Raw genomic sequence first — 144,179 nt, 5'->3', positions numbered from 1 at the left:
GTAAATATATTTTTTCCTTCATGCCGCTCCAGTAGAACCCCCAGGCAGTCGGCAAACCCGATGTCCCCCCCCCGCCGACGAAGGCCGGCCATCCAGTCCAACGAATCCAACCACTTTTCGGTCTATCTGCCTTAGACCTCCGACTGCCAGGCACACACAGGCATTGTCCCGCGTTGTAGCTAATTAGCCGCCAGGTGATCGGCAAAGGGGATGTGTGTTACAAAGCAAGTATTGGTATATGCCGATACCGTGATTTTTTTTATGTAAATCGTCCGATACTGATCGGTGGCCGATCGATCACAGCACCCACAGCACCCCTAATATATTAATCATATACAGTCATGAAAAAATTATTAGGCCACCCAAACAAATGTACCTTTACTTGTACCACTTACTTGTATCCGTATCTGTACTCGAAGTGGGTGGGCATAAACCGGAAGTGGGAGTGGTTTAACTGGAAATGGGTGGGGCTTAAATTGTTACATTATTTTATTTTATTTTTGCTCGTCTAAAACGAGTATCCGGCTCATCCCTAATATATATACTGTATATCGACTTTGCAGGCTGTTTATAACACTTTTAATACATTTTGTTTTATTTTATGTCAGCAAGGGCAATTTAAGGTCTGGCAGGAGACTGCCATCAACAAATGATGGTCCGATGACATTGTGCACAAAATATCTCAACATGCAATGATGGAAAATTAACTGTGTCAATGAACTATGCTTCATTTGCATATAAATGGTGCAACTGCTGCAGTTTATCTCCCCACAAGCCTGATTTGCCTTTTGAATTAAATTACACACGTTCACAAACATTGATTAGTTGTCTATGTTCACAAAAGTAATGCAACAAGCTGTAGCGCAGCATATGAAGGCATAAAGCAAGACAATTTAAATGGTAACGGTAATAGTTTTTATTTTATTTGAACATGCATACGAGTTACAATAGAATACATCAAATAGTTCAATTCGCAGTTCCGCACGTCCAAAAGCTGTAGGAAGAAGCAAAGCTTATTTAATCCTACCCGTCGTCCATTTCACCTCAATTGCAATACATTTATTCACTTCCTGTATTTCAGTGTAGTCTTTACCAGTTAATACATGGGAAAATGATAAGGTGATGTAAATATGTGATAATATTATTGTCAATGCTTTTCCCCAATCATGATAAATAATAATCACATAATTAGTATAATAATAAATAAATAATAATCAGTTTAAATAGGCATAACAGAACTAAGTTGTAATAATAGGTGAGTTCTCGCTTATAAGTGTTTTAAGTTTAGCTTTTCCCTGAGATCATCTTTCTCCTATTTGTTGAAAAGTATTGTATGACATTTTTGGGTAGCAGGTTATTTTTTGCTTATGCATAATTTTAGCTGTTTTAACGTTTACTAGATCAGCTAATTTTAATATTTGTGAATTAAGAAATAGAGGATTTGTATGTTCTCGATACGCGGCATTATGGATTATCCTGATGTTTTTTGCAGTACATTTAGCCTTATGTCGTATACTTTTATTATGAGATTTACTATTATGATCCCCAGAAATGTATTTTCATTCACCCTTTTTGATATTCACACCGTTGATTTGTATTTGCACGTTCGTATCCTTTCTGCTATTACCAAATAGCATTATTTAAGTTTTACTTAGGTTCAAGGATAATCTATTTTTAACAAACCATCTTTTTAGTATAGTCATTTGCTCTGTGACTGTTTTCATTAGCTCTCGTGTGCTTTCAAAAAGCAGTCGTATCATCTGCAAATAATACCAGTTTAGGTCTTTCGTCACATTACATACAGTACGTATATCATTAATATATAAGTTGAACAGTTTTGGTCCCAGTATTGACCCCTGGGGTACTCTGCACACAATATTTAAACTTGCAAATGTGGATTCTCCTGGCAAAAGTAGCCCTCTGATTCCGTACATTTCTAATTTTGTAATTAGAATGTTGTGATTAATTGTTTCAAAAGCTTTTGTCAGATCCATAAATACTGCAGCTGCACACTTTTTGTGGTCTGTAGCGTTGGTAATTTCCTCTGTAATTTTGATCAGCGCCATGGAGGTTGAAATGTTAGCGCTGTGTCCGTATTGGCTGTCCGTGAGTAATTCATTCTTACAAAAAAATTTGTCCAACCTGTTGTTAAATAGCTTTTCGTTAATTTTGGAAAATTGTGCTAATATGGAGTTTTGTAAATTAATGTCTCCTTTTTTGAAAATTGGAACAACTTTAGCTATTTTCATTTTGTTTGGAAATTTACAAGTCTAGAATGGTAAGTTACTGATGTACGTCAGCGGTTCTACTATCTACTATCTTGTTAATGACCTTTTTTATCATTTCCATTTCCATTCCCCTTCTGACCAGAATTTCAGAATCCCTTCTTCCAGTTTTGGTCCAATATTCACAAAGTAGTTATTAAAGCCCTCCACTACCTCATTCATATCATCTTTATTGGTGTTTCCAACCATAAAATAATGAGGGTAATCTGCTTTCTTAGTACTATTCCTTACAATATTGTTTAGGATGCCCCAAGTTGCTCTAATGTTGTTTTTATTATTTTCTAACAATTGACTATAATCTTCTTTCTTACACACTCTCAAGATTGTTGTCAACTTATTTTTCTATGTCTTATATGTTTCTTATCGTAGAGCTTCATACAAGTCTTTAGAAAGTGTTCATATGCTTCATCTTCAGACGTGCAATCAATTTCCTCTTTTTCCTCGTTATCTTGTTTAAGAGCGGCATTCAAGGCAGCATTACTATCCTGTAATACCTTATTCTCCCCTCAAGTCTTGAACTTCATTCCTCCGGTAATGAACCTCCTCTTTTATGGATCTGATGTAACGTTCCATGTCCTCCAGCCTCTGTAGTCTCAGTAGTATTAGATCCGTATTATTTGTATTCTTTTCCAGGATTTCTTGTTGCTTTTCCTTCAAATCCTCTAGATGCCTTGACGACCGCACCGCCAATCCTTCCTTTATTGATTTTGCATGCTTGGTCAGCTGGTGCTTCATGCTGCTCATGTGCTCTCCAGCCGGCCTCGGTGGTGGAGATGGTATAAATGCAGCACCTTCTTTCATCCAGTGAAACTCCATGTTTTCTATAGTCGAGTCCAGGTTACTTCGACCGGAGCTGCTCGAACCTCCATCAGATTTTCTTTTTGGCACTCTGTGTGGCAATTAGCCAATTAGCTTGCCTTACAACGGCCGCCGGTATTTAACATTCGTTTGTTTTAGCGAGTTTGTGCCTCTCACTAGTCTGAGTTGAAGCCTTCTATTTTGTGATCAAGAAGTATTTTAACTTTGGCTTCCAAAGCAGCTGCCGTTCAAAGCCGCGGCTAGCCAGTTAGCTTGCCCGGTAATGGCTGTCGGCACTTATTGTCCTTTTGTTTCGGTGAGTTCGTTCCTCTCACTAGACCGAATTGAAGGCAGAGATGTCAGCACACTCTTCTGGGTTTATGAGCACAAAAAGTGGTCTGGAATGTTCCAAAGAAGTTTAAAACTCCGATAGCAAATGCGAAGCTCTCGCCGTTAACGTTAACGTCCTTTTAAAGGAACGACTTTAAATGGAGAAGGAGATGCCAGCAAAGATGAATGCCTCTGTCCACGTGACATGCATTTGCTTATTACAGTGCAAGAAACAAAGTACTCTGGCTTCAAGTAGCACTAAGCCTGATTGATGAGCTCGCCAACTTAGTTGCAACAAGGGTTGTAACTGTTTATTTTAAATTAATGCAACATTCAGTGCACAGTACTTCACTGGTATAAGTCTGACTGAAAGTTTCCAAGATGGAACAAGATATTTGTGAAATCCAACTTCGCATTCAAGCTCTTTCCCTCATTGCTACTTTTGATCAAACAAGCCTCATCCCGCGCTGTTCTCACTTGACAAAGCATATTACACAGAAATATTCTTTACCTTTTTACACCAGTACCAAGGAGTACTATTAAAAAATAAATACATACAAATATAATAAAAGTTGTACAGTTATATGGATAAAGTCGTAATATTGCGAGAAAAAGAGTGGTAATATTACCAGAATAAAGTAGTTACGAAAAAATAGTTGCAATATTATACAAATAAAGAAAGAACACTGTAATGTTGCAATAAAATAGCCTGAACGTTCGAACAATGTCGAAAAAATTACATGAAAGACATCTAAAAGTAATGAAAGACTAACTACAGGTAGCCCCCCACAACCACATGAGGTGCCCGCAAGCCTGCTTTTCATTCAGGTTTTCAGTTAATAACGAAAGTAAATAAGAAACAGTAGAAAGAAATGCATTCTGAAATACAAAATGTGAGTTGTGGACACCAGCATTTTGTTAAGGTTCCGGTAAAACAAGCATATTTGCTTTGTTTGGGTTTAAAATAAACTCTGAAAATAAATGTTACAAAAAAATGAGTAGCTCTTGGCCATTTTCATTTTGTAAAAGTAGCTCTCACAAGGAACAACGTTGGTGACCCCTGAACTACAGGAATTAAATGAAACAGTAATAAAAAGAAAGCACACTGGGGGGGTGTTGCAAGGAGGGGAGACAAGTGTATTGGGAGTATGTATTCAGCCCCCTGTGTATTACTCCGCCGCGCGCACATAACTAGTTGTCTTTTTCTTTTCAATCATTAATAATCATTAATGGCAGTGCGTACGTACCCACGAAACGGCGAAACCCAGAACTGTGTTTCCCCCTGTATTTTGACTTTTTCTTTGCAGAATTAATACTCCAAACAGTTTTAGGCACATGATAACATTTTGTGATTTGTGGTTCATTTGTTTCCTGTCAGCACAACAGAAGAAGAACTCAAAGACAGATAAGAACTTTAGCCGGTCTGTGGTAGCTCATTAAAGGCCACAAAGTAATTTCTGGTGAAATCTCTCCGTTCCTTTGAACTATGTAAACACCTTTTGTTATTGCCCCCACTGTGAGAGGAAAGGATAAGGAAGAAGACATAAGCCTTATTAAATGCAATTACAAGTTGCTCAGGGGCCTGAACACCCACGTTGTGCGTTGCAACAGGCCACATCTTCTTTCTCCACAGTGAGCGGTAACTCATACATATTGCACTAAAGAGAGATTATGTCAATTCATTCCCGCCAGGCTTTGACATCATCTCACATTAAGTGTAACACTCCCAAGATGAACACACATGGATGTTGGCCAAACACAATCCCACCCACCCCAAAAACAGAACTCAGGGGAGAAGTTCACCAATGCCTGGTTGATTTCTTTTCAGTTCCGGAAAGCAATTAAGTGATATTAAACCAATTGACCTACGTGAGAAGATGTTTTCGCAAAAAGAGCAAACCGGTGAACGTGGTTGTTGTGTTTGTTGCTCGGCGTCAGATGTGAAACAGTAGCTGTAGTGTTGTGATTCTGAATAGATAAACACTTAATGGCCACAACCGAATGAGGCTGCATCGGAAATTTTGTCTTTCCAAACACACGACAAGAGTATTGTGGCACCTGGCCATTAATCAATCAATCAGCTGCCATCCCTCGGGAAAGTTTGTACACGATTTTGGAATGTCTGAAGCAATTTTTGTCCATGCAAACTTTCATAAAGGTGAAAGAGTAAAATTCCCCAAATTAAAAAATTAAAGGATGCCACTTTGGTACATTTTGTACATTAAAGTTGCTAACATGAATCCAATGTAAATCAATATATGCTAAGTTTTTTGAAAAAAACAGCTTCTCTGTGATAGGTGACAAAGCAAATAGTTAACAGTGTAATATCTAATAAGTAGGGCTGTAGTTAATACATACTGGACAAATATACAGTATATAATCCTGTCCTGTCGTTTATGTTTTTAATAAAGTACAGTAAAAATTTGCATATTTCAGACATAGTTGCAAATGGTAATTCATCATGATTAATTAATTTGAAAACAGTCATTAATCAGATTAAAAAAAAGAATTATTGTATTGCCATTTGATCTTGAATAAGAGACAAGACATGACACCCAAAGTGAAACTCATTATTTATTCACGCCACAGCTGCCCTGGGGTAGATTGACAGAAACGTGGCTGCCAATGGCCTCTCTGACCACCCCCAAACATTCATGTTTATACATCAGTGTGGGCTGCACTGGAGGCAAGGTGGTTGAAGCGTCTTGCCCAAGGACACCACAGTGGTGATTGGGAAGCAAGATTCAAACTGGGAAGACTCCGGTTACTGGACGACCCACTCTACCTCCTGACCCACGCCACGCCGCCCCATTTAATCTGGCATTTGAGACTATTAGAAGAGAATATTTATTCATTTTTCTCCAAAGCTATGAGGATGTTGCTCAATGAGAGGATGCCAAGGCACCTCATTACTTTCATCAGCTCTTCATTACTTGTGCCCAAATCACACATCATAGCAGCTGATGCACCTGGGAGTGAAACGGCCCTAATATGGTTGCTGGCTGAGATGAGCTCTCCAGCTGTTTGCTACCCTCCAAAACTGTCAGCCTTCATTTGAGCCAATTGCCCCGGGAACTCCATAATCAAACCTGTAATAACCGCACATCTACCTATATGTGTGTGTTTGTGTGTGTGTGTGCTGCATGAGCCCTGCCGCTCTCTTTCTTTGGCCCACATCAGTGTCGTCCAGACTGGTGTGTAAATGCCAAACCAGCCTTGATTCATTTCACACTCACTTGCTTGACTTCCAAATATGCCAACCTGAGAAATGTAATTCCAGGTTGCAGCACATGGCTGGCCAATGTAGGAAAGTGTCTCCATTTTTCATGATTAAGCTACTGTATATATGTATATATGAAAACCCCGTGAGTTTTTTTAATATTCTGCGCTGACTGCATTTTGATTTGTTGCTTCCGTTTATTGCCGAAAAGTTACACTTTCGGTTACTCACTTAGGTGGACAGTAAAATAACAATATTTCCATAAACTATAACAGCATCCTGCAACCTTTCAGCACCATTGTTTGAGAGCTTCTTTTATATGCAGATTCATATGCTTCCACTGAAGAAAAACATGCATTAAAACATTTGATTAGTTTCAGAATCATTTTGCAGGTTTAGCCTTCAGCATCAAAAAATGACTAAAAGTAAATTTCTTTCCGCTCATTTGAATTTGACTGATTTCTATGAATTAAGAAACAGTATGTTTTGTTGTTATTTTGTTCTGAATGTGCTAAAAAGGGACAGTAGCTTTGTCATTTTTTGGAATAGGCTGTCATTAACACATTTGACCTGGTTTTTAACTTAATACAGTTATGCACACGAGGTGGATGATGACAACCTTCACGCCATCCACTATGTTTCCATTAATGTCATCAAACTGACTCGTGCAGAAAGTCTTTGAAAAGTCCTTTTCGATTATTATGCCCACTATAAGCAACTCTACAAAAGGCCCTTCTCAGCGCCAATCCTCCTGGCATATCAGTAGAAAACTATCAGCATCTACCAACTCAATGTGGAAGGCTTGCCACATGCTAAATGTGACTCCCTATCAAGATTAGCTAAGGACCTTGCTTGACATTGATGTGCTTTTTTTTTTTTTTTTGCAAGAGACACACACAGTGATTGCATGAATGCTTCCAAACTTCGCATCTGTTGGGACAACATTGTTGCTGCTGTGTACCATGACAAGCATAGCATTGCTACTGCTACCTTCCTGAGACACAACCTGACTGACCTTTCCATCATCCAGGAGGCAAGTCTTAATAACTGTCAAAGTTTGGAATGACAGGATCGCCAATGTGAACAAGACTCGTCATGTTGCATGGCACCCAACAAAGTGGAGTTCTCACTGGTGACTCCAACAGCTGTCAGATCTCCTGGGGCTACGCACCAGATGATGAGGCAGGTGAACAACTTGCCACTTGGGCCGCGGCGAATGATTGCTACCTCCTGCATGATGCCAAGCAACCAGAATCCTTTTCTTCATGCAGATGGAATAAGGAATATAACCCTGATCTGTATTTTGTCCTCAAAGACACTGCTGCCACATGTACCATTACATGGTGTGATGCATCGTGGATGTTTTTCCCCTCGAGATATTGATATAATCATGATATCGCAAAATATCGCAATGACGTGGCATTGCGATCTGCAAAATCCACCCTGACTGCACTGTGTGTCAATGCAGGTCTAGCAAATTCGCTGTTTGAGTAAGTGATGCTAAACAGGCAGAATATTAACGTATGTGGAGTTAGTATTATGAATTACCTTCCACTCAGGTATGTTGTCTCGGTCCAGCAAAAAGCATGTCTTCAAATTTTTAATTTTACGATTTGTAGCATAAAAAAAAACATGCATGTTAGGTTAATTGGTGACTCTAAATTGCCCATAGGTATGAATGTGAGTGTGAATGGTTGTTTGTCTATATGTGCCCTGCGATTGGCTGGCGACCAGTCCAGAGTGTACCCCTCCTGTCGCTCGAAGTCAGCTGGGATAGGCTCCAGCATGCCCCCGCGACCCTAATGAGGAAGAAGCGGTATAGAAAATGGATGGATGGATGGACGGATTTGTAGCATCGCTTTTTGTCAGTTTTGATTTTCTACCTCCTAAATTCAAACAGTATGATAAACATTGGTGTGATAAGGGATACCTGCAGTTGTTTATCATATGTTATCACCAACTTATGTTCATTTTTGTTGTTGTTTTTTGAACATAAACCATGTATGCGTTGGGCCAAATGCGACACGTAAGTGTAGCACAAATGATGTCCTAAATAGGATGATTACGGTGATAGCTGGAGGAATAGTTTGATTATAATTCCTCTGACAACTGCTCATACACTCGAAACCAATGTACAAGAAATGTTTTAACATGTTTATTTCTGTCAAAGAAATCACTGTATTAGCTTGAAATGTACCCCGTCTCTCGGGTAATGGATTGTTTTCCTCTGAAAGCGGAGTACCAAAGAGCTCGGGGTTCAGTCGGGTTCATTCAAACCGCCATGTTGGCCACATTTGTCTTTTTTTGGCCTCGTCAATCTTCTTCAATGTCGGCATAAAAATTTCTGGAACCACAATATCAGCGATATTGTTCGTAGAGGAGAGGTAAGTCACAAAGGAATTCGGAAAATGAATGTCAATTTCGAGTTGACAAATGTAGCCTTCTGTTAGCTTGTTAGCATAGTTAGCTTGTTACTGAACCAGCTAACAACGGAGAGACAGAGTTCTGTGGGAAAAAGAAAGCTTTAACCCTTATGTTAGCAAAAGTCTGCCAGCTAAAGTTTGCCTATATATTGGTGCAGGTTTCTAGAATCAAGAACAATAACATTGCTTGTGTGATGGTTGTTCTAATGGTGTATTTGATATTTTAAAAAGTATTTGTTACCTTGAGTTTGGAAAATATCTTAGTTTAATATTATTTATATTAATTTGCCTTTAAAATAGACAACAGTTTATTGGTTATTTTTATTTTTGTACCACACTAATGAGCAGCTACAGCGGTTACATTTGTAAATTAGCAGGTCGGAAACTCTTCTGGTGCTCCGTTGTTGTAGGGTAAAGAAGCATGTGAGGTTGCAGTTGGATCAACATGAGCGAGTGTGAGTTTTGCTCAATAACAAAAGCAAATGTATCATTACCCCATAAGGTAGATTCTAAATTATGTAATCTTGTATAACAATAGTGCAATGCCAATGTAATGGCTTCTTGGAATCCTGTAACCACAGAGTGATCCATTTACATTATCTCCTCATTTCAATTAATCATTATGGTACTGCAAGATGGTATTAATGAGTCCATAGGGTATGTTCTTTACAAAAAAAAAACATGTCACCCGCTCATGAGCTGATATCTGTGAAAAAGGAAACTGAGCATATACTGGAGCTGATTCAAGTTGCAAATTGGGAAACGAATGTTTGCGTGTGAAAGTGAAATTTTGCGGGATTTCCACTCACACTGGTTGACCTCTGAACTAACCCTACATTCTGTATTCTCCTAGTCACCCAAAAAGAAGGTGTCACAACCGCCTCCCGTTCCAACCATTGTTCCCAATTAGAAGTCTTTTTTCTTCTCAATTAAATCTTTTAGTTCTGCTGGTATAACGAATGCCAGCCAGTGCGGCAAAGTTGACACTACAATTCAACTACTGACGAACCTTTTAACCCACAGGAAGATGATTATTGTTTTGATTATGATTTTGATGGTTATTGTTTTCATAAGAATCATTTGCGTTACAGCACTATGCCAGTTGAGAGGGATGTTGGAAACCTTACACCCATTTCTGGCTGGTGAGATATCATTTCCCTGAATGATACCGCTACTTATTGCTTTTACATGGTGTAAAACAGGGGTGTCCAAAGGACTATTTGCGGCCTGGAGCTTTGTTTTTATTGGCCCGTGACACATTATTATTATTAGAAACAAAATTAAACCCCCTAAAAACAGCAAAAATAGGGGAAAATAGCGGCTAAATGTAAAGAGAAGAAATGTTGATACAAACAACTAACAACCCACAGGGTTGTCATTAAAAATATATAAAGTCGTTTTCTATCCTTTTTACAAAATCTAAAATACATAAAAATATCAAAGTGTCCCCCCCTTTGATTTTCAGTATGCGGCCCTTTGGAACATGTTTGGACAACACCGGTGTAAAATATTGTGAATATCTGAGATTACATAATGCGATTGATCTTGTCACATCCTAAGCGTTTCTCCTCATGTCTTGTCCAATCATGCCTGTTTGTACCATCCCCATTTGGCACCTCTTTTGATCTCAACAGCGACGAGATAGTGTTCATGAGGCAGGTGTTGAGACATGTGCAAGAAAATACGTGAATGCTCAAGTTGCTACTCAATAGACTAAAGAACAGGAGGTTCTGGAGGATCTCGCCCTCCCTGTACAAAGTCTTGAAGAGCTTGATAGGTGGAAGGGAACTACGAAAAAGGTCAGACAACATATCCACATGTTAGTCTGTATACAACTTACAACTTAACTCTTATAATTATTGTTGTTATTATGCTGAACTTTTGATGTTTGCATTCTATTGAAGGTGCAGCACCTATGAACAATTGGAGGAAAACCGACACGGCGACCACCTACAACAAGTCTAAGCGTGTCATGTCCACAGAAATAGGCACACTGTTCAACAGATGCAAGGGGGTGGTGCCGCCACAAATGTGCCAAAGCAGGGTATCAGCCAGACGCTTCTGATGCATGCCATGATTGGTGGGACATAATTGATAGGTTTATATGTGTTATGGATGACTTTGTACATTTGGTTTTGATGAGCGGAAATATACAAATATACATATCCCTTTTTTATCAGAAACCCAGCAACTGCTTTCAGGCGCATATGGCCGAATTACTGTAATAACCACGTTGTTGTTCAACATGTGATCATCCCATTTTCATACCTTTAGTGATGTGATGTAGCAAGAGCTAATGGACAATGGAAATGCCTGATGATGTTATTAATTCATAATAATTTTGTTATTTGTAGAATTCATCATGTTTTTATATTGGCATTGCAGAAGTGGGGAAGTCTCCCTGGATCAAGGAGGAAACTACAAAGAAAATAACTGAAAAGAAGAAGTGAAGCATCTCTCTGATCAAGAGTGTGGTCGCCGAAAGAGGGCGGCTCTGAGGGCAAAGGTATGAAAAATTCAGTGTGAAGAATAGACATGAGCTTCTGAATTTTGTTCACCTTAATGGCCCTGCCAAAGTAATGCTTTCAGTAAGCTTCACCGTTGCATTTCGTCATGTCTAATTTGTTCTTTTTGTTTGAAATGTCAGAGAAAGAAGGCAGGTTACATCTGGCGACTACAAGCAGTAGTTCAGATGCTGTCTAGCTTTCTATGCAATTTTTTATTGATCCTACGCTGGGACGTATTTACCTCATTGTCAATTTTTTTATTCTCATATGCTGAAATGTTCATGGAATGCTTACCTCACTAATGTTGTCAACAAGAAGCGATTCAGAAGATGTCTAGTTTGCTATGCAATGTTTTTTTTTTTATCCTATGCTGAAATGTGTTCAATACTTACCTCATTGGCAACCTCCTAATATTAGGATTTTTCCTAGGAGCATCAGTATAGAAAGATTTTCAGTCATGCTATATCTGTTTGTGATCATGATAAGTTGTATAGCCATTTGTGTATTTTAATTTAAAGTACAAAAACAAGTTAACAAATATTTTGAGAGTGTGTAAGAAAGACAATTACAGTCCATCACTAGACAAGAATAATAACAACATTCAACTACATGGGGCGTCCTAAGCAGTATTATCAGGAATGGTACTAAGAAAGCAGACTACCCTCAATATGAACAAGGTAGTGGAAAGGTTCTATAACTACTTTGTAAATATTGGACCAACCTGGAAGAAAAGATCCCAAATTTGTTGTCAGTGGAGGAAGGGAATTCAATTCTTATAGACAGGAATCCCAACTCCATGTTCCTCACCGATGTAACACAAAAAGAAATCACTGATATTGTCAATAAACGTAAAGCAAAAACATCAACTGATTGTAATGGAATTTAAATGGAAATGATAAAAATTGTCATTAATCAGATCGCAGAACAGCTGACGTACATAAGTAACTTATCATGTCAGACTGGTATATTTCCAAACAAAATGAAAATAGCTAAAGTAGTTCCATTAAAAAAAACAAAAAGCAAACATAAATTCCCAAACTACTGACCAGTTTCCTTGTTACTACAATTTTATAAAATCTTTGAAAAGCTATTCAACAACAGGTTAGACCAATTTATAAATAAGAATGAATTGCTTGCGGACAGCGAATACGGATACATAGGTAAAATTTCAACTTCCATGACGCTATTCGAAATAACCAAGGAAATTACCAACGCTATAGACCGCAGAATGTGCGCAGCTGCAGTATTTATGGATTTGACACAAACTTTCAATACAATTAAGCGCTACAATTAACAGCGGTATGGAATCAGAGGGTTAGTTTTGAACTGGGTAAAAAGCTACTTAGCAAATAGGAAGCAATCGGTGAAGCTAAGAGAATACACATCAGCAAGCTTAAATATATCGTGCAGCGTACCCCAGGGACCAATACTGGGACCAAAACTGTTCAACCTATATATGAATGACATCTGTAAAGTCACGAAAGACCTAAAGCTAGTATTATTTGCAGACGATACTACTGTATTTCATTGCGGAGAAAGCACACAAGAACAAATAAAAAAAAGTCACAAATTAATTGACTATATTAACAAGATGGCTAGATAATAACTAAGTAAAACAAAAATAATGCTATTTGGTAATAGCAGAAAGGATACTTATGCACAAATACAAATTGACGGCATTGACATTGACAGGGGTCAAAATATATGATGATATGAGCTGGAAATCTCATATTAAAAATATACATAAAGTGGCAAGAAAGGAACTTTCTCCACCTGCCTTGTGTTCCACTATTATGGATGAACAGCCTTAACTTCCAGTATAGTTTCCCTTTCTGCTTTGCCTAACAAAAAGAGTAATCCATCTGATTTGGGAGCTTTCAGATGCTTTTTAGTCTCCATCTCAATGGGATGCTGTGTTCAAATCTACTAGGAGAACAACTCGCAGAGTCTATCACTGTGTTGTGGATCAAAGCCATTTGGTAAGAACCCACTCACATCAAACGCCGCTGCACCGCGTGTTACCTAGCAACTCCAGACCAGGTGTTATTGGCAGAAGGAAATATTAAGGCCCACATTCTTCCTTCCAGTTTTGTGCAAATACAATTTCAAAGGAAATCGATAACTTGAATGTGACCTGCATATACTAGAAGGAGTGTATATGCCTTTTATTTGTGCCAATTTTCTACAGCAGAGCACAAGAAGAAAGACATCGTAGTGGATTGGCTCACATTCCCTGATCGCACTAATAATGGCACACATAAAGTCCTTTTCAAAAATGACCATGAGTGGCCGTGGCACAGTGGAGCTTGGCAATAAAACGCGTTGTGGAGCAGAGACACGCAGTACAGTTTTGAGTACCAAGGTGAAGCTGCAGGCGGGTCTTTATCATGATAACAACACAGCTGTCATCTTAGTAGGAAATTAAGCAGTGCCATCCTTCGCTTTAACAAGGCTGAGCAGCAGGCTAAAACAACTACATCAAACCGCTGGCACACGGCGAGGTCAGCCCCCCCACCCACCACTCCCCACTTGAAGTCGAGCATACGTTCGCCACAAGGGACTAAAATGCTGTAATGTTTGACCCGCACCGCTGCCTCCCTGAGGCAGGTGAATTTATGACATAAGATTACAATTTAACAACGCTGTCCTCATTTGCTCACCACTTTTTTTTTTGTTACCTAGAAATGATGATGGTCATCGCAGGGAGATAATGCGAATAGATGCATGCAAGCCCCTCAGGAACACTTGAGAGAGAGCTGTGATTGTGATGTCGCTCCACAGCCATCCTGCCTTGTCTGTCTTAGCCAGCGGTGGCAGGTGTAAGCTGTGAAAGTGCTTGATGAATGTTCTATTTAGTGCCGCTGACTGACTGCCCTTATTCAAGCTGCAGACAGCTCCTTTGGCTAAGTAGTGCGGGAGCAGACACTGTACATGGCTCACACTGCCTTAGTGCAACCACACACACATACTGTACATGGGCTTCCATGCACATACACTGGAACCGCGAAAAATTGAATCCACCCTACTTTCCAGGCTGCTGCCGTCATAAAACCGTATAAATAACACTTATTAAGTGTATCGGAATTTTAACAGTAACATTTTAACAGTTAATGTCTTAACTGTCATACAACTATAAAGAGATGTTAATAAATGTACAATCAAACTAAAATAATGTAAAATGACTCACCTTTTGAAGACACTGACCTGACAGACAATAGAGAGGGAAAATGAAGGTGCTCAACAATGTGTTTGCCCACCTGAGCAGGAGTGCAAGTAAGTAACTATGATTTGACATCATAATCAGGTACAGTCGTCCCTCGCCACATTAAAATTTTGCTCTTTCACTCTCATTCAGCCTCCGGTTTTCCGAAATATATTAATTAATAAAAGGTTTCATGGTTGACTACGGTTTATTATGAGTAAAAAAAAACAATCTGCATGTTTAAGCACATTTTTGGCCCAAGTTAAGCATTTTCAAGCATAAAAAATGACTAAATCAACTAAAATACAAATATAAGATATTCAGAAAACTCATCAAAGGACATGCTGATATGTAGTATTCTACACTGGTCACTAGTTGTCAGTAATGTTACATTAGCTACCGCAAGAAGTCCCGGAAGCAAAAAAAAAGAAACCACACCAAGGAGCTCTCCCAAGCGTGAGTCTATATTGCAGTAATTGCCGGTGTATAAGACGCACCCACTAAATTTATAGAGAAAAACAGATTTGTACAATATGCTTATAGTTCATAAGCATATTGTGGCGCACAGGAGTCTGTGAGGACAAGACAGCTCTTTATTTGACAGGAACCAATCATGATCTATGAGAAAACCCACAACAAGCTTATCAACACATCGAAAATTGCAGGAAGTCAGTACTCAATATAACAGTCTGACTCACGATATCTTAGACAGAAGGCTAAACTCAGCACACAGCAACTTAACACTCAAAAGGCTGACCTCATGAGCTCCCTCTGGTAGCCATTGCAGCCATTGGCCAATGAACTGCTCTTCTGGGAATAATGCATTATGGGAAGATGTTAAAATAGCTGTTGTTTTTTATTTTAAACTTGTATTGGTACTTGTCTTGTATAGTTCTTCGCTAACTTTTGAGTGTTAAGTTGCTTAAGATTTTAGCATTCTATCTAAGATGACACCGTGAGTCAGACTGTTATATTGGGTATTGACCTCCTGCGATTTCCGATGTGTTGATAAGCTCGTTGTGAGTTTTCTCATAGCTCATGATTGGTTCTGCATGTGATTGACAAACTCGTTGTGAGTTCCCTTATAGCTTGTGATTGGCTCCTGCTAAAGAAAGAACTACCATTTCTTCACTGACTCGCGAGCTGCACAGTATTTAATCGACTAGTAATAGTTCTGAAGTATAGTAGATGTCAAGAGATTAGAAGATGGTCATAAATTAGCCGCTCCGCATGTTTAAGCCGCAGGATTCAAAGTTTAAGCAAAAAGTAGCGGCATATACACAGGAAATTATGGTACGTCTTATTTTTAATTATTATGTCTTATATATTGCGTAATACAAGTGTAAAGCCGTGTTATTTCATGCCTATAAAGGGTCACTCACATGACATATCAACTTTACTTAAATATGTTCTATATTGTTTATAATTAAGTTCTACGTTGTCGTTTTTGAAAGCGAACGGTAAATTCATAAAAATTACATTTATAGTACGTGGCGGCAGAAATGTTCACTGACCACCGCAGAAAAAGGGCGTTTCCAGAAGTGACGTCGGCGAAGGTGCAGCACTCATCTTAGGCAGAGTAAACAAACATGAGAGGATGAACGAGACAAATATGTTAACAGTGATTAAAGCAAAGATTTGACCGATGTCAATAGTTTTCGAGGAGGAAGAAACATCTGGAGATGAAATAGAGAACTTGCAGGACATGGAATTAAGCCGTATTTATGGGACTACACTGACGATGGGACTATATGTCTGATGTGTTCGATGACAAATACATGGAGATGAAGACTGGTCGGCTTCAAACACACGATGGTAAGTGTAAATTACCTTGGAGTTGCTTAACCTTCAATTATTGTTTTAAATCGGCTTGTTAATGAGCGTAGAAGGGTCTTTGGAGCCTTTTTTATTGTGTAGGTCGTAAAAAATGTATTTTTTACAAATTTAACGTTCGCATTCAAAAAACAAACAACGTACAACATAATTACAAACAATATAGAACATATCAAAGCAAAGTTGAAAAATCATGTCAGTTAACCGCAATGTTGTCAGTGTTTTGTGAATCTGTAAATTTGAAGATTCAATACCTTGTGACATCAACGCTCTGGAATGCTATTTGAAACCTGTTGTCATTGAAAAAGTCCAACAAAGTTTGTTAATAGTATATTGTGGCGAGGTTGAGTCACGCTGGAAATTCCAATGCAGTGGAAATTCAGATGCATTTTCAGCTTGCTTTAAGGAGGTGCCAACACACCAGAAATGGACAGGAGTGTCATCAATACTGACGCATTTCCAGATTGCGGTGTGAACAAAACCAACACAACCAGTAAACACTAATGGATAACACAATGTAACTGCACCACACTGACTGTACGGGTATCAAAATAACGCTTACACACGCATATACTGTACATGCACAACTATACCCACAGCTACAACCCGCCAGGCATGCTAGGTAAGCCGATAGCTACTCTTCCCCATACGCTATACACGGGTCGCCGCTTGTCGTTAAGGGGTGATGGTGGTCCCGTAGCCAAACCAGTTGAGAACCATTGGTCTAATACAGTGGTGGTTTCGGAATTTGCACATTTTCTGATCAAATACAGGGCAGAAACCTAAGATGAGGCTGCCGAGAGCGTCTCCTTTTGGCTCAGTGCAGTGGTTCCAAACTGTCACAGTCGCGTAACCCTTCAGACATCTGACTGGAAGTCATGTACCCCCAACTCCTGCACACTTAAAAACATAGACCACACAATGAAACATTTTTGATATGTGATTAAATATATTATATATTATGACATTATACTGTATTATTGTATTTGTACTTTATTAAAATCATGTGTCTTATTTTTCAACTGCACACATAAGTTACTAATTTAAAACAGAGAGGTTTTTAGAGGTTTAAGATATCTCCTGGCAGGTTTGTCTTCTGTTTGGTGAATTTATTTATAACAAGTGGTGACAAGCTGTGCTAATGATCTTTATGATCTTTTGCTGTGCTTTGGTCTGGTAAGGAAATTAATTCAATACGAGGCTTATTACTGAGCCAAATGAACATATGAGCACATATAGCATGAGATTATGCACCAAGCAAAAATGCATAGCAGCACGGATCTAACATTATTAAACCTCACCTGTGTGCATTTTAACATTTATGAACAAGGACATGGTGAAAGGAGTGCAGCGTCAGGGAAAGCCATACACATAAGTCTCAACCTACGTCACACATGCTTCAAAGTGGCCGCAACGGCCAAAGAAGACACATTATTAGTGAAAGCATAAATTTACTTACACATGCAAAATTGGGGGCTTTATAACATCATCAGTGCATCCATTCAACAAACATATGACATACAACTCAGAAACGTACTAATTAGTCACAGCTCGACGTAAGAAGACCAGCTCTCATTCAGCACACAATATAAATGATCTTGAAAAATGTTCAGGATGAAGCATTTTTAATACACAACGTCATCATCAAACTTACTCATTTGTTCATCTAACGCACACAGAACAATGAACAACTTTTTGCTGTCACCTTTCTTATCTACTGCTGGCTGTTCACATGAGGCATTAAATGCACATTGTGTAAATCTCAGTGTTCGGCGCTAATGTAAATAAGACGTTTTTAATTTTGCCCCTAAGGCAATCAGCATACCCCTAGGGGTACGCGCGTACCCCACTTTGGGAATCTAGGGTCTAATACATTTGCACAATATCTCCAAATTGGGGGATGAGTGATTCTTCTGCAATCCAACCTGCATTTGCTTTATTCTGCCTAAGCCTATAAGTCAATCTTATGCAGGGCTCTAGTCCACTTGAATACATTTTTTTTTCCAACACAAGCTGTGATTGCTTCATTCTGATAAGAGCACTCTCACAATGAATGTTAATTTTTTTATTTTTTGATATGGTTGAGTACCTGTAGCCGCCTTAGTTGCTGTGTGTGCATGTTCCTGTATACACGCGGTATATATTTGACATTGCTACGTTGCAAGAGGACACGGCTTCATACATGACAACTTAATCAAGCCATGCAAGGACAAAAACAGGATTAAAAGAGGGCGTAGGAAACGTGACATGCAGCCCTCTTTTCATGATCTATGAATAGAGTCTAAAACAAAAGGACAGCCGTGGATGGAAGGGCTGCGTGATGAAGACAGACTGTTTCCCTCTGGGCTGAAGGGATGACTGACAGACTAACAGGGTCGCAATCTGACTCCCCCCTCCCTGACAAAGGGAATAAAGAGTCACATTTAAACACAGAGCTTGCCGTCCCAAATATAGCTTTCATCTCTTTCATTGCAACTATGAAAGTGGAGGCAACCAAAAAACATGCGCACGCACTGGCGTAGACACCCAAGGCACAGGCCAACAAATCAGCATGCGACTGCTTTTAAAGATGTGCATCCTTTATTACTTTTAGGTTATTGCTTTTTTTTTCCTTGACTGGCCTCTGCCTCCAGTTCTCCTTTCTGTTTCCTTTTGATCTCTTTTATGCTGAGCTCAATTATATAAAATGGAAACGCTCAAAGAGAAAGTACAACGCTGTTTTCCCATGTGCAATAATCTCAGGTGGTCATTTCTCAAAGGATATTGATTAATAGATCAGCATGATGTGACAATGAGATTATCTTAACAGTTGTCATTGGTGTCATGGTCCGGAGAATGGCATGCCTGTTGGCCTAATATAACCTTTCAGTTGACACCCTGCCAGAGATCCCAAAGAAACCAATTACTCCTGTGCCTGTGTCTCCATTCACCAACTTTTATCCAACCATGCTTTGGTCCATTGCATTAGTTATTCACTTTTTTAACTGAAGCTTTCACTTTTTACCCTTCTTTAATAAATGTGCCGCATTTGGTGACTCACACATAACAATAAGCTTTTGTTGTTTGCTTGCCACCGTGCGCTTTCTACGGGAAATGTTCCATCTGTAGACATTTGGACTTAAAAGGGCAATTATGAAACACTGATAAGGTTTGTCATGTGCAGTAATGTGAAAGTAATGTGACTTTATGTATGGGGCAGTGAAGCAAAGAGCGACAGCTAACATTGAAACATAACGTGTTTACTCGGTCCACCATGACAGCTTCTCATACTGTAAGGGTAGCGACAATACACAATCCCAGATAATACATTCAGCTGTCACGCTATGTGCCTCCTCGCAGCATGGCAAAACATGAATCACAAGTGTATCAAATTCATCCTTCATAAAAAACAGCAGATTTTGTACTAAAAGGAATATTCTGCAGACAAAAAGAGCTGCAACCTCTGTTGCCTTGGAGAACTTTTTTCTCAACAGCTTTGAACCCGTTGAGACAAAAAGTCTTCTTTATCCATCTCAACGAAGCTCAGCTATACGCTGGGGATAAACTCTGTTCGTGTGCTTACAAATGCCAGCGTCATGTACCACCATGGTTGCTGGCTATGTGGAGGAGTATAATTTCTAGTCACATGCTGGATATTTAGCATAATCATTCAGTACGTTTGCATGCATTAAAAAAAACAAATTATTGCCTAGATTGGTAAATTGTAAATTAGATCGTGCTTGGCTTTTTAAAACATACCTATCACCATTGGAAACTTGTTCTGTCTCTTGCTGTGCTACTGGAGCGGAGCTGGCGTTCTGCGCACGCACCAGTCTCCACGGCAAGATGTATTTAATTGTGGTCAGGTGGGTCATGATTGTGTAGCAATTGCTAAATTTTCCCTGTTTGCACATTGCCAGAAGTTATTCAGGCTAATACTGTATGTGTCAAATATTCAGTAGTTGTTGTCTGTAGCTGTTCAAGCTCATATGTGTCCATTTTGAATGTAAATTTAGCTACAATCTAAATTGTTGTCGGGTCCCTCATGAATGTAGAACTGTGTCTACCGTTAGTGGCTATTAAAGACACAGAGTACAGTATATACAGGTATGAATGGAGGAAGCCGAACAGTCATACTTTGTGATGTAAAAAAGTAGCATCACACTGTGGCGGCCTGTATTGTTTCTATGCAAATTGATAGCCATCCAGGGCAAGATGCTTGTCATAAATTGTATGAAGGGCAACAGTTCTGTCTGGCAGGTAACTGGTTTGCATAACTGATAGAACAATGTACCTCGTAGAATTCCTTCTCATGCACATTTGCTGTCGACACGCGAAAGAAACAAGCGACAAGCTGTCTGAAAACAAGCCCAAAACAACAGGCAACTAGGGAATTTGCAAGCATCTTTACAAAAAACAAGCCCAAAGTCGCTTCTAATGGGTGACTCTGGCAACAGAGAGATGCTTTGTTTATATGTGATGTAACAGGTCAACAGGAAAAGCCAAACTTTTTCCCGCACCTCCATTTTCAGGAGCTCAATAGTATTTGGACGACGGACTGTACATCAGGGGTCTCAACTTACCTGGGGGATGCTGGAGGTAGAGTCTGGGTGAAAAGGCTTTCAAGTGTTCCAAAGAAAAGTACAACTGATCCAATCTTCTTTGTCGTTATTAATCACAGTTTAGAACATGAATGATCCTTCAGAACAATAAAGGTTCTTCAGAACATAGGCTTCTCTTGCCTACTTCTTGCTGCCAGAGACCTGGCAGTGCTTCCAATTTCACAGCGTCGCTGGGAGTGCTTCCGGTTTCCCAGCATGCCTTGCGGCACCTGCGAGGTGTTTTGAGTTAACATAGTTAATAGTATGCCTGTGAATATTCTCATTCATCTCGGTCATTGTATTCCCAGGGCATTTAATCAATTGCTACTGGACTGTTCAGGTTGTCTTAGATTAGAAGATGTTTCACCTTTCATCCAAGCAGACTTCATCAGTTTACGCTCAATGACTGGAACACAAACTGGCTACCCTACAACAGAACCCTACAACACACCCAACACCAAGGGTGGTCTCACTTTTTCAGCCTGCGAGCTACTTTTAAAATGACCAAGTCCCAAAGATCTACCTCCTTACTATTGCGCATGGACTTCATCAAAGTTCCCTTTTAGGAGATGCATCGCTTGCTGCTTGTTTCGGGGTCTCGCTACCTTCATTTTTGTCCTTCAGGAAAAAAAAAATGCATATTCTATTGGCTAGAGATCAGGCCACTGATGAATATTCCATTTGCAGCATTGCGAGTCCTCTTTGCTGTCTCTCTTTGGCCCAACTGTTCAGGGTGAAGGGTTCTTGAGGGGTCCTCATCTGAAGTACATTGACATGAAGTAATTAAGATAACTCTCTGGAGTAATAATCAACTTCTGATTCAGATGCTTTCTGACTTTCTCACAGAGGTTACAGGATACAATGCAATTATTGGAAAAGTAGAAAAATCTCCCACATACAAATGGGCCTTCAGTGAAGTGCAGTTTAGTGAACTCCATCCATCCATCTATTTTCTACCGGTTATCCTGTTCAGGGTTATGGGGAGCTGGAGTCTATCATACGATATCAATACATATCACTTGTATTTCAATTTGTTTTGACTACTAATACTGTAGACCACAGTCTACCACAAAACAGCGATCATTTAGTCATTAATTAATTTCTGAGAAAACGCAATATAGCGAAGGAGCGACAATCGAACTGCAATATTGCGAGGGACGACTGTAGTTGCACAAAGTATCAGTATTGGATCTGTATCGCCGATGTCAGCCTCAGTTTTACTCAGTATCGGATCGAAAAGGCAATCAGTGGTATTGCACATCGCTACTGTTTGGCATCAAGACCAGCGTAATCAAGCCATACGACTCTATCAACTCCCTTATATACCAACTCATATCAACTCAATTATATACAGTATATATAATAAACTAATTTCGACCGCTTGTATCCGCGATCTCATTCTTTATGTCACGGATCAAAACCCATGACCATAATTGGGGGTGGGAACATAGATCGACCAGTAAATTGAGAGCTTGCCTTCCGGCTCAGCTTTCTCTTCACCACCATGGTCCGGTACAGCAGACTGTATGTTGAAAACCATATTGTTTTGGTGGACATTTTGTATAAATAACATTTCAATTCAATCTCATTCTGCATATCTGTTTTTTATTCTTAAATGTTTCTTCAACCCAATAATGAATGGCATTCCCAGTGATAAGCGTTTAAAAAAACAGTGAGTCATTGATGCTACATTTCTGCTAATTATGTCCGCATCATTGATTGATAAGTCTTGACAAAGCATGTAGTGTCAACAATCAATAGATTTCCAGCAATCATCCAGCTGGATTTGCTCTGCGTGGGCTTTGCATGTTCTCCTCATCAATAAGTTGGCCTTGTCCACTTGTCCTGTTTCCTCCTACGCTCACGTACTGTAAAATGGAGCCTCAGGTATACTGTACCTCTATTTGGTGTGAGTGTGACTGTGTTAAATTGCACGCCGCACAGTTGCATAACAGCCCAATTTCTACAAGATGTCAGGCTCCATGCCACATTTCTCATGTAACATTAATGTGCTCCCACGTACAACATACAGTATGTCAAGAACAGCCTACTTTCACCTACACAAACTAGATCAACTTCTGGCAACTAACCAATGTTTTTTTTTTTCCTCCATTGAACACTGTGGCTACAACAGCTACTGGTCCACTGTGCTCTAAAATAGGAGCAGAAGTTAGATTTGCAATTTTTTTCCAGTACAGTGGAACATTAAAAGGCACAAAAGATCATACAATGTGGAGGGTGACTAGAATTTTTGGAAAAAATATTACTTAAAAGTTGCAGGCACAATTAAATTAAATACTAAAATACAGAATTTCTACACTGTGAACAGCCAAATTATTTCCACAAGTGTGTTTTGCTTTGTCTTTGGCTTTTTTGTGATGGAAAAAAAGAGCAGCAAGCACCATTAGTCCGCATCTATAAGAAATAACACCTGTAAGCAATGTTTAGTCCTGTGTGAAAAGACCCCCAGGCACACGCAGTAATCCTCCCTCTGTACTTTTGCCATCTCATCACGCATCACAATGGTGAGTACACATTTTATTAATTTTTAAGTCAACTCACTTCAAAATTTCCACGGGAATTCTTCTAAGAGAGGGACAAAAAAGACAGAGACAAGGACAACAGCAGCAACAACAATTGTGACAACAATAACAGAACAACAGAAACAAACAGGGCTACATCAGCAAATGTCTGTGGCGACTATAAAGACCCTGACGGAGGGGGCAAAATAATATCAACAACCACAATGACAATACTGCATTGAAACAGTCACACATAATAGTAGTCATGACATTATTAACTTTGATAGTGATCAGAATGACAATAACTGTAATGCACACTTATGGAAAACTATAATCATATTGCCGACATCACCATCGCTGTAATAAAACCAACAACATAAAAAGACCCTGGTTAACTCAGTGGGTTATGTGGGGAGTATGTATGTATTGTGAGTGTCCATAGGTACGTGTGTACTGGTATCTCTGCATGTGTGCAAGTCTTCATGCATAACTTTCTTTGGTTTCATTGTGAATTATTTTGCAGCTGTGAACAAAGGAAAAGCAGACTTGTGGCATAACTGTGTTAGTTAGCAAAGACCTAAAGAGGCAACCGCTGATAACGTCATAGACGGGTGATGAAGCTGACTTTCGCTTCCGACTTACGCAGCTAATAGGCTGCTTACAAGGACGTTTTGTGATGAAAATTAATTGAGAACACAAATGGACTAATGCAGTGTATTAATAACACGACAAGACGTGTACGCGAACCAAAGAAAACCTTTGGCATACATTTTTTATGTTAACCGAAAAACCGGGGTGTATGCTAACCAAGGTTTCACTGTATATTTGAGTCATTGTGTAATATGGCTTCATTAATGAGTGGGTGGCTTTGGACCGTCACTATAATACACTGAAGGTGAATGACTTATTTAAAGCAGTGTCTTTCCTGGAAGGTATCACTGCAAGTGCACACATTGCAAGTGTACCTTGTAGTTTCATCGTCAATAATTACAGTTAGAGTTGAATTGGAGCAGTCGGTTTGTTTCCTGGAACTGCTTGCTCTCATTTAAACAATTAACAACAACCTCTCTATGTGCATAATCATTTTTTGTTGGCCTTAATTGCAAATGGTTGAGTGATTAAGAATTGACAAACCAAGAACTCCCAGCTTTTCAAATTACTTTTGCGCTATGAATTAAAAGGCAAGTTGTGACCATGTAGACATCGCACAACAATCACATCTGTATTATGCAGAACGTGGCTAAACAGCAGACTGGGGGGACTTAAATTGGCTCAACACCAGCTGTCTAATTAGCTTTGCGCCCCTCTTGAAAAGCAAACAGTGAAAGCAGGATGGTTCTAAGGGTTCTGTCCCCCCCCCCACCGAAATCAGACAGCTCGCTCCACTTCTGCCTGCAAAGAATGAGACAAAGTTTCAAACAAGTCGCACAGATTGGATCATACATTAAGTCCTCATAAGACCTTCTCTTGCTATTTTAGAAACCCTTTAAAGACTCACTAGAGGTTTGGGTAGAGTTTACATGTTAATGAAGCCTTAGCTGATTGCTATTAGGGAGTGTTCCTTGCAAATTGGAGGATTTAATTTTTCAAGAAAAGTCTGTAGTTTATATCCAAAAAAGAGTCTAACTTTATGTAGTAGACTACACCATATATTGTCAACACCAGGGGTCACCAATGTTGTTCCTTGTGAGAGCTACTTTTACAAAATGAAAATGGCCAATTATTTTCAGAGCTTATTTTAAACCCAAACAAAGCGAATATGCTTGTTTTACCAGAACATTAACAAAATGCTGGTGTCAGAATGCATTTCTTTCTACTGTTCTTTCGTTATTGACTGAAAACATGAATGAAAAGCAGGCTTGCGGGCGCCTCATGTGGTCGTGGGGGGCTACCTGGTGCCCCCGGGCACCACGTTGGTGACCCCTGGTCTACACCCTTAAAGGTTCACATTGCCCTATTTACTTGACTGCTCGTGTGGAGAAATAGGCCAGCAAGTCAGTTGCAGGGTACAAAAATAAGTAATACGTTTTGTAGCTAAATCCTGCAAGAACCAGGAAGTAGCCTAGCTAGCTAACTAAGTAACACAGATAATGTGTTTTTTTTTTAACTCTTTCAATGCCAAAGACGTCTATTCAAAAAGTAACATTGACTGCCAAAGACAACTTTTGATGTCTTTTGCTTTTTTTTCACAGGAGCTACCGATCAAAGTCTTATTCATCTTGTGTGTGATTTTCTGACTTGTAGACAATGTATTTCTGTCCCAGTAGGGGGCAACAGTTCTCTTTTCCTCCAACTGGCAGCGACAGACTGTCTATGAAGTAGACGGATCGTGGGTTGAGAGAGGAAAATGGTGAAACACATGCAGAAATCGAGCGGAGACAAAAAAGAGCTTGTCTGGCGGTGGATCAGCCTTTAGTAGTGACACCATCGCGAAAGATAGAGGTGACGTGGGTGATGTAGGGGACGTAGACACAAATGCAGTTGACAATGGCAGCCGAAGCAACAAACTAATGATTAGCGTTGCTGAGCCATGACACCGGAAGCAGAGTTGGGTGACTCATAACCCGACCCCGAAGAAAAAGCTCGTTTTGTCTGTTTTTTGGTCAAAATCAGGTGTTTTTGCTGAAACTACCCTATGTTCTACTGCCAATATCTAAAGACCCAAAAAGGCCACAAACAAACTTTTTTCTGATGAAAGAAGACAGTCTAAAGTTTCTTTAGATAGTTTCAATGATTATGTAGTCCTAAAACGCAATATTCTGTGGGTCTTAAAAGTTCAGCAAAAATGCCCAAAAACTCTGGTAGTATGGAGCGCTCTACTCTGAACATGGCTGGCAGTCAATGGGTTAATAGTGGCCACGACTTTAAAGGGGCCATATTGTACATTTCCAACTTTTCAGACTGGATGTACTGTATATGTTTAATTGTTTAGTTGGAACACTTTGCTCCCTACTCTATCGCGTTTTTTGTGGTTGACTACGGACTATTATTAGTCAAAAAATATAGAAAAACAAGCTATATGTCGTATTCTGGCCGCTATGTGTCAGTAATGCTATATAACATTAGATTAGATTACCTTCACGCTGCATGTAGTCAGCCATGGCATGTCCGACACAACATAGTTCTCCTCCCAGGTTTCCTCCCATTCTGTGTGGAAGTGGTAAGGCTTTTTTGCTTCTTACTTTGTCCTTCCTCCCCACTCTGTTTGAAACACTTTTTTAAGTTAGAATAAGGAAATTGGAGTAGGTAACTAGTTAGCTTGGTAGCTTGCAATGCTAGCGGCGGCTGTCTCTTGTGTGCCTGCAGTGATCCTGTAGCCTGTGCATCACAATTGAGCAATGTGTAGTAAACAAATAAAAAAAAAAAATAGGACAGCAAAGGGGACTGTAGGGGTGCTATTTAATCTCTACAGGGCTCTAATAATGTTAAAAAAAAACGTACATAAGTTGTTGGGGGGGGCGTGTCTTAATGCAGCTCTGAGTGTTAGTTTGGCGTGGGGTGTTGGAAGAATTCTGATTTACCTTCAAACACAACCTTGAGGTTTAGGGAGTATTTTATTAAAATCACTATCATGCCCCAATAAACCAAAACAGCAGTGCAGCACAAAAAGAGTCTGCCACTCTGACGTACGTGATGTAAAAAACTTCCCATTGCAGTATTCAGTGGCGTCCGCTGGTCTTTGAAACAGGGGAACATACATTTAATATGATCTTAGCAACACTCTCTGCTGCCATCATGGCTGAGTTAAGTAGCAAGCAACTCCTCCCACAACGGTGATATGATTTAATGAACTAACAAACGAACAAAACTCAATAATGCCGGGATTAGTGAGAAAGTAAGTGTGGAATTGAATCACTGGGAAATAATTCACTCCAGACGAGACTTCACATCTGCTCTGACCGCTGTCTCCCCTCGAATCTGTCTCTGACTGCGTCGCATGTGGAGGGGGAGGGGTGACTCTGCTCACTCTTCTTGTTGCTGTCAGTCAAAATCAAGGACTGTCCCCGGCTCCATAGATCGTTTCTTTAATCCAATTTTATTTATCCACTTTTATTTATCCAATCAGGGTCTTACTTTCTCGCTGTGTGCTTCCATGTGATGAAGCTGGCGCTTCAATGGAGTTTTACCATGGTGTCTGTTCCGCTGTCGAGGGAAGAGCAGATCGATGCTCAACATGCTCATCAAATTCAGCACATTCTAGCGCACTGTTAATGCAGCTTTAAGTCTACACATTTAAGTTTAACAATGCGTATTTGACCAATTATTTAATTAAATTTAAGGTGAAGTTCAGCATAGAAATCACCACTGGCAGTATTGATGATGTTCTTATATTCTTATGAGAGTGTGTATTTTCTATTAATGCTCCAGTTGCTTCTGTGCTCACTCTGCGCTGTTGCAATCTGCATCCATGTTTGTACTCTGAGTGAACTAGGCGCCTTCAGATGATTTCCTACCTGTGGGATTCTGTCTTGGGTTCTTGAAGTTTCTCTGCATTTTCATTCATTCCTTTTCTCTACCGCTTGTCCAATCACAGAGCTCATACAAACTCACATTCGCACCTGTGGAGAATTTAGAGTTAGCCCTGATGTATTTGGACTGTGGGAGGAAATAGGAGTGAAACCCAGAATCTCTAACCACTCAACCTTCTCTGTGTTTTATCCAGGATAAATATTGATAAATTATTTCAAGCTCTATTTAAAAAGGGTAAAATATATATACTTGATAAGTTTTAATGGTGGAGATGTGCACTCTACTGATTGACATTCTGATTCTATCAATATTGACTTTTTGTTACCGCTCTTTTATTATGTCTGTGAACATTCTCAGTCAACCAGGTCTGGTAAGTCTACAAAGGTTGAATCGAGGCAATTGGACTCTTTTTGTTTGTTGAAGACGTTTCACCTTTAATACAAAAGGCTTCTTCAATTCTAAAATTGTAGGTGTGGTGATTTCCTATTTTTGTGCCTGGTGCGTGTCCCCCCCCCCCCTCAGGGGCGATGGCAATACGGTTGTTGCTGTTATTGTGGCCCAGCATGGCTGGTGAACAACCATCCTGCCTAACAATAGGTCATTTGCTTTGCATAAACAACATTGCTGAGTTTGCTTCTTGGGATTTTGTCCCTGGGGTGAACCACCATTTGTCTGAGGGTATTGCCGGATTTGAAATGTTTGGAGAAAAAAAAAGCCAAACCAGCCACATACCGGACCACCACATTCCAGCTCCTTTTTTTACCCTCAGGCTCAGGTGTAGTGTCCCTTGTTCTCCTGGCAGATTTGACAAAGGCCCAACTGAGGAAGCCTAGTGAACGAAAAGTAAAAACGTCTTCAGCAAACAAGAAGAGTCCGTTTGCCTCACTGCAACCTTTGCGGATTGCTCTTTTGTCACAGCTAATTTGTTTGTGCAGGTGTACTTAATGCTGTGATTCATTCATGTTTATTTACACAACTCAAGGGATACTTGGTATACACATTCACTGATAATAACACACACACACAGCAGTGACTGTGATTTACCACACAGGTCTCCACACACGCCCCACTAATTTAACACACTCATGCTGAGAGGTTGTTGCAGAAACAAATTGTCCTGTAAGCATAGCGAGAGGACAGTGTGGGCTGTAAGGGATGCATTGCAATGTGGGAAAAACATTAGCATCACGTATATATGAGATCGTAGCAGGAATATTTAGTGCTGTGCGGAATGAAAAGTTCATTTTTTCTTGTGACAGGTAGCGGGAGCACTGTGACAGGTGGCACAGTGACGAGCGTCGCTGGCAACTTTTGTTCAGGCGAAGACATATCATGTCAGAATCGTCAGGACTTGTCACTTCACTGTCATTTAGCAACTGTGTGGGAGTGAAGACCAGTCCTCATCCGTGCGTTGTTGTCGGGCACGCTGCTAGTCGAAGGCGTGAGCGCTGATTGGTCACATGCAGTGGTTGCCACTGTTCACAGAGTCATCGTTTAAAAAGCATGAATAAATAACCTCCTGCCATTGACGACATTTTTGCAGTGTGACATCAAGCACACCTCCTCCTGGGAAAAACAAATGCAGCTCACGCTGTGAGGCTTGCTGATGCAGAGTCATGGCAGCTCTGACGTTGTTTTAAAAATGATCAGCTCTTCCCTTGTAAATGGTATGAGCTCCTGGCACCTCCAGAATAGGAGACATCTTATCTAGCACTCCCCTCTTATCACACAGCCTCAGTGGAAACTATTGCTAGGCGGCAGGTTGTCATATGACACACAGCGCTGTGACAAGCCACAGCTCGGCACAGTTTGCCACACCACTGGCGGCTTCTAAGTGATAATACATAACACAACACTACTGCAGGCTCTTAGATAGTGGCCAAGGGGAAATATGAACCCTCTGGTGATCTGTATCTGCCTTATTAAACAGCTGACCTTGACCATTGGGGAAAACTGGATTAGCCTGATTTCTAACAAAAAGGCGGGATGTTATGCTGTTGAAATGAAGAGCCTCTTCCTTTTTATCCTCTCGTCCTCATCTCTTTTTTCCTCACTCGCTCTCTGTCTTGTTTTTACTGGCAGTGTTCATTGTCCTATTAAACAATAGGAAGGGCTGATGCAACAGTCTGCGGCCAAGCGTCTCCAAAGCACAATGTAAACACACACTGCACCCAAACAAACACTCAGCAATCATGCTACCTCACCCACGACTTCTCAATGATAACATGAACACAGCCTTCACTACTTTAAGGTATTTAATGGAAGTTGGAAAAGCTCTTTTGTGTGAGCAGTTTTTAACACCTTTATGATAAAAAAGAGCTTTAAACGAACACGGCGACAAAGCTTAAATGGCCGTAACCTTGAAGACGGTGACCTTTTTTCTCTTTAAATCCATTTTGAACACCAGTAATTGCGGAATGAGAACTAATAGTCTCAAAGGATGAAGGCCAGTTCTTGACTAAATGAATCGAAAAGGTATTTACATCGCTGAATTGACTGTGGGACATTGAATTGACCTTACATTAAAGGGTCACTTCGCTCATTTCTCTTCTCCCACGTGAAGCATTAGTGCCCGCTCTTCTCCCCTTTGCTTCCTCACACTCTCTCTCTCTCGCTTCTTGTTCCTCTGCATGAGTCTTTCACCGTCAGACGTTATCTCAAAGACCAGATCACTATGGCAACAATTAGTCACATCATCATCGCCCACACTTGCATTTGATGGCTGTTTTTACTTTGGAGGGTTTGTCAAGAAGCCCATACCTCGCTGGCGCACAGCCAAACGTGCTGTGATGACAAAGGAGCAATGTTGCCATCTGTTGGAGTTGTGTGTTTGCAGCCACACAGCCACATTGAAACGCATCCAGTGCTGCTGTGATGACTAATGATCACCAGTCCTGCGTCAATTAAGACCTCCACACCGGAGCCACATACATATCACCCAGTGAAAAGGTCAACTTATGTCCCCTTGAAAAGTGGCAAACAGGTAGACTTTGACAGCCTGTCCAATGAAAACTTTGGGTCATTGTGATTTTGCGTATCTCCTTATGAAAACAGTGCTCTCATGCAGTAAGGGCCCATCTTATGTGAGAGATAATCTATTGGCAGAGGTTTTGGCTCAATGTTACCATTATTACCTCGGCTCTCGCTCTGCTCCCTGGAGGCAATAATTACATTTTTTCCCCCATCTTTTTTTTTTCTTAGGTCCTATCGTTAAGTGATGAAATATTTCATAGTCAGTAATAATGTTCCGTGCGGCGGGCAGATCATTGCTCTTTTTATTTATTCTGCTCGCTTTAATCTTTGCCAGGGAAAGGGTGTTATAATGTTTACCTACATTATCAGGATTCTCCATGGACGCTGCTTAGGTAGATTTTTCTCAGCACTATGACGGTTGTTCCAGCTGCATTACTCCAGTCTCTAAGTAAATAAACACTTAGTTTAGTATGGTACCTGCTAACATTGAAGCCTGTGGCTACTTATCATCCTGCACTCTTATTTACAACTTCATGACTTAGAGATGAATATTAAATGACTACAATTACACAGACAGCAATATCACCTACTATACCAGACAGTGCTTGAAGTACGTATTAAACTTCCATGAAGCTGAATTTCATGTCATCTTAAATTATATGGTCTTAGGATGGGCATTTGACTAAATGGCCTTAGTCGACTAAGGATTACATTAACAATAATTCAATTAGGTAATATTCTTTTGTACACATTCCCTAGTGTGTCCAAAGGAGTGTGTGGTGTGGTGTAGTGTAGTGTAGTGTAAGTATTATTTCTATTAGTCATGTCAAATTAAACCATTCATTGAGAAGAATGAATTAATTACAATCATATTTAGCGTGTTATGTTTTTAATTGAGTTCATGTTTAATTGCTAACTTTACTGTTTCTGTGAGTTGCCTTTTTCTAAAATCCTTTTTTATAGAGGGGATTATGTGGACCTGATATTTTATTTATTTTTTTATTTTCTAATTATTTGAACGTTGGCAAATTAATTTATTGGCAATATTCACCCGTGGTGGTCGAAACTAAATGTTGCAGGCAGCACTTGAGACGAGCACTTGCGACTAGACGGAATGTACAGGAAAGGGCAAGATGAGAAAGAAAAAATGCACATGGCAGAGTAGAAGAATTCTCTGCAGTGATTTGAACAGGTACATCCAACATGTATACCTTGAAATGACCGGTCCCCACTCCCAGTGGTGCGCGGATTGCTTACCGCCCCAGTGCATCTTGCGTCTTTAAAGAACAGACTACCATATGACTATCCTGAGTACTGTGCTCTGAACATAAAGATAAGCTTTTTTATTGTCACCAAATAAGTTAGGAATATTGGGAAACAGCTCTCAATAAGGTGTAGACATGTTCACCTTTTAGCGCTACAAATAATTGTAGTTTTCACAACCCTTTATAGGTACAGCAGTCGCTTGACACCATCCGTGTGCTTGCTTTAAATCAATAAGCTGTTACTATGTGCCCAGCACTAAGACAAACAACTGCACATTGATACTATTCTAGTGCTAAGGATGGAACTAGTTTTACATTTACATGTTTATCCAATGTGCAATGAATTATTCAGATAAACAAACTTAGCGATAAGATGCTTATATCTGTAACAAAATGTATCTGTTCACTTGTAGCAGCAAATGTAGTAAAATTTTGTATTGTTTGATGGCTTGACTCCACTACAGAAATCAGTGTTTTCTACACATCAGCTTCTTAAACTATTATTTCACGATAAAATGGAAAATGTGCCCATTGCTGAAACCTCTTTTGCATAATTATTTTCGGTTCTTGTATATCGGTAATGTTTGGAAGCAGATGCTAACTGGATGTAATACATGAACTGTGTGTACAGTAAACTTTGAAAACGTGAACGTCAAATGCTAATCATTAATATTTACAATATTATTTCAAAGTTTCCTGGTTACATTTTATATATGTTTTATGTTTTATAGAAAGAGGAAGATCATTTTGACTTGTAACTTGCATGCTGAAAAAGTGTGTGCACCCCTGATATACATGTATAACGTACATAAATACGTACTCATAGTTTTTTTTTATAAATATAGTAAATATATATATTTTGTATATTTATAGTAGTAGGTAGATCTTTGGGTCATTTTAAAAGTAGCTCACAGGCTGAAAAAAGTGTGAGCACCCCTGATATATACAGTGCAAACCTCCAAATTGTATGGTTGCATGTTTATATTTTAATGTATGTACTCCTTAATGTACAGATTAATTCAGCTGCAAGCCAAAATTTGATTTAATTTACTGCCAAATACATTAACTTTTTATAGCTTCCTCGCCAGAGTGCAGCTATGTTTGGCTTGATAATGTAGCGAGCACCATGCCGTAGGGTAAACACCCCCTCACGCCCGGTTTAACAAAATGCCTTAAAATTCTATATTTTAGTCTATACAGTCTTAGTCTATGAATGTGTGTACTTCCTTTCTTTTCATTATTTTTTCATTGCGAACATGTACACATGCGCTGCTTTTTTTACTCTTTGGAGGATCCAGAACCCTAAGCAGGAGAGGAACTTAAACTTGCACTTTATTTGACCTTTTCCATATAATAGATATGCAACATTTTCTTCCTACCAACTGATTGTTTATGACTTGTCTTTCAATTACTGTAAATGATTGTCATGCCCGCCCCACATTTATTTTTGTATAGACAGAACTTAACGCAGAAGAAGCTGTAAACTGTCTTTAAACACCCTGTGATGTTGTGCAGCATACGGTCCAAGAATGAAATATAAAGAGACCGCCCACCTCTCAGTGTAATTCACATAGGTACATTTACGCACATCAACACACACACAGTAATTCTATGAGGCTCAAGGTTGTCGTGCTTATTGAATATATCAACCTAACCACTGATGTCATTGATCAAAAAGCCAATTCCAGTTCTATTATTGCTTTAGAGGTTAAAACAATTGCCAAATGACTTTGTAAGGTGCACTCACTTGGTAAACACATCTGAGATCCATTAAAAACCTTGGAGATTATCAAGGCCCAGTCCAACAATTTGTGGAGATTGCTCTAAACACCTTGCTTGTGACCTTGCTGGCAAATACTTGTGGGAATCCCACAAGTGCTGCCCCCCTGCACTTTAATTGCACAGCAGCTCAATGGCTGACCCTCCCCAAACTCGTGGCATGTCCTTATCAATACCTCAGACTCACTCCAGTAGTCTACATGTGCCACAGGCTTAGTAGCTGCTTCTCCATGACCTCTGAGTAAGAAACATGGATGTTTTCCACAGGCTTCATCATAATGCACAGGGCCTCCTGCACTGATATGTAAATGTTCCCGAAAGGATGAATGGAGTCTTGAGGATGTCTTGTACCACAGACATTTAAAGGTTCAGGAAAAGGTGCAGTCTATGCTACAGTCTCCGTTCTGCTTAAGTAAATGGGGCTGCACTGCGTGTGGTGACTGGTGTGTTGAGCAACTGTTGTAAAGAATGTAAATTTAAGAAAAGGATCAATGAAGTGCATTTGGGACTTCAAGGAAAGGTGCACTTTTTTTGGGAATTTTGCTCATCATCCACAATCTATATGTGAGACATGAAGACATGTCCTTCTCTTTTCTGTTAGTTCTAAATATAGCAGAAGTTCTCGCATGAGGCAGATAACAATGCGTGTGATAGGATTCGCCTAGTTCGTCTACAGAGCCCTCTATTAAAACACCTCTAAACCCCCCCAACAATGATTTATGGTTTTATATACATGCTGTGAACTAGGCAGATCCCGCTATAGTGAAACACTGAACCATTCTCATAGCATTAGCATGTAGCACTGACATTAAAAGTTTCATTGACAAAATAAAACCATCATGAAATAGTTGGCTGTATCTTTCAAGACTTTGGTAAATTAAATTCAAACTCACAAGCGATGCAGCAACTCTATTTGCTTACGTTACCTCTCGGTAGTGGTGTGAGGCGCTGTGAGCGAGGCGCTGTGTCACTACGCCAGAAAAGTAGTTCTTCTGTGTTAGCTCCTGCAATCACAAGGTCGTTGTAGCTTGGTTAATGAAGATCACGTTATGCAAATAGAAAATGTTATGTTTTTGCAGGGTTTTTTGGGGGGTTCTTTATAGTCGAAATAAAATAATAAAATGGGTCCCATTACGTGCATTGTTAGCTGTTTTACTCTCTTTAAAACAACAAAGGTACCTTTAGTTGTATCAGGCATTAAAATGAACACGAAACTGAAGAAACAAGGGTGGTCTACTCATTTTTTCTATGACTGCAAGTACAGTCACCCCTAGTTACATCGCGCTTTGAATTTCGCTGCTTCGCTCTATCACGGTTTCTCAAACATATATTAATTAATAAATCATGGTTGAATGCAGCCTATTAGTAGTTTAAAAATGTGCATGTTGAAGTAAATTAAATGTTTTTTTTGCCTAAATTAATGATTGTCGAGTATAAGAATAGCTAAATTAACAAAAATATAAATACAAGGAATTAAGCAGCCCCCATAAAAATGTAATTGTAGTACTCTACATTGGTCACTAGGTGTCAGTAACTGTTTGGTGAGACAAGCACCCGACCGGAACAGGCTTTTATTGCAGGTTTAAACAATCTCACAACAGGCACAATAATAAAAATAACATAACAATAAAGATGACACAGGTTACTGTTGTGGCTGTAATCCAAAATCTAAAACTCAACTATCGTTATCATGGCCGGAACACATTTATTGCAACACATACAAGCACGACTATTATTTATGTTTTAAATAGCTCATTTTCTTGTATTATATCTACTTTACTATGAAATATGAATGTAAAGATGACTATGGGGGTGTTATTTCATGCTTACAGGGCTGTAATAATGTTAAAAATTGTATTTAGAAGATAGTAAACAGGTTTTGTATGCCATAACTCCAAAAATGTTCCATTTACAAAGAAGGAATCCCACGGAAATTCACTTATCACGGTCTGGAACCAATTTCCTGCGATAAATGAGAGATTATGATGCATTTTTGGATAAGATAATTCAATGTTGTGGCTGATGTTTTGCGCCGTGAGATTGATGAAAGTTCCCTCTTACAGTTGGTTGTTACAGTGAAGATTCAAAGAAGTAGTTCAGTAGTGTAATGGTGAGGAGCAGGGCGTACTGTACTGTCCTGTCATGTGTAAGAATTTTCAGCAAGTCCTGGCACAGGCAGGAGTGAGTTTAGAGGAGGAAAGGGACCCTGGTCTCTCTGAGGGCTCTAATGTTTCCCCTGGTCTACTCTAAGGCATTAATGGTTGAATGGATCGAATTGGACGTGCCTCAAGATTTAACCAGCCTCGAGATTTGCTGCCAGCAAATCTCAACAGCCAGCATCTTAAGCTCAAATAAGCACTGCGGTCACTGCCCCTTCAATAATTTGAATAACTCCCAAGTGTAAAGTCTCTCTTTTGTTTGTAGAGCGCTTTTATTGCATAGCTTTGCAACTTGGGAAGACACAGGTATGGGAGAGGAGAGAAAGATGACTCAGTCTCAGCCCACCATTGATAGAACTCACATTTGTACAATGCCATCTTAGTACAAACCTTATTGGAGGAGTCGAGCCGTAATAGTCACTGATGTTTATAGCTGACACTGACTGGAGAGAGCAGGGGAGGAGGAATGAACACAATGAACAGTTTCATAAGTCTTGAACAAGTGTTATGACTTGTTATGCCGTGCTGCAGCTCCGATGCAGTGGGAAAGTATGTTTCCAGCCTTTTAACACAGAATTTTTCTCTCCCCTTCCATCTTAATTCCTCTGCAACAATATCCATAACTCCGAGCCATTTTACTGGCCTCTTTGTCGCACCCATGTGGAAATGTTACTAGCTGTATTCCCAAAAGTTTCACACACACACACACACACACACACATACAAAAAAATGTGATTCACAGGGGCACAATGAGAACATGATGAGGGGACTTGGCATAGAGATGCCTCAAAGGCCTCAACACAAAAGCCTGTAGAAATTGAGAAGATAAAAGCACAAACTCATTAGCTTACCAGGTTTCCAATCACATGATTTTTTTCATACACTGGGTGTCTCAGTCTGCAGGGCTCTTGTGTGATGGAAGACTTTTTGTGCAACTTCAAAGGATACAGTTTTCCATCAGAACTTGGAGCTGATATATTTGATCAGAACATAGGTGACAAGCCTCCTCCGGTCTGTGATGAATATGGGACTTCCATCACCCACCCATGACACCACGTCCTCTTCTTCCATTTTGGTACATGAGGACAGAAAATGCAGCATTGTTATGTATGGCCACTCGCTGTTCTCAGGCTTTTTATTTTTTCCCAGCGTGACAAACTTCCTGTCCACACATTTTTCTTCAAGAACATTGGAGAGTGTGAATCCATTTGCACCCATCCGATATAATAGAGCTAAAAGCCAGCGAATTTCCCAAAAGGCACACAATTCAGGGCAGAAACAATAATTGACTTTGTGTCCGGAGCACAGAGTGGCAAATGGAGATGCAGATGAATCAAGCAAGCGGCTTCATTTCATTTGAGGTTTCACTTAGTACATAACAGAATGACTTGGTGTTGAACATCTATAATAATTAGGCACGTCTACACCGCACTGTACTGAGAGATGCCGATATTTCATAATGTAATAACTTTAATAAAAGAATTATCATTCATTAGTGGTGAGCACCAATACAATCTGTACTTTAAGTGTGTTTAGTAAGCGTGTGAGGCTTTTAAACCTGGATTGTGTCGCGAGTGAACAATGGCAATTGAAAAGAGAAGTGAAGGATTTTATTCCAAATGGTGATCCAAAATCGGAGGAGAAAGTCAATGTTGAGCTAGCAGGGGAGATTGGAAGTGGGGTCGTGTGTCAAAAATATTTTCATGTGCGTATCAATTATTCGAGTTTTGCGTGTTTTTCACCATTCACTGGTGGTACCGGATATAAATTCCCATGAAAAGCGGGGGTGTCCTTTAATCCATTCTAGCATCAAACAGTCACTATCATAAAACCTGTATTACCTGTACAGTCAATGTTTTAAGTAACATTTGATATTGTCAACACTCATACAAGTGCAACAAGGTTACTAACCACTGTTAGTAGAAAGGTAGTAGTAGTAGTAGTAGTAGTAGCAGTAGTAGTGGTAGGTAGTAGCAAAATGTTCCTCCAGTGCTTGTGTGGGTTTACTCCTGGTACTCCGGTTTTCTGCCACAGCCCAAAAACATGTATGTTAGGTTGACTCAGTGTTTCTAAATGATTTTCTGTTACGCCCCCCCCAGGGAGAAGAAAATATTTCACGGCAAAAATGTTCCCCAGATCAACCACCCACCCTCCACCCCCCAGCATCGGACCGCTATTTGAGAAGGATTAGTTTAATTGGAGGCTAAATTGTCCGTAAGTATGAATGTGAGCGTGAATGGTTGTTTGTTTATATGTGTCATGTGACAACCAGTCCAGTGTCTACCGGCCTCTCGCCCAAGGTCAGCTGGGCTAGGTCCCAGATGAAGGAATAAATGAACATCAGCAATTCACACAAATTATTATTATTATTTGAAATGGGCGCATTAAATGTTGAAAATCAATTAATGTTGTGCGCTTTACTGTCATTGCAAATTGCACGTTTATAATCCGAAGGCGAAATTTGGGAATAAGGGTAGCAAGCTTGTTACTGTGCGGAGCATGACATCATCACTCACGCAGAAAAAAAACATACCAGTGTGATATATCTTTCATTTTCATGCCAATGTGGGACAATCAATATTATCGGACAGTAAGATGCCATTGTAAAAGCAGATGTTTAAAATATTGCTCTTGTATTAGATGAAATTAGATTCCGCAGGTGTGAGTGGCAAGAGTTTAGATAAGGAAGCCTTTATGAAGTTTATAAACGGCTGCGGCTTTTAAGACTTAGACAATTTTGTGTGCTGAGTCCCACAAGACATTCACAAGTTGCTGCTGATTGTGATTCAAATTGAACACCATTTTAACTTCTCACATGCACATTTTCTCCCCTGCTTGTTGGCTTTCTGTGAAACCAATTGTTTATCTCTTCTCTTGCTGTATCCTTTTTTTTAACGTTCAGTTTGTCTGTGATGATTTTTCTCAGTGCTTGCATTCACTGTCATGAGTGACTGGATTCTAAAGTGCAGCCATACATACAGCACATACATGCCAGTCAGTGTGCCCCACATTGCATCGTCCCCCTGGGTACGCCATATGGGTGATGTTGAAAGATATATAGCTGTCAGATTCAATCTTTTGGGGAGGAAAAAAAAGTGTGCTGCCTCGTGCAATAATGGTAAAGGGAAGATATGAGCCTATTATCCCATTAAGGATCAGGATGTGGAGCCTTCATTTTCACACACCTCATCCTCCTGCACCATTTCCTCCCCTTGTTGATGAGGCGCTCCTCTGCGATGCTGTACTACCATCTGGTGGGGAAGCCACAGGCAGATTCACTCATGGCAAATGCTCAATTTGCCATCTCGCGCTCTCTCTCTCTCTCTCTCTGACTCTCTCTAGACTGATTTATCTGTCTGTCACTGATGACATTGTATAACTGCTGGGTTTAAATTAGCAGCAGTCTGATAAAACACCATAAATGAATCAAATCTCCTTGGGCTTAAAGTCTTTTAATTAGTTGAACAAATATATTGGAGTGCAGCAGCAGTTACAAAAGCCCCATTAATATGCCCACAAGTTGACAGATACCTGAGACAGCTCCTATTTATGACGGCCCGGGATGTTTTTTGGACTGTGCTTAAGTCAGCGGCAGCTGTTTGACTTCTCCAAAAGACAGCACAACACATTATGTAATGCAATTAGGCATCGGCATTAATAGCAAGCAATTGTGCCGGCAAGCAGCCAGATGGGATGGCTTTATGTAACCGCCAAAAATTGACAAATCAAAGGAACGTGCTCAACCTTTCCTTGCAGGGAGCAAATTCCCGGACACAAAAAACATAACTTATGGTTTTGTTTGTGTGCGGCGGGCCTTGAGGCGGCTTAACAAATTGCTGTGACATAATTGTAATGTTGCTTCCCGTATGTCACATTGTTAATCTGTGGAGCTTGGTTTACATTGGGCTGCCCCATGTGGAGGTCAGTCATTGGGGAAAGTGCTCTCACACGCAGATTCATTGAATTACGTCTGCATGCATAAAGAAGATGGCGAATAGCTTTAAGCTCTGTGTGTGTACTATTTGCATAATTCCCTTCACTGGGGTTCATCCTTTATTATGCCCAAAGGATATTTTCATCTGCACACTATAGACAAGCGCATGATAAGTATAACAGATACGGTGGATTACTAAAACAAATGTGTTAACAACATATGTCACATAAATTAAACAGCCATTATGAAAAAGCGTGGGTGTGTTAACAGACACTGCTGCATCCCTAAGGAAAAATGCATATATGTGTACAGTATGAAGCGCAATTGTTGATATATTCTCTCAATGACTTCATTGTTTTGGATGTGGCGGTCTGCTCATGTAAACCAACACACACACACATAGTTGAGGCTCCTCGCTGTGATGACAGCCGCATCCTCTTCATGTGTAATTTCACCTCCACTAAGGCTGTGGAGGAGTGTCATACACAAGTAAATACTTCAATCTGTGGCACAGTGAGTGTACATCCAATCGATGCATGTGTCCTGCGTCTATATACAATATGTTGCAATGGCTAGTGAGTGAGGTGAATAGTAATGGCCTTTCTACAGAAGATACAGTCTCTGCTGCCACCTATAGGCAGTGAATCTTCACGAGGAAGACGTTCTTCATCGCTTTTTATAGAAGCTCCAAGGTATAAATTTAGTAAATATTCCTCCAATAAAGGAAGTATGCACACGTCATGACAGGGAAATGATGAGCAGTCCAATCGGTTGTAAATCAAAGCGGTAGCACGGCCTGAGGCCATGTCAAGGTTTTATAACTCAGATTGATTGGGATTATATAATGATGGTGGTGACTGGCTGACTCCACTCAATGAGTCTGTAAAAGGGAAGCATCCCGTGGGAGCACAGGTCATAAAAGCGCCATGGCAGATAAAGGCCAATTCACTGGAGGTGGCGAGAAAAGGGCCGCCTACTGAGGCTGTGAAATCAGACTGCGCAAGCAAATTGAAGTGCACTCAGGACATTTTTATTTTACAGTTCATGCCGCATTCCTATTTACAGCCGAACTCTCAGATGGGACACTCCTGAAAACCAAGATGGTTGCCTCCAGGAAAACATTTTGTCACCCTATTAACATTTTTTGATGAAAATGAGTTTTTGACCGAAATCATCTCTTGATAATGCTGGCCATCGTTGGTGAAATCACCTAAATCCTTAGCTGAAAGGATCATGCTCTTCATGCCCTATAGGAGTCCAGTACAAGCTATCCTTCTCTGAGAACTCTGAGTCGTTTTTTTGTGTTTTCCCAAAAACTTAAAAATATGATCTAGGCCATTATTTGAATAGGGTGACGATTTGTTATTTGTATCAAAAACTGTTGACATTTTGTTGGTGAAATTCTTTTTTTCTAGATTGCTTCCATGTTGCTGGGTTTCAACCACGTGACCTGGAGGCAGTTTGTGTCACTTCCGGTGATCAGTCCCTTGTCAAAAAACATTGTCACTAACAGACGTGGCTGTAGGCAACCTCCTGATCAACTTTTTAAAATTAATGCCACAAGATGGTAATACCTGCATTTGCAATATGATGAGTGAGTTAGCATTCATCGACTTTAAAGGGGACCTATTATGCATTTCCTTTTTCCTAACCTATAAATATTGCTACAATGTTGTATTCTCGTGTTAAACGATGCCAACACGTCATATAATGAGGTTTGTGCATTTGGAAGTGAGAGTTACAGAGTGTTTTTTAACACCGAGTTCGACTGACGTGAACGCAACACAGACTTCCGGCTGTAGGCCTGCCCTCCCCCCGCTCTGCCTCGCTCTGCTCTGTTCACCGTTAGCACGTATGGCTCCCAGAAAATGTTTGTTCAGGCAGAAGTGGTTGGAGTTGCTGATTCCCGGCCAGCAAGGGAAAATATGCTCATCTGTCAACAGCACTTGTTTTGTGAAGATGGGTCAATACGAAGCTGGACTAAGCTGGATGCAAAACTGTTGCTGAAGTCCGACGCCTTTCCAACGTTACTTGGTCGTGTTGAGGAGTCACAACAACAAGCTGTAAGTAACTATATATCAGTGTCCTAACTGTGTTTGTTTTGTGTAAGTAATCGGACAAAAGGGGTTCGGCAGCTGTCCGGATGTCCTCGGGAGCGCTTGGGAGTGTGACCAATCACAACGGAGTGGGCTCCTGGAGGAGGGCCGGGGGTGGGGTAAATTGCACAGACCTTTTGGGCAGGAGGCAGAAAACACTGCAGGAAGAGGTGCAGAGTCTGGAAGATCTAGAAAGCTTTCTGTGTCGGTTATCATGTGTAGCTGCTCTATAGGAGTCCAGAACTCAATACAAACGCCCGAAAATTTGTATAATAGGTCCCCTTTAAATACCTCTGCAAGCGCTTTAAAATGTTGATTGGGCTACCTCTGCAGCTGTTGGTGTGAAACTCACTTTTATCGCGAGTATGATTTATATGCATACCAAATAAATAAAATATCTTATTTTTGCAGTCCTGTTTGTGGAATCATTTCCTTAATGTGTGATTTTGATTTCCTGTTCTTCACAATTCTGCCTAGCTTCGGTTGACCATATTTTGACCAAAAACCAGGACGCTTTGGCCCGGGAATGAGATACTCAAATGAAGTTGAAGTTTACTCAAATGTACCTTAGAATTTCAATACATATTTACATACATATTTTCATTACTTTCTAAAAAAAAAAAAAAAACAGGATAGCTGGGACAGGGCATGAAAACAGGACATGTCCTGGTAAAACAGCACGTGATCGCCGTAGCCTAGCTATTCAATCAGCCAGGATGGCAGTGCCATCCCAGGGGGTGGCACAAAATGTCATAAATATATAGTACTAGACCAAGCAGTGGTCATAATGGGGTTTTTTTTTTTTCGATTATAGTTTAACAGTGGGCAGCAAGGCATGTGGTTACCTGCCTTATATCCAGCTGTTTCTGGGTTTGTGTGACTTTATTCTGGTACGCTGGCTTTCTCCCCAAATCATGCATTTCAGGTCAATTGGAAACTCATAGTCCACAGGTGTGAATGCGAGTGTGCATGGCTGTTTTTATTCCTGCAATTGGCTGGTGACCAGTCCAGGGTGTACCCCATCTCTTGCCCAAAGTCAGCCAGGATAGGCTGACGTGACCCTGATGAGGACAAAAGCAGTATAGAAATGAATGGACCTTATTATTTTGCATCTGTCATATACTGTGTTGGCCCAAATATAACTCTTGTAATATTTTCCCTAGCAAAAGACAGATTGGCTTTTATTGTTATATTGGGTTAAGAGGTTTATTCATGCAAACCAACAGGTAATTGCCGGAGCAGGGAGGCTGCGCTTCCAACACACTGTCTCATAATTTCTGTATACTCTTTGCTGTAATTTTAACACTGGTCCTGTGTAGCGTTCACATTTAATCTCAAGTGAGCGTCACCGCACCAGAGTTCACTTGCAAGTGGACCGAAACTCATCTCTCGAGGGGTATCTGTTTGTTTCTTGCGCAGTAGGGGTATGTATATTGAATTCACACTTGACCAAAAAAAACACTCTAGCAGAGCAAACACTTTTTTTTCCCAAGCCAAATATGACATGGCAGAGGAATAGTGATCAGTGAAGCAGAGTACTCAATAGGGTTGACCTAAACCCTATTGAGTACTTGTGGGTCCTTACCACTTATCATCGTGTTTGTTATAATATCAAAATACTGCTGGATAAGACATTTTTAAAATTAAACATTAAAAAATACCACAAATTTGAACGAACAAGGGAACCGTGAGTAAAGGCGAGCTATTGTACTTTACAAGCCAGCAATTAGTTTACAGAGATAGGACAGAATTGGGAGTATGATGAAATGGCACACATAAAAAGAGCCAACAAATCAGTTCCACAAATATGGCTTACCACTGCTTGCATAGAGCCGCATAGTAAAGAGAGAGAGTACAAACCCTGAAATTATTATCCCTTTTGCCTCGAGCACACCATTCTCTGCCCTAGTTGTCTATTCCTGTTGAACTCTTTGGGCAGTAAAGTGCTCATTAAGACTTAAAACAACTGGGCACATATCTGCAGTGAAATGTGGAGCATATTACCTGTCAAAGTTCAATTCTGTAGAGCAGATAAGATTCCCTTTTGCTGCTTTTTGATTTCACATGTAGCACATTTCCGGATGGGTGCCATTTTCATCAAAAGTGTTGTTGAAGTTAATGTAGTGTAGTGAGGGGATTTTTGTTAAATGGACCACAAAATCTGAAGGTGGCCTCAACGACCGGACCCTTATTAGGAGCAAACAGCAAGCTCTTCTGATTCAAAGACAGCAAACATGCTGAGAAAAGCTCTTAGAAGGCGTGCTTCATTAAAAATGGCTTTCAGTGAGTAGAGACAATCAGGACCTACTGTGATGTTGCATGAAACTTCTCAAAGTTGCAGAAACTTCTTAACAAACCCAGAGACAAATACATATTTTTAGGCAGGTCAGTATTTTGACCATATTCTCATTTTTGTGCATATTTTCCAACCCCAAGCTGAATAAACTTGAATGCCTATTGGGTTTAAGCATACCAGGTGATGTGCATGTGTGTACTGAGGGAGGGTGTGGCCTTAAGAAATCAACACCCTGTATTAGGTGTGCACAATTATTAGGCAGCTTCTTTTCCTTTGGCAAAATGGACCAGAAAAGAGATTTAACAGACTCTGAAAAGTCAAGAACTGTAAAACATCTTTCATAGGGATGAAGCACTCTTGAAATTGCCAAGGACCAGAGGGATGGGCCCGTGCCTGCATCAGCAATGGGCAGAGAGCTCCACTCCAACTCAGATGCCAGCAGGAGGTGGGGTACTGGTAAGGGCTGGAATTATTAAAAGATGAGCTTGTTGGGCCTTTTCAGGTTGAAGATGGACTCAAACTCAACTCCCAAACCTACTGCCACTTTTTTTCACACAGTGGTACAGGAAAAAAATGTGTCTTTTAAGAAGACCATGATTTTTCCATCTCATGCATCCAAGTACTCCACTGCGTGGCTAGCTAGGTCTTAAAAAGTAATGACATGACCTCCTTGCTCACCTGACCTAAACCTTATTGAGTACTTGTGGGTCCTTAAACGAAAGAATGACACTAAAGAAATAAGGTACACTTTTCTGAACAGTGTCTGGGAGGCTTTGGTTGCTGCTGCACGAAAAGGTGGTGGTCAAATGATCAAGAAACTGACAGATTCCATGGATGGAAGGCTTTTCCGTCTTATAGAAAAGAAGGGTGGCTATATTGGTCACTGATTTATTTTTGGAAATTTAAGAAATATTTGTAAAGTGTTTTAAAAAATGAAAATAAAGTAGTGAGATGGGAATATTTTTGTTTTTCTTCAAGTTGCCTAATAATTCTGCACACTATCCATCCATCCATTTTCTATGCCGCTTCTCCGCATTAGGGTCGCGGGGGCATGCTGGAGCCTATGCCAGCTGACTTTGGGCGACAGGCGGGGTACACCCTGGACTGGTTGCCAGCCAATCGCAGGGCACATATAGACAAACAACCATTCACACTCACATTAAGTTCAGTTAACCTAACATGCACGTTTTTGGAATGTGGGAGGAAACCGGAGTACCCGGAGAAAACGAGCACGCACGGGGAGAACATGCAAATTCCACAAAGAAATGCCCAACGGAGATTCGAACCCAGGTCTTCCCAATCTCCTGACTGTGACTGTGTGGCCAGCATGCTAACCACTAGACCACCATGCAGGCCTTCTGCACCCTAATAGTTGCTTAATAATCGTGAACACAGAAATATTCTCAACAAAAGCCAAAACCTCACTTTCACTTCCTTAAATATTTAAGTTTGAAGTTTATTAACATTTTGGATTGACCAAGAGCATTGTTATTGTTAAATAATAAAACATATACGCAATAATGCAAATTGCCTAATAATTGTGCACACAGTGTAGTTACCCAGTGACATGACAATGAAAAAAAGAGCACCTATATGTGACCTCCAATCCATCAGCTTTAAAGTTGAATCATATCTACTTACATCAAGTAACTCACCAAATGTATATTTAATGTATACTTATATCGAGCTGGGATCCAGTGTTGCCAACTTGGTAACTTTGTCACTAAATCTGGCGTCATTCCAAACCCTCTTGGCGACATATTTTCTCAAAAGTGACTAGCGACAAATGTAACGACCTTTTCTGGCGTCGTTGGAGAGTTTTCTGGTATTCGGGGACTTAAAAGTGAAAGCACATATTGTTCTACAGTTTCTGATCTCAGTAAGCAGCGGTGGGTGCTACTGAGAGATCTGCCCCGCCCCAAGCAGTCGCAAGCCGTCAGTGCACCGTCAGCTCCAGCGGCACACGAGCGGAGCTCTACGCGTCCATGAATCACGCATGCGCGAGGCGCGATGCCACCAGGGTGGATCTTGCCCTGTTTTACAGAGCTGGATCTTAAGTATCATTAAATTACTACTCATTACATGCAAGACTCACCTGGACTCGGTCACTTACCTGTTAGTGTGTCAGAATGTGTGATGGAAGAACATTGTGTGCTAAATTAAACAAGTAGTCCTAACTGCAAGATAAAAGGTGGAGGCTGGATGTGAGTCCGGATGTTATTATTATGCTGTCTACACGTTGAGAGGCCCTGGCCGAGATAAAATATTAAAATAATTTTTATTTTGACGAAGTGATGGCCAATTTTAAATTAGCAAACCAAGAATCAGGTTTATCTGTAGTTCTATACGTAATTAAGGTGTTTTTACTCACTTTTTTGTCTCTCCTATGAGGTTATGCGTTTTTATGTACAGCATCTGTTACATCACCATATGCAAATGATATGCAAATTAGAAGATGACATCACCTAGCGACTTCTAGGTCATCCAATACCTATACTTGCAGAATTGTTACAGACTTGGGACACGCAATGCATGATGAAGATTCTGACTTGCAAACAGCACTTATATATTTTCCGTGAAAAGGTGTACGTCAGCTTGACGGACAGCCCACTATGTGCAAGACTTTAACCATAACCACAAATAGGGGAGCTAAATGCTGCTTGCTAACCCCGTATAAGAGCGAAACAAACGGGCAGTGCCACAGCCTCGCACCAAGCTAAAGTAAAACAAAAAAAAGTCCTCTAAGGTGTACTGACTGTCGGTGTATGTGGGAACAAAAGAGCAAGAGTTGAATAGGGATGAGATTTTTTGTTTCTCAAATAAGGGCTGCTCTGACCCAGTTTTCTGAGTGAAAAGTGTGGACTAAATAAGTGGCTTAACCATGCATGTGGCGCTGGCGTGCTTTTATTTTTCCAGGATACAGGAAGTGTTACGCCAAGTTTGTACGAGTGATGCCGAAGGGACCAGAAGGTAGTTGTTTCTTTCAGTTGAGACAGTGAGATCATTCATTGGATGCGATAGTTCCACGGCTTGTTTTGTCTGAGGTGGACCAAAAAGAAAGCTACTTTGTGAAATACGCCTTGCTGACCTTTTGAACCCACTCACATACAAAATACCACAGAATGGAAGTTGGACCACCTCACGTTCTCAGGTTTTGGACGGGTGTGACGCTACAAGTGTGCACGTGTGTTGGCGCTCACAGTGATCCAAGGATTGATCCAAAAATTAGAGGGAACATTGGTGGGGTGAATTTTTTGCCAAATTTTCACCGTTCAACTGTTGAAAAGTCGAAGAGTTAGCTTATGCTGTATAGTCCTGATACCGACAGGTGTATCTCAATCAATTAAAATATTGTCCAAAAGTTATTTGATTTCAGGCGCTCAACTCAGACAAATAGACCAAATAAAGGTTCAGGAAGTTTTTACAGTTCATTTTCTGATTAGAGCGTGAACTGGTCGTTTACAATAAACAACTTTTTGACAGTTTTTCAAGTTTTATGAGCACTATAGGGTTTGTGGGGGTTTTATATAAGCTATAGCATGTTAAGAAATACATTCTTGAAGTATTTCACTCTGTGTGTATTGAATCTTTTGAACATAATAATTTCACTTTTTGAATTTAACTACTGAAATAAATTCACTTTTTAAATACAACGAGGTCTTTTGAAAGGCTGCCATTATTACAAATGACCGCAAGGTGGCAGGCTCGGCTCAAAGTTGCTCCAGACATAAATGAATCTGCATTACTTTCGTGATGAAAACTGAAACTGAAAAACCAAGAGTTAACTTCATCTAAATGATTCTTAAAATATATCAATGACTGTCAGTGTCTTTCACATTTGCCCCATATTGAAGCAACGTTTAGTGGTAGTATTGACAGTGACTGCATTTCAGCACCATGGATAGAGACACGATTCCAGCACCAAGGACAGCACAACGGGGCGCTGTTAGTGAATAATGTACGTGGAAAATGAATAAATACGGCCTCAGACCCAATGAATGTTATTCTTTATGTCTGATATTTTACATGTAGGCTACACAATATGGCGATCATATCCTGTTTTTTTTTGCTTCATTAGAAGTGGGGACAGTTCAAGGAGAACTAGCTTGCTAGCTAGCTGGGATTTCCTACCACTTAAGGGAAAATGTGTGGTCACTCGCTCATGACGTCAGAGAGAAGCATGCCTGGGGGCCTGTAATCAAGTATCAAGTATCTGTTTACCACAGATTTGGGAGGCTTGAGTGGCTTTTAGTCCTTAAAAACCTCTCAAGGGTTCCTGAAGGTCACCTGCAGGCTGTGACATCACTGACCTCCCATCATATGATGACTTTAATAGAACATATACTTTCACATATTTGATGTAAAATAGTCGTAATCACTGCTACTGTATGAATGATCATACGGCAAAAAAAAATAAAAAAATCTATTTGCAATGTAGCCTTCATGCTAATGATACAGACCCCTCCCACCCCCTCAGTTCATACAAGAAATGGACTCACCCCAGAAGCACAGTCTTTTGCCATTCATTTCATTTTGTACTCAAATTAAACATAATAATAATAATACATGATAATTACACCGCAGTGAAATGTGAGACATTTACGCACATGCTCTGCAAAAATGAAGTAAATTCATTCATACTTGCACACACACCTTCACGTAAGGCGCAGAATAGCGTAGGTATGAACATAAGTAGGCCTGGATGGGACCTTGCACATCATTCACTGTGATTTATTCTGTTATATCATGCCTTGGTGTTGACATACTATGAATAAGAATGGGATTCATTAGCATACGTCGTGATGTTACCAGGTTTCAGGGCATTTTGCTGGCAGTAACAGCTGACATGTGGTGATCAATATAGTGGAGGAGGCTGGTGATGGGGGTGGAGGCAGGAAGGAGAGAGGAGGTCTCAGTCGCACTGTGTGAAGGGCTGGGGTGGGGGATACTGCAAATTGTGGTATCGATCTGAAACCTAGTAAATACATGGGCAGCATTGCCGATACCGATACTGACCCCGATACTGGTAATAATTTAATAACATACGTAAAATGTGCCGCATACATGCACTACTGTTTTAAAAAAAGCCCACCATTTTTACATGTTTATGTCTTTATGCTTGACTGATAATGTTTTTTCCGTCAGGTATTGAGATTTCACACTTTGTTCGGCGGTCCTTCAATCCCCCATACTTGTACTGTGACACGCAAAGTTTGTTTGTCTGTGGAAGCATTCGCTTTTTTAGCACTCAAGGTTTTTCGCCATTCACTGGTGGCCCCAGCTCGTAACATCCACATTTTCTTTCCCTCATCACTTCATAAGCCATTTGTTAATTGCTACACATTCTCTATTCTTTTCTCTTCATTTGGAAAACCGTGAAACTGAGAAAACGTTCGTTGATGATGTCAGCAAATGAAATATTGTGACTGTCGACATGTAAAAGAAATAGTGTGAATGAATAATCAGTGATAGTTATGACGAAGACGTAGGATTAAAAGAAGCTCTGCTTCTTCCTACACCTTTTCGGACATGTTCAATTGTGCTGTTGGTCGTGATGTTCATTCATGCAACTTGATGAACATGTCTGAAACAAATAAAACATACCATAATACAATGTAACAACCAAATAATAAAACATAAACGTAAAAGTTTCATTTAAATATCGATCTCTTCACGTGTGTATTGACCTATACGGATATTACCCTGGGTATCGATTATATCGATGTTGGTATCGTCCCACCCCTAGTGAAGGGGGCCGTCCCTGTTGGTGGAGATGATCGTGAGTAAGGCCCACTGTAGTGATCAGTAGAAGATATATCGCTGCCCTTAAAAGACAGTAGTTGGACTCAACCGTGTGCCACAATCACGAAGGAGACAAGTCGAGGCTATTTGTAAATAGGTAAGAACACATTTTTTTAAAATTTGTCGACCTTTTTTTTTTTTAAATTTGTCGACCTTTTTTAATTATTATTCCTTAGCGTGTCTGACTGTCACCACCATTTGAAGCTTCTTCGTCTGCAAGGTGAAGCAGAAACAACAACAACAACAAAAAAACCGTTCATTCGAAATACGATGACTTTTCCTTCCAGATTTGAACGCTTTTCGTTGCTAATTAAAAATGCAATCAGTTCCTGGTGAGAATCGGTCGACGGCATCACGAATGTCTTCGTCTGCAGCATTCACGACGCAAATTGCATGTTTCATTTCGGAACCGAATGTGTGCAAAGGAAATCAGATGGCATCCTCCATGTATGTTTTAACACCGTAATGCGTGTAGATGTGGCAGTGTTCCCATCCCCCAGCAGTAAATGCCATCTCTATGAATATTCTGTACAGCCTCCATTAGACAGGCCTGGGTTTGCTCCCTGCATGCATGCAGGCATCTCCCCACTACTGAGAGTAGCATTTCAAGTGAGCAATAATTAATGACCCCCTCCACAATTAACTATTTCATTGAATCTTTGGCATCTTTCTGCATATTTAGTGCACGCAGGAGCAAATGGGCTTGAATGCACGAGTGAACAATGCGTTTATTCCTTCAGCCTGATGGCCGGACTGCAGGTGACAGCATCCACCGCAGGGGGCGTTGTTGTTCCCATTTTCCCCAAGCATCCTTATACAGTAGATAGTGTGCACTTCATTTTTTACCAAACACTACACATAGGAGTGTTTTAATGACATCCTTATTGGTAGGAGCCATTCCACATGGTGACATTGTGAACTGCATTTCGTCTCTTGTCCACAGTTGCTCCGCCAAGATGGATGTGTTGATGAAGGGTTTGTCCAAAGCCAAGGAGGGCGTGGCTGTGGCCGCAGAAAAAACCAAGGAAGGAGTTGCCGTGGCAGCCGAGAAGACTAAAGAAGGAGTTATGTTCGTAGGTAAGTGGATCCCAAATCTTTCATACCGTGTGACCTAGATCTGTTGGTCATACTAAATCTGATTGGGGACAGTAACTTTGAGAGCTATAACCGAGGGGTTATAACACAGTATGGTGCTTTAGTCAGTATAGAAACATGATTCATATCAACCGGACAAATCTGTTATTTCTGCATCAGTGTTTCAATTATTCATTCGTCCACATAAGTGATCAATGCCTGTGTTTTTTACTTATGCAGGCCAGTGCGCTGGGTCATTAATTATTGAGGCTGTTTTAACAACCAGCTACTAAAATAGCATCAATATCAGTAGTTGTAAGATGTAGTGAACTGTGGGGAGGTGTAATCGTAGATGATGCCATGCTCCAAATGTCCTTATGGCCTCTCGCTTGACTTGACAGAGCTACAAGCAAGGAGAGGGGGTGGGGGTGGGGCAACGCTTGCCACATGTCCGTGCACTGGATGGCAGGCAAACCAGCGAGCGTGCAAAATGAATGTATATGTCACGTTTCCAGCATAAGACTACTGGAGAGATGTGTATGGGAGTGGAGTAGTTGCAAAGTCTGGGGTTAGCGTGTAAACAACCTCAGGCTACAGCTGAGGAGTCTTTGCCTCTTTCTTTCTCATACCACTGCAAATATCGTGTACCTCAGGGGTGTCTAAACTTTTTCCACTGAGGGACACATACTGAAAAATTCAAAGATGCAGAGGGCCACTTTGACAAAAATGGGATATATCTATTTCAAGACAAATCTTTGTCTTATTATTAGTTATTATTATCAATATTTCATCTTTTTCTTTTCACGTTGTGCCTTTTTGCTCTATTTTTCCAATGTTCGTATTTTTTTGTTGAATTTTGTGCCGTGGGCCAGTAGAAAACAACCCGTGGGCCGCAAATGGTCCTGGCGTCGCACTTCGGACACCACTGATCTACCTTGTGTTTGTTTGCGACTAATTTGACTGTACCTGTCAGCAGTTTTGAAGAGCATCGTTCGTATATGATAAGAGAAATTAAGAAGGGCTCTACATTGATTTGATAATCCCAGTTTTTAAAGTTACGTTACAATGATGCCAGTGGATATTCTCATTCATCCAGGTCATTGTATTGGGCATTGAATCGATTGCAACTGGACGGTTCAGGTTGTCTGACAGGACGTTTTGCCTCTCATCTGAGCAGGCTTCATCAGTTCATGTCGAAAGACTAAATAGGGCAGCTCAAATCTTGGATGAGAGGCAAAGCGTCTTCTAAGACAACCTGAATAGTCCAGTTGCAATCGATTCATCGCCCTGAGAAGATTACAGTGATGTTTTGCATTCTGAGCTATGCCATTAAATCATTGGGGCACAATAGCAAGCATTCCCGGGCTAGGGTCAGGACCCAAAATGGGTCGCTGATTGTCAGAATTGTATACTGTGAGTTATTGTATTGATATTTAAAGGAAAACTGTTTTTCTTAAAATTTTGCCCGTCATCCACAACCCTTATGTGAGACATGATCACACGCCTTTTTGTTTTCTGTGCATTCTGAAGATATAAAACCAGCTGAATAGAAGCATCTAATTAATGCAAGTAATGGGACACACCTATTCGGCCTGCAAAGCTCGCTATTAAAACACCTCCAAAAACCAAATCCTGGCTCATTTCTAATTTGGAACTTGATCTGAAACTTTAGAAATGAAATGTAAGACAGTTTATAATTTTCTGTGGGATGTTTCGTTTATAAAGTTATTTAGCCATTTATTTTACAGTTAGTGTTTAAACCAACAACAAACCTACTTTTACGACAAATACAGCATCCCATGCTTTGCCTCGTTTGTTTGTACGTGTCGTTAAAGGCTGATTTTACAGAAGATGTCATCGTGTCATTTACTTAACTGGCTTTGACGTGTTAAAAAAGTCCACATAAAAAGCAAAACAAATGCAAACTAGAAATGAACTTCCTTTGTCGCTTCTTTTTGTGTTTTTTTATGGAACAGACCCTTTTCGATCAGGGAGGGGTCCAGCATATAACCCGCTGCTCGTTGAGCGATACCTGCTTTTCATGACAGTCTCCAAAAGTGTCCAATAAGACCAGAAAAGTCGCTAGATTTGTTGCTAGTTGCCCTTTTGAAAAGAGTGTCTAGAGGGGTCTGATTACTGGCTAAATACAGTGTAGCGTGTTCACAAAGAGTGGCGCGGGATACCAAGCATGCCTTGCGGTGTGTTGATAGGAGAATAATTTTGCATGTATGTTTGTGCGCTTATTTTGATGTCCGTGTGGCGCAGTAGATGAGGTTGCATTGTGTGTTCTGTATGTGTTAACTTCCTTGTTTGCATTCCTTGTTGCGTTAGTGACCTGCTGTTGCTTTGTGCAGCGCAATTGCATATTTGCTAAGTTGGTAGTTACAAATAAAGAGCACTTCCTTATGCGAGCCAAAGTTTGCCTCTGACCTAGCTTCTACATGACTCAAATGCGCCACAATAGCAACAAAGTTGCTACTGTAAGTTGCCATCGTCGTTTTTTTATTCTTTGGCAGACCAGGTATGTTTAAAAGGCGGAGTTGCAATCCGCACCCCCACCTCCTGTACTGACTTGTACCGAGCTACATCACACAGTCCCATTGTAATGCGGTTATGAGCAGGGGCGAACAGATTCCGCCAACTCTATTTGTGGCGGGAAACACTGCTATAACAGAGTTCGCCATATTGTACTGAGCAGCCTAACAGAGGTGTATACCACGCACCACCAACCACACTGCAGAAGTTCTATTTATGGCTTTATGATCATCAACACAATTCTTCTTTGGCGGTATTACTAATACAACACAAAAAGCCAAAGAAAACACAACTGGTGTTAAACAGCATGATGACAGTTCGACCTCCAAGTTTTTGTGTGACTTTAGAGTCATTTTTTCCCAATGTTTGGGTCGGTTTACAAATGATACATTCTTCGATTTCTCTGTATTATGTCAGTGGGTTTTCCTGTCAGAAGGCCCAAAGCGTGTGATACCAGACTCTGTCATGACATGGTGACAGTTGTTTCAGGTGCATTGTCAGATGGATCTGCAGTGAGGGCTTAGCTCAAATCTAATTACTGTTTTCCTGTCACTCATGAGCAGTGAACATACAGTATCAGGCTGCAGTCAAAACGTGCGCAGGCTCATTTTCACATGCTTTATGCTCATCTCTCTGCTTGTGTTTTGGCCACGGTGCACAAAATGGAACAGCATATCCATGGCACGTCTGTGCTTCTGCATCATGCTTCGTGTTTGTGTCGCCCTAGAAAGCTACATACGATTTGCTTGAAGGCCCCTCTTGAAGGAGGGGTGAGGGTGAGCTGAGAGGTCTGGGGACCATCTTATGACAGCCCCTGCTGCTGCTGCAAGAGACAGAACATGTTTACTTGTTTTATCCGGATATCTGGGACAGAATTTATCAAAAAATAAACCCTAGGGTTTTTTTTGTAGGTATAATGATTAGAATTTAATGATCCTATCAGAAGTAATATTTCAGCAGGTTTAGCGCTCATCCCGAGAGGTGTATGTAATATCTTTTTGCCTCATTTAGGTTAATGAGGTGTAGGTTGTCGCAAAATTATACATTGCTCGAAACACAAGCACAATAATAAACACATTTGTAAGTGAATACCGCTTCCATTCATTGAAAACTCATTATGTTTGTAAGGGCTAGTCCAGGTGTACCTAAGACGTCAGATTGGTCACAGTGTATTCTCAGTAGAAACCAATAGATGCTATTCAATTTGCAAATAAGTGACCCAAATCCAAAAACCACACCAGGACTTAGCTGAGGCGGAGAGGTCTTGTATTTTTTAGTGATAGCAATCATTTGCGGTACTGTAGTTGTTCTTTCTGTGCACTTCACTAGTGTGTTGTTTTCACATGGGTGCATTTCCTAGATGTAACTTTGCTCCAAGGCTTCCTTTTGTAAAGAAGCTTCATCGTTTGGCCTCTCCTAGCCTGGCTTTTAAATGTCCTCAGGGACCAATAATGCATGTGGATGCTACCCAGTTGAGAGGGGCCTGTGTGATCAGCAACGATGGGCACGTAGTAGTTTGGTCAAATAGCTCGATGGAGCAAAGTGCAAATGGATGGGAGCTGCCAAAAGGTCAGACAATTGAACAATGCTGTGGTTGTGTTGTAAACCAGTTTAATAAGTCTCTTAAATAGCTGGCTCCCTGGTGCCTCACAATCTGCGGCTAGTTTTTGTGGAGGTCTTCAAATAACTTAAAAAAAAATAATTATTGAATGCACCAACACTCTGACACAGAGCTGATTGTTACGACAGTCACTTCAAGTTGGATCTGTACAGCCTCAGATTGCTGCCACTTGTTTTTAACAGCCAATCTAGGAATTAAAAATCAGTAACTAGTGCTTTATTACAGTTGTTTGGGGTGATTTGTTATGCGAATGGACTTTTATAATAAAACTGCTAACACTGACGAAAGCCTAATGGAGAAAGTAATGCAAATTATCATTGCAGTGAAAAAAAGAGATAAATAAATAATTATTTTGTATAAAGGGGCCATCTTCTTTTTGAACTTTTTTATTTATGATAAAAGTCATTCTCAAATAAACAAAAATAGCTGACATCTGAAATAGAACGTTATTAATTGTTGTTATGTGCTGTGTAGGTCAGGACCTGAGATGCACAAGCGTGAGGCTGAAAAACACTTCCGCAGTTGTCCCTCGCCACTTTGCCCTTTGAAATTTACAGCTTCACTTGATCATGGTTTTTCAAAATATGTTCATTAATAAAACATGCTATTTCGTGGTTGTCTATGGCCTATTATTAGTTTTTATTTATTTATTTGTTAGTCAAAAATATGCATCTTTAAGCAAATGTTACATACTGTACTTTTGGCCTATATTAAACATTTTCAAGCATAAAAATGACTAAACGGGCGATCAGTCCAGGGTGTACCCCACCTCTCGCCCCAAGACAGCTGGGATAGGACTGACAGCGGCCCCGAAAAATAGGTGATTATTGAGAAATTAAAGGGGAGGGGAGTCAACGTGATTTTTTTTTTTCATGGGTCCCAGAATTCCTGGGAGTTAGGACAATTACACGGGCCCCTAACTGTCCTGGGCCCCCAAAAAAGGTAATTATTAAAAAATAAAAAGGGGAGGGGAGCCAGCATGATTTTTTTTTTTCCCATGGGACCCAGTGTTCCTGGCGGCACCCCTGTGTGCGAGTCTATATTATGTCTTATTATGCCGACTATATTGGGTAATACGAGTGTAAAGGTGACTACTGTAGGTGTGCTAGTTAATGTCTGGAGAGCTCTAATAATGTTAACATACATATTTGGAAGGTAGTAAACAGGTTTTCTGTGCTCTATGAAAATATTCATTTATAATAAGGAAACCGACATTCTACACAAATGAGTTCATCACGTTCGGATCTGGAACCATTTAAACGTGATATACGAGGGATTACTGTAGTACCTTTAATCAGAGTCACAGAAAGTAGATTAGAGTAGATTGTACTTTATTGATGTCACAGCGGGAAAATTCGCTTGTTATAGCAGCAAGCAAGATACACACGTAAGGAATACAGAAATAAGATCAGATAAAAAAAATAGGTGTAAAAGATATAAAAAGTCCTTATTTCACAAGAAATAAAAATATAATTCTGTAAAGTGACCCTGTACATAAAGTACAACAAAGCCAACATTTGTGGGAGTAGTAGGCCCTGGCTGAGGTTAGTCTTGAGCTGGGAAAAGGCATCATGAAAACGTAGTGTTATGAAGCAGGTGTGATGAAGATGAAGATGTGACAACTATTAAATGTCCAAATGGAAGAAGAACTTTGAGGGAGTGCACTTGGAAACAGGAGTTCAGAACATTCAGAGACATTCTCATCCCAAATATTTGTAAAAAGGAATTTGTTGGGCAACACAGTGACCCATGTCGTTAGTAAGAAGCTTAGTTTTTTTAGCAGTAGTTTGTAGTAGTGCCAGAAGATCACAGCAGGAGGGTCCAGGATATTGGCTTAATATTGTGTGTGAACTGCTACACTATGAGTGACAAGTCGCAACCAATTCATTAAAAAAAAAACACACAAAACAGGGGAGACCGCTGCATTTCTACCTCCAGGAGGTTTTTGCTTCTTCTAAATTGTCTTCAAGAGCAGACCTCCCATCCCTATGCCCCTCACCTCTTGCAACATACACTACATTTCAGCAAAAAAAAAAAAAAAAATTGGACCGTCAAATTATTTAAAAATGTAATAAAATTAATAACAGCCTGGCGATCGGGAAGACCTGGGTTCGATTCTCCCCTGGGCATTTCTGTGTGGAGTTTGCATGTTCTCCCCGTGTGCGCGTGGGTTTTCTCCGGGTACTCCGGCTTCCTCCCACATTCCAAAAACATGCAGGTGAGGTTAATTGGCGACTCTAAATTGTCCATAGGTATGAATGTGAGTGTGAATGGTTGTTTGTCTATATGTGCCCTGCGATTGGCTGGCGACCAGTCCAGGGTGTACCCCGCTTGTCGCCCGAAGTCAGCTGGGATAGGCTCCAACATACCCTCCGCGACCCTAATGAGGAAGAAGCGGTATAGAAAATGGATGGATGGTAATCAAATTAATCACTGTTTTAAAATTAATTAATCATAATTAATCATCATTTGCCACTATGTGTGAAATATGCCAGTTTTTGCTGTATTTTATGAACATAACATTTGCCTAACTCTGGTCTGCGCGTTCATGTGTAGATGCGAGCGTCTTCGTCACATAGACAAGAACGCACAGGCGACAGTGCGCAGGGATACGGCGGGAGACAAATATAACGCTGAGCGTTTTGTGAGGTTTGATTTTTTTGAGAAGGCATTTTTGTGATGCAGGGGTACATTTGTTCTAGGATAACTAGTAGTCTAGATGTGTCCTAAATTTGTTTTTTGTTTTTACTACCTCAGGTAACAAGGCCAAAGACAGTGTGGGCACAGGTGAGTTTTCCCTCATTTTAAATTTTGAAATATTATATTGAAATATTGAAATATTATTAAATATAATTAATATTCCATATGAATTGCTTTAAGTCTGCAAAGAACACTCATGCTGAGGCATTAAAGCATGCATACTTAACAACAGGGCATTCAAGTAAATGCCCTGTTGTTAAGTATGCATGATCGAACCTGAAACAAAGGAGTGAAACGATCTGTGCATTTTAATTTGAACATGTTTTTTGTGTGTGTAGTGGCTGAGAAGACCACCGGAGCGATGGGGAACATTGCTGCTGCCACTGGCCTGCTGAAGAAGGACGACTTCCCGTCTGACATGAACGTAGGTGCTCTTATTGTGCACGCTAGCTCCGCTAAATGGTCTGAATGCAAATACGCTTCAGACACATCTTGGCTCACTACTTCGATATTTTTAAGGGACTATTTCAGCAGTATGATATCGTTATCACGATTGAATGAAATTGTCCCAGCGTTTATTTACCTGGACCACAGCGAGGACGGGGCGATAATTGGAGAGGCCAACATTTGAAAACTCATGATACAGTATATAACACCTTCAAGTGTAACCTAATGATTTGGAGTGCATGAGAAAGTGGAAAGGAGAACGTAACTCTCTTTGACCACATGGTCATTTATGAACAGGTATGCTGCACAACACAGCAGCAACAGACCCAATGTTGTAATAGCAGTAAGGCGCAAACTGCCCAAGTTCATTGTTGTTCAAACAACGGTACGATAAGCATAACACGCATGCGTTCCACACCAACAGCATTAGTACTATTCATGTTTTAAAGTGCATGTAGAGAAAGATAAAGATGATGAATGCTCATCGCTCATGATACTACTTGTGGATTTCATTTTTTTTTTTAACTACATCGGGAGGTTACCTACAGCCGCAGTTGTGGATGCCAATGCTTTTTTGACCCGTTGGTTATTTGTTGTTTTAGACCATATATCCAGCGACTATCGGAGATTCTGTGGATCATTCCTGGTGTTTTTAATCCTGACAGTCCAAACACTTGACACAGTTGCATTGAAATATTTTCATGCTATATATTTTTTAGTTTTACCTCCACAAATTCATTTAGATATGCCAACATTTCTCAACTAGTCTCTGCTGTAATAGACACCATGTCCCAATTAGTCACTGGGTGTGTCATCCATTTGACTAAAGAATAAATACCACACCTCAAATTGAGGCCTCATTTTCTACGTCAGTAGAAAAAAACTACCTTTTAACCTTAAACTTTAAACCATGGGTGTCCACAGTGCGGCTTGGGGGCCATTTACGAGGCATGGCTTGGTCCTGGGCATTCTAAAAATACAATTAAACAAGAAAACTATTTTTTTTAAAAACAACAGCAAAAATTGGAAAAAAGAGAAATAATTTTCACAGAATAAAGAAAATAGTAGAAGAATAAAGTCCTAATACTAAGACAAAAACAGCATAAAGTTGAAATATTAAAGACTAGAATATATATTTTTTAAAAAGTGGTACTGTTAGGAGAAACAAAATGAAGAATAAAGTTCAAATTTTAGGAAAATTAGGTTGGGCAAAAGTTAGAATATTACGATAATACAGTCAATAAAAAATAAATACAGAATAAAGAATAAAGACATAATATTACAAAAAAACATATATACCAGAAGAAAGCAGAAAGGAAAAACGAAATACAAAAAAATGCAATGTGAGGAGAAAAAGTTCCTCCTAATGGTACGCTTCGTCACCAACAACACAAAGCTGAGCTGGAGGCTGTTTTTTCTTGAAATATAAAAACATTGGATTGGATTAAAAAATGGAAACGTGGCCCCACATTCTTTGATTTGTCAGTATGCGGCCCTCGGTGGAAGACGTTTGGATACCCCTGCTTTAAACTTTCACACCAGCTTGTGGAATAGTTAATGTATTCCATTTGTACCAATAAAGGCCTCGCCCCTAAAACGGATTAGCAATGGAGGTGATTTTCTTTCACTTAATGGAAAAACTCAGCATGTTTTTCTTAGTTATAACCCAAGGTAGCAGCGAGTCAGTGTTTTGCAAGTCTGAAGTAAGTCTCGAGTCAGGCCTCAAGTAAAGACAAGACAGGTCGAGTCAAGTCTGAAGTCATGGGCTTTTTTTAGCACTGTTTAGTGTTTACCAAATAAAATACAATTTTAACAATGTAACACAAAAAAATAATTCACAAATACAATTAATGCATTTTGAATTGTTTTATTTTGTAAATACGACCAGTGTGAACATAGCCTCAGTCAAAGAAAAAGAGTGCTAGCGTTCGTGATTTAGCTAGTTGTTTGTTCTCAAACCTGATTGGATGTTAATAGAACGTTTGTTGTCCTGCTGGAAATGACATAATAACGATCACATTAGTTGAACGCTTTGAATGAGGACACATTTCACTCAACACACTCACTGAAAATCTCAAGTATTTTGAAGTCATCAGACTAAAGTCCAAGACAAGTCCTGAGGCATTCATGCCAAAGTACAAGTCTGGTTGCAAGTTGAGTTCAAAGTCATCAAAATTGTGACTCAAGTCAACACCTCTGGTTATACGTGACCATAAATCTCCCCCATGCATGGACTCGATTGATGCTTGGAGTCGTGCTGTGCACCGTGAATGACCTCGCTTTCATGCGCTCTCGTCACATGTTGATGTATTGTTTGTCTCTGCTAGGCTGTGTGTGAACCACAGAGGTCCTCAACCTCTTCTAAGCTTTCATCCTCACAATTGGACCCTCTCCACTGCTTCACTAAGCTAGTAAATCTAACAGTCTGTTGGATTGGTTTGTCCAAGGCGTAATGAGATCAATATATGTGCTTATATTTCAACATCCTGGCAAAAGACTCCCAAACTTAGAAACATTCCAAGAGCCGCAACATGCCGTATACATGCACATGGAAGGCGGTCATAAACGAGCTGTAACATGTTTTTTTTTTATTTTATTCCTCTTATTTCGATTTTAACTTAACCAAAATATTATCAATACCTCCCAGTGCACTATTGTGCAGTGCAGCTCTACACCACTGCAAACTACAACTTCACAACATTATTCATATAACGGTTGTTTTTTATGTAAGCTTTCCTTCAGGCAGTCTTTACGGCGCGTTCACTTATCTTGCAGCAATAACACCGCCGTGATTGAGCACTTAGGATTATGGTCTGTTCTCTGACCTAATTGACTTGATTAGTAGGTTTAAAAATAAGAGTGGTGACCCACTCAGCTTTGTATTCAGGTCTCATAGTTGCCCAGGCAGCGATGAGCAAACTGCTGAGAAAGGAAATAGTCGCTGCTAATGTAATAACCCGACATGTCGGCATGAGGTTATTGGAGGTAACTGTGAATGTTTTTCTGGCACTAAATCCTATAAAGACTAAACTGATAGCAAGAGGAATGCCTGCTCTGTTCAAGGCGACCATGACATTATCCGCCTGAACCACAATTTTCATGTCTGCGTCTCAAGTATACCCAAATATCCTGTTTTAAAGGCCTACTCATCTTTCCTTCCCCCGGGACTATGAAATACACACCAATGAGCCACATTGTTAGGCACGATTCTGGAAAAAATGTGAGTCACGATTGTCTTGGAGTTGGGATTGTGATTCTCTTGGATGATTTTTTTTTTCATGTGCACGTACACACCTTGTTTAGGCCCATGCGCTTACGTTTCAAAGAAATCACATCGTTTTTATTTATTAAAGAAAGAAAGATGGAAGAAATTTCTAATAATCTGTCTGCAGACTTTCATGGGAGGTCCCGGGAGGACCATTGACAGGGGATTTTGTTGATACAAATGAATAGAAAGACTGAAAATCATCCATGCACGTAATAAACACAATTCCAAAGAAAACGCAATTGCACCTTCCGCGAGCTGATGATCAGCTGTCAGAAGTTCTAAACAGGGCATCCATCGGAGCCAACTCGCCCTGGTCGGCGATGCACAATGGCAGCGTCTGTTTGTGATGCAGATTGTTAAGTGAATTAGAAAAACATATTGTCATTTAAAAACTGGATTGCATGTTCATGTGAAATGAGATTTTTCTTTCTTTGTGCAGCCCTACTGAGCAAATTGTCATTACAATGACAGTAATTATCACATTTAATTGACACTGTCACAGAGGTGTTAACTTTGCAGTATGTTTATTATTCACCAGTAACTGCTCTCATATGCAGGCATTTTTCACACTGCGCACTCATTTTGACCCTTGCAAAGTCAATACCCTTACTGGAGAGCCTTGCTAAACTCCGGGTTACGCATTTTGTTGTATTTCTCCCGTTTCACTTTCGAGTTCAGTCTCTGAAACCTGTGTCGCTCTTGTGCAGCGTAACGTCCACCTCCCAAAGAAAAATTTTACTCCGAGGACCATAAAGGCTGTGATTGGTCGGCTTGTAGAACACTATCTCCTGTGTGTGTACCATTTGTTCAGAGCCCACCACCGCAAACGCCTTCGGTTCAACATTTGCAATAAAAATGATTGTTGTAACACATCCGTGAGCTCCAGCTCCAATAACACTGCCCTTCTCTCTTTCATTATCATTGTTCGGTCCTGATGAAGGAAGCTAACGAGCCAAGTAGGCGAAATGTGTGGTTGCTCACAGAGTTGACGTCACGTCACGCACTCAACTCTGATGAACAGCTATAAAAGCAGGGGTGTCCAAAGTGCGGCCCAGGCGCCATTTGCGACCCATGGCTCTTTTTTTATTGGTCCACGGCACATTGTTGAAAGAAACTGAAACAAAAAAACAGCAAAAATTGAAATAATACAGCAAAAGGCATAATGTAACAAGAAACAGCTGAACTGCTGATACTAATAACTAATAATAACTAGGCTGTCAAAGTTAACATGATAATAACAAGTTAACGGAAATTCCCTTTAACGCCCCTATTTTTTTAGGTCAACGTGCGCACATCATGTTTGATCCTCGGCCCACACTGTAGTTTGAGAAAACACAGCAGCAGTGCAGTTGATGTTGAGCCACAAAGCGAGACCGACTAATGATTTTTTTTTATTATTGAGCCGTCTCTCGGCTACAAGCTAAAATTTGGGGTATGAGTTGCTAGTTACCGGCAAGCAGAGCCGAAGACAGCTGTTTGGAGGGCTTGTGTCACGTTTGTATGTGGGGGCATAGGCGGAAGTGAGCGAGCACACACACAGCGCTCAATGAGATGGCAGTAAAGGCTCGTGAGGGAATTTATTAGCGTTATTATTGTTATTGTTTATTAGCGTTTCTGTTTGAATTGCTGTGTTTGTCAAAGAGGACAGAATAAAACTTGCATGTTGTGTCCTACTTCCATGCTGTTGAAGTCGCCAGACCAAGAGTGTGTGTGATAAAGTGTGTATGTTTGTGTCTCTGTAAAAATTTGTATAAAGCAAAAAAAGTATCTTTCTGTGATTAATTCCAACTTTGGACAGAATGAGATCAATCGCGATTAAATATTTTAATAGATTGACAGCCCAATGTCACATACCACACACACAGATGTTTTTTTAGCCTTTTTGCAAAATACATATATAAATATCAAGCTGGCCCCTTGCGGGAGTAGGCCTACTCATAAAATGTCTTCAAGGTTGGCAGGTCTGCACAGTATACTAGTAGTTCTACATCACTGCAAGCCGCGATGTTGAACATATGAGTAAGAAAGCTATATTTTTGATGTATCTTATTGTTATTTGGCTACTGTGTGCATGTATTGCATATTGTCTGCCTTCATGTGTGTTCTGTCTCGTTCTGCAGCCTGAGGAGTACGGGCAGGAGGCCATGGAGGGCCAGTCAGAGGGAATGCTGGAGCCAGAAGGAGAGACATATGATGACACCCAGCAGGTGATCAGCTTGCACCAGATACACACACCACATTCAAACGTGCATCCTCCCTATGAAGTGTATTGTCATTATTTTGTGCATGCTTATTGAACAACAATTCGGAGATGAGTTCATTTACTGCTAGTAGATGGGAGACACGTCAGTATTCACCGGCTCTGCACAGCTGCACATTGAAAATGTCCAGTGTTAACACTGTCTGGTGTCACACAGATCATCATCTGATGAGGTCCAATACAATAGCTCTAGCTACAGTTCTGCCTTCTTACCTCCTTTTGCTACAGGAAAAGGATAAAATACCCCAGTAGGAGTCACTAGATCTATGCAAACAACGTTCTATGACTAGAACTGAGCAATAGAAAGGAATTGTTTTTAATCTTGTTAGCATTTGCAGGTGCAATGAATGATTAAACCAGCAAGATTGTGATGCAAGTGTGACACAAATGGTTATTTTTAGAAATTACCAGTCCAGGGGAGAGAGCCAACCGTCCACAACAAATTGCTATGAAAACCTTGAAAGCCTTTAAATAGCTCATAAAAATGACCTTTTAGTCAACATGTTTTTTTATGCATTTATTTCAAGCACTAAAAGAATAATTTAGATTTCTATTGTCTAAATGTTTTCACGTTGTTTTGATTTTGTCATTCCCTTTTTCTGCACTGGGATGATTAGAATGTTCATATTCATCTTCACATTAAATCAAATCCCCCCCCCTCCCCCTTTTTTATTTTTTTTTATTTTATAACCCCTTTTTATTCCCTCCCATCATCGCGTTATTGCATTAATCAGTTCCGGCGGAATGTTCATGTTCACATTTCTGCCAGGCAACATCTCGTTCCAGCCATGTCCTCTTCCTCTCACTCCTACTCCTGCATCTCGTTCCCCTCCCCCACCACATTCTACACCACCATTGCACACACTCACGCTCTGAATGGGTGTGGTGATGACGCTGACAGCCTCCGTGCATTGTGGGTAATGTCAGGGTCTCCCCGCATTGCTGTAATGTGGAGCGTGTGCGCTGCAGGGGAGCGCGTGCATCAAACAGGTGTAGTGAAGGAAAACGTGTGTGTTCAACTTTAGTGGCGACAAAGAGTAAGACACGTTGACAGAGGCTGCAAATTTGTTAAGATAACATGAGGAGGCGTGTGCAGAGGTAAGGATGCTGGGGATGCGCTCACGACTTGTCCTTGAGGCGCTTGTATTGCCTTGCGCTGCCCTCTGCAGGCTGTGGAGGGACCAGCAACCTGATGCAGTGACGTCATTACAGTACTGTTATCTTCTTTTACAATATACAATATAATATACAGTGCAACAATCTAATATGTGGTCTCTACAAAGATAATGCTCACTTTTGATTGACGCTGTTGTATATTTGAATTGCATCATATTGAGAGCTGTTCCACCTTGTTTAGCCACATGGGGACCCATACTATTACAAACAACTGCAGCTTTAACTACTAGCCACTACCACAATTATAAATTGTTACTCCTTCATAAATCATGTAGTCTTACAGGATTCATAACGTATTCTAAATTGCATGTGACTGATGAGGCATTGTATTGCCATGCTGAAATACCAAAGAAATAAGGGCACTGCATGTATAAAATACTTCATTGGTTTTTCTCCTTGCTGTAAAGGTTTTTGGTCAAAAAAGTAAATCCCCAGTCAAGCGCAATTAGTTATTTTGTTTATTTCTTTTAGACACAATTAGTTGAGCAATGTTGTTGCGACTAACATAATAAAACAAGCCGAGGAATAAGAAAAACTACACATAAATATTGCAATGATGTAAACAGAAGGGCTGGCATTTCAGTTCACACTTGACAGACTACAATATTGGGGAACTGCACTAGACAAGTTTATGAGTTCATGGTCAAACAGCAGACCACACGAATGACAAGGATGTTAACAGCGCGCTACTTACTGTATATACTGTACACAGGAACAGAACAAGTGGCTGACAGTGTTGACTTATGGTCAGCTATTAATGGATTGTACCAGTGGTCCCCAACCCCCGGGTCATTTGGTACCGGGCCGCAAAGAAAGAAAAAATAATTTACATTATTTTTTTAAATTTTTTTCCCACATAATTTGTAGTCTTAATGATGTTTTATTTTGAAAAGTGGCCGGATTCTCTCTGTTACATCCGTCTCACTTGACGCATGTCCATTGTGCGTGAGCTAACTTGCTCAAAAATTAGAGACTTTCCTAAAATTATAACTTTTTTTGGTTTATTTCTTATAATATTATGACTTTTTTTAATTACATATTTTAGTCTTTAATATTTCAACTTTCTACAATTATTTCTCTTAATATTATGACTTTATTCTCCTCATATTTTGTCGTCATACTTGTAAAATTACTGCTCTTTTATCCATTTTTGCTGTTGTTTTTTTTTAGTTTAACTGTAATTTTGAGAATGTACCGAGGGCTGATTAAAAAAAAAAAACCTTACACCTACGGGCCACACTTTGGACACCCCTGCTGTCATGCAATTACCTGTGAGCAAGATGGGTGTGATGTCATAGTAAACTGATTGGATACTTGAAGCAATACCATACATCACAGCACACTATAAGTCCACTATAAGTATGAAATAATCCGATTGGACAGGCTGCTTTTGATGTAATGCCTTCTGCATAGCTCACATTTGATCCAAAGTTTTAACAAAGTTATTTTCTACACCACTTGTCCTCATTAGGGTCACGGGTTGGGGTGAGAGGCAAGGTACAACTTGGACTGGTGAATCAAAAGCAATTTAAAAAAATTCTGGTGCATAAAAGCAGTTGCATGATTTTCCCCAGTCACACACTACAGGTTCTTTATGCACAGCATCTTTAATGTGTGTTAGTATTTCCACAAATGTTATATAAAAACTGGGCATTAATATCTTTGTAAAAGCAACAATTCATTCTTGCACTTGACATTTCTTGATGTAATTGAAAGGGATGATTCTTCACACGTGTCATGTTTGTTCACTACACAGGAGAGCCAAGACTACGAGCCAGAAGCGTAAAATCATCAGTGCGAGCCGCCATTCAACCAGCAGCACAATAATATTTCTAATAATAAAAAGGACAAACGCTATTCCAATTATTCTCCTGTTGCAAAAAAAAAAAATTACAAAAATAATTCCCACTGAAAAAATGTTCTTCCTTCCAGACAAATCTTTTATGATTATATATTGTAAATGTTATTAATGTAATGTGTTGGGTGTCGGTATTTATTGAGCCGTAGGATCGTCCTCACTGTCTCATTTCCTTGACTCCCTCCCAATGAAATGAGACCAGAAGAAGGGCTTGTGAATGTGTACTTTGTGTGTATCTGTATTTAGAAATGTGCAATAGATGTTCATCAACTTCCAATGAGACATTGGGAGTGGAAAAAAAGTTACAAGTCCAAGTTGCAAGCAGATATTAATACAATGATATCCTCTTTTTAGTGTCGACAATGCCTGTTTGTGGGGTTCTTTTTTTTTTTTTTTTTGGCATTTTCTTTTTGGAAATGTTTTTGAAGTAAGAGTTTGTTTGTTTTTTTACTTTGTATCTTTCTAGTTGCTTGTGAAATCACTCCAGTAAATCTGTTGGACATGGACAGTATACATGTTTTTGTGTGGGCGTGTTTGTGTGTACTGACAATTTTAACAGCATAAAGTCAATATATTATGTCTTGAAATCATAATGGTTGTCATATCAAAAATGTGCTTTAAATTACAGGACTTGTCAATAAAAAGGTTTATGTGTTAAGCCGGACATGCAAATCCTCTGTAAATAAAAAGTGGAAAAAGAAAGGATTTGATTGTGTTTATTTGTGTAACTAATTCATTTATGGTGATTGTCTTTTTTTTTTTTTGGCTTGCGCCTGTCAGACGGGTCAGGATGTTTAGAATCTGCTGAGTCGGCAACGGCACTTGGCGTGACTGCCGGGATGCCAGTCTGGTCGGGCCTCTTTCGGGTGGTTTTGTTTCGGTTAATCCGGCTGGAACGTGCAGGCTCACCAGTGTCAGGCTCAGACCGAGGGTATTAAACAGTGGATCCGGCTACCATCCGCTCAGACCCATGCAGGGACAGAGAGAGGAGCCATGGCCTCGTTGAAGAAGTCCTTTGAGGGCCTCAAAGGCAGCAGCCACTCTGCAGTAAAAGGGGTCACAGACACTGCAGGTATATCTATACAAATATATAAATATATATAACTATATAGTCATACATTTTAAGGAAACACTGACCTATGGCTTCCCTAATAGTGATGTGTTTTCAGTGCAGGCAGCTCAAGAAGCTGTGCAGCAGGTGGCAGACTCCTCCAAAGAAACAGCTAATGCAGGTACCAAGCACAACTACACACGTGCACATACTGCAATAAGATCGAATGCAGGAGCGCTATCAGACTTTGTGCATTGAAGCAGTTGATAATGTCTAGAGGTAGTCATTTCACGGTATTGTTGAAACTGTATGGTTCTAGGTTTTGGTTACCTGACTGTGAAGCCCAATTGACCAAATTCTGTGACACAAGAAAGTGGCAAAATACTGTAAGATTGTACATTTTTGTTTATTATTTCTATGTAAAAACTCATTCAACCTCTGTGAATACAGGCATGACCTATGCACTAAAATGGGTTATTTTACTAACTAAACAGAGTTTAGAGGCCACAAAATCATCTTTTTGGGGAGTCGGCGATGCCCCAGCCTTATAGGTGTTCTAAGGGGAGGCTCACTGGGACAAACTCGAAAACAGCTGATTACTGCGCTGGATCACTTTGAATGTTTCAAAATATGTTTCCTCAAATACATATATGAATAATTTTGAAGTTTGAGTAATAATGATACTATTTTTCAATGTTTTTCACACCGGTATGTATAACACAACTTCCTGCAGTCTTTTGCCACTTCCGTGTGTCATTTACAGCCAGATGATACTCATTCAACAGTTAAAACTTTGAATATGTCCAGGCTGACTAATATTGGGCTGTATGCTTCATTCAGGTTTAACCTTTAGAAAAAAAATCAGTTATTAAAAACCTAAAATGAAAATGAGTCACCCTTAAATGAAGCAGGCGTGGATGATGGTAACGAGGTCAGGAAGAATTCACTGAGACCTGAAAGGTGTTTATTCTATTCAGGGTTTTCTCTTTTTCATAAAATAACCTTTTTATTAAAACATCATTCACAAAACAGCTTCAAAAATGAAATTTACCAAAAACAATGACATGATTTTCGAACTCAAAACTTTTGACTGAGTTTTTTCGGGGTTTTTTTTCATTATTAATTTGTCTGATGAAACCGAAACCAAGCAATTTTTAATAATAATGATGTAACTCCATTACAGACACCCAAACATATGAACAAAAAATACATTTTATAAACAATAATTCTAGTTTCCCATGCATAAAATAACATGAAACAATTTTAAATGATGAGAGAAATGAGCAAAAGACACATCATTTTTACTTTTATGGGAGACTTTTGTTGGCAAAGACCGCGAGGACCGGAGACAGACGAGGGATGGGGACGCCATCGTCGTACTTTTCGATGAGTTTTCTTTTCTTGAATTCAGTAGTGTTTCTGACCTTCTTTATCAAAATTGCAACTTTCTTTGGCCCCATGGCGGCTTATTTAGCAGTCACACGCAATAAAAAATGCATAGACAGTGAGTCAGCAATGCTTTGTTTGGCCAATCCCACTGAATGATACAGTGCAGGGCAAAAGGACTGGTTTGTTACGTACAATATTGTACAAGAAACGAGATCGTATACAAAATTATGGCAAAGATCCGAATCACACAAAAAAAAAACGGGGCATTCAAAAGGTTTCACTGTATTTGAAATTGCTCTTTGGACACACATAACTAATATTTGAAGTTGTATTTGAGTCCTGTTCATCTTTTATGAATTATTTCCTTTTTCTGACTCTGGTGCAGTCGCTCAAGAGGCCAGCAAGCAGAGTCAAGCAGCCATAGGCAAAGCTGCCGACAAGGCCACAGACACCATCAAAGAGTTTGGACAGAAACTGGAGACAAAATGATCCCGTCATTCTTGTGGCTGAACCTGTCACCACACATCATCAGCAGCAGCAGCAGGTTTTAGTCAAGTAAATATGCTGCAATGGGATCTGTAGAAACAACATTTATAACATTCCAAAAAATGCCTTTTCCCCCGCTCTCACCTGATTCTACATGTTTTCTAACCATAATAAATGTGTGACTATTTTGGAAAATAAAAATGGAAAGCAGCTTTTTTCCTCCCCCCTTTTCTGTTTGTACAAACGCTGTGGAGAGCCCTCAATGATGAATCATTACAAGCAACACTTGCTGATAAGACGGCCTTTGGCAGGCTGACGAGAGTGTGTTCGTTTAACCATACACCTTGGCCCTCAGCAACACACCTCCTTCCATCACACTACGCGGTTGCTAGGCAACAGAACTCTGTGGGGGTTAGCGATTGGTGGGAGGCCTTTGAATTAGTGGTGAGAATACTTGTGTCAGCACACAGTGTTCCGGCCATCCTGCAGCCTACTACTGCTGTCCATCAGGACACGGAAGACCCTCAAATTAGGCATGATAAACATCGTCAAAGTGAGCACATTTAGTTGTTCTAAATAGGAGAGCTTGGAGGGAGTATGAAAGGCATTGTGGTGCCCAAGTGTTTCTGTGTGGGTGGCTTCCTCCAGCCTCCTTCAGGCTCTTGCTCCTTTTCTGTGCAGCAACAAATTCACCAATATTTCACCATATATTTTACTGCAGGCAAATGTATTTATCATCCTTTCTTTTTGAGCTTCTTTGAGATGTTTGCATGCACACACATTCATTCAATGTTAATGAGGTGTTTTCAACTTCTGCATTCCTCAACATCCCTGGTGATGGTTTTATCTCCACTTTAAGCATCTTCCAATATTTCCAACAGTCTATTGCACATTGGTTCCCCCCTCAAGTGAGCTGCCCTTGTGTTACTACTATGAGTTAATTATTACAATGTAAAGATGATTAGATGAGCGCTGAACATAGATTTTTGCTCTTACATTGCCACTCACTACCAGAGCCCAAGCGTGGTTTCCAGGGAAACTGGAAATGTGAAGCTTTTCAACAGGCACAGCAGCCACGGTTTAAAGAGCGACGATTGCCTCAGACAGATTCTTCTAGAGACAACCCTGTAACCAGCACAGCAGTCAAGAGCAGGGAGAGAACGCCACACATTTCAGGGGCCATCAACATCAAGTTTGGACCATGTTTGACCTGAATCTGACAAAGAGACTTGCCGAGGCTTCATCAGTCTGATTTGAGCGCTCTGGTACGTCTCCTGCTGTTTGTTTTATCGTGTTGTGCTTTTTGGTTTATTTTGGCATTATTCATTTAATACACTTCATTCTGGTACATGCACTTCATACCTCAAAACTTGAAACAATGTGCGTATCAGGGTAATCATATAAGACAATGCCATGTGGTGGATAATTAAGCAAATAGTGTAGTATACACCGGAACCTTCAGAGTGAACACGATTTATTTAGTGACGCTGGTTGACTGTTCCAATTTCAATACAAATGTTCTATTTCCATTCCAGGCTCAAACAAGCTTTATATTCTACAAGCAATGTTTTAATTAATGTAATTTTATATTTATTTTAACCATTCCAGATGTTAACCATAATATATGTATAATAAAACTAAAGCAAAAAAAATATCTTGTGCTTTGCGGTTGATTTATTCATATGTTCACACTCAAGCTTGTTGGTTGTAAAATAGCAAAAGTGTTCATAATGTGTGTGTAAATTATATTTAAAGCGGCCCTATCCAAGGCAAGGCAAGGCAAGGCGAGTTATTTATACACAAGGTAATTCAAAGTGCTTTAGAGTAAAGAAGGGTAAAATCACTTCATAAAATCATTCCATGAAAACATAAAATCATTCTAAAATCATCACATAAAATTCCATAAATCATTTCATTAAAAAATAATAAAATAAAACTGAAGAGTGCAGAAAAAACTACTTTCAATTGTTAGATGGACAGCTGAATAGAAGTGTTTTCTGCTTGGATTTGAACATTGCCAAAGTTGAGGATTGTCTCACATCTTCTGCAAGATCATTCCAGACTTTGGCAGCATAAAACTAAAACGCAGTTTCTGACTCTGGGCACCCGCAGGAGACCACTCCCTGAGCTTCTCAGAGCCCGAAATGGTTTAAATGGCTCTAACATATCAGAGATGTACTTTGGCGCAAGAGTATGAAAAGACTTGTACACAAGTAGAGCTTTTTTAAAGTCTATTCTCTGAGCGACAGGAAGCCAGTGCAGAGACCTGAGTACTGGACCAATATGGTTATATTTCCTGGTTCTAGTCAGGACTCGAGCAGCAGCATTCTGGATGTACTGCAGCTGTTTTACTGCTTGTTTAGAGAACCCGGTGAGAAGGCTGTTACAGTAGTCTAGCCTGCTGGAGACAAAGGCATGGATTAATCTCTCTAAATCTTAGACACTATTCCCTTGATTTTGGCAATGCTTTTTAGGTGGTAAAAAGCTGATAACATTATTTATTTAAAGTGGCTGTTAAAGTTCAGATCTGAGTCCATTATTACCACTATGTTTGTAACCTGATGATTAGGTTTTAGAGAAAGAGTCTTAAGGTGACTGATAACATTTTCTCTTTGTTTCTGTGGGCCAAAGACAACGATTTCAGTTTTGTCTGAGTTTAGCTGGAGAAAGTTGTTTTGCGTCCGCACTCTGATCTGTTTGATGCAGTGACAAAGTAACGATTTTAGAAAATAACTCTCCCTCGTTCTATGTAATATTTGGTTGAAAGCATGTAGCTTTTCTTTGTAGAACTCATAATGAACCTGGAGCTTTAACTTGCGCCATTTCGGTTCGGCTCTCTGGCACTCCCTTTTCTCTGCCATGACAGACACAACATCCTACGTCAACAGCAACTTTTCACATTTGTGTATATGTTTAACATGATGTAGAAGTGCCAAATCATGAGGTTAGTGTGTTTTTAAATGATCCCTGATTTCATGTTTATGCCATTCCTAAATCTTATAAATGAGAACTTCACGACATTTCTCACATCACATCACAACTTTAAGAAGTCCATACATGGCAACTTTTTTTAGATGTAAGAAATGTGTATCTAAACCGGAGTAAGTCAGTAATGAGAAGAGCTAAAGCCCTACCACATGGTCACTACGACTCTTCTCTCGCCACTTCACGGACAGCTGTTTTGCAAACAAAGCACAGTTCGATGCATCTGTATGCAGCTCTGAGGAGTGGTGGAGCCGACCCCTAGACTCCAGACCCATCACAACAGAGTGAGCGTGTTCAGGGAGGAGGCTGCGGAATCCGAGCTTTTCGGTCAACAGGGGAAGAATGCAGACTTACCCTGTGCACAACCTTGAGATTTATGGAGTATTTTATAAAAAATAAACTTACTATAGTGCTCCAGTGGGATCCAGTATCCAGTAAAAGCCCCTGAAATGGGCAGGATAGGGCCCCTTTATTAATTCTATTGTTCAGCCGCACATGTTTTTAGGTTGCAATAAGTTGATAAAGATGCCAATTGCTACTATTGTTTTTTTGTTGTTGTTAAACGGCACACACACACACGACATATTTTCATGTTTGATGAATGTTGATGTTTTTATCCCCGCAGGAATATCTCCTACTTTCAATCAGGGACAAAATGGGAAGTCTGAAGAATGAGACGCAAGCTTTTGACAAAGAGGACGGAGAGCATTCACATGGTGACACTGTGCTTGAGGAACCCGTCAAGAGCACAAACCAACAATCATCAGGTGGAGGGGGCGGTCAGACAGACATGCTTCATAATGCAAGCCATGCTGATGAGAAAAGCTTGGTGGAAACAAAAGATCAAGCTCAATTAGGGAGGGATGGTGACCAGACTGAAGCTCTACCCATGAATCCTGAGGATGACAGATCAACAGCAACTGAGAGGCCCCTCAACTGTGGAAACGATACAAACATATCTGAGGACAAAGTATTGTTTCCTTTGCCATCAACTATGGACCCTTCTGACCCAAATTCCCCCGCACCTTTTGGGCAGCACCATATGCGCACGCAGGTCAGCCTGGAGGTGGTCCAATGTCACTCAACAGCCACCAGCCCCATGACTCCACCTGAAGGGGGACATTCCTTCATCTTTCCAAGCTCCTTGATGAGTTCCGGCACTGTGGGATGCTCTGATAGTAAAGATGCGGAACTGCAGGTGGGTAAGCAAGTGGAGTTCTGCTCGGTGGCCACATCCCCTATGACTCCAAAGACGCCCTCGACCACAGCTTTCCCAGTACTTACTGGGAGTGCAAAGACAACAAAGAGTTCAGCAGAAGTTCCGTCTGATAAAATCATCAACTCAGATTCTTTTCCAGAAAGCTCCACCTGTTCTGCTTCTGCTGGGTCACGCTTGGAAGGTAATAACAAGCTGTGTAAGCCACAACAGATGGGAAGTATGGACCAAGACATTACAATCCTAGTGACCCACTATGATAACACTCGGGGCGAAGAGCAGGAGGAGTCAGCTTGTTATCCCGTAGAGCCAGAAATGGTCAAGCTTGAGGAAAGTCAAGAAGATGACAAAATCCAAACAAGTGACACAGAAGGAGACCAAACACCTTCAAAGACAAATGTCAAACTTAACAAAGTGGAGGAGAAAGATGTGACAAAGCCTCCTGTCCCTGAATCCCCAGCGCCTGTTGGCTTCCACAACATTCGCACACAAGTGAGTCTTGAAGTGGTGCAGTGTCACTCAGTGGCCACCAGCCCTATGACGCCTCCTGAGGGTGATTATGCCTTCCAATTCCCAAGTCCTAGCATAGCAAAAGACGCAGAGATGCAAGTGGGCAAACAAGTGGAGTTTCGCTCTGTTGCTACAGCACCAATGACGCCAAGAACGCCCACCGTCACAACTTTTCCTGAGATAAGAAAAGAGGCTAGCATTGGGGAGAACATTGTGGAGGAGGAGGAGGAGGAAGAAAGGCAAGAAGAAGTTAAGGAAAAGGAGGAAGCAAGTGAGGAGAAAAAGGTGGAAACCACTGAGGAGGACAACAACTGCAAGGAGAAGAGCGAGGAGGTGGTGCAGGAGGTGAGCTGGGACGAGAAGGGCATGACATGGGAGGTGTACGGGGCTGTGGTGGAAGTGGCTGTACTGGGCTCGGCCATCCAGAAACACCTGGAGAAACAGGTGAAGAAACAGAAGAGGCAGCCCTCGTTGCCTCCCCCTCCTCCGCTCAACCCCTCGGCCATGCCTCTGACCCCCGAGGCCACACAGGGGGGCAGGAGCCGGGCGGCCAAGAGGGGTGAGCGAGATGACAAGGTGGGCCGGAACAGAAGAAACCCCTTTCGGCATCTGATGGAGAACATGCAACAGCCACATTGTTGCTCTCGAGCGCACACCACAGAGTGATTTATGATGAGCCATGTCACAAGGAAAAGGACTACATGATGCCTAAGTGTCACAGGGTGTTACACACCCTGTGACACTTGATTTTTGGGCCGGCTTTATCCTGTGTCATTCACAAACCACTGTCACTTAAGTTAAACTTACCCTACATTGTGTCTGCAGAATTTCAAAAAACTTGATGCCATTGAACCTCAGAAGTCGAACACAATCTGTTCCGTGATTCTGGTTGACTTCAAAGTCTATTTTTCAATTTATTTGATTAACGTAATGGGGGGTAAATTAATTCGGTATAGGCTCTAACTGGTGCCGTCAAAAAAACCCAAAGTGAAACCAAAGTGAACCAAACTAAACATGTTCTTTTTAATTAAATAAAATAAACATCAAGTAAAACTACGAGCTCTTTGATTGTGTTTGCAGAGAAGATTCTGGAAAATGAGCAGGCTACATATAAACATTTCATTAGCTTTGCGGTTGCTTTGTTTACTTTATTTTATTTGAGTTTATTAATTATTTAACAGGGACAATGTGCAAACATACTAATCTTTACAAAAAGATGAGATGCGATTTAGCTACAGCTGCTTTCCATCTGCAGTCCCTGGGCAGGTAGGTTAAAAAATAAAATCAACAAACCGCAATCAATAAAATACACTCAACATTCCTACAGTACAGTATATCCAACCGTATAGCCATCTTCAACCATTCACACAACACCTCAGTCAACAATTTAAAATGAATACATCACCGTACTTTGCAAATGACCATAAGTATAGTTAATGTTGACATTGCTGACTTCCCAGGAATACTTTTGTACTGGTTAAGTCATTCATACCGAAAATAGATAGGTTGTGAAATAGGAAAACACAGCACAGTATTTGTTGGCAAGCCGGTCAGTTTCATGCTAGTCCTGAGCCACAATGCGTGCAGCTACATACATCCATGTTAGCATCTGCTTTGCAATACTAATGCGTGTAAGTAATGTACCGTATATTTAATTAACTGTATCGTTCATATGTACAGCCAGACACTTGCATATGTCACAGTAAGTTCCATATCCGGTTCTATGGGTCACAATGTTCATCTTTTCCGATAGTGGTACCCTTCAGCAGAGTTGGGGAAATTACTTTTAAAAAGTAATTAGTTATAGCTAGGGGTATTCAGATGTGATATTGATCCGAAAGCCGAGTGTGACTCAAGGCTGCGAAATCTGTATTGTAACAAAAGTTAAAATGTTTTATGGGGACACCCCTAGTTATAGTGACTTATAGTTGCTTTACCAAAAAAGTAATTGAATTACTAATTAATTACTCATTTGTAAATGGAGTTAATTACCATGAAAAGTAATTACTGCATTACTTTTTTGACAAACTGCAAATATGTCAAAGAATTGGGAATTACTGAAAGATGTTTGATGAGATTGGAGTCACTCACAATAGGACTTAATGTACACTTCACATGTATATTCTTGCCTTTTACATCTATGATGAATTACCAGTACTACTACTTTTAACTTGACAGACCTTTCCGGCTCACCATTGTTGCATCGAGTTCCCTGAGTGACGTTGGCGAACGAGTCAAATCTTTTGAATGGTTCTTTTGAGTGAACAATGACAAACGTTTCCCCAGTTGCATATAAAAACGACTCTGTATTATATTGTATATTCTTATATAGTCGTCCCTCGCTACACTGCGGTTCGAAGATGGCTCCCTTGCTCTATCACTGTTTTTCAAAAAATGTATTAATAAATAAATGATCACTGTTTCGTGGTTGGCTATGGCCTATTATAGGTAAAAACATATTGAAAGACAAGTCATATGTAGTATTCTGTTCACTTGGCGTCAGTGTTACAGTCCTACATGACATAGTGCAAAAAAGTTCTCCTATTCTATTACGCATTTGCCTTTTTACTTTATCCTTCTTCCCCACTTAGTGTCAGACTTACTCACGTACTCTTAATTTTAGAAAAAATAAATTGGAGGCTAACCAGTTAGCTCGGTAGATTCCTATTGTTAAAGCGGCAGCCCTCTCTTGTGTCCCGTCAGAGATCCCATAGCCTGCGCATAAGCGGTGTGCAATGTGGTGTAAACAAAACTAGCAGTATTGTCGGAGTGTACGTCTATATACGGCAGATTAATGTTATCAATCAAGTGACAAAGTTCATAGTGAGGATGGATGATAGGCTCATGTCGATCTTTTTTTAATGCCATGCGATCAACCCACATTACGTTCGAGATACTGCAACAACAGGGAACTTTCCCAATGCTGGGGGTGAGTTAATGTCTTATTATTGCTTAATATGACTACAGTATAAGGGTATTATTTAATGTCTACAGGGCCCCAATGATGTTAAAAAACGTTTTTTAGAAGGTCATAAACAGGTTTTCTATGCTTTAAGTATGAAAATATTACATTTATTAATATTGATTCCTACTTTTCACTTAGCAGTTAACCGCGACAAACGAGGGACGACTGTATCTACAAATCAGTTCTCAACGGTACACATAAAAGAGCCGTTTGAAAGACGTGATTCGGCCACGAACGTAACATCTTTAAGAGTGAACTGGCTAGAGGATAACAGCTGTTCGATAACAGTGCAAAATAACATTTCACTGTCGATATCAGCAACTGCGTTGTAACATTTGAAATAGTAAATAAATACATGACTCTTTACTGGAGGAAAACAGTAATGGTGTTGGTAACTCTGCCCTCCAGCGGTAACACTTAAAAAAGCAAAACACAACAATTAATTATGTAGATGATGTATGTGCTGTAGCGCCACATGATTTGCTGATGTGACGCATGCTTGTTTCAAATCCAAGTTTTATTTGCATTTTTTTCAAGGCCTTTTTGGTTGGAACCCAAATTTGGAGGTTCCACTCCATATTGATGTCATTGTTAGCTATTCTCCTTTAATGCCCGCCTTCCTACCGTGATCTTTCAATTGTCCACTTTTATCTGCTTTTTTTGTTGAAGCACTTCAGACATGAGCATGAAACCATGGCAACAAGTTCCCCGTCTCCTGGTTGCTAACAAGCTGCATGGATGGAGATGGATCAGAGAGTCACGGCCCTGAGGTCGATGAGTAAAATCAAGAGGTCGTGTCGTGAGGGATGTGAAATACAAATGGATCTAAATGTCAGTTCAGGCTTTTGTATGTGGTCCCGTATTCTGCTTTTAAACTTGGAACCATTTTCTGACTTGTTTTGTGGAAAAGTAAAGCACAAAAGCACAATCATGAAAGTATGCCTTCAGCTATGCGAATCTTTTGTTATTCTCACAGCAGCTTTTACCATTGTTATTTAGTTGTAATAAAGTGAAGCAATTATCGTATCTTAAATGTAGTTTAGTTTCAGAATTGTCGGTCCTTGATGTTGTTGTGCAGACAATTAGAATCACATTTACCTTTAAGGAATTCGTTAATTTTTTGCACTTTTAATACATTCATTTTGATGTGACCAAATCTTTTCAGTGCTACTTGTAAAGAGCTGACGCAGCATGAAGATGCAAAAAGTAAACAAAAAGACCTTCATGCACAACCTCATGTCATCCAATGAGGCAATGCAATACACTTTTCTTTTTATGTTTCAGGGCAGCATCACTGAAATTGTGTGCATTGTGCGTTACTATTATGACATTATTTTCATTTCCAATGAAAAACGATTTTCAAATTACTGCTTGACCATGTATGGACAAAAAAATAAAGCAATGTGCACAAGCCATTTGTTTTCACGTTCTTTTATATCCTCTTGATTAAGAGAGACTAAATACAGTTTTGCAGGTATTGTGACACCAGCGTCTCAGTGGCACAGTTGTACTGCAGCCAGATGATATTTGTTTTGGAGATGTAGGCAGGGGATAAAACACGATAATACATGGATAAAACAAATCTTACACCAGATGTTGATAAATTATACATGGGAGCAGAGCCAGCTGGCCCATTAGCCAAATGCTAAAAAAAAATTCAACTTCGATACAATTATATTAAAACTAGTTATTACTATTAACTCTTAAAATGGAAACACTCTCATTGATTCAAATGTAAAACAATGCCCAATTCATATTACTACAAATGATTTTGGACATAGTTTTGCATATAGTTGTGTACAGAGTAAGTATTTTGCATAGCTATTTTATTTAGTTTTTGTAAAAAGTTAGTACATGTAGTACAACTGTAGCTTATATATAGTTTTGTATTGTGTATTGTAGTATTGTGTGCAAACTGTGTGGTTATTTAAATTGTTCGATGTTGATTGTTGTATTTATTTATTGCTACTTTTATTATTTATGCACTTATTTACAGGATTTTTATTTTGTGGTAAAGGTATTTATATTGTAGTTCAGATTTTTAAAAATAGATTTGTAATTTGTTAACCATGTCAATTGTAAATGTAAATTGAGTGACAAATTATTTTACAAATTAAAGACAATGGCGAAAACATTGTCATTCCGTTTGTTTTGCAAGTGCTGTAAATTGCCAATGCAGGGGTGGGGGCTGATAAAATGTTGCCTAGGGCGCCACATTGGTTAGGTCTGGCTCTGCATGGGAGGCTGTATGAGCTGGATATCCTATGCCCTTGTAATTATCTGGTAATGTAATATTTTTTTCAAAATGTCAACTTTGTTGTACAACCAGTATGTGCAGTTAATTCCAGAAGTATTGGGACAACAATGTTTTTATAAATAAAACAAACAACATGTGATTAAAGCTGCATTTCCCTCTGAAAATGGAGGTGCTCAGCATCAAATTAATACACTTGAATCACACCTTGATTGCTTTATTTCAACTCCATTCGCAAAATCATAAAAAACTAAAAAAAAACACTGAGAGAACCAAAATGTCTTCTTGATGCTGAGCATATGGACATCACTAAGCATGTACATTATTTAAATAAAAACATTTAAGTAAATGCAAGTTATTGTGATTGCACAGAGGTCACATGCATCCGAGCCCTCTGGTCAGTGTCTACCGTGATATCACAGGTCTGTAGTGCTAAATGCAGGGTTGCTGAAACCCACTTGTTGATTGTCTGAGCCTTTCTTCTGGTTCCGCTGAGCCAGAGCAGCACCCAGAGGCTCAATATACTCTGGTAGCCCGTTGTCCTCCTCTTCCTCCTGGATCATCTGCTGTTGAGAGGCATCTCTCATTAGACCAGTAGAATGCTACACTAAAATGGAAGGCAGCCTTGCAAAGCGTAGATTTACCATAACAGGTTTTATGTCCTTATCAGATGTGTTCATGTCGTCGCTATAGTCCAGGGAGTCAAAGCTTGAGCGAAGAAAGCAGAAAATGATTACGAAGAGCACACATGTATGTGTATGTATCAGTCATCTGCAGATCTGATGGGTGTACAAAGCATTTGCACCCTCTAATATGTTGACCTCTCCCTGGCTCCACCTCTCTAAGTATTTACGTCCCTTTAAGGGCCACCATAGTTTGTGCAGGTATCCAGGAATGCAGAAGTGAGACAAAACAATTTTGAGTCATTGTATTTAACACGCCACTCTGTTTCAGAGGTAGCGCATAATTTACAGTATATGATGCGCTTTATACACACATACAGTATAACGCAAACGACACTGCTGTATTCTTGGGCTCTGAGACGAGCACTGACGACACTTTCTTCTTCTATTTTATTGTTTTGGTGTGTCACATGGTTCTGTCTGTGTCTGTTTACAGCGCCACATGTAGGTGTGCCTTGTCTGTTATATTGTTTTCACCCAGTAATCTGTGACTATTTACTGATCCAACACTGTGTGGACACAATTTAATCCAACCCTAAGGTTTTTTTTTTAAAACGAAAGAGCATTCCAAGTGGACGGAGCCCAATTGTCTGATTTTGGGATCTCGACTCAATGTGTAAAAACACACAGCATTTGCAAAAGATCCAGGCATCCATCTTCTATGCGGCTTATCCTAATTAGGGCCGCGGGGGTATGCTGGAGCCTATCCCAGCTGACTTCGAGCGAGAGGTCGCCAGCCAATCGCAGGGCACATATAGACAATTCAGGTTCACATTCACCAATGACCTAAAATGCATGCTTTTGGAATGTGGGAGAAAACCACAGTACCCGGAGAAAACCCACGCACGCACAGGGAGAACATGCAAACTCCACACAGAGATGCCCATGCGGAGATTCGAACCCAGTTTTCCCGATCTCCTGGACAACATGCTAACCACTCATCTACTGTGGGCCCAAATTGCAAAACAGTTGCAGCAATATTCTGCCTTTCCTGGGTAAAAAAGTAAAGGTGCCGTACTGCCTGATCTGCCGTTACGGATATAGGTTCTCTTTCTAACAGAGGCTTGGGATTGAGAGCAAGACCCTATTTCTGGTCCAACATCAGTAACCTGTGACCTCACAAATCATCTTCTGGATGAATGGACAAACATTTCCAACATCTTCGAGTGGAAACTGTTACAGGTGTAAATGGGGAGCCATCTATATTTTCTTTTATTTTCACCAGTGGATCGGTGTCTCAGTGGAAGGTGCTGTTTACCTGACTTTGTCAACATCTGAACTTTCTTCATCCATGTCCAGGACCATGGATGTGTCGATGTTGAGGTTGAGCACTGGGTTTGCCCTGCCAGTGAAAAAGATGGCATTGAGTCAAGAATAAGGCCTATTTTCTACAATTCAGCAAGAGTTATTGATTGACATCTTCTGACCCCTCCATGGTGTACTTGTTGGTCCCCGGCACCACCGGGCCGCTTTTGAGGTTGTCAGATGCCACCATGGTTGCAGAATTCATGGCTTTTGCTGCCTTGAGCTTCCTTCTGTAACTGGAGTGTGAAACAAGGTGATTAACATAATGGCCTGCCTTGACAAGACACCAATGGCCTACACTGTAACCTTTCAAAGTCCTTACTTCCTGCGAGTGCAAACCAGCGACGTGATGAGAACAACCAGAACAATGATGAGACCCGCAACGATGCCGATCAGAGGGTACTTGAAAGGGTCAGACTTTGGAGGGTTCACTGAGGAACCAGCCTGAAAGAAAGCATAAAGAATTAGCCTATTAATTTAAAGTGTAATTGTACAATCCAAAGTCAGCTGGGATAAGCTCCAGCTCATGGATGGATAGAAAAGTTTTCCCTGAAAATAGGACTTGTTTTGGAGCAAAAGAGAGTTATTAGCAATATGTGTATAAAATACACAATTAGGTAATTGTGGTCAAATCTAGACAGAAACAACAAATTAGCTGGAAAAATGATGGGAAAACGACATTTCCCAATTGTCTCATAAAATCAAATCCATACTTACAATGTACATGAGGCCTAACTGCTCCAATACAAGAGCATGTTGGGGATCGGATATCATCACTTCCACTTCATCTGATATTATAGCCGTCCCATTGGGATAAACAAAATATGCCACCATGATGCTGCCGACGGAAGCCCTATGATTATAATACAACCCATGCTTTAAATGTACATTTTGTTGCTTTCTGTTTGATTTAATAACATTAGACCCGCAACGTGTTTAAAGGAGCACTTGCACCCCCTACAGGATCAAATTGGTTATCAACTTTAATGACTGCTGGTAATTAAAGAGTTCAGTCAGTGTTCATAGGAAAAAAAAAAACTCACCTGGATTCTTCTGAAGTCTCCTCACGAATAGCAACAACTTCAACCATAGCTTTGGTGGCAGAAGTAAGTGACCTGAAGAAATGAGCGCTTAGCCACAAAAGAATAGCTAAAAATATTTACATATTCATTTAAAATGCTATTACAATGATTAATGGCAACAAAAACTATTGATGGTGCAATACCACTTTGTTCCTCTAGAGGTGATGTTGCAACAGTGGTACAGGAGGCCTAGTTTGTGTGCTTGTAAAGTGGATCCCCGCACATTCAGAGTTCAGCATTCACTCCCCGCAAATTTGCAGATTTTTGGTCAAAATTTTAGAAATAGTCTATTTTTCCACAGAAAACAAGTATCATTCACCATAAGTCGGTAATGATTTATAAATATGTGATAATACATGTACAGCATACAGAAAGCCGACAATTTTTATATCTTTATGCTTCACTAATAATGTTTTTTTATCAAGCGTTGGGACTTTGCATTTTGTTTAGCGGCCCTTGAATGCACCATAATTGTTTGCTGAGAAACAGTAGCTTCTATCATTCGTCATGCAATTATTATCATTTATTAGTGGTGAGTACTTTTTTATACTTTAAATGCATTTAAGCAGCATGTGAGGCATATTTAGGGTTTAAACCTGGATTATGTCGCTTGTCAACAATGGCAATTGAAGCGACAAAGGGAGCGTTCTGGAGCTGAATCTAATCTAATAATTACAGTCGCTTTTACTGCAAATGTTGATCTGAATTTGGAGGAGAAGGTCAATGTCAAGTCAGCAGGAGGGCTTGGAGTAGGTGGAGTGCGAGCCATGTGTCAAATATAGACATTTTTATGAGTGTATCAATTGCACGTTTTCCCCGGTGGTCCCAGTGGGTGACCCCTGCAAAAAGCGGTGCCCTACTGTATATTGTATTTCACTGACTTTTTATAGAAAACTAAAAAAGCACCCAGAGCACGCAGACCTCCAAGCATCATAGTTCCCCCATATAGTGATTTGCACCATAGTTATTAGTCCTACATTTATTTTATCTACATATTTAGATTGCAAATATGAGCATGGTAGCAGTGCTAACATGCTAACATTGGCATGCTAACACCTAGCATAATAGTGTAAGTGTTTATATAAGTGTCTAGCTATGAAAATGGCTAAAAATGCTAATGTGCTAATGTTAGCATGGTAACACCTAACATGATAGTGCTAAGTCTTTATATAAGTGTCCTATTAAAACCTATTCAAATGGATAAAAATGTGACAATGCTAATGTTAACATACTGGCAATGCTAACATGCTTACGTTAGCATGCTAACACCTGGCATGATAGTGCTAAGTGTTTATATATGTGTCTACTCATGAAAAAAGCTAAACATGCTAGCATTCTAAAGTTAGCATGTTAGTAATACCAACATTAACATGCTAAGAAAAGTGGGAATCATTGGCATGTGGAAAATGACATGAATGTTCTTAATTAGTTGAATGTTTTGCTTTGATGTTGGAACGGTCTGAATCGGTTGAGAAATGTGGAAGTAGTAGTAGGTAATAGCATTTTACAGAAAAGTGTGTTAAATCTAGGATTTTGGATCACCCCCAAAATTTGATCAGTTCTTCCATACCCCATTTCCGACAACTCCTGAAAATTTCATCCAAATCCATTCAGAACTTTTCAAGTTATTTTGAACACAGAAATGTTTTGTATGTATTGTTTCCAGCCAGTATGGCCATCTGCCGCCTCCTTTCGGTTGTGAGTGTAAAATGTGGTGAAATGTTGCTCACATACCTGATGATTGAAGGTTCATTTTTTTCCACTTCAGCTTTGGTTTTTCTAAATTGAAGTTCAACTCTATACGATTCATCAATAGTGAAAATCTGCAATGTTACAATAACATTTTGACAAGGTTTAGTACAGATTGGCTCATATTTTCCTGTTGCATGATTCCTGTCTCACCTCCAGTGTGGTGTTGGTGGCGAGGCCGCCGGTGTCAGTTGCGGACACTGTTACTAAATATTTCCCTTTCACCCTCATATCAAGGCTCTCAGTGGTTCTGTATGCAGGAGGTAAATATGTTTGTGAGAAGATCCAAACATGCTCAGTGAAGTGAGACACGGAGAAAAGTTGCTCTCACTGAATGATCCCAATGTATTCATCCTTTTGCTGCGTGGTGACGGCCTCAAACAGAAAGTTGGTGACACCTGTGTGATTGTTAATGTCTTTGAATTTTACTTCAGCTACTTCAAATTCAATCTGCGCATTGATTCCAGTATCACGGTCTCTTGCCTATAAGAGAAGGGAGAACCCAATGTCCTCATCCTGTCTTGTGCTTATTTGAATTTCATTTATACTCACAGTGACACCCCCAACTGACGTCCCCTTGCTTGCAGTCTCTGACACGACAACTGAAGAAGGAAGAAGGCCAATCTTGATTTATTTTCTATAAAGAGGTTCAACTACCAGTATTGTTGGTGACAGGAAGTTACGTCAAGGTAAGTGATAGTGTTATTACATACAAGGCACTATGTGCGACTGTAAACATGTTCTGCAAGCTAAGCTTAATACTAATATAGTACAATATTGACTAGTTACAGTACATACCATATTGCTCGGATATAATATGACCTTGAATACAAACGACCGCTTTAAAAATGTTTCCAGTAAAACAAAAACTGGTGGATTGCATTACAATAAGATCACATATTTTTAGCTGCTCGACTTGTTTGAGAACTTCGCTTAATTGATCACCATTATCTCTTTTTCTCTCTTTTTGGTTCAATACAGTCTGTCAGGAATTGGTAGCTCTTTCTCTGGCTCGAGCCAATCACTAGCTATCAGTGCACTTACAACAATATTGTCAACCCATTGGAAATCGTCCCCTTAATATAACGTTCTGACTCACTGTGTCATCTTACCATGAACACTAAATTCATCACACAACAACTTAACATTCAAAAGGTATACCTGACAAATATACAAACATGTACCAATATGAGTTTCAAATGAAAAAAACAACTCCTTTAAAGTTTTACCATAATATATTATATCTGAGCAACGCATCATTGGGGCTCTCTCTCTGAGATGAATAAAGTATCTATCTATCTAGCTAACTGGAAAATGTACGCAAACTAAGGCTAAATTTTGATGTACATTTTTTACGTCAACTGAAAAAAACACTAATAGGGGCGTACACTAACCAAGGTTCCACTGTATTACTATGCTTGCTTCATTAAAAGCAATAACTCACCAAATATGGAATCCGAGAAGATGAATTGTGGTGCATTGTCATTGATGTCCTCAATGTTGATCACCACTTTTCCTGAAATGTTTCAAAGAAAGTCACAGGGAAGGTTTATTCATTTAAAGTCTTTTGACTTGCTGGCATTTGTGCTCTTAATGTTTCTCAGCAAACCTGTTCTGTTGTTGTCCCCTTTCTCAGTGTACTCATCTATCACCCGGACCTCCATCTGTGCCTGGTCGCAGAGCTCATAATCCAGCTTGTGTTTGGGGTTGACCATCACTTCTCCTGTCTCCTGCTCCAGCACAAACCAGTCACAAGGCGACATAGAGCCATTGCATCTGCATTTGAGGGAATCCAACTTGTAGATCAGAGAGTGGTTTCCATCTTTATCATTTGCAATAATTGTCCCAACAGCCTCATCAAGAGTGCTGTTTTCTTTTACTGAAAAAGTCATAGATTGCTCAAATTCGGGCGTTTCATCATTCACATCCAGCACGTCCACCTCCACCATCACCACTGCCTTTTTCTGCTCCAGATCTGTGGCTTCTACCCGTAGCATGTAATACTTCTGAGCACTCTCATAGTCCAACTCAACGTCCGGGTCCACGTTGATGTTTCCCATGTAACCTTGGTCTTCTGAAGAGGTGCGAATGATAAACCTGCCAAAAGTCCCATCAATGATTCGGTAGGATATGCGATTGAAGTCTGTCGTTTGATCCAAATCTTCAGCGAGGACCGATCCCACAGATGCTCCTGATTGCAGAAAATTGCGGTCCGTTCAGAAATTTACATTATGAACACTCAAACCTTAAAAAGTCACTCTCACCTTTTTCCCCTTCTTTGACACTGAACTTGTATGAGGAGTTTTTAAATTCTGGCGCATTGTCGTTGACATCCTGGGATGTATGAAAATCAATCATTCATGAGGACTTACAACATTAACGCCAACACAGCTTTGAAAACGAAACATGCTCAACCTGGTGCAGACATACCTCCACATTGATGATCACTCTGACTGTGGTGGACAGTGGAGGCATACCCTTGTCTGTGGCAGTAACAGTAAGCTCAATCTTCCCCTTCAACGCCGCATCCAAAGCCTCACGGTCCAGTTCAACTCTATTTCTCAGTACACCAGTGTCAGGGTCCATAATAAAGTATTCGCTGTAATTGCTCGGCATTATTGTATACATGATTTCACTGTTTACTGTGCCTGGTTCATCTGCATCAGTCGCCTGTACAAAGTGGAGGAAAAAAGACAGATCATGCTTCATTTTCTTTTGCAAGTTTTCTGGACCAGTCTACATGTGCTTTGTGGAATTGGAAAAGGCATTCAACCATGTCCTATATTTTGCGCGGATTGCTCCAGGAGTACAGGATGGAGCGCTACCACAGAACATTCAGTCTCAATACAAATCACACAAGGGGCTTGGTTTGTATTGCTGGCAATGTGTGGAACATGTTCACACTGGACGTTGATCTCTGTGAAGGCTGCCTGTGATGGATGGGTGTAAGTGTATGTATATGGAATTCATAAGGGAGGGAAGAATTAATGGCGAGAAAGTGGTACAGTATCGGAACATTGTTATGAAGGGAGTTGTCCCTAAAGGCAAAGCTCTCGAATTTAGCTCTCGATGTTCTGCAGCTTCAGCTTTGGGTAGTAAGCGAGTGAAGGTCTCGGGTACAACTCGATGAAATCAGTTCCTGTGAAAAGGTAGCTGTGCTCAGACAGGGTGAGGATGTCAATCATCTGTGAGGGACTTAGAGTAGAGTCATTGCTCTACAACAAGAAGAGCCATGGAGGTGACTTGGGCATATTTTTCAGGAATGTCCAAATGGAAAGACACCCAAAGGTAGACGTAGGATATGCTGGAAGGATTATGTCTAGCAGCTGGCCTAAAGAGCTCCTTGGTGTGCTTACACTGTTGGCCCCAGACCTAGATTCATTCATCGTTCTCTGCTGGGGTATTACCCAAGGCAGAAGCGCAAGAAATATAGAGGTCACTTACCTCTACTTGAAGTGTAAGCTGTGTGCCCTCTTCTACAAACTCCTGATAATATTCTCTGTTGATGACTGGATGCTGGTCATTGATGTCCGTCACAATGAACTCCAGGTATGCGGTCCCGAGGTTGCCACCTGAGTCTTTGGCCTGCAAAGTGGCCGAGTACGAAGATCTGACTTCACGATCCAACAGTGTCTGGTTTTTCACATAAATTTCCCCCGTATGTGGCTTCACGTCAAAATATGCCCGTCTGAAATGGACGAAGTTACAATAATGTGGTTAATGGTGAGCCGTTAAAGAAATCTCACAATGTCTTCTTTCAAGTGACTGAAGTGCAGTTGATATGGAAACATACATGCTTTCTGGGAGAAGCATGTAGGTGATGTTGCCTTGGTCCATCGTATCAAGGTCAGTTGCCTGGAAACAAGTGTGCTCTGTTTAGTACCTTACTATCTTACTCAAGCGTTCCAGTTGAGTTTCAGCTCAAATTACTTACAGTGATAGTATCCACAACAGTCCCAGGAGGAGAGTGTTCAGGCACCTTCAAGTCTAAGTATGTATCCTTTGGGAACCTGGGACTGTTGTCATTGGTGTCTTCAATCATGACAGTAACTGTGGCAGTGGACACAAAGCTACTTTCTTCTGGATCGCTGGCAATCACCTGTGTCGTGACAAAGCAAACACCATGTACTGTAGTGCTTCATACCAAATACAATAAGCAAACTTAATTTGGGTACTCTAAATATAATACTACAATGGAATCTTTCAAGTTGAATGTGTCTAAAGTCAACCAAACGTTTCTGTAAAAATACGCCTCAAAGTCACACAAACTCTTAAGGGTTAAACCACCATCAAATCTCATCAGACTTCGTTTAGAGAGCATTTAATGATTTGAATGTTTGCATTGAATATTTTTGCAATTTTGTGTTTTCTTGTGATACTACCACAGGAGGGTAAGTGGACAAATATGATCACAGAACTGTAAATAAAACTTATTGAGTTGTATAGTAACACACGTCTCTGTCAAGACTGCTCAGCACAATATGACCAAAGACAAACTTTGACAAAAACAAGCAGAAGAAAAGTACATTGTTCACTTCAAACTGCAAAATCTTAAGTCATTAAATCAGCTGTTTCTTTGCTTGTCTTACCTGTACAACCATTTGGTGTTTATCTTCATAATCCAGTTTTTGAGGTTGTTTGACCACAAGTTGAACAACGCTATCCAACATCGTAAACTGGGGCTCAACAGAAAACACGTCCTTGTCTTCTCCCTCCAGTGTTAATTCAATGCTTTTAGTCTGTTACAGAACAGGGGTGATTTATTTGACCATAAACACAATTCTGGGTGACAAATACTGTACAGTAGATTGTTTTGTTTTGTTTTTTACCTTATCCAGGTCCTTCACCATCATGTTTATGGGCACACTTGCCAGTAAGTGCTCGGCTATGTCCCCTGTGAAGTGACTTGCTTTACTACAGATTTTCTCCTCTCCTGAGCCTTCACACTTGTAAAATTCTGGCTTGTTGTCATTGACGTCATTGATGTTGATCTGTACTTTTGCTGTGGTGCTGGCGTATACTCCAAGAATGTTTGGCTGTGACTCAGTGGCCTAAAGTCACAAAGGCATGGCGACACATAATATAACGCATAGACAATTTGATGACATATGACTGGATTCTTGCAGAGTCTATTGACACATTTCACATTTACACTTTAAAATAGGCTACAGTATGTTGGAGTTGAAGTGGAGAAGCACACACGTTGTAATAACTATAAAACACAAGAACATATACCTTGACAGTCATGGTAACGGCATCACCAATATCTTCTCTGTCAATTGTCGACATTACAAAAATAGTGCCATTCGCGCTCGAGATTTTGAAAAGACCATCTGCAGTGGATTCTGTCAATCATTAGGGGGAAAATACACATACGGTAATTCTTACTCACTGTTGTTGACAGCAAAGAGTGAAGATGTTTTTAATGTTACCTTCAATGCTGTAGATGATCCTGTCATTAACGTCTATGTCTGGGTCAATGGCTGTCACTGTAAAGACAGATGTGTCCTATCCAAAAAAACATACATTTCATAATTTGAGTTCTTATTTACCATAAAAATACAACAGATGCAATACAACAGAAAAATGTGTCATTTTTCCCATTGCATATGCTGATGAGAAGGAACTCACCACTAGAGAATTCTCCTCTATGTTTGTGATGTAGGGAAGGCCCAGAAATGTGGGGTTGAGATCAGGGACATCCTCAACGTTAATGAAGTAAAAAGCAATGTTCGATAAATATTTAACGTCACTGTAAAAACATTTTCCCCCTCCGTCCTGTAATGGAAGATGTTGAAAGTCAAAATGAGTTTACAAACGTTGCCATGCTTGTGAAAGAGCTACTTCAGATGAGTAAAGTTAATTATTCTTCATTAAACAAGATAAACAATGATATAAAACATCTTAACATTCTGTTGTCCTGACTGGTTTTGACATTGCATTTTTGTAGGACTGTCAAATGATTAAAATGTTTTTATTATATTAATCACAATTTTTAATTAATTAATCATGATTAATCACCATTTGCCACTATGGCTAAAATATGGTCATTTTTTTCTGTATTTTAACAACAAGACACTATATACACTATATACACCCTGATCATAACTTTTGAACAGCCAATTTCAGTTTAATGGTTGTTTGAAAAAAATTGCTCACTTTGAATTTTTTTTTGTCTTACTCCAATTTCTTCTTTTTGCATTTTGAAGCTCAGTTTAGAACCTCCTTAAGATCCAACAGTGCAAAATGTAAATTCTTGGATTTGTATGTATTAACAGATTGAAATGAACACAAAATTGAAATCAAACAAAAAGTTACCACACATCTTAAACTATATTAACCTCTACAGTACCACCCAAAATATGGATACTCACAGTTGCATTAATCCTCAGTCGATAGTTAGAACTCAGTCCAGTGTAATTTAGGGCCCCGTTCAATCGGACTTCACCAGTTGTGGGAACAATATTAAACAGATTCAATCCATGACTTGGAGTAACCTAGAAAATAGCGTGTAATTCACCATTCACTGAAGTTTGTGGAAACTATCAAATATAGTAAGCACAGGGTGAAAATAAGTATTGATCGCATCAACATTTATTGTAAAATAAATATGTATGTTGTACTGACAGGGGGAAGCATGATGAAAAACAAAAAAAATAATACTAACAATATAAATAACTATTAATATTTGTCTATTGAACTGGATCATACATGTATTTTCTGTATGATTCAAATCAGTTTTAGCGTCTCTTTTCGGTTTAGTGCAGAATCCTAGTCTACCGTCTGAGTGCACTCAGTGAGTGCACTGAGTTGGATCATGGCACCTGCCAGTTTCTGTTTGTCAGCATGTTACAAATACAATGTTTCAACATTATATTATAACATAATAACAACATAATACACAGAAATGCCGTCAAGAACGTGCATGCAATACTCTCCTCATTTTGAAGCGGCGGGGGCGTGCGTGAGCTGGACAGGGTTTTTTGACAGCAGCAGCACTAGCTGGGGGGCAGCAAGTCGAATGCATTAAAGATATTTTTATGCTCATGTGCTCATTTTACAACAAAGTACTCGAACTTTTCCTGGAGAAGGACAGGGTGCATGTACTTCATATACAAAAAAAAGTTAAGACCACAAATGTTTTTCACGTAATAAAAAAAATTAAAAAAATGGAACTAAGAAGTATTTGAATCTTTCTCCTCTTTTTCTTGTTATTGTCTTAATGAGCAACCTGTTTTAACATAAAAAACCTCCAAATGAGTCTGTGCCTCACCACCCATGAAAATCACTGCATGTCACTGGCGTGGTGTGGTGTAATGATGTTCTTTCCGATTGCCTAAATGCTGCTAACTGGAACATCAACCTCAATAATTATTCCCTGTGCCATTTCCCTTTACTACACAAAACCTAATTTATGTCCATACACAGGTATGTGTGGATTACTTGGATTGTTACCAATATCTGGTAAAAATTTTACAGCCACATTGAAATGTATTTACTGAGAAAAATGTTGATGTGTTCAATACTGATTTTCCCCTCTTTATATGTACATGAATTACAGAGTATACTCACTTCATCAATGCTGTATCTAACTTGACCAGCATATGAAATGTCATCATCTGTGGCCTGTACTTTAAATAGAGAAGTACCTGTTGGGGTATTCTACGAAATGGATGAAGAAAAACAGATTAAATAAAATGATTCATGATTATAATTGCCAAATGTCACATTAATTCATTAATTGTGATTAATTAATTACAGTCATGTTTAGTGGGTTACCTTTTTTAATCACGTTAATGTAATTATTCATCTCTAACTTTACTGTATGCAAGTTGCCTTTGAATAAAATTCGCTTTTATCCATTGAGATTCTTGTGATTGAGAATTTGGGGGTGGAAAACAATGGTCAATCAATCTGAAGTGGACATTGATTGGCTATCATAGTATTTGGCCTTGTTTGGCAAAAGCTGATAGGCTCCCACTGTAGTTGGGAGGGCAAGGTGAGGAGCAGTAAGTAGCGGTGAAGAGACGTGAAAATAAAGGAGCATGTGAGAGTTGTCGGTCCAATGAATGGGAAATTTACATTTCAAAAACGCTCCAACTGCACCATTGATAAAGGTAGACTGATATGGCTTCTTTGTAAGAAGGAGTTTGGTTACCACCGAAGCAGCTCAAGTTTAGCCTACCACATCAACGCAAAGCTAACATTAGCAGTAAAGACGTTAGCAATTTAGCGAGCAACAAACTCGAGGAGAGCATCCCGTTATTTATCATTCTATGTAATGAAAGTATTCTGGAGACCCCAGGAATGTACTGACACACACACTGCTCATTCAATATATTTATGTCATTCTCAATATACTCAGCAAATAAAAGATGTCAAACATACCTCTGGCACTTTAATGTCATTGCTAGACTCCACAAAGTTTGGTCTATTGTCATTGGCGTCCTTTAAAAGTACATTTATTTCTCCTGGTGTCTGAAACACAGTGTGCAATACAAGCCATTAATATGATCAAATAAAAATGTATGTAGAATGTTGTAGAAAATAGCAATATTTTAAATTAACTTACATCATTGGGGCCATCTGAAACACTAACTCCAAGTGGCAATAAATCGCTAACCTGGAAAAAAGAGAAAGCCCAACAAAAAGAACATAAAGGCGTTGCAAAAACATTTTAATTAAATTACATGAAATCAGATTTAATTGTTACACCATACCTCTCGATCAAGCTTCCTTGCAACGGATACATCTCCTGTATTACGGTCAACACTGAAGTATATGGCATTGTCCCCATGAAGCGAATATGTCAGTGGATCATTCTCCTTATCTGTTGCTTCTATTTTGAATGCAAAGGAATCTGTGGAGATGTTTGAGTTAGCAATAGGTAATAAATAATATAGCAATGGTAAACAAAGTGATAACACTGAAAAACGTACCTACAGGAGTGTCTTCGCACACTTTAACTAGTAAAGTGCTGATTGTGGGACTGCTGTTTGCTGAAGAATATACAGTTAAAATGTACAATAGTTTTAGTATGTGTTGCGTTCCTGTGATAAATAACTTGCTAACACCGATACACACCGCGAGTTAGGCTGATGAGACACAACAGCAGGAAGCCTCTAGGGATCCCCTCCATAACTGCAAAAAACAATAAAAGTCAACCTCCTGAAAAGAAATGGACATAAATGAAAGTTGGGCACTTGGGCAAATCATTCGCCATTCATCTACTGTACCACTAATCCTCCCAGTCAATACCATATGTTTTAAACTTTTCCACCACCATTATGTATTCAATGTGTGACAGTCAAGTATTCATACTTATGCTATGTAAAATATTGCTGAACGCTTATAGTACAGCTTATAGTACAACACTTTGTGTTTCCAATTTTGAGGCTTCACTCTACCACAGTTTTTCAAAAATATATTACTTAATAAATCATGCTGTTTTGTGGTCGAATATGGCCTATTATAAGTCAAAACATATGCATAGTTAAGATAACGTTACAAACTAACTACAAACTACAACTACAAATATATTCAAAACATGCATTCAAAGACATTGATGTAGTATTCTACACTAGTCGCTAGGTGTCAGTGTCAATTGTAATGTTCGGTGAGACACAACATCACCGCACTTGATCACCGGAACAGCAGGTGTTTAATGCAGGTTTGAGTGATCTCACAACGAGCACAATAATCCCTAATAAAAATCTTGAATGAAAACACGGACTATTGTTAAGACCATAACCCACGCCAAGCTAAAACTCAACTCTGAACCCCTCACATTACTTCCTGCCCGCCACTCGTATTGCTCCCCTAAGGAACACATTCATAGCAACACACAAAATCTTAAATGGCTTATTTACTCCAATTATATCTACTGTATCGGGTAATACGAGTGTAAAGGTGACTATAGTGGTGTTAGTTCATGTCTAGAGGGCTCTAATAATGTTAAAAACTGTATTTAGAAGGTCGTAAACAGGTTTTCTTTGCTCTAACTACAAAAATAGAGGATTCCATGTATAAATATTGAATCTTACTTTGCAGAAATTCACTTTGCACAGAACCAATTAACCACTATAAACAAGGTACATGTATATCCGTTCCTCAGTTCATTCAGTTCCATTCCAGCTGCATCAAATGCCCTGATGTTTAACAGATGCTGTTTGGGAGATGTGACGTATAGATCAGTTCCATAGTACCACGAGCAATGACGCCATAGCATCACCCGAAGATTTCAGCATAGCACTATTTTGTCAAAGCGTCTCATGTCTCTCATGATGTAATTCTCAACTTTGACGCACAATCTTTTCTTGTAGAGCAGGGGTGTCAAACTCAATCCCACGGGGGGCCAAAACTCAAAGCCTACGTTTGGTTCTGGGGTGAAATGGACACCCAAGACCGGTCATTAACCCTCCTCTCTGGAGCTTCATGCAAGATCTTATCTTGTGGGGTAAGGACAATTCTGAGAAAGGTGAGGAATAAGAATTAAAAGGCTCAGTAACCTACAAAATATTCCATGGATCCAATCATTATTTCCCCAACTCCACCATTTTGAACTCTGGACAACGTGCATGTTCAACCGTCACACCCAACATGTGTAAACAGTACACAGTAACACGTATGTGTCATGGTTGGGTGGGGTTGAGCTGGGATGTGATACCATAAGAAGTAGGGGTGCACGATAAATATCGGACTGATAATTATCGGGCCGATATGAGGAATTATGACATATCACATCATTATGACTTCATGAATCTGATAACATTAAAAAATAGCCAATAATTTAAAAAAAAACCACCTGAAATGCCAGCATTGCTACGATGATGCCTGGGCCCCGGGGCTGGTTCCTATTGTTGTGGCATTTGATTGGTGTGAAAAAAGTTTGAAGCAAGCTGTGATTTTGCATGGAAATTATGGCACTGGATGACCAGCCCTTTTACTAGTAAACCCCTTGGAGACACGGTTTGTACTTATGAGCCGCTGCTATTTTTTAATGTTGTGTTAATAGTAGTGATGTCATGACATTTGGTAAGGACAAATCTACAGGTACAGATTGTCAAATCTAACTTTGTTTGAGTAGCTTTTACCCTAGGTGTGCGCAAACTACAGTTAAATCTCAATAAAAAAAATAATAGATCTAAAAGTTATCAGTTATAGGTATCGTTTTTGGTCCTGAGAAGCAGGTTATATGTAAGCTTGAAAAAAATATATTCAATGATAAAAATAACAGCCAGAGGGGAAATTAGAATTTATATGCATCATTTAACGCTATGATTCTTTAATGTCATTATTAAATTAATGTGAATAATAACTATGTCAAATAAACATAAGCAAATTTATTTTAGTGACATTGTCACGTTTTTTGGTAAAAGTAACATCAAATATTTTGTGACATGGTGATGTTCAGTTATCACTTCATGCCTGAGCTAAGTATGAATTCCGAGGCTTTAATCTTATTCACTATGCCAAACATTTAAATCCAGAATAGTGAAGGGAGACTTACCTGGCGACATACGCAGAAGGCTTTTCTCCCTCCGATGATCTAAGGAGACCTTTGGCTCTTGTTACTTCAAATGACAACAGTCTAACGGCTATAAATATAAATGATTAACACATGCAAGAGTCAGTGACGTGTCAGCAAACCTCCTCCATGAGCACAGTGGCAATAAAAACACTCCAAAACATCTGACTAAACATTGTAGTGAAGCTCATCACCGTGTTGTACACTGTTGTTTTCTCTCACACATGAGGGTGGCGAATCGTGAGAGTTGGACCCTGCGAGCAGGGCTATGTGGCACTGGTCCATACTGGGTCTCTAGCGTCCATTGCGGTGTCGAGGCTGCCAACAAAAGGGGTACAATGGCCAGACCCAATGGGAGCTCGGTCTTTTTTTACAGTGCGTTTCATCAGAAGCATTCTGCAGAAGCACTTGTCCGTAATAATGAGCTCTTCCCACTGAAGCACTTCTCCGCCCCCCTAATTAAAGAGCTTTACACAAATTATCTCTGCTCATTCATTTTTGTTTCAAAACAGTGCTGAAGCTCTATGTTTGGCAACATGTTTATTCTTCATCCAGGTTGGGAAATTGGGCTCTTCAAAAATCACAGCTTTAAAATCTGGTTGGTTAGAAATGCTTGAGGTTGGGAGACGACCATTCTACTACCTGAGCCATGCCGCCCCTTTTGACTTGTATATGTACATATGCATTTGACTTGTTTCTCTCCAACTGGTGCACCGCTGCTGTCAAAAAAACGCAAGCCTTTCCTCTCTATGGAAGGACGGCAGGGACAAACACCTTCACCCCGCTCCTTCTGGATGAGGAGAGACTGCAGCAGCTCTGCGTATGACATTTCTGTGACTAGCAAGAATAATGATGTCACACATTAAAAACATTACACAGGCTGTAGAAAGTCATGGTGTATAACAAATGTTTCAGCAACATCACCATTGGCTCTCAAATAGGGGTACTTGTAATATATCTTGACATGTTTTATTTCTGTTTCAGACAAGATCACTACACATAAGAACTATTTTGGAAAGAAATAAATCAGATATTGATGATACAGCACTGGGTTTTACATATTTTTTCAACCATAAATGCATTTTTTTTTCTGGTTAGAAGGTACTTGGCTGAAAAAAGGTTGAGAACCACTGCTCTAGATTCTTCTAGAAGTTACCAGTATCCTTTAGAATGTTGGAAAAGTTTCCCACAAAATTGTCTAATCAGATTAGGGATATGAACCATTTACATTATGTAGAAAACTATGAAAAATGTAAATTTTTTTTATTAATAATTGTTTTAAATTTGACTGCCTTTTGCTACTTTCATGTGACATTTCAACAAATAAAGAAAATCACTTCAACTCAGAATTTTGGCAATAAGTGTACATAAACTTGGTTTCATTTGAATAGATTTCTTAATATCAGAATGTAAATAACAGAGAATGTTTACTGGTCTACTGTTGTAGCCAAGTTCCTTGTTTATCTCAGTAGATTTGAGGTAGGCTTTGTGTAAAATTAAACATTTGGCGTGGTCATGTGCACACTACAAAAGTATAATACACTGACAATGATAAACAAGAGAATAAGTATGGATTTAGAAGACAGGAATTTCCGTATTATCCCTGTCTTATCCAATAGACTTTGGTTTATAACTTACTGTGTTGCGCACACCGCCACTCCTGATCAAGCAATAGAACCATGTTATATGAAAAGGGTGTGAAGGTAGTAAAACACTGCCGAAGCCCTTTCCAGAAACAGAAAGTCCTTACCCTCATATAAAATATCTGATTAGCAAAAACTACATGGAAACACTAAATCATTAAGTTGCAGTGATTACATGAGAGTAATTTGTGTGCAAATAAAATAAAATGTGTAAACTTTAAAGTGCTAAGCCTATGTTTCAATTCCCAAATGTATTGTATGCCAACAACACTGATAGAAGCCTACCAATATATGGTCAAAATAACACAAATAACACACTTGTCATCAAGTTCACGCTAAAAAAGAAAGGCATTGCTGAAACAGAGAAGCAAGCAGAAAGTATAAACATAAATGGGCATCTCACAAAACAAAACTGACATGGCAATGGAAGCATGACACTTAAGGAAGCAAGGGAAAATTCAAGGCACTTGGAGCGGCAAGTGCAAAATCTTCAAGTTAAATGGAGGACCAGAGGAATCCAAAAGTACTTCTTGTCAAAGACATCAAGGAACAGAACACATAGTTAAGATTACATCATCTTGACTGCAAGGAAAATAAAGGACACAACTCACAAAGAATAATGCAATCTGATGGAACAAAGTCATTGTTGTGGTAGGGTCTCTATCCACTTGAATGTGACTGGAGTGAAACAGCTCCACCGTGAGGGCTTTCTAATAAAGTAACCCAGCAAGCTGACTTATCTTCATTGTAAGGAGCAGTGACTCCCTCTGGATGACTGCAAGGCACAGACAGGTCAGCCACACTTAGGAGGAAAGTAATTTCGGTATTTCTCATTTACTTTTAGAGATATTGAGGTCGTCCACTGCTCCAGAGGAAATTTGACCTTTTCAGTGCAAATTGTTAGTGCTTCAGTTTAGACCCAGTGAAGCAACAGGACTGTAACAAAATTGTCCTAGGTCGTATCCTCAGAGGATTCTTGACATGGTCTGTCAGTATAGTCATTAACATTCTATCTAACCATCTATCTTATTTTTCACAGAATAGCTGATGAAATTTGAATGGGAAATGGAGCTCAATTTTGTTTATACATGTCAGCAAACGGTATATCTTATCAAGGGACAATGCTAAAGAAATCACACCTAATATACAAAATGTACACCGACTACTCTAAATTACATACAAGTTTCATAATCTGTAGTAGATAGTTGAGAAGTCAAGAGACGTGTTGGGTTGTGAGGGGTGTACTGACTTTCGTGAGACACTGTATCCTGTTCAATGACCAAATGACCACTAGTAATTTTACTAAACCCTCTTTTGCTGGAAATTAAACTTGAAGGATTTATGTTGAGTAAGGTAATTTTTCTATTTTGGTCTCACAAAAATCAGTACACCCCTCACAACCCAGCAAGTTTAATATCTGTAGTAGATAGTTGAGAAGAGAAGTGTAAAAGTGTAATAAAATGATTTGGGGGTTGTGAGGGGTGTACTGACTTTCGTGAGACACTGTCCTGTTCGTCCTGTTCAATGACCAAAATAGAAAAATTACCTAACTCAACATAAATCCTTGAAGTTTAATTCCAGCAAATGATGGTTTAGTAAAATTACTGTCTTAATTAGCCTCATAGAAGGAGTAATTCATCAGTAATTATTGATAAAACGAGCAGAGTCCTCCATTCTTGACACTTGCAGGAAGTGCACAGACAAGACAAGCGTGGGTTGGATTACGCTTTTCCCAAAGCAGAAAATGGCGTGTGCAGAATTAAAGTGGGGCGTCGCAAAGGGAAAGTCATATTGATATGCAGATAGAGCGACTTTTTACGTGCGATATTGCATGTTTTTGCTTTAATGTTTTTTAATAGCAGTGGTGAAATCCATGGAACGTTCCACGCAGGAACATCTGGCCACAGGATGCCGCGCGTTGCCAGACGAGATGTGAACATTACAATGGGAAATATCAGCGATCGGATGTTTGCACATTAACAATCAGGTAATTTTGATATATTCACTTTTTCGGTGGGATTGTTCGAATGGCTGTCGGTGGTAGACGTGTTATTATGGCTGCCTGTCACTGAGCTCAGCCTTCTGCCCCTCCTTGTTTTGCTGCCACTGCGTGCGTTGTAATGTTTACATTTAGCAAAACAGCCTCATCTCCCTCAACTTTCCATTTTTTCAAGTGTGCATGCATTTAGAAGACCGGGAAGGCTCCAAAGCTTTGCAGAGGCAACGTTTATGTATTGAAAGTGGGCCTAATAGGGATGTAAATAAGGCCTATACGTGTTTATTAACATGCTATTAGTTCAACGTCGTGGACAATCCACGTTGCATTCGCTGGTATCCAAAAATCACACCTTGCATTTAAGGTAATGGAGGGCATTTACTGCCATGATCGTGCAAGTGCAATATTACATAACACTGTAGTCAAGTCCTCGCAGGACACGGTGGCCTTTAGTAAAGTGTCTGCACGGAAAACCACTAGTTCAACTATGTCATATTAATCTACAACAAAATGAATGTTAGGGACTATTTTACTTTATAATGCTGTTATGGGGAGTCCAGTAGCAATGAATCATGTTATGTGGACAGAGTGCACCCCAAAAGTACACCTATTGTGTTGTTATGTCGTGGATCTTTTGTTTTTTGTTAACTGTAACACACAACACAACACTAACGTTTGTGTTGCTATGTCGCAGTCATGGCTGTCTCGACTAGGGGGTGAGCGGATCGAGCCAAATATCGACAATGTCGATACCAATGACGTATCAGTATGGTCTTAATACTAACGCGATGAATTTTGTTTTTGTTCTCTTGTATAGCTGTTTCCACAAATATCTTTTGAGTTTATTGTTCGGTTTATGTTGTTACATGGCTGATAAAACTTTTCCCTGTACAGTGGAGCCTCAGTTAGCGTACGCTGTGGTTTGCATGTTTTATGGTTAACGTAAAAAATGTAGGCCAAAATTTTTCTTCAGTTAGCATACAATATGTCGCACATCTAGTTGTGTTATTAATACACCGCGTGAGTGCAACTGTATTCTTAATGCATTTTAATCACAAAACATCCTTGTAAGCAGCTTGCTAAGAAATGGAAACAGGAACCCGAAGTCAGCTCCGTCGCCCGTCTATGATGTCATCAGTGGTTGACTCTGTTGATAGCCACAAGTCCCTAAAATGTTAACATAAAACACGTGTGTTTATAGGTTTTCAGTTATAGTGTTACATGAATAAAACCATACTAAACGCATGTAAATGATTAATGAAAGGGATAAATGAACATTTAAGGTTACTTTTACCTTCAGTGAAGAAGTGAGTATTGCCAAAAGACGCTATGTGGCACAGACAACATCAACACAGACACCACCGTCGTGTTTTGCCATACATTATTTCATGAATTCCGTATTAAAATGCTGGCACTTGCAATCATTGGTTCCATTCTGGGTCATTTTGCAGCCGTCACAAAAAGGAAAATCAGAGACTTGAGGTGAGAAACACTGTTGAATTCAAGAAATAACTTGAAGTTGTCTTTGGGTAACATTTTTGTCTTGTGTTTTATTGTAATTAGTAATGATAAACAAATTAGATGCAAAATCACAAAATAATTGAAATTTCAAGTAAAAAGTGTCAGTATCGGTAATAGTGGCGCTGTACTTGATATCGGAGCGGTAGCATCATTTGCAGTATCGCTCACCCCTAGTCTGGACGTCTGCTGTCTGTGTTTGCCGCTCTCTGGTTGGTCAATCCACGACGTGGGCGTGTCTTGCCATAACAATGCTGTTTCAGGAACATGCACGCGGCATTAAGCACTTTGTTTAGTTTGTGATAAAAGAGCGGGCTTAGTTTTTTTTTTAATCTTTGAAGATAATTCATTAATACGTTAGCAGTAAGGAGGGCGTCTCAGCCCCTGTATAACAACGTCTGTTAGCAGCGGAACGTTAGCAACATCGTCGGGTGGACTTCTTGGCAAATATTCGTCGGAAGAAGCACGCCGAGTAACATTGTTGTATCTTCGGAGTGGTTTGAAGGTGGTCACATTCGAGGTGTAACTTGATGGGACACAACGTTTTGGAAGCTGCAACACTTCCCGTCTCCTCTCACGGCAAACAAGCTACAAAAGTAAGATCAGAAGCAGGGTTGTTAGCAAACTTGTATTATGGGTGTGATGATGCCATGCTACTGCATACGAGTCCTCTTTCTTTTGTGTATTTTAGGACAACAAAAGAGTCGAATTGACACGCTTGCTTACTCTCCTTGGTGGGAGCCGATGGACAAAGCGTTAGCATAGCTTAGCTAACTTAGCTAGCCTATCTCCTTCAGTAGGGGACGTCGACTTGTCCCTGGCAATAAGGCGCTCTCAGCTGCCACCACGGTCATGCTTCTGAATGTGGCGGTCGTGTGTGCAGAGCTTCGTGTGATGCTCTGAAAAAGCAGTGCAACCGTCAATTGATGTCCTAAATGTCTGGAGCAGCTTTTGTTGTTGCTTTGTCTTAGGAGCACATGGCTTTCCGTGTTTTTGTTCAGCCATGTAACAGCGACCCCTATTTATGCCCCAGCTATACCGCATTGCATGCCTCTGTCCTACTAACTGTTTTTTTGCCTCGTTTTGATCACCTTGAATTGGTCATTTTATCATATTATTTTGTTTACTAAAAAAGAATATAGAACAATATGGTAAATTCGTGCATTTGTACTTGAAACCATTGTTGTATGTTGTGATTGTCCTGTATCATGTGTAATCTGACTACTGTAGAAGACAATATGTGCTTAAGAACCAACAATTTAAGGGTGCATTCACACTTGTGACTTTTGGTCCACTTAAAACGGACCAGATTCCATTTGCTCTGCTAGCACGCTTCGTTTAGACACGTGTGAACGCAGTTCAGGACCAAAAGGACCTGACCAAACAGTCAGGCGGTCTCTAGTCCTGAATGAGACAAGTGTAAACACCGAATATGATGTCACCAAATTCGATCGTAACCAGGTGACGCATAGCAACATCCAACAGAAAGCTGACTGAAAATCCAGTGTCTCCCATACATTAATTTGTGGCGGCCTTCCATGAATAAATTTGAACTGCCACAGATAAATTTGGCGCTACCTGTTAAGTGAAAGTGTCATTTCTGCTTCCGGTTTTGTGTACACTTGGTAATGTCATTCTTTGTGCCGCTGTCTATTGTTGCAGACATCATTGCTTTAAGAGATATTTTGATGTATTAATGGCTTTTCTGTGTGTGAGATGTTTTGATATCATAGTCGGAATGGCGGCTTTTTTAACAAATAGCATCTGATTGCTAAATGAATTAGCAATTATGGCTAACTTGCGCATGCTGATTTTAGACTACAGTTTGACACACATTATATGCAAATATATTTGCTGCCATTGTTTATATGCATAGAAGATGCAGACATTGAGTTTTTGAGTCTTTTTGCCTCTCGCGCAAAAAAACGTCTGGGATCGGGCGTTCGGGGATTATCCATCCATTTTCTATGCCACTTCTCCTCTTTAGGGTCGTGGGGGCATGCTGGAGCCTATCCCAGCTGACTTTGGGCAACAGGCGGGGTACACCCTGGACTGGTCGCCAGCCAATCGCAGGGCACATATAGACGAACAACCATTCACACTCGCATTCATACCTATGGACAATTTAGAGTCGCCAATTAACCTAACCTGCATGTTTTTGGAATGTGGGAGGAAACCGGAGTACCACGCACGCACGGGGAGAACATGCAAACTCCACACAGAAATGCCCAAAGGAGAATCAAACCCTGGTCTTCCCGATCTCCAGATTGTTACTGTGTTGGCCAACATGCTAACCACTAGACCACCGTGCGGCCCCCGTTGGGGATTATAAAAATATATAAATACGTCTCTGGTATTGAAAGAGTTAAGGGAACGGAGACTATTCTGAATCAATACCATAAAAGAATGCCATTTATCATTATAATTGAAAGGATCAAAATAAGTGTTATATTTTAAGTACAGGTGCTCCAATCAGGGTTTTATGCTGCCAATTCCGATACCAATTACCCATGACTGACATCAGCCGATACCGATCACATGGATTAACTGTAAATGTTAAAACATTTTTAATGAGTGCTATTCACCAGGGGTGTTGTGTAGGGAGGGAAGGGTTAGGAAATTCAGAGGACTGCCAGGGGCCCCAAAAAATAGGTCATTATTTAAAAAAAAAAGGGGGGGGGTTGCCCAAGAATGAGCCTAAAATTCCTGACTGCACTCCTGCTATCGGCTGTATGATCTGAAAAAAGGAACCATAAAATAACCTTAATTTAGACAAAACATATTTTACTTACTTTTTCAAGAGAACATAAATCACTTGTGAAACCTACAGAGAATGAGACGCCGTTTTAAGGAGACTTTCGATGTGAGAGTATGTTGTCCGGTGGAGCTCTTGTAATGACGAGAAGACTTGCCCTCGTCGAGTTCTGCATCCTGTTGCGCAGTAGTGTGGATGTCACATCACCGTGCAGCTATCTAACTCGTGTGTAAGCAGACAACGCCATCTAAGTAAATTTTCGACAGGTTGACATGAATATCATGATCTAATAAGTAGGGGTTGATCTGCCACGATCAGTACTCATTTCCTTGGAAAAGCACGTGATCGACATATGGCGATCAATGCCTTTTGATGCAGATTACAAAAAACGATCACCTATGGCTCGTACTAGTGCAGCCTGCAGAGAACCCTGTGTGCAGCGTAGTGTCCTGCCCTAATGTCTTGCGTAGTGTTCCCCTCCCACTTTCCTTCACACTGCGCAGGCGTGCGGTGGCAAACCTTCGGAGGGTGAAAGATTCCTTCAAAACGAAGGCACATTTAGAAGATATACTACATTTACAGCAGATGCCTTGTCATGCGCAGTAGCGCTAGGTGGCAGAAGTCGACACTGGCTGCCTTCTTTTCATTTTGTGCTGTGAGCCTCAAACTCATATTGATGATAATAATGTATTTTATTTATATTGCACATTTTAGCAATCTCAACGTGCTACAAAGTGACAAAAATGAGGTTCACAAACAAAGCACGCGTGTAGATATAGAATCAAATTAAAACTGAACCTATACAGTTTTAAATAGGTGGGTTTTTAGGTCCCTGCAGGGGTCATCAATGTGGTGCCCGCAGGAAAATAAATGAAATAAAATAAATGTTACAAATATGTTTCAAAAATAAGTGGCTTTTGGCCATTTTCGTTTTGTAAAAGTAGCACTCACAAGAAAAAACGTTGGCGACCCTTGCTTTTAGTCTGGCGGGCCCTTAGGTGTCAGGGAGGGCGTTCCACAGCCTTGGAGCTGGAGAGTAGAAGGCCCGGTTGCCCATGGTGGTGTGGAGCTTGGTTCTGAGGGCTTCAAGGGTGTTTTTGGTTGTAGTCTGGAGGGTGCATAAGGAAGTCTGGGGCGTGAGTGCCAAGTGTTTGTTTTTAAATTGTCGTATTAATTAGTTGTGTTGAAGGTTTTTAACGTGCTTACCCCCCCACAAGATATTTTTTGTGGCGTGTATGCAGGACGCAAACTACATCACATTCACAAGTTGCATAAAAGTTCCGCACGACAGAATACATGTAATTGATCGTGGCGGCCCCCATTACAAAATAAAAGCCGCCACACCTTAAAAAATATTTTTTTTAATTGAAAACAATTTTGAGGAATATATTGTATGAATGTATATGCTACATAGATACATATATAGCTTTTTACGCACATATTCACCACAATTAGTTTGAGAACGGTTTAAAATCAAAAAATGTTTCACTGTGCTTTATTTTGATAAACATGCATCGGAATCGCCTGTCTGCGGCACTTGTTCGTGTCGCGACACTCACGTGTTGTGTTGACGTTCACTTTCTTATTATCGTGCAAATAAAAAATAGTCCGTAGTCCATAAAATGTGTAGTCAATTTACGACAGCTTGTCACATGCGAAGCCTATCTATGCCAGCGTGTGTGATTGCTCATGTTTCAGTCTCAATCGACTCTCTGGCGTCTTTAACCCATTTTGTAGTGCCTCTCTCGCGGTAGCTAGCTAGATTACGGGCGAATTAGAAGTGGCTATGGCGTTCATGCCAACTTAAGTGTCACTTAACAATTTTGCTCTCTTGTTATTGTTATAATAATAATAAAATAGCTTCTTTTCAAAACAACTTGTCAGTGGAGGTCAATATATACACCCAATATGAGAACATAAGTCTGACTCACGGTGTCATCTTTTAAAAACACTTAACTAACAGCACTAAATTCAGCACATAACAACCTGACACTTTATGATGTTGGCACGTATGGCTTATATAAGAACAAATCTGGCGTTTCCTCTAAATTTAGTGGGTGCAGTTTATACAGCACACTGAGTGGAGGTTGTGTGGCATAGGTGATCAGTTTTTATGATCGGCATCAGTGGCTGATCCGCGATTTAGCTTTAATTATATTTCCACTTTAGCTGCAACATTGTATGTGCAATGCTCCCATTCCTGTTTGGGTTCATACTGTGTTCATATGATGGAACTACAATGCCAGTCGTTGTGTATGGCATATACTATATGGCATTTTTACTATATGTCACGAATCATGGCCCAGGCCTAGTATGATTCATTAAATCAGTTAGAATAGACTAGTATACATTGACTTGAGTATGCCATTTTCTTATTGCAGCGCTTGTCCAACAGATGCTGCATATCTGCTGCTTTCCAACTTTATTCCCCACCCGCATTACTTTTATTTAATAATCATATTTGTAAACTGAATCATGATTGCCATCCACCTCGAGATAATTGAGAAACCTTTTTTACTCCCATCTCTATTTGTAAATATAATGGACTTGGGTGTACTTTATTGAACTTGGTGTGGTTTTTGCTTTCTTCCCCAACACATTGTGTTAAGCCAATTTCTGTGTGTTTTTGAAGTGCAACCCTTAATTTGCCCATTGTTGTGTTTTTTCAGGGTTAAGACAATCAAAGGCAACATCCAAGTGCCTGCACTGAGCAATTTCCTTTCCCAGAGCGTGACTCGTCTACACGACGTCACCAATGCGACCATGGGAAGTAGCAGTAAATAGGCTGCCCGCAACAGCCCCCTTGAACCCGAGGAGGTTCCTTGGAGAGCCCTGTCACGTCCCTGTGCATCTCAGGAGAAGGTACAAGCACCCCATGTCACATTTTGGGACACAGTTAGGGAAAATTCACTAAAAGCACTTCAAGTAAACACAAAAATTCTAAAGCTGTATAGATAGATAAACACATAGGTTTTTATTCCCAAAAGATTGTATTTTCCAACAAGCTGCACACTTGCAGTGTTACATGACTCTGCTCACCTCTTACCACACATGTGCTCATACTGTCAATCCTATGTCTGATATCCTGTATTTCTCTCTCCCCCCCCCCCATCTCGCAGCCCACCAGTGAGACGCCAGTGGGGGAGACGAGACAGACCTGTGCTGCACACTTCCCTTGTCCATGATGAGAATCTCCATCATCTGCTTTTCTCCCAACATCACCAACAGGTTCCTATAGATGAGTCGAGACAATTCAGCCACACCAGCACACCGCCACGCATGCTTCACCCTGCTGCCCACATGCCTCAACAGAACCCTATCATGGTGGATCTACAAGAGCAGGTAGAAATTCAAGGCTTTCCTGATTCAAAGTGCCATATTCCATCATATAGTGACAGGCATTATTTATGCAACAGCAGCAAACACATGGTGTCTATTCGGGGGGATTCATTTATTGTGGGATTCAATATTTGTAGAGTTTTTTTTTTTTTTTTTTAGAGCGGAGGCTATTATTTGAGTCCACAAGATGATACCTGTGGCCCTTGCATATCATCTCTGTCCACTTGTGTTTTTTCACCTCAGATGCACCAGGGCTCCGTTCCAATATCATACACTATTACGACGGTGACAACCCACGGGTTTCCCATCCACACTGGCCAGCACTTACCAGGGTGCAACGCTCAGCAGCTCCCAGCATGCTCGGTAATGTTCAGCGGACAGCTCTCTCTGCTCTGCTGCCTTCCTCCTCCTGTGAGTTTGAAAGGGAAGAGCCCAAATGTCAGTGGCTTTTATGTAGCACACAATAGCAGCCATGCAGTCTTGTCTCTGTGCAGGATCGACTGATATGCTACAATGTGTGTGTCTATGTTGATGATATGTCAGCAAAATTAGTGGCATGAATTTGTTGTAGGTGAAAACCAGTCCACTTGAGCACTGTTTGATTTTGCTGGAACATGGTGTTGTGGCAACGCTGTCAGTGCTGTGGTTTTCTGTAATTTGTCATATTTGTCCATTTACATGCGTTTCACCCGGTTGGGCGATGGGACAAACAGTTTCCAATTCAAGTCCACTGTTAGCTGTGCAACGGTGGTGAGGGATTGCACAGCTATTAGTGTGGTGGATGTCAATTTATAGACTGTATTTTTATAAGGATGGATATATCCCACTCTGTGTTCTGAACTCCTGTTTCAATGCAAGTGTTGTATTGAGCAGAGTTATGCTGCCTGGAGGAGTTGTGCCAAAGCAGAGGTCTTTGTGGGGATGTACATGTTGTTCCTCTGTGGATCACAAACTAGTTGAGCCCCAACCATGTCCTTTCTGGTTGACATAAAAGTTCTGAGTAAGTTTGTCCCATCGCCCAACCCTACCCAAAACATGTAAACTATGCATACTTGGACTAGATGGAACTTTCATCAGTTAGGAGTGCCAAAAAGAACGCTGCATAAAAATGTACCCCTTCTTTTGCTCTTGTCTCCTCTCAGCTCATACAGGCATGTACCATGCAGCACATGCCAGTGTCGTATCAAGCCTTCACACCCTTGATCTCCAGTGAACATTTTGTATTGCACCCAACCCCATCTGTACCCCCCCACCAGCCGCCGCACCTTACTCCTCTGAGCCAGTTTGTCCCTTTACAACCTCAGCACCCACGCATGGTGAGTAGTCCACGCGAACCTTTGTTGCAGAATGTGGTCACTGTTTGTTTTTCCAACACAGCTAAATAAACACTTTTTTTATGTGTTTCCCACACCCAGCCTCTACAGAGGGTAGAGAATGAAGTTGACCTAAGAGGGGACCATCACCCATTAGGAACCTTCTCCTACCCTCCCTCGCATCATCCACCAGCGCTGCCTCCTTCTCTGCCCATACAGTATCTTCCTCAAGAGCCTCTGCATCAGGAACTTCCCTTCGGAGTGGTAAGACGGACTTTTTTTTTTTATGTCTATCCAGTTTCCAGTTTTCTGCTAAATATCAACAGTATAGATCCTCAATTGAGGCTTTAGCAGATTAGCACTTGATAGCTCCTGCGGTGGCTATTGTCTCATCAATGTAATGTTACTGACACCTAGAGACCAGTGTAGAATACAAGTCTACTGCCGCTGTTTATGGTTAATGAGACTCACGATGCACTTCTATCGCTTTATTAAACGGGGAACATTCACACAGCCACTCGCTACACTGCTAACCTGCTGCTAGAACTCAGCCACAGTCAACTCTAGCGAGCTGGCTTCACACACACGTCACTTCCCAGGCCCCGCACGACACAAGTCACAGATACCGAAAGCTTTATACTTGTATTTTCATTCATTTTGCCATTTTTTTATGCTTGGCAATGCTTAATTTATGCCAAGAAAAAATACAATTTGCTTAAATATGCATTTTTTTTACTACTAATAATAGGCCCTATTCAACCACGAAACAGCGATCATTTATCAATAAACTTTTGAAAAAATGCTATATAGCGAGGGCGCGATGTTCGAACCGCGATGTAGCGACGGACGACTGTACTCTCCGGAATGTAAGTTTAAGAAAAAAGTAGCTGCTCCTACACCGTAAATTACAGTACTCCTATTTGTAACTATTAAATATCCAATTTATTTTCTGAAATATGTATGTTGCTTTCACCAGCCATATCCCCACATGCTGCCCCGGCGAGCGAACGGACAGAGATACCGGTTACAGCAGCCTCTCCCTCCTCCCCCGCCGCCTCCATCCTACTACCCAGGCTTCCTCCCTTACTTCCTGTAAGTGCACGCACTGTGAGCATGAGCAGTCTTTATACATGGAAAATAACAATCGCTGTAGTTACCAGTGCATTGTTTGAGACACATTTGTTGTTGCTTTTACGGATTGGAGTTCACTGTGTTTACTCTATCCCCATTTAGCTCAATGCTTCCTGTGCCTCCAACAGCTGTGGGCCCAGCCATCAGTCTTGATCTTGATGTGGACGATGTGGAGATGGAGAACTATGAGGTTAGTTGACCAGTCAGCCACACAGACTGACAGCACAATTCATAAGACTTACACAGCGAAGGCTAATCGTACCGTGCCTGGGCCCACTTAACACCTAAAACACAGTAAGTTTCCTCTCTTCTGGCACGATTGGAAGAGGTGTTGTCAGGCCCATGTATATGCACATACTGTACACATGCATGTAGATGATGTCACTGTCTACTTTGCATAATTGGCCATGATGCAGAACTGCGGCCCGAGTGGAGGCTTTCAAAAACTCCCAAACTCAGTGCTTGTGTGTGGACGGGTGAAACTTTAGTTTTTTTGGTTTGTGCCATAAGACATGTCTGACATGTCCTGGGCTCCTAAGTGTGCAATGATTTTAAAGATAATGTACACGTCATTGTGTCATTCTCTTCATAGCAAAAGTTAGGTGTTTGTTGTTGGTGCTTAGTGGTCATCACACACATGGAATGGTAGTTGATTGACGTATAGTTTATTTCTTGGTTCGTGCCGTGAGTTTGATGACCTGTCTGTCTGCACTGTGTTGTCAAGTTAGTTGTTGGCTATTGCTTGCAAAATTAAAGAGCACCTTCCTTGAGCAACCTTAAGTGCCTGTGACCATTTCCTGTGCAACTCAAGATCGCCACAATATTGATGAACAGATACGTTACAATGCACAACCAAGTTAGTTGTGGTATATGCGTATGAGGTGTGTTAAGCGAAGTTACGATGCCGTCTACTGTACAGAGTTGGAATAACAAGACAGTCCCATTATAATGTGTTTGTGAGCAAGGGGGGAAAAGCTACATCAAATCTAAAAATTAAAAAAAAAGCAAACAAGCAAAGCCAAATCTATATGTGGCTGTCACAAATGAATGTATGGGAAACACTACAATATATGGCAGCAAATCATAGGTCGATCTGATCCACTGCAGTCGTAAAACAAACCTTAACAAGTCTCCTATGGCAAGTAACTCCGGTGTGTGTGTGTGTGTGTTCTTTTGCAGGCTTTGCTGAACCTGGCTGAGAGGCTGGGTGAAGCAAAACCACGTGGACTCACCAAGGCCGACATCGAGCAACTTCCATCCTACAGGTTCAGCTCAGAGAATCATCTATCTGAACAAACGCTGTAAGCCTCCTATACTTGTTCCCTGTGTTACACAGCACGCTTGAAACCGCACAGCTTATTTATTTGGGTGGGAAGTCAGCTCGTCTACAAAACCTTCTGGAGGAAAAGTATCACGTCACGATATTATCACAATATTGAGGAAATTATATCACAAAACAACCAATGATGAGTCAAATTGTTTGTTTTTAGGATTAGGGGTTAATTTTAGACCAAATGCACCTGAAGTCATAGTTTAACGCAGTGGTTCTCAAACTATTTCTGACTCCTTTGGAGGAAAACAAGTTGTGATTCACAATTAAGGATAGCCGACGGTGGCGCATCGGTGCTGTGAGCGACCAATGATGTGTGTAAAGAAGCGGAGTTACGATGCTCTTTATGGCCACCCCGATCTGATATTGATATCAGGGGGAAAAAGTGTTGAATTATATCGGCCTGCAGTCCGGGAAACACTGATATGCGCCATACGTCGCTCTACCCCCACATGTCTGCTATCACTTTTAAAGCTGAGAAGCTCCACTTTACATATATGCTTAATACATGACTTCCGCCTAATCAGCCAGCCTGAGACCAAATCCTAACGTCCTGTTTCTCCAGTCCCGAGAATGATAATATTCTGAGGTCTTGCGCTGTCGATAATACATGTTGACCAGATAACGGTGTTGCTATTCTCGGTTTATTTTGGTGACTCAGGCTGAAGTGTTCTGATGAGGACATTTCCTGTTCATTCCTTTTTTGTGTGTCCTCAGGTGTGTTGTGTGCTTTAGTGACTTTGAGTGTAGGCAGCTACTTCGGGTATTACCCTGCAACCACGAATTCCATGCCAAGTGTGTGGATAAATGGTTAAAGGTAAGCTGTAAAGCCCACTCCCACAGTGTCGTCCCTGTCTAACGTCTCCTCTGTTTTTAACCTCCAGACCAATCGCACTTGTCCCATCTGTCGAGCCGACGCATCGGACGTGCACCGGGAGGCAGAGTGAGCGCTGTGGCCGTGCACTGAACTAACAGAGTTAGTCCTGAAGCTGTAGACGCCTGCGACTTGACCTGCATCCTCCAGTAACTACAGCTAACAACCCACTTCCTAAATAAGCACTCCGGGATCCTTCCTTAGAGCCTGTAGTCTCGTGAAAAATCCGCTGCAGCCCAAAAGGCGGATCGCTGGGATCACATGTTGGTTTCTTCTCTGCCCTCCCGCCATCCTTCCTCCTCCTTGTTGCAGATTCCAAAGCCCTCAACCAAAGCCCTCCCGCCATCCACGTATTATCTGCTGCTTTTGTTTACAGGGTCTGCATATGTTCAGTGGTGGTGTTCATGAGCGACACAATGAACAAAGACTATTAGGAACACCATAGATGCATGTTTGTATTGGGCCATACATGTCCTGCAATACTGTAGTCATCATTTCTACACTTTTAGCCCCTTTTTTGTTCAACCCGAGCTTTTAGACCGCAAGTGATGTGATGTGCATCTATTGGGGATCATCCTCCTCAGGTGTGTGAAAAAGATGGACGGCATCATTTCAAGGTCATCTAGCATATCTGCACAAGTGCTTACATCCATCCTGTCCTGTTCACAGAGCCAATGTATTGTGTAACCACTGGATACAGGGCGGCATGTTCGGATTTGCATGAACTGTCGATTCCGACTAGCAATATTTAAACCAAGCATTACCACCAAAATGATCAAATTTAATAGAAAAAAAAGGCAAACTGCTTGCTTCGCTGGGAGTCCGGATGGGAAAAGCGTGTGCATACAGCAATACGTGCAGTGGTGAGCTTTTGAGTGGACTTTTTTATCTTCCTGTTTGAGGAAGACGCGGCTGCGTGTTTTTTGTTTGTGAGCCAAATCCAATATATAGATATACTTTTCAAGAGTTTAGATCGCCTTCTTATGACCTTGACAAGCACAAACCTATTATTACTAATCACGAGAAATACTGTGTCATTTTCACCATTTCTAAAAAGGTTTATTTATTGCTTTTTAATCTTAAATCTAGAGAACATGAGTTGAAGGAAAGCGTTTGGAGCACTAACAATGTTTGGTATGTGTTTATACTCTGGTATTGTGGTCAGGTCATCCGCTTAATGGTGGTGGTTTAAAAAAAAACACACACACACAAAAAAAGGAAAAAAAAGCAAGTATATGTACACGTTTTGTGTGAATGCGTTTAGATTTGAAGACAGAAGAATGTTGTAGATGTCATGGTTGCACTGTGTCGCATGCCGGCCGTCTGCAGCCCAAAGTGACCCGCACGGGGTTCAAACGACGGAATGTGTTCGGTGGTGTGGAAACACTGTTGGACTTGAATTTTCCTGCTTGTGTTCACACTTAAAATAAAACGGAACTGCTCCCAGTAAGCACTAACCAGGCCGTTGTAAGCGTTGCTTTTCCATGTAAAGGGATCTTGCCTTTTTCTTTACTTCAGTGTCTTAAGTGAATGTGAGTCTTGACATGTGTGTGCCACCTTTTTAAAAGACAAAAAAAGAAGCCATTTAATGAGTTCTACCCACAGCTTTGAGAGTTAATCTATGTGTACATATCTATCCGCAGGCTATATTGTACGTTTAAAAAAAAAAAAAAAAAAGAAAATCACTCAGGGCCACTCGGTGTATAAAAATATAGGACAAGAGGAGTCTGTCAATGCCATGAAAAAGAAATATTTGAATTTATGTTGGTCATTTTTCCTCTGGCCACAAACAAGTTCATGTAATTAATTATATTAAATATGAGGCATGTTTTAAAAAACAAAACAAAAGAGGCACTGTACACTGCGAGTCATTTACAAAGCAGTTTGACGTTATTTCCTGTGGTCCACTTCTCAATGTGCACACTTCGTAATTCACCCCAGAAGGTGTTTGCATGACTCTTAAAAACAAAATGAAAATAATCCAAGCAAGTGTGTTCTGGGCGGCGAGGGGGACCTATTTAACGGTGCACAATATGCATGTTCTTAGTTGGCTTCTGGAGGGTTGAAACTTTTAACGCTCAGCTGATAACTGCCATGCACTGTACTGCACATATTTCTAATAGAACTGAATGACTACAAGATTTTATTGCGCTAACTTCATTTTATAGAATTTCCACAAAAAAAAGTCTTGAGTCCATAAATTCTTACATATGTTGTGTTACTGTTCTTGCCCTAATGACTGAAAACCTGCTCTGAGACTACTGTAGTTTGATCAAAAAGCCATAGTGACAAGGTGCTAGATGTTCTGCTTTTAGGTATGAATGCAATAGTTTGTCATGGATCTCATGTATTCTTAAAGCATGTTATACTAATACCCCAGTGAAAGTCATTATAGTTTAAAAGAAAGTAAGTGTTGTCATACTTAATCCAGTGTAATACTATACCTGCCTCTAAGGCACTTGCTCTCTCCGTGTATCAATATCTTCAAATGTATTGTTCACCTATACTTCATGTTAATATTAGCGCTTATTTTTGCGGGGAGCAACTAATTGACCCTACTAATTGAAAAGAGAAGCTCCCACTATAAAGACAACAGAAAATATAGTCTTGTAGTCTTTCTGTTAAGTTTCTTCAATAACCTCACTTTAAAAAATGTTAAAAATGTGTTTCCAATAAGCAGCTAAAAATGTTTGGACTTGTGATTGACTGCTTTGTAGATGCCATTTATCGTTTACCAATATTTTTTTTTGCTGTGGTGGAATTGAGATTTACGGTTGTTACACTCCCTGGCCGCTAGAGGTCCCCTTCTGATCTCTTGCCTAGCCGCCCACCCACCATCAGAGCCGAGCCACGTGTTCTGTGTTAGGCAGATCTTTTTGATTTGGTACTTGCACATTTACAGTTACCTCATTTTTCCATGTTTGTATTACTGGGGGGTGGGTGGGAGAAAACAACTAATATATATATATACGTATATATATATAGAAATATATATATTACATAAAGGAAATGGTTATTTTAATTTTTCATTCCATTGGAATCATTGTTTGTAGCATTTAACATTAGTGTATTATATGCATCTGTATACTGTTTGAAATTTTTAAGATTTGTACTTTTTTTAAATGAAAGTTGCTAGTTATGCTTTACCAAGTAGTGCAATCATTTTTTTTTTTGTCGCTGATTGGAAAGGGTTGTTCACTAATAAATGTGTTATGTATACCAATATTGACGGTCTCATTTTTGCAACACATTCTACAAGTAAAAGTCCCATGTTTACATTGTTTTTAATTTATAGTAGGGAAATGACATCTTTACAAGAGTTCATTTTGATATTACAAGCAAAACGTGTTTGTGACTGCAGAGACTGTCAAAAGCTGTGGAGTCTTTAGTGAAACTTGAACGTCAAGTCACATGCATCTGGTCATTATATGACACAGATGAATCTGGGCGGGAAAAAAATGGGGCTATTTCATGTGTATGAACACCTAACCTATGTACATGTCATGGCTTGTTTTAAAACAGGGTTCCCATATTTCCTTAAAAGTCAAAAGCCGGCTCTGCCTGATGAGACAATGAAGGAAAATGTCAACTTAAGGCATGTTCAAATGAATGGGGACCAAACAAGCGAACATTACAATACAAAAACAAAGCCAAACAAAAGAAATCCTTGCTATGGTAGTAATTGGCTCATTTTGGTCATGGTTGTTTAGCAAACAGGCTACGCTACTTTCAGTACTTGTAGTGGCGGAATCGTCAGCCGCTGCAGCAGCTACTCGTGGGGAAAGACGAGCTGAATAGGAGGCAGCTGATGACACAGCTGACAGGAGACAAACATATTGGCCTTCATGGATAAAAAGAGTTCAAGGAAGAACTTCAAGAAATATTTATTTAGATAAAATTCAAGACTTTCCAGGCTATTGGGAACCCTGTAAACATGGTTGAACAATGACTGGTTGAGGGGAGGTTTACTTATTCCATCTTTTCCTCCATGATCCCATAGCGGCCGTAACAAAAAAAAAAAAACGGACAAGGGGGAAGGGGCGTGTGGAGCATGGTTGGGCATTGGAGAATGTATTCCCACATAGAAGCGGCATGAGGTCTTTTTAATCGTCTGTAAGATCCTGAACAAAAAGGACCTCGGAGCGGCTGAGTCCGGCCTCTTTCAGCGTGGGAGGGTTGGGTTGCTCTTCAGTTGGAATGCAGGGCAAGACTCGGCGAGGGAAGTTGGTAACTATCTGAAACTTCTCTGGGCTTTCTTTCAATGAGAACAGGAAGTCGTATATTACCTGTTAAAGACAAATTCTAAATGTGTGAATAGGGCAAATAAATTATCACAGCTTGACAGCAAAATGGTTTGGGTTAAAAGACATTTATGCTAAATTGGGGTTGAGTTGTTTTTTGAATGTGCGTTTCTATGCCTGCTTTGGGTAACTTCTGCTGGTATAAAGTATAGGGGTGTCACGAGATGAGACAATACAGAAGATTGAGTCTACAAGACGAGATTTTAACATTACTTTTAAGAAAAGTGAAATAAATATATATACACACATATACAGTCATGGAAAAAATTATTAGAGCACCCTTGTTTCTTCAGTTTCTTGTTCATTTTAATGCCTGATACAACTAAAGGTACCTTTGTTTGGACAAATATAACAATGACAGTGTGTGTGCGCGTGTGCGTGCGTGTGTGTGTATATATACACACACACCTACACCCACAGTACAGTATACCCACTGAGACAAAGGCTGTATGATTGACAAAAGGGTGCATGCCGTTCATGTTGTTCTATGGAACAAACTTGCCAAGGTGCTGAAACCATACACAGAGTGAACCCTCTTCCTGCCAGTTTGGAGGCGGGAGCAAGGAATACACACGCATGCATATGGCAATGTATTGAGGCCGCCATAATTATGAAGTTAATTTTCATTTTTTGTGTGATTAATTAATTTATCGTCCCATGCCTATTCCCCCACAAGACATTTTTTAAAACGAGAAATCTTTTCATGTTTTAATCTTGCGAGATCTTGTGACACCCCTAGTATTCATGTAGTAGTAGTACTAGCCCAGTAGCAGCTTACTTTATATCCATGCATCTAATACTTTGCATTGTATCGCTTGTGTTTGGCTTCCATGCAGCTGGCAGACACAGAAACCATCCCTGAAGCTTGCAATGCACGCTTTGTGTGCTGGTTTTACAAGGCTACATTTAGAACTCTGCAGTTAGTGAGTCAGCAAGTCAGCAACCTTGCTGTTACATTCACATATTCTTTCATCAATGCTGGTTGGTTTCATGTGGCTAGATCATCTGCATCTGCATTCAGTGTCATTATGCATGCCTCCATGCAGTGTAAAAAGAACTACAGTAAAGCACATCATTGTAGGTGCAGTCAGCTAGCAGTGTGGGACTCACCGTAAGAGACTGTCCAAAGAGGAATCGTCTTTCCACACGTGTGTCATTGGGCAGCTTGAAAACTATTTTGACACTCTCTGGATCATCTGCAAGTGGCTCTGGGGGGAGACATTCTGACTTCCTCTCCTTCTCCTCCTCAAGAGTCTGGAGTCACAAAATAAAACATTGGCATCATGACCCGACTCAACCGGTTAAGATGGATTTTCTGCGAAGCGAGACTCACTCGTCTCCTCCTCTCCTCTGCCAGAGCACTCTGCCGGACCTTCTCCTCTTCTTGCCGCCGCTGTTCCTCCTCCTCCCTCTTCTTTCGGTCCTTTTCCTGGTCGGCACGGAGGGAGGCCAAGTACGCCTCATCCTGTTGCTGTCTTAGCACTTGAGTCTGACTCCTTTCCTCCCTGAAACCAAAGCAGCAGCGATGCAGTCAATATTTGACACAGTCATCTTCAAGAAGCCATCACTGATCATGACTGATAGCTCAAATTGTTCTCTTGGTGCAAAGATGGAGGCTTGAACATTAGCTGAAATGGAAATCATGAGAAATGTACTGATTTCATCTCTGACCTAAGCTGCATTAGTCATCATGTATGCATGCATTTTAATCACTTTCCATCAATAATGGGAAAAAATGAGGACTCCCCATGGCGATATACGATAGATGGGACACAAATTTTCACAATTGTATACTTACACAGTCGTATATATTATGTATATTATGTATCTATATTTCTGTCGTGTCTCGTTAAAGGTACCTTTCCATTCGCTCAGACATCAGATATGTTTGGTTGGCTTCCATGATGAAGGTGAGCTGATTGATGAAGTCCTCAGGCTGAAGGAGACCCTCAAGCCTGCCCACGACTGTCATCTTGCGGTCCTTCAGCATTATCATGGCCAGGAATGGGTAGGTGTTCTCCCGTAATGCTTGGGACACTAAATGCGAAAGAGAAAATCCTATTTGAGTCAAGGTTATCTTCTTTATTTCTTACTATCAATTATGGGACTGGCGTCTAACTGGTGCTTATACAGTCTTTTAGCACAGTACTGCAATCTCTTTGTGGCTATGGTGGATTGGGTTGTGGGGGTGACATAATATCGCCATCATCTAATTTGTCGCTTGTAGCTTTTTTTTTTTTTTTTAATTATTATTATTAAGAGTAACTAATCTTGCTAAATATAGCAAAAATGACCCTGACCTGGCAATGTAAATCCTTCCTGCTACATCTTTACTCATATGCAGACCAGCTGCATATGAGGTGTGTTACCAAGACAAGTTAGACAGAACTCCCATTATAATGTGTTAATAATGAGTGAAGGTGCCAAATCTATTTGAGGCAGGCCGCCACAAATAAATGAATGTAAAAATGACGTTAAAAAATTCCATAAATGGAAAAAAACTAAAAATGTGACCTGTGTTCTACGCACACAGTATCTCAGCATCTGACGGCAGTACATCGATGACTATGAATGTCATGAAGGGATACAAATACATAGGCCTGTCATAATAATCAATAAATAAATTAACCACATGGCAAATAAAAACAAACTCGCTACTTTTGCCGGCCTCAATATATGGACATGTGCATGCATGTTTGTTTTCCTCCTCTCTGTTTACCAAACAGGCAGGATGACAAGAGAACGCATCTGTCGAGTTGGTTCTATAGCGGAATGAACGGAGCGAGCGAACCCTCCTGTTCAATCATTCAGTCTCTTTTTCCTAGTGGGGAGAGGCAGGGTGCTAGCGAGTGTGCACTAGCTAGCTGTGTGTGTCTAATCTAATCTAATACTTTCTTCGTGCTGGTTGTGTATAAAACGCGATCTGATGTCATTTTCTGCCATGGAAAAGTTTGTGACAAAGACAATTAAACAAATCATTAAAAAATGGTGGAACTTAATGTTTCAGCTGAAGTATAAACTCCTTAGTGTGCACCAAACACATTTTGGTACATCCAAAACATTTACTTTAACCAAACTCTGACAAAACACTATACCTCATTAAACGTAAACTGTGTTTTCCACAAAATGTTGTAAGTGAATCAAGGAAGTGTATATGCAACTGAACTGACATCTGCATTTTATTTCTCCGTTCTCATTTTCCTATGTATTTTAAAATTGGCAAAGAGTACATTTGGAATGCAGGAAGTGAACAAATGTATTGCAATTGAAACAGAGATGGAGTAGGATTAAATAAGCTTTGCATATTCTTATTCCTTTTTGGACATGTGGAACTGTGACTTGTACTACGTAATGTATTCCGATCTGACTTGTGTGTATGTTCAAAATAAATAAAACCATTACCATTATTTGGTCAATATTCTGACAATAACGAAAGTGGCACCAATTTAAAATCAGAAATACGGTGTAGTGTCCATGATACACTTCGTTTCAGTCTTCTACTACCGGTAATCTATTTTTTCCTAATCAATTGACAAACTATTGTTCTACATCATGTTTCCACACAAGGTATTTTATTTGTTTTTATTGTTGTGTGTGGTTTTTATTGAAGTGTTTATTTTGTTGACAGGGTCTATTTTTATTTTATTGTTTTTGCTTATGATTGTTTTTTATTTTTATTCAAGTGAAATTTTTGCTGAAAGTTTGTTTAATTTATTATGTTGCTTAATTTATTTTATTTAAAAGCTCTTGACATTCTAATTACAATGTTAAATACTCTGAAGAAATTAAAGTTGACTGCTTTTGATATGGTGTACTAGCATTATGATGTCATATTATCGTTACACTAATGAAAAAATGGTCTCACAATAATGTTGGCAATAATATCGTTTATCGGGAACAATTTGTAGAACAGTTATTGTCCAGCAAAATTTGTTATCATGACACTCCTTCTCCCATTATAATGCGAGTGTTGGGTGAATAGGAAGTGCTGAATCTATTTGTGGCGGGCCGCCACAAAAAAAATGAATGGGAAAAATTACAAATGTAAAAAAATTTGAACAGTAACCTGTCTTCTACGGCCAAAATATCTCACTGGCGGCAGCAGATCAATGACTATGAATGTATGAAAGGGATACAAATACATAATGCACTCATTTGAGTCAAAAATACATTTCAATTGAGCCACTGTACTTTAGGTTTGGGACAGGAAATGAAAAAACATAATTTCACCAGTCATGTGTGACAAATATGGCCTTTGAATTACCGTACATCATGCTCTTTTACTTTCTTTTTTGTTCTGTTCTCTTCAAAAACCACAAACCTTTTTGTGTACAAAGTATTGTATATAACAACCTTTGTTCTTCAGGCATTCACTGTTTGTACTGTTTGACTTTGTCTTTGACTGAAAATAATACACTACATTGTATATTACAATGACAGGTGGCTGTCATTGAATGTGGAGTCAAATAGGACACAATCTGCTTACCTCTGTAGCCCTCAGGTTTGTTTGTTGAGCATGCCCAGAACAGCATTCGGGTGTTGAGAAAGGTTAACACTTCTTCTGTACATAGTGTGGAGCTATAGACATTGACAGAAGTGCAGCACAAAACAAATATCTTAACCAGGACACCACATTAAAAATATTTCATACAAGCTAACACGCATCAACACTGTGAACTTTGCAAAAACGTACCGGCAGAACTCATCAGTGTCTTGATGATCGTCTCCATGAAGGTACACTAAAAGGTAGCGGAGCTCCCGTTTGGCATCATTTAGTGCCTGTGAACATGTGAATTCGTAAAGCATAGTCCGTCATCGGAAAGCGGTATTTCAGACTAAGACTCAATTATTTTGGTGTGGTTAGACAAAGACTCTGAAGTACACTTGTTACACTAATGTTCCGATTTTAGCTCTTGGAATAACACTTTAAATATAAAAAGATATGACATGGATGGATGGCCATTTGACAGCATTTGGCTGATCGACTTTGGAGAAAATTACTGTGGAACCTGTGTTAGTAGACAGCTGTCAAATTGGCTGACTCAGTGACATAAGTGGTAGTCGACATAACCAAAAATTGCTTGCATTTAACTTGTGACTTTCGCGAGACTTTTTTACACTTTGACAGGTACAAGGATTTTCTGAACCTGTTTGTGTACATTTTTAATTATTGCATTTTTAGTGGGGTGGGGGTATAAAGAACAGCTTTGTTTTATGTAGAAGCTTTGAAGGTAAGTGACAGTTCATGTGGCCCCACCCACTTTTCTTTGTTTTTACTGATTTTGACAGCTCCACAAATCTGCTTTTGCAAAAAAAAAAAAACACACACAAATGTCTACATAAACTAACCAGTTTTTCATAGAAATAAACATTTTGGGTCTCAAATTTGATGTAGTCATAATATAAGTACATTGTCAAGGTCAAGGTTTATTTATAAAGCACATTTAAAAGAGTTCATGCTGCCCCAAAGTGTTGTACAGCTCAAGAAAATAAAATGCTAAAAAGTGTATAAAGTAGCCAAAATAATTTTAAATAAAAGAAAAATCAATAAGAACAAGTATAAGAGCAAATACAGTAAAACCTTTGATGTTGAAGAATGTCTGAATCAGCTTGTCTTAAAAGCCAGTGCATAAAGGTACGTCTTTTGTACCAATTTCAAACACTCCACAGAAGGAGCAGTTTTAATTTGCAAAGGGAGAGAGTTTCAGAATGTAGGGCCTGCGACTGCAAAAGCTCTGTCTCCTCTTGTTTTTAGTCTAGTCCTGGTGGACCATAACTTATTGACATTGGTCAACCTTAGACAGGTTGTCAACATAAACGGGGTGGACTTGGACAGTTTCAAATGTGATGATCTTTTTCTTCTTTTAATATGATATTTAATGAGACGGGGGAATCTTTCTCTGTATGTTCTGTACTCCTGTTCCTATCAGTTAATCGAGTATTATGTCCATCCCAAGACTGATCTCCATCACAGAAATGATCTTTGATGATGATCTCTGGACTCACCTGGCCATATGTTCCCTGGTAAAAAACAGGATGTGAGTGACCATACTTCTCCTCAAAACTATGAATGAAGGACACAACATCTCCAACAGGATCTGTAACACGACCACGCGGATCCGGCCTGATGAAGCGCAGGGCAAACCTGGAAGAAAACTGTGCCATTCTTCCACAAGCTCCAAATGTGTGTCAATATCTGCAAATTATATTCTTCGTCTTACCTGAATATGTCCAGAAGTGTGTAGTATGTAAATCTGAAAGGTAGCATTATCAAGTAATAACTCCATCCCAGCAAGCCCTGAAATACACAACCAATTAAATCAATCACTAAAATACCAACCAATGACTCAAAATTAAGGATGTCCAATATTGGTGTTTTTGCCGATATCAAATATACTGATATCAACCGATACCAATATGTGTAACATCACATATTTCCTGTCGTGGAATTAACCCTGCTGCCACGAGTGGCTGCCTTTCAAGCAGCTCTGTTTGTTTATTCAAGCACATTTTACGTGCCATGAGAGCGACGTCCCGTATCTTTCTAGTTCCCCGTTTACCCATTGATATCGAGGCAGCAGAACCGTCAAGCAGCTAGCAAGGAAGTGAAGATTCAAGCCTTCGGTACCTTCTATTTTCATGGGGAACGTGAATTCACTACGAAGAAAGGTCGACGAGCTGGCAAGAACGTCAAGACTTTCTGGAAGTACAGCTTATTTGTGCTTCACTGAATGGCTAACAGCTAGCGTCCCAGATGCTAACGTGGAGCTAGCTGACTTCAGGGCAGTCAGAGCGGACAGGAACACAAGAGCCTGTGGAAAGCGCAAAGAAGGTGGGCTTGCACTGTATGTGAACAAACAGTGGTGTCATCCTGGCCATGTGAACATTAAAATGTCCATCTATATAGCTTTTTTTTTTTTTTTAATCGGTTGTCATTATCGGGAAAAAAAAACGATGCCAATATCACATTTTCATGCCAATATCGGTGGGCCAATATTATTGGACATCCCTACAAAAAATCCAATACCATTCAAACACAATACATTTATTGGAGCCAAGTAGGAAAACTTTTCAAGACATCAGTACATGTGCAGTGTATCCTCTGCAGCAGACCTACCCTGGGTTGCGGCCTGGAGACAATATAACTATATACTCTGTGGTCTGCTGTGTTGACCTGTAGTGGTCTGGATGGTGGAGGGTTGAACACACTGGGCACTCCTTCCTGCTCATTGAGTCTGTCTTGTACAGCAGCCTGAACGCAATACAAAAAATAGATAATGACACTTTGAGAGTAGGGATGGATCCGATACCAGCATACTTCACGTGTCATAAATTCCCAATACCACCTGATACGACATGAGCCACATCTGTGCTTTAATGTTGTCAGTAAACATAGCCAAAAGTATCAGCGACCGTAGCTGTCCCCAAGTAGGCACTGTGTCACGCACACTCAAAACTGCTCTGCCTGACACATTTAAAACTTCCTGGTCGCTACAATATCATATATGCCTGAAGAGAGGAGCTTATTACAGCCTCGTACAAAATCAACAATAACGATAACAGCAATGTTCTGTCAGGTGTGAACGCATCAGGCTGAGCGCTCGTGTGGGTGCGGCGCTGCGTGTGTGGAGACAGCTATGTTTGCTGATATTCTTCTAACAACGGTTACTGATATTTTTTACTAAGTTACTAAGACTAAGTTAATGAAACCGCACTCAATAAGCATCTTCATTTTGAACATGTGTAATTGAAAGTGTTTCCATATATGAGCTACGCAAAAACGATACCTTGCAAAACATACTTGTGCATAGTTTGGAATTAGTTTTATGATAGTTCTTAGTGGTGTAGACCCGTGCTGCATCATTCTAACCTGTGAAACAATACAATGCAGTACATTTCTACACTAGTGCAACTTACAACCACAACAATAAACAACACAACTGAACATGAATCAACATTTACCTATTGGATCAGATTGGACTGTGTGGTGTACTTTTGAAAAGTTACCTCAATGTTCCAGTTATGCTGTTCTAATGTGCGACGACATTGGTCCATAGATTCCAAACCAGTGAGGTCCTGTCAGATACATAAAAGAAAACATCTAAAAATGTAATCCATCAGTTCAAGCTAGCTATCCTTACACCGACTGCTGTACAGACGTATTACTACTAAGGTAGAACGAAACATACAAAAGAAGCTATTAGATATATATTTATCATCCAGTGTTAGTAGTTGGACGTAACAAAAGCTTGTAAGCATCAAGCAGGAACATACAGGTTAGCCTAGTAGCTCCCCAATGACCAAGCTACTAGCTTACAACTGTTCATCAAGGCAACCGCAGTATGGCACATTTGAGACGGTGGATTTGGGCAGGGTGTCGAATATACTGCATTATTATTACACAAATTAGTCCAAAATGGCTTCAAAGTCATCTGTCAAAACTTTACTGACAGCTCAGTCGGTGTGCTAAGCTGATACAAGGTACTGAGTCAGTAATGTATTGACAGCTATAATCAGGATCATTTTTTAATAGAAAATCTAGTAAATATGACTATTTCGTAAGAGCGACGTATTATGTGTGTGATTCCGATTAACTCACAACTAACTGCAACCTATTTCATTCCATTCAATGTCTGCTAACTTGTAAGATGTTCAAGCTAATGCTAGCTAGCGTTCTAACGTTAGCTCTGAAGTTGTCGAGTAGCGTTATCGAAGTTGACTGTGTAAAAAGCCTTAAAACACTGACAGTTCAGCCGAATGGTGCCAGTTCGCGACAAGCAATGAAACCTTATTATATGTTACATTAAACTAACACGTGTTGGTCGTGTATTAAACCGTTTTACCTGAAATTGTAGGAGTTTTTCGGTCTGCGCCTGAGATAATTCTGGCTCCTCTGGCGCCGCCATCTTACCTCGCCAATCACCTAGCAAGGCGAAGCAACGTCAAGCCTGTGCTGGCGATACTAGGGACAAGAACACAAGCTTGGCAGACTACTGCCACCTAGCGTCCTGGAAGTGCAACTACCCACACCGCCTCACCGTAATCGCCCCAATCACTTAAATAAACGTACATAATTTAACATTTGACAATTCCTATTTACCTAAACACAAAATATTAAATACACGCCTTCTGTTGGATGCAATTGGATTAGTGCAGACGTATCTGTTGTGACTGGTGAGAGTATATGTGCCCTAAAAATATACCTGTATTTGGGATCCAGTTGTGAAAATTTGTGTAAGAGTAAAAACGTGATTTTTATGAAATAAAATGTTTAAAAATGGATAGCCACATATCAACACAGAAGGCCTCGTTTCAATTTTACAGTTGTGCTGTTACATCAACATACAAAACCATTATATCTTTCATGTGTTTACACAAGAGTCTTATTTATTGCGTACAACTTAAGTTACTTCTTTAGTGAATTATATTCTTGTCAAAGGAAGCAGTTTACCTTTAATTAACTGTGTAACTGATAAGCTTTCATTAGTTTGTTTTAAAAAAGGAAGAACTACCATGATATGGTAGCGTGCAATTACTGGTGACAAGAAACAGTAAAAGTATCATTTAATTTCCTTACTTTACAAACTTTGTATCAAGGAAGTGACATTTGAAAGCACAATGTAGAATTCAATGTCCTCAGTTCATGTTGCTCTTTGCTACTTTTTCCCCTCCACCATAATGATGTGGTATCCAAATTTGGTCTTGACAGGTGGGTCTGTGTAAACAGGCTTATCCATGGAAGAGACAGCCAAGGCAAATGCAGCATCCTGGAAAGGTCCAACCATGGATCCCCGCGTCATCCAACCCAGATCACCCTGTCCAAAACATTTTTATGATGAATTCAATACTCAGTGACATATATTGTTATCCATGCACAACATGTTCTTACCCCTTGTCTTGCTTTGTCTTCACTGTATTGTGAAGCTACTTCACTGAAACGAACTCCCGACTTCAGTTTCTCCATTGCCTCTATGCATTTTCCATGTTTTTCACAGAGGATGTGACGAACCTAGGTACAATGTTGACAAGAGCACACTAGCACGGTATTGTACAATGACTTCATATAGTATTACACGCAACTAAGGAGTGGGTGTAACTACCTTGACAGCAGTGCCCCCTTTAGGTGTCTTATCTTTCTTCTCAGCATCTGCACTTCCTGAAGCAGCTCCTGAGCACAACGTCCAGCAAAACAACAATGATGAATGAATGACAACACTATTAAGAATTCCAACCCCATGTGCACCAGAGACGCACACAACATGCAGTGATATGCTAACGTCATAAGCTAACAGTAAATTCATTATTTATGGCTTAAGAACAACATTAAAGAGTGCAAAACTATGTGAGTACGAACCTTTAGCACCTTTGCCACCACCTTTGCCCTTTGGTGGCATTTTAAACAAGCACACCGAATTTCAAAAGACAGCGAAAAAGAAAAACAACACTAGCGTAAATTCGAGTTTGTGTGGTGGTGAACATGCGCAGTAGGCCTTTGTCTTCTTCTATGGTGACATAGTAAATTGTAGATCATTATGGCCTATACTGCCATCTAGTGTACAAAATGTTGCTGACGTACGTTACACAAGTGTAGAGGATTTCAATTTAAACCAAACAGAGGCAAACCCAGAGAAAATGTCAAATCCAAATTATAACTATTCATGGTTTAGCATAGACTTAAAAAAACATCCTACATAGATTACATATTTTGTATTTTACTTAAAATGACCCATAAATAAATACATCCATAAATGCATATATATAAATATAAAATTTCCCCATAAGGGCCAATAGCAAGCTGTTAAAAACCCTTAACCATTTTTTAAACAGAAAACAAAGGGTCCTCCTCTCACATTTCACAGTGTCCGGTCTCCATAGCAACTGCAACACAAAAGACCATGGCAAAACAGCCTTGTGTAGAAGAGGTAGCTATTGAGACAATGGAGAAGTATGAGAAGGTGTTGTGTTTGGGCAGAGGAGCGGCGGGAGAAGTTTTCCTGATGAGACACACTGAGGCCAAGAGTTTGCACGCGGTGAAGAGGATCAAACTGGAGGGCAAACGCACACAGAGGGCTATCCTTCAAGAGGCGGAGATCATCAGGAAGCTGCAGCTGCCTCACATTGTGAACTGCAGTGATGCTTTGGTGAGCCCTGATGATGGCTACATTTACATTGTGATGGACTACTGTGATGGCGGCACATTAGATGACAAAGTCAGAGAGAGGAAACCAAGCGATTACTTCCCAGAGGGAGTGGTCATGGGCTGGTTTGTGCAGGTCGCCCTGGCTGTTCGGTATATCCATAAAGCTAAAATACTTCACAGAGACATCAAAACGTCAAACGTGTTGCTGACGAAACAAGGCATGGTGAAGTTAGGAGATTTTGGGGTAGCCAGAGTCATGACGAGCACAGCCGACATGGCCTCCACTTGTGTCGGAACTCCCTGTTACCTCAGCCCAGAACTGTGCCAGGATGTCCCGTACAGCTCCAAGTGTGACATCTGGGCTCTGGGCTGCCTGCTGTATGAGCTCTGTGCTCTAAGACCTCCTTTTGCAGCATCCAACCTCCTCAGTCTATTTTACAAGATCACCAAAGGAGAGTACGACCCTCTGCCTGAACTTTACTCTCAAAATGTCACCTCTTTAATGCACAGAATGTTGTGCATTGAACCTGCAAACAGGCCAAGTGCTGCCTGCATAATCAACAGCTCCTTTGTGCAACATCATTTACAGCACATCCACTGTGAAGATACAGAACACTTTTCTCCCGAAGAGGACATCAGCTCACATGCTCCGTGTGGACACAGTTTGAGTCATGTGGAGGAAGAGGATGGTACTAGCTCTGGCGGACACTGCGGTTGCTTCTACCCTGACGACTTTGACGAAGAGGAAAGTTTGTCTTCTTTCGAGGAACGGAGTCAACACTCTGACTTATCATCAAGGAGCCACTCTGCTGAGCCTCTCGGTAATGTTGAGATGACCTCAGATGGATGTGTGGGTGGATGCAGTGTTTCCCATTCATTCATTTATTGTTTCACAAAAAAAAATCAGACTTCAAATTTTTTCCGCCTCTGCTCACATACACATTATAATCGGACTGCCTGTGCAGCTTGTTGTTAACTCTGCTTCTTATCACACTTCACACGCACCTGTCTTGGTCGCGCATTACAACGCATCTGTTCGTCAATAGAGTGCGAGAGAGATGTACAATGATGTATACTTTATCCTTAAAATCACCGCACACTTACACAGAGCCCAAGAAATACTATGAATGCTTTTTTAAATAGCTCATGCGTGTTACATGGTGCACGGATGTACGTGTACGACACCCGTAAGTGAACTTCATGTTCTATTGTTAAGTAAGGTTCAAAAACATGAGATAATGTCACACATTTCTTGAGACACAAACCAAAAAGCTCCATTTTACTGTCCAAATACAAACACTGACAAAACCTATGTTTGTGTGCGTATGGGAGGCCAAAATGCATAGAAAACTGATGAACTGATGGGAGAAGATTAATGAAAATCTTGGTGGAAATGGACATAAATGGTCATTTCACCTGAGGGGACTCTGTGCTAACATATTCACAACGGTGCTTTTTGGCTTCGTCAAATATTAACTCAAAGGAAACTATCTAAGAAGTTTCGAGGGGGAACTCAAAACTCTTTCAACTGAAACAAGACAGTCCACCTACATTATTGTAGTTTCAAAGGGGTCACTGAACAAAAAAAAAAAAGGGCATTTATCTTTACGCTGACTAATCTGTGAAAAAGTACAACCTTGCTACAGCTGCATAAGAAATGTGAATGAAATGGAAATGCAAACTAAACCACAAGTTCCTCAAAACTGTTTTGTCACGTCATTTCAACAAGTCTTTCCATTTCTTGGGTTGTTATAGAACTAAAAAGGCAATAATTTAGATATAATTTAGAGACTACATAGTTTGAGTTTGTAGCCATACTTTGGATTAAAGCACATATATTGTATTGTAATGTGGCTGAGTGGATGTTAAAAAGTTACAATGACACTTTGTTATGAGCTTTTTAGTCATAGACCTACACCAGTGGTGTCCTAAATGTTGCCAGGTGGCCATTTGTGACCAGGGAGTTTTTATCGGCTCTCAGCACATTTTGAAAATACAATTAAAGAAGACAACTAACAAAAACAAGAAAAAGACAATTACTTTTACAAGAATAAAGTACAAATATAAAACTGATTATATTAATATCATTTTTCTTTTTTAATTATGACAATTTTATGAGCATGACACTGTAATACTATAAGGGAAAAATCTTCTAATTTTCACAAGAATTTCAGCAAGAATTTTCACAATATTTGCAACAAACTTGCAATTTTTGGAAACCTAGGTTGGGAAAAAGTTGTGATATTTACAAGAATAAAGTCAAACTATCATGGGAATAAAGTCATAATGGAATGGAATGGGCCTTTATTGTCACTTATACAGAGGTAGAAGCTAGTGATGTGTCGGTCGTGAACGAATGGGCTCTCATTTCTCTTTGAAATGAACGACAGGAGTGTCATTGGGAGCAAATTTCCTTGTCTTTTTTTCTATTAAGGCAATTGTCATTGGTCAAGATTTGTGGCGGCGTCTCACTGAGCAGCGGCAGGGGCGGGGTTAAACATGCTGTGGTGCTCTTAGAGCTGACTCCTTCGTGAGAAATTTGCATTAGATTTGACCTATTTTGACCTAATTTGTCTATTGAGAAGGGTCTCTGTTTTTGTATTTTATAATATAACGTTATATTCTAATATATTTCAGTAGCTGTTCATTGAGATTTAAATAATAAACGTTTCATATCATGTATTTTTACATTAGTAATTCATTTTGCAGCTCATCTTTTGCGGACTCGCTGTTTTGCAGATTTTTTAAAGAAGAATTGCGTTGTGGGAATTTGAGTGTTGTTCTGTGCTTTAGCACGAGGCGGCTGGGTCTCTATTCTCTCTCTTCTGTCTGCACCATCCATTGTCTTCTGCATCCTGACTGGCCGTAGACCATTGTCAATCCATTTCCGTGCCGTCTCTTGTTGTGGTCATGGCTAGCAAATTAGCTAACTGTGTGAGCTGCTTGCTAACCGCCAATACTGTAAACAATGTAAGAAACAGAAGAAGCTAACCTCGTGTGACTCTGAACTAAAGATAAGCGAGTACACCACTATCTGTATCTGTATCGCTTCACCCATCAAAGTTATCTGTATCCGTATCTGTACTTGAATTGGGTGGTGCATAAGCCGGAAGTGGGCGTGGTTTAACCGGAAACAGGTGGAGCTTAAATATGTACATTATTTTAAGTCTGAAATTGACAGGGATCGATCAAAAGTTGCTATATTTATTGTTTATTATTCAGCTATATGTGTAAGTGATCTGTAAGACCTTATGAATTAGTATCTGTGTGAAGTTGGTGATTCATGCAAACATCCAGTGATGGCAAACAGGGAAATCATCAGTCAGCCTTGTTCACTGTAGATTTCTCAAAAGCACTGCGTTCAGTACTTCAAGCAAAGTTTTCCAACTGCCTTTATATCACCAGCCAAATTAGAAGCAAGCAGACGGAAAAAAAACAAACAAACAAGCTGAGCTAAGAAAAACCTAAAAAAACGCGTCTGGAGTGAAGACAGTGACCAACGCGACACGAGCCATTTCAACTCTGTCTTGTCAATGCACCGCGTACGTAGTGAAACAATACCAACTAACTTTAAATATCATACAAACCGAAATAGAGACACATAGAGAACGTGAGCTGGAGTTGAGCCAAGCAAGCAGAGAGTCACTGTCTGTATCGTGTCTTTGTGTGAAAGAGCGAGAGGCATGGCTCCTCTCTCTGACTGTAGCGAGTGTGTCTAGGAAGGGGCGGTCACTGTGTGTGACTGGCCAATCACAGAGCGTGAAGAGTGAATACATAAGTAGTTACCCAATGAGGATTTTCCTTCATCACGATTACGGGTAATGACGAGCTGTACTCGTTTCATGCTTGTATTTGGCAAAAATGCATTATTCGTAACGGATACTTGTCTAAAACAAGTATCCGGCTGATCCCTACTCTAAGTGCTGTATGGTTGCAAGTTTTCTCCCCAACAAAACCCACAATGTCGACAAAACGTCTGCACCCAAAAGGCAGAGGAAGCCAGCCATCACACAAAAAGTTGGACTTCTGAACATGCTGAAGTAATGCAGAAGTTACGCGGCTGTGGGGCGCCATTGCGGAATACTATAAATGAATCTTAAGTTCATGGAGGATGAGGAGGAGGAGTAAAATACGACGACAGGAGCAATATGTTTTAACAAGGATAAAAAAACGCTACAGCCAAACGGCGGCAGGATGAAGAAGCACGGTCAGAGGAGTGAAATACACATGAATCACTTAATCATTTCTTGTGTCCAACCTAGTTGGTTGATCATTAAAATTCAAACGAAATTTGAACTTTGAGAGTGTTTAAACAACAGAGAAATGTGAGAAAACGTTAATGCCTGTTTGAGAAACATGTATAAAGTGTATGGTGAGGGGTTTTACAGCCTTAACACATATCTAATCATTGTAAAAAAAATTAAGTTGGCTACTTCGCAGATTTCACTTATTGTGGGTTATTTTGGGAACCTATTGCCCGCAATAAACGAAGGAACACTATACACATAATTTGGTAATAAGTTAATTTAAAAGACCACAACAAAATCTGAGGAGCTACTTGGGAGCCAAGCCAAAAGAACCGACTCTCTAAAAAGAGCCAACATTTCCATCACTGTCAACATACATGTACAACATGACCGGGAGGAAAACAGGACAGGATGACGGAGCGATAAAAGGGCTAGAACAAGAGGAAAGGGGAGGAGAAAAAAAGGCAACTCCAAACTATGCTCCTGCGGGGGAGCATGAAAAACATGACAAGAAGATATTTGAAGTATTTGTAAAATTGAAAAACAACAACAGCAAAAATGAAAAAATGAGCAGTGGAGAAAAAGTAGTAATACTCCTACAACACAGATGTAGGCTATCTGTCTTGAAATATAAATAACTTGTCAGCATATCTACAGGGATCGGTTTACAAAATGTAAATATCAAAGGGGCCCCCGTATCCTTTGATATTACCGTATGCAGCCCCCTTTGGACACCCCTGACCTAGAAAGATCTATAAAAAGAAAAAAACCCTAATCCGATCCTTTGTATCTTACAGTGTTTTCACAGTGTTACCAAGGCGTTGCAGACCAAGCTGAGTATCCGGATGACTTTGAGGAAGAAGACGAGAAGGAAAAATGTGCAGATATAATAGATGGAATTCACACTTCCTCTCTTGCACATGATGATTCCCTGGATGAGTTTCAGCTCTGTGATGCTGGAGGAATGGTCGTCACACTGAAAGCCCTGAAGGAAAATGGATAAAAACATACATTTGAACAAACTGTATGATAATAGTTCACTGTTTTACACCTGATTACTCAAAGGACATTCAAGGTCAGAGGCACCTACTTCCTCGCCAGGAAAATTATTTCTATTCAAAACACTTGATGGCGTCAAAGGCATCTCTATGTACATCCGCAGCTGCTCAAAGGCATTAAAAGTCATTTGGGCTGGGGATTTATTTGACATGGTTATGACAAGAGCTCCATTTTGTAAGTGATGAGAGGTCATTTATGCCTGTGTGGCTGTCGTCCAAACAAGAAATGTCCCGTACAAATGATTTATTCCTTTAAACATAGTGCTACCAAATGAAGAGGTGAGATGAGGATAAGCAAGACTGTCTCATAGTAGTCTCATAATAATGGGTAATAATCAAGTTAATGCATAAGGGTTGTAAATTGCACACATGTACGTAATGCACACACACACAAATAAGAATGCAGACAAACTGTAAAAAGTTCTATCTGCACCAAAATTTAAGACTATGGCTACAAATGGAAAACCACCGCAGGCCGCAGAACTTTATCCCCAGCTTCTTTACAGTTTTAACATCCATCCACAAATCTATCCATTTTGTAAAACTTATCTTGTTCAGAGCTGTGGGGAAGCTGGAGCCTATCCTGTTAATCACAGAGCACATATCATTCACACTCACATTCACACCTAAGGACAATGTAGAGTGTCCAGTTAAACTATGCATATTTTTGGGCTGGAGGGGGAAACCCAAACAAGCACGGGGTGCTCCACACCTACAGTTACCTGGCTGTGAAGCAGACGTGTTAACCTCATTCTCACTGTGCTGCACACCAGAAATGTGCATTTTTTCCAGAATTATGTCTTGTGCCTCATTTGTAAAATAGTATCGGTAACATCGCAGTGTTGTCATAATTTTAAAAAGCAGTAAATATTCATCTTCATCTTCTGTCTCCCAATAGTCTCGGATAAGCTGGCTTTGTATGTGCCAGCCTCAAGACGAGTAAGCATTGTAACGGAAATGTACGATTCTTGGTTTATCAGCACACCATCTCTCAGTAGAAGTTCCCCCATCAGTAGTCTCAGATTCACCCACCTTCATCACGCTTGGAAAGCAACAGTCTTGGTTTCCCACTGTGAGAGGACAAATACATTTTCCAAGCATTCACCATGAATTCCAAATCACCTTCTCCGTTATGAACATCCATCCCACACAGTAGTAGTGTTAATAAAAATGTCTTGCCATATGAGAATCGCCTTTGATGAGTTTGTGATGGCCATTCTCAACTGAACTCTCTGTAACTTCTTGTCTTTGAGACTCAATCATCATATTTATGTGTTTTATATTTAAGTAAGAGTAGTCATTCAATTGAGAAACTAATATGTAGAAATAAATGTGTCTCACTATCAATACAAACACTATCCAAGGGCCCAGTTAACCTCTACACAGAGACAACCTTGTAAGCATGACTGATATATGGGTTTTTACATTGGCCTATGGGACAGTTATTATTGAGCACTATTTGAATAATTGAATAATAATGAATGAATCAATTCAGAAATAAATTATCAGGAATTACACATTAGATTTTTTAAAATCACAAAACGCCATTGTTAGTAGCCTATTAGCATGCTAACACAGAGAAACAGGAACTGGAAGTTAGTTGTCCGTCTAAGATATCATCAGCGGTTGACTGTAGTAGTTCTTTGCTAACTAACACAGTTACGCCACGAGTCTCAAAAATGTTAATGCAAAACACCTTTTTGTTGACAAAGACACAATGGGGCAGCGGCAGTTTCTCACCTTTTTTAAAAAAAAGTCAAAATACTGGCACTTGCAACTTTCTTTGGCTCCATTTTGTGCTATTTAGCAGCCCTGATCAAAAGAAAACCAGAGAGTTAAGGTGAGAAACACCACTGAATTCAATAAATAGGTCATAGCAAAACACGAAGATGGTGTCCGTGTTGATCTCGCTGCCACATTGTGTCTTTGGGTACAATTACATCTGCGTTTAAGGTAAAAGTCACCTTAAATGTTCATTGCACTGCACCTCTTCCTGCAGTGTTTCCTGCCTTTCGCCCAAACAGTCTGTGTAATTCACTCAACTCCCGGCCCTCCTCCAGGTACGCCTCCCACCAAACCCACTCCACTGTGATTGGTCACACTCCTAAGCGCTCCCGCGGACTTCAGGACAGCAGCCGAACTCCTTTTGTCCGATTACTTACACAAAATGAACACAGTTAGGACACTGATAAATTGTTACTTACAGCTTGCTCTTCTGACCCTTCAACAAGACCAAGTAACATTGGAAAGGCGTTGGACTTCAGCAACAGTTTGGCGGATATAGTCCAGCTTCATATTGGCCATGTTCAAAAAACAGCCCTGTGTGAAGTGCCGTTGACAGATAAGCATATTTTTCTCTCGCGGGCCGGGAATCAGCAACTCCAACCACTTCGGCCTGATGCTTACCTCTTTAGGCACACCCGAACAAACATTTCCCAGGAGCCATTGCTCAATGTGAACAGATGAAGCAGAGCGGGGGTGCTGGGCATGCCAATATAAGGAAGTCCGGGTTGCATTGATGCCAATGGAACTCTGTGTTAAAAAAAAGAGTCCTGGACCGAGAAGTCTGGACTTTCCCACTGAGACTGCTGCCCCCGCGACCTGGATAAGCGGAAGACAATGTAATAGAATGGAATTCATCATTTCTCTGTATTTGGAATTGTTTTTTACATGTAAACTATAAAACGATGTTTTGTGTTAACATTTTTGGCTTTCTGGAACGGATTCATTGGCTTTACATTATTTCTTATGGGAAAAATGTATTCCGTTAGAATACGTTTCGGTTAGGGTCTGACCTTCTGGAGCAGATTAACGACGCGAACCAAGGTTAAACTGTCATTTAATTTGATGCATTATAACTTTCCAATGATGGAAAATGAAGAAAAAATAATTTCCCCCAATTATTTGCTTTATCTAAAGTTATCCTTGGTGCTCCACCGTTTCTTATATTAAAAAAAGCCACCTATCATGCACCATCAAGCCTGGCCTTACATCGCTAATCAACACGGTCAAGATAAATAAAACACAAATCATTCAGTAGTAAATACATGCTGGTGTGAGTAAGTGTGATAGTTGACTAAAATGTCTGTACATCCTGTAAAGATCACCCTCCTGAGATGAGACTCTCGAAGTGACACCTCATCCACTGATGGTGTCAAGACAAGGACACCACAGCAGCTTCCATGACGATACTTGCAGATGCGTCCCCCGCATCGCACACTGAAGTAACAGCTCCACGATGAAAAAAAAGAAAGATTTGAGTTTGAATTCTGTCATACTTAATAGTTTATTTACCACATGCAAGAGAAAGTGCAGGATGTCATTTGTTACTTTTTGTTATTGTTGTTGTTTGTGTAGCTACAAAATTATGTTGTGTTTACAGTAGTTGGAATTTCTCCTTGTGGGACCAATAAAGGCAAAGGCATATTTTAGTTCATAAACTAAATAACCACACAGAAGCGGGCCCTCAGTTATGAGGGATGCCGCCTGCAACATCTCCACATAGCAGCTGCCGTTTGACACCTCTGAACAACCTGAAGCTCCATTGTTCCATTGAAGGCACCCCGGACCATGATGGCGCCCCCTCCATTGTGAAACAAATAAATAAATAAATAAATAAATAAATAAATAAATAAATAAATAATAAAGCTTTCAATGTCCCATGTTTGGTGCTCTTGTGCAAATTCCAAATAGGCAATTTGCAATTTTGTGGCGAAACCCTCGCATGGTAATTGGACTGCACTCACCACCAGTAACAACTTTCATTTAGGCTAAGGATGTGGGCCTGTGTCTTGACAGACAGCTAATCGGATCCTCCGGCTCAGGGCCGGCGACAATTTTTTGAGCCTACCACTTGACTATTTAGTTCCATAACCCTCAGAATCTCTTAAGAAGTTTCAAATGACTGTCTTACTGCATCCAACCTCAGCAGCAATGACACACTGTGAGAGGCCTTGCTTATTCAGCTTGGCAATGCCACCGCGTTCAAAGAGAGAAAGCTTTTTTGACTTTCCCATCAAGAAATCATGACAGTGTGAATACCTGACAGAAAATTACATTGAATCCAAGATTTTAAAGGCTGTGGTCTTACACTTCTGATTAGCTGATGAACAGCCTATTTCACTTCAGTGGTTGTTCATTCATTTTTCATTTTGAAGCTTTAAGAACTTCCTTAAGATCCAACAATGTACTGCAAAATGTACTGTAAATTATTGCAACTTTCAACTGCTCTTAAAATTTTGATCAGAAGCGTATTTAAACAGCCTATATTATTGGTGACCAATAGTTATTAGTCACCTGAATATTATATATACTGTGTATAAGTTACAACAGGCCGTTTGCAGCAGGTCACAGAAAGAGAGCGCTTGATTTGCTCACGCTGACCCACGGACAGCACAGCACAGGTGATCTCACCTCATTAGAGCTTTTTTAAATCAATTATCAAAGCTATTTTTTATTTATTGGTATGATGTCACAATTCCTCATACCAGTCGGATAATTATCCTGCACCCCAAATCTGAATCTATGTGAACCTGCGTCTTAGACAAATGCTTCTATCATGGTTTTATGTAGGCGAACATAAAACCAAATGATATGAAACTAATTGGTTTCAGACACTGGTGGCTAGATAGATGACTGCTGAAGCAGCACAGAGCCGATGGAAACCAATTTAGTTCACTACATAACACCAATCACCGTTTCTTAAATGTGCATCCCAATCTGCACAGTGATGCTACATGCTATAACACAGACAAAAACAAAAAAGAGCCTGCAAGTCCTGATGTTGATGAGATTTGCTGGGTACAACTAGGAGTCATGCAGTGAAAATTGCTGACTTTAAATTACCCCAAGGATAACTTTCAACAAATCTCCCCGAGGCATTGACTCCTATGGAGTTCTTCTTAAAAAAGGATAACAAAAAAAAATGTTGTTAAAAAATGTTTTCAAATAGTTCTTTGTCCCATTTTTTGATTTTTTAAAATAAACTTTTAAACATTTGTGGTCGTTCGATTCTCTGTTGGGCATCTCTGTGTGGAGTTTGTATGTTCTCCTCGTGCGTGCGTGGGTTTTCTCCGGGTACTTTGGTTTCCTCCCACATTCCAAAAAACATGCATGTTAGGTTAATTGGAGACTCTAAATTGTCCATAGGTATGAATGTGAGTGTGAATGGTTGTTTGTCTATATGTGCCTTGCGATTGGCTGGCGACCAGTCTAGGGTGTACCCCGCCTGTCGCCCGAAGTCAGCTGGGATAGGTTCCAGCATGACCCCGCGACCCAAAAGAGTAGAAGCGGTATAGAAAATGGATGGATGGACATTTGTGGACTTACCTTTTATTTGTATATGAAGTACATGCACCCTATTTTTCTCCAGGAAAACAGTGATACTTTGTTGTAAAACTCGGATCACCTTTTGTTGTGCTTAGATATACAGCATTCCCTCTCTACATCGTGGTTCACCTTTCACGGATACACTGTTTGGTGCATTATTTAAGTGCAATTTTGCATGTTTTTTTAACAGCACATGAACGTGCATTGTGTTAAACAATATTTAAAGTTGTTGATGATCTTAAAAACATTTAAGTGTGACAAACATGCAAAAAAAAAAGGAAATCAGGAAGGCGGCAAACACTTTTTCACACCATTGTAGATACCCTAATTCAGGGTCACCAACGTGGTGCCCGCGGGCACCAGGTAGCCCCAACGACCACATGAGGTGCCCGCAAGCCTGCTTTTCATTCAGGTTTTCAGTTAATAATGAAAGAACATTCCATTCCATTTTCCTCCGCTTATCTGGGTCCGGGTTGCAGGGGCAGCAGTCTCAGTAGGGAAGCCCAGACTTCCTGGTCCCCGACCACCTCCTCCAGCTCCACCGGGAGGACACCAAGGCGTTCCCAGGCCAGCTGTGAGACATAATCCCTCCAACGTGTCCTAGGTCTTCCCCGGGGCCTTCTCCCGGCTGGGCATGCCCGAAACACCTCACCAGGGAGGCGTCCGGGAGGCATCCGGACTAGATGCCCGAGCCACCTCAGCTGGCTCCTCTCGATGTGAAGGAGCAGCGGCTCTACTCTAAACTCCTCCCGGATAACCGAGCTCCTCACCCTGTCTCTTAGGGTGAGTCCCGCTACCCTACAAAGAAAACTCATTTCAGCCGCTTGTATCCGCGATCTCGTTCTTTCGGTCATGACCCAAAGCTCATGACCATAGGTGAGGGTGGGAACATAGATCGAACGGTAAATTGAGAGCTTTGCCTTCCGGCTCAGCTCTCTCTTCACCACGACGGTCCGGTACAGCGACCGCATTACTGCAGACGCTGCGCCGATCCGCCTATCGACCTCACGCTCCAACCTTCCCTCACTCGTGAACAAGACCCCGAGATACTGGAACTCCTCCACCTGGGGCAGGACCTCATTCCCAACCCGGAGGGAGCAATCCACCCTTTTCCGACTGAGAACCATGGCCTTGGATTTGGAGGTGAAGCTCTGCTGGAGGTGAGAGCTGAAGACTCGACAAAGACTCGACAGAGGAGACTCTGCCAAACGTTCCCAGCACACCCTCACTACACGTTTGGGTCTCCCGGATCTGTCCGGCATCCTCCCCCGCCATCTAATCCAACTCATCACCAGGTGGTGATCAGTTGACAGCTCAGCCCCTCTCTTTACCCGTGTGTCCAAAACATGCGGACGCAGGTCTGATGATACGACTACAAAGTCGATCATAGACCTGCGGCCTAGGGTGTCCTGGTGCCATGTGCACTTATGGACATCCTTATGTTGGAACATGGTGTTTGTGATGGACAAACCGTGGTTCGCACAGAAGTCCAACAACATCACACCGCACGGGTTCAGATCGGAGAGGCCGTTCCTCCCAATCACACCCCTCCAGGTCACACTGTCATTGCCCACATGGGCGTTGAAGTCTCTCAGTAAAACAACAGAGTCACCAGCTGGGGTGCTCTCCAGCACCCCTCTGATGGACTCCAGGAAGGCTGGGTACTCTGAACTGCCGTTTGGCACGTACGCACAAACGACAGTCAGGACCCTTTCCCCAACCCGAAGGCGTAGGGAAATGACCCTCTCTTTCACCGGGGATGACTCCAACACAGAGGCACCGAGCCGGGGGGCTATTAATAAGCCCACACCAGCTCGCCGCCTCTCCCCTGCAGCAACTCCAGAGTAGAACAAGTTCCAGCCCCTCTCGAGGAGTTTGGATCCAGAACCCAAACTGTGGTTCAAGGTGAGTCCGACTATATCTAGTCGGAATGTCTCAACCTCTCTCACAAGTTCAGTCTCCTTCCCCGCCAGAGAAGTGACGTTACATGTCCCAAGAACCAGATTTGGCCGCCGAAGACCAGGTCGCCTAGGTGCCCGCCCTCGACCGCCACCCAAAACGCAATGCACCGGACCCTTATGCTTGCCCCTGCAGGTGGTGGGTCTACGGGGGGGAGATCCCGTGTGGCTTCTTCGGGCTGAACCCAGCCGGGTCCCACGAAAGAATGAAAGAACAGTAGAAAGAAATGCATTCTGAAATACAAAATGTGAGTTGTGGACACCAGCATTTTGTTAATGTTCTGGTAAAACAAGCATATTCGCTTTGTTTGGGTTTAAAATAAACTCTGAAAATAAATGTTACAAAAATGAGTAGCTGTTGGCCATTTTCATTTTGTAAAAGTAGCTCTCACAAGGAAAAACGTTGGTCACCCCTGCTCTAAACCATATCAGATATTAAATATAGCACAAATTCCTGCAGTGGTTTAAAAAAATCGCTGACGTGTGGTATCCCCCCAACAACCTTTACTGCCTGTGTTTTAAATATTAATTCAAAAGTCTCACCGCTCTATGTCATCAGCTGAGACTGGAATACGTAATCTTCCACAGAAACTATGAGATCATTGTCACCACTGTTAAAAGTAGTGCAGTAGCTTCATGATAGTGTAAGGAAAATACAAAAAAAAGAGGAAGTATGATGCCATACATGTAGTGAAGCAAAGAACCTCCCACTCTTCAAGAACAAGCTTTCGTCATTCAGTAAAAATGGGCCATTGATATTTGAATACTGTTGCATGACTCACACTGTTGATATAAAACATAGTGAACATGAAAATCCCCGAAACAATGAATATGGTCCATCGTCTTGTGGAACAACTTGATGCTGCATGATGACATCCGCATCATCTAGACCTTAGGTTCCCAAAGTGGAGTACTTAGTAGGGGTTACATGAGTAAAAATGAAAAACAGTTTGACTACACTAGCGCCAAACACTGAGAGTTACACAGTGCGCTTGAACGCCTCATCATGTGAACAGCGCCTGCACAGCACAGTACAGGGCAGTAGAAAAAAGACAGAATACAAAGTTGTTCTTTGCTCCATGTGTGTTATTTGAACAAATAAGTGCGTTTGATGATGTTGTGCATTAAGAGTGTTGTAATTTATATTGTGTGCTAAATGAGAGCTGGTCGTCTTAAGTGGTGCTGTGACTAATTTGTGCATTGTCTGAACTATGTCTCGGTAATTCCGTTTCTTGACTGGATGGCACTGAGAAATGATTGATTAGGCCAGAAAAAACTATAGAGACCATGCCTTCATCAAACAACACTGTTTCTCGGTATACTAATGACGTGGTGGTGGATGTTTTTACACTGGCCTGGCACATGTCATAGTGTATGTGCATACATTCATGACGGGACAATTAGGGAGGACATGCTCTGCTGTAAATATTTCCTTTTTCAAAAAAATCAACTCTATAATCATGTAATAATAAATTAAATACAGTATATATCAAACTAAGATGTTTTATTATGTGGTTATTGTGGTTTATGTTTTTTAAATGTGCAGGAGCAGAAGGTGCGTGACTTCAGGTCCAATGTCTAAAGGGGTAAGGGACTGTGAAACATTTGGGAACCACTGATCTACACTTTCAAAAGTGTCAAACCGTCTTGTGGTTCATCAATATTATACAACAATAAGCAAGACTACTGTTCTGTGCTTTTTCTGTGAGACAATGAAGAGTCAAGAATTTTTTTTAGTTGAATAATAGGTTGCTATCATCTCATCAGATATGTGAGAATGTGGATGAACAAGATTGGTGTGGGGCTGTTGTGCAATGTTAAATTTTGACAGTGCTTTTGCATATTGAGTAGGCGATGACATCAGTGGCTTCCTTTGTGAATACAATATAATGAGCCGATGCCAATCGCATTAGCGGTCACACTTGAGACAACTAGGCAGATCTGCTTAGGTAGAGTAAGATAGACACAGAGAGAGAGAGAGAGACAAGAGTAGTAGTACAGTATGATGAAGTGCATGTTTGCGCTTGTTGTCCTGCTGCATTTCTGCTGCAGTGCTGGCAACAGTGTCAACCTTAACTTGAATAGGGAGATGATAGAAAGACTGGACAAACTCAACAAACTCTACAGAGCCAAACAACTCAATATCACATCTGTAAGTAAGAATGTGTTCTTTGCTTTGGAGCTTACAATGACAACAAGGGCATTATGATTGGCATTGATATCACATTCTATTGCATTGTTACTTGACCATGTGCCAAAAACTACCCGTACGACCTGTGACCCAGGTGTCACACTTAAAATCAACCACTTCAACTATCACAATTATATAAGAGCAGAAGACATGGCAGTGCAGTCACCCAGTTTAATCATTAATCAATCGACATGATTGAACATAAACTGCACACTCGCTTTGTGCCCTGCCAGCCAAGCTGTCTTTCATACACAGGATACATTGCTCTAATCCACTTTTGATTCATCTTAAGATATTTATCTAAACTCTTTCTGTTCTTCTAGCCAGAAACGGTGCAGAGGCCGAACACAGACATGCTCAATAATGCGGTAAGTACTGTGGTAAGAACTCTTTTACTTGATGCACAAGCCTGACTAACTAGCTCTGTCCACTGTCCATCACAGGACTCCTGTGTGGATGTTTTCACCCGGGAGCTCAGGCGTCTTCTCAACACCACCACGGTACATACAGGAAGTGAAAACATCCTCAAAGAGCTCAAAGCCAATCTACTTCTTCTGAGGCCGTCCATTCAACAGGTCAGTCCGCAGAAGCATACACAGAAACTTCACAGACAGCCACCTCCTGCAGTTGCTGAGTGTATTTATTCAAGATTCTCAAAGAAATGAAGGGACATAATGAAAAGTGTTAGTAGTAGTATCATAAATACAGTACATGAATTGAGGGTTCTTACCTTGCCCATGCTACGCTGCTAATTTTCCAAAAACTTTCGTCAGGAATTATGCAAAGTTGGATATCAGAGTTCTATATCTGACCATGGTTATTTGAACTGCAGATTTTGAAGATGACGCTTTCTTTCAAACTACATTTAAATTTTACATTTTATTTTACTACATTTATCCACTTTATTCCTGTAAACCAGGCGTGTCCAAACTTTTTCCAATTACAGCTGCATACAGGAAAATTGAAGAATATGGGGGACCACTTTGATACATTTGTGCATTCAAAGATGCTAAAAGCAATCCAAAGTAGGTTAATACAGTGGATCCCCGCACATTTGTAATTTAGCATTCATGGCCGGACTAATGTGCTGATTTTTGGTGAAAATGCTTCTTTTTTTTCCCCCGAAAACAGGTTTTCCGCAGAAAACGCTTAAGTGTAATTTAGAATAATAATGTATAATTTAGAAATATAATAATTTAGAAATATGTGATAATGCAGGTCAAATTTGCAGCATACATGTGCCACTTAGAAAGCCCACATTTTTTACTTTTCCATGTCTTTATGCTTAACTGACAATGTTTTTTTGTCAAGCATTGAGATTTCACACTTTGCTTGGCAGTCCTTGAACGCACCACAGTGCATAGTGTGCTCTGTGAGACGCAAAGGTTTGTTTGGCTACCGAAGCACTAGCTTCGACAGTCAAAACTTGCAGCCAGGTGAAT

The 144,179-nt window shown here is 40.3% G+C and overlaps 7 protein-coding genes across 12 annotated transcripts; 4 read left to right on the top strand and 3 right to left on the bottom strand.

Moving 5' to 3' along the window:
• Positions 1-50,410: 50,410 nt before the first annotated feature.
• Positions 50,411-68,115, top strand: sncb (synuclein, beta). Its single transcript, XM_054791947.1, has 6 exons — positions 50,411-50,571; positions 51,418-51,551; positions 58,462-58,491; positions 58,743-58,828; positions 64,240-64,326; positions 67,312-68,115. Exons 2-6 carry the CDS (start codon positions 51,431-51,433, stop codon positions 67,339-67,341), a joined length of 354 nt encoding a protein of 117 aa, XP_054647922.1. The 5' UTR covers positions 50,411-50,571; positions 51,418-51,430; the 3' UTR covers positions 67,342-68,115.
• A 2,568-nt stretch (positions 68,116-70,683) lies between these two features.
• LOC129189830 (G protein-regulated inducer of neurite outgrowth 1) lies at positions 70,684-79,430 on the top strand. 2 transcript variants are annotated; one of them, XM_054791944.1, is made up of 3 exons: positions 70,684-71,247; positions 71,354-71,604; positions 73,950-79,430. In XM_054791944.1, exon 3 carries the CDS (start codon positions 73,980-73,982, stop codon positions 75,714-75,716), a length of 1,737 nt encoding a protein of 578 aa, XP_054647919.1. In that variant the 5' UTR covers positions 70,684-71,247; positions 71,354-71,604; positions 73,950-73,979; the 3' UTR covers positions 75,717-79,430. The 2 variants fall into 2 exon arrangements, with proteins under 2 accessions (XP_054647919.1, XP_054647920.1); XM_054791945.1 differs by having other exon boundaries at positions 70,684-71,604; positions 73,950-75,395; positions 78,685-79,430.
• Positions 77,416-97,057, bottom strand: cdhr2 (cadherin related family member 2). Of its 3 annotated transcripts, XM_054791942.1 has the most exons (32): positions 96,810-97,057; positions 96,598-96,685; positions 94,173-94,229; positions 94,028-94,087; positions 93,809-93,948; positions 93,661-93,711; positions 93,477-93,566; positions 92,661-92,750; positions 91,463-91,585; positions 90,720-90,866; positions 90,521-90,596; positions 90,324-90,433; positions 89,918-90,139; positions 89,678-89,827; positions 89,023-89,187; positions 88,882-88,943; positions 88,533-88,776; positions 87,519-87,758; positions 87,353-87,422; positions 86,698-87,279; positions 86,533-86,604; positions 85,641-85,690; positions 85,420-85,571; positions 85,242-85,338; positions 85,074-85,162; positions 83,301-83,372; positions 82,975-83,110; positions 82,580-82,701; positions 82,380-82,493; positions 82,211-82,294; positions 80,914-80,977; positions 77,416-80,835 (listed from the first exon to the last, which is right to left on the bottom strand). In XM_054791942.1, exons 2-32 carry the CDS (start codon positions 96,605-96,607, stop codon positions 80,686-80,688), a joined length of 3,891 nt encoding a protein of 1,296 aa, XP_054647917.1. In that variant the 5' UTR covers positions 96,608-96,685; positions 96,810-97,057; the 3' UTR covers positions 77,416-80,685. The 3 variants fall into 3 exon arrangements, with proteins under 3 accessions (XP_054647917.1, XP_054647916.1, XP_054647918.1); XM_054791941.1 differs by having other exon boundaries at positions 96,598-97,057; XM_054791943.1 differs by having other exon boundaries at positions 77,416-80,832; positions 96,598-97,057.
• Positions 97,058-99,852: 2,795 nt separating this feature from the next.
• Positions 99,853-115,739, top strand: rnf44 (ring finger protein 44). Of its 3 annotated transcripts, none has more exons than XM_054792313.1 (11): positions 99,853-100,245; positions 107,197-107,389; positions 107,647-107,869; positions 108,110-108,277; positions 109,009-109,182; positions 109,282-109,443; positions 110,156-110,271; positions 110,413-110,500; positions 111,490-111,611; positions 112,358-112,457; positions 112,525-115,739. In XM_054792313.1, exons 2-11 carry the CDS (start codon positions 107,283-107,285, stop codon positions 112,585-112,587), a joined length of 1,323 nt encoding a protein of 440 aa, XP_054648288.1. In that variant the 5' UTR covers positions 99,853-100,245; positions 107,197-107,282; the 3' UTR covers positions 112,588-115,739. The 3 variants fall into 3 exon arrangements, with proteins under 3 accessions (XP_054648288.1, XP_054648291.1, XP_054648290.1); XM_054792316.1 differs by having other exon boundaries at positions 99,856-100,245; positions 108,110-108,229; XM_054792315.1 differs by lacking the exon at positions 99,853-100,245 and adding an exon at positions 102,015-102,368.
• A 40-nt stretch (positions 115,740-115,779) lies between these two features.
• On the bottom strand, positions 115,780-125,766 carry faf2 (Fas associated factor family member 2). Its single transcript, XM_054792312.1, has 11 exons — positions 125,659-125,766; positions 124,823-124,891; positions 123,933-124,067; positions 123,037-123,113; positions 122,822-122,960; positions 121,509-121,594; positions 121,302-121,393; positions 118,675-118,852; positions 118,149-118,320; positions 117,926-118,069; positions 115,780-116,800 (listed from the first exon to the last, which is right to left on the bottom strand). Exons 1-11 carry the CDS (start codon positions 125,719-125,721, stop codon positions 116,618-116,620), a joined length of 1,338 nt encoding a protein of 445 aa, XP_054648287.1. The 5' UTR covers positions 125,722-125,766; the 3' UTR covers positions 115,780-116,617.
• Positions 125,767-126,175: 409 nt separating this feature from the next.
• Positions 126,176-127,316, bottom strand: pin4 (protein (peptidylprolyl cis/trans isomerase) NIMA-interacting, 4 (parvulin)). The gene is made up of 4 exons (XM_054792404.1): positions 127,170-127,316; positions 126,916-126,983; positions 126,705-126,824; positions 126,176-126,630 (listed from the first exon to the last, which is right to left on the bottom strand). Exons 1-4 carry the CDS (start codon positions 127,207-127,209, stop codon positions 126,472-126,474), a joined length of 387 nt encoding a protein of 128 aa, XP_054648379.1. The 5' UTR covers positions 127,210-127,316; the 3' UTR covers positions 126,176-126,471.
• A 436-nt stretch (positions 127,317-127,752) lies between these two features.
• On the top strand, positions 127,753-133,297 carry nek12 (NIMA-related kinase 12). The gene is made up of 2 exons (XM_054792438.1): positions 127,753-128,776; positions 133,000-133,297. Exons 1-2 carry the CDS (start codon positions 127,753-127,755, stop codon positions 133,203-133,205), a joined length of 1,230 nt encoding a protein of 409 aa, XP_054648413.1. The 3' UTR covers positions 133,206-133,297.
• Positions 133,298-144,179: the final 10,882 nt, after the last annotated feature.

The sequence above is a fragment of the Dunckerocampus dactyliophorus genome, chromosome 11 (assembly GCF_027744805.1).
Source record: "Dunckerocampus dactyliophorus isolate RoL2022-P2 chromosome 11, RoL_Ddac_1.1, whole genome shotgun sequence".
NCBI lineage: Eukaryota > Metazoa > Chordata > Actinopteri > Syngnathiformes > Syngnathidae > Dunckerocampus > Dunckerocampus dactyliophorus.
This window is presented reverse-complemented; position numbering and strand designations above follow the sequence as displayed.

Excerpts from the sequence above, each read along its gene's own strand:
- sncb (XM_054791947.1), top strand. The coding sequence starts at position 51,431 with ATGGATGTGTTGATGAAGGGTTTGTCCAAAGCCAAGGAGGGCGTGGCT. Across the intron at positions 58,829-64,239 it reads ACTTCCCGTCTGACATGAAC|CCTGAGGAGTACGGGCAGGA; the intron begins GTAGGTGCTCTT and ends CTCGTTCTGCAG. Across the intron at positions 64,327-67,311 it reads CATATGATGACACCCAGCAG|GAGAGCCAAGACTACGAGCC; the intron begins GTGATCAGCTTG and ends TTCACTACACAG.
- LOC129189830 (XM_054791944.1), top strand. The coding sequence starts at position 73,980 with ATGGGAAGTCTGAAGAATGAGACGCAAGCTTTTGACAAAGAGGACGGA.
- cdhr2 (XM_054791941.1), bottom strand. Across the intron at positions 93,712-93,808 it reads CAAGGAAGCTTGATCGAGAG|GTTAGCGATTTATTGCCACT; the intron begins GTATGGTGTAAC and ends TCTTTTTTCCAG. Across the intron at positions 91,586-92,660 it reads TTAGATACAGCATTGATGAA|GTTACTCCAAGTCATGGATT; the intron begins GTGAGTATACTC and ends GCTATTTTCTAG.
- rnf44 (XM_054792313.1), top strand. The coding sequence starts at position 107,283 with ATGCGACCATGGGAAGTAGCAGTAAATAGGCTGCCCGCAACAGCCCCC. Across the intron at positions 107,870-108,109 it reads TGGTGGATCTACAAGAGCAG|ATGCACCAGGGCTCCGTTCC; the intron begins GTAGAAATTCAA and ends TTTTCACCTCAG. Across the intron at positions 108,278-109,008 it reads TCTGCTGCCTTCCTCCTCCT|CTCATACAGGCATGTACCAT; the intron begins GTGAGTTTGAAA and ends GTCTCCTCTCAG.
- faf2 (XM_054792312.1), bottom strand. The coding sequence starts at position 125,721 with ATGGCGGCGCCAGAGGAGCCAGAATTATCTCAGGCGCAGACCGAAAAA. Across the intron at positions 118,853-121,301 it reads CAAACCTGAGGGCTACAGAG|TGTCCCAAGCATTACGGGAG; the intron begins GTAAGCAGATTG and ends TTTCGCATTTAG. Across the intron at positions 118,070-118,148 it reads CAGAGGAGAGGAGGAGACGA|ACTCTTGAGGAGGAGAAGGA; the intron begins GTGAGTCTCGCT and ends TTGTGACTCCAG.
- pin4 (XM_054792404.1), bottom strand. The coding sequence starts at position 127,209 with ATGCCACCAAAGGGCAAAGGTGGTGGCAAAGGTGCTAAAG. Across the intron at positions 126,825-126,915 it reads AAGGGGGCACTGCTGTCAAG|GTTCGTCACATCCTCTGTGA; the intron begins GTAGTTACACCC and ends CATTGTACCTAG. Across the intron at positions 126,631-126,704 it reads AAGACAAAGCAAGACAAGGG|GGTGATCTGGGTTGGATGAC; the intron begins GTAAGAACATGT and ends TGTTTTGGACAG.
- nek12 (XM_054792438.1), top strand. The coding sequence starts at position 127,753 with ATGGAGAAGTATGAGAAGGTGTTGTGTTTGGGCAGAGGAGCGGCGGGA. Across the intron at positions 128,777-132,999 it reads CCACTCTGCTGAGCCTCTCG|TGTTTTCACAGTGTTACCAA; the intron begins GTAATGTTGAGA and ends TGTATCTTACAG.